Source organism: Erpetoichthys calabaricus, chromosome 5 (genome assembly GCF_900747795.2).
Source record: "Erpetoichthys calabaricus chromosome 5, fErpCal1.3, whole genome shotgun sequence".
Lineage (NCBI taxonomy): Eukaryota > Metazoa > Chordata > Cladistia > Polypteriformes > Polypteridae > Erpetoichthys > Erpetoichthys calabaricus.
The window spans coordinates 209,888,848-210,033,026 of NC_041398.2; the positions used below are offsets into that span (position 1 = coordinate 209,888,848).

A 144,179-nucleotide genomic window follows, 5' to 3' on the forward strand; every position below is an offset into this window, starting at 1 on the left:
ATAATGGCAAGAAAACAGCAATTACCATTAGCAATAAGCATTACAGTAATCCCTCGCTATATCGCGCTTCGCCCTTCACGGCTTCACTCCATCGCGGATTTTATATGTAAGCATATTTAATTATATATCGCGGATTTTTCGCTGCTTCGCGGGTTTCTGAGGACAATGGGTCTTTTAATTTCTGGTACATGCTTCCTCAGTTGGTTTGCCCAGTTGATTTCATACAAGGGACGCTATTGGCAGATGGCTGAGTAGCTACCCAGCTTACTTTTCTTTCTCTCTCTCTTGCGCTGACTATCTGTGATCCTGACGTAGGGGGTGTGAGCAGGGGGGCTGTTCGCACACCTAGACGATACGGACGCTCGTCTAAAAATGTTGAAAGATTATCTTCACGTTGCTACCTTCTGTGTGCAGCTTTTAAGTATGCTGCACGGTGCTTCGCATACTTAAAAGCTCAAAGGGCACGTATTGATTTTTTTATCTGTCTCTCTCTGCTCCTGACGGAGGGGGTGTGAGCTGCCGCCTTCAACAGCTTTGTGCCGCGGTGCTTCGCATACTTAAAAGCAAACAGCCCTATTGATTTATTTGCTCCTTTGAAGAGGAAGATATGTTTGCATTCTTTTAATTGTGAGACTGAACTGTCATCTCTGTCTTGTCATGGAGCACAGTTTAAACTTTTGAAAAAGAGACAAATGTTTGTTTGCAATGTTTGAATAACGTTCCTATCTCTCTACAACCTCCTGTGTTTCTGCGCAAATCTGTGACCCAAGCATGACAATATAAAAATAACCATATAAATATATGGTTTCTACTTCGCGGATTTTCTTATTTCGCGGGTGGCTCTGGAACGCAACCCCCGCGATGGAGGAGGGATTACTGTATTACCTTTTGAAGTGTATGCCTTTCGAGCAATTGCAAAAAAAATATCCAAGTGTCAGTGAGTATGGTGTTGTGCACAGTTCAAAGGCAATTGGAAACTGGAAGAAACTCTAAGAGGAAGAGATCTGGCAGACCAAAATCACAAGCCAATCAGAAGACAAATTTCTGAGGGTCACCAGCTTGCGTATTAGCACCTCACAGCACGACAGCTTCAAGCACAGCTTAACAGTGGGTGAATATATCAAGTCTTAGTTTCTACTGTGAAGAGGAGACTTTGTGATGCAGGTTTAACAGGGAGAGTGGCAGTAAGAAAGCCATTCCTTAAAGGACAAAATAGGGCCTAGAAACACTGGCACTGAACTACTTCTGTTCATCACACAGGTTGTTTGTATGCCGTCAAGTTGGTAAAAGGATGGTTCCTCAGTGTGTGACACTAACTGTTAAACATGGAGGATGAAGTTTGATGGTCTGGAGTTCTTTTGCTGGAGGCAGAGTGACTGGCATTCGGAATCAAAAGGGTTACCACAGTTTGGCTGTTATATCAGGAAAAGGTGGCTACATTGGTGAATCAAAAATTTGAATAACATTTTGTATACTTAATGATTCCTTGAATTATTTTTTATTTGCCATTGTTTATTTGTTCTATGCATTGATTTCCCGAAATGTTAAGACATTAAAGTGTGTGAATGTCCATAAAAACTAAGGTGTTCTATAACTTTTGACCGGTATTGTATGTATTTTAATAATCAGTTAAAATACTGAGGAAAGGGTATTACTTTAAGAACATTAGAACATCTTCTGGCATATCTGTCTTCAATAGGACAAAAGTCAGTAACTCTGGGATGACAATCTTAAACTAAATTTTCCATTTGTTTCCTGGAGCCGTTCATCTAATACACTAGTGCCTTCATATCATTTTCTTTGCTAGCACATATGGTTCTTCATCTTTGAGATTCATTTTCTGACCCTAGTAGCCATTGATGATGTTCATTCCTGGTGTTGCAAGAAAATACCATTCTGCAAGGCAAATGTATCAATTTTATTCAAACATGAACAAGACAGGACCACAGGGACGCAGATGGAGGGTGGTCAGAGGGGGGTTAAGCACAGATGTTGAAGGGTTTTTCTTGCTCGGATTTCTGTAGACATGTTTAGTGGGTGGACAGGATGACTTTGAGGACCTTCAAGACATAAGTCAGTGTTATTCTGGAGAAATTAGGTGAATAGTATTTGAGAGATTTTGGGCTGAATGGTCTGTTCTTATCAAAGGTGTTCCAGTGTTGTAATGTTCTAGATTACTGAACACCAAAAATGAACTGTGAATAGTGGAGGACTGTTGGCACAAGTCTGGAATTATATTATATATGTCAGTTGAGCAGTGTGTCAGAGGGGTTTGGGCACTACACCATCTGCAGCTGACTATACTGCACTTTAAAGAAAATGTCAATGATTCTGGTCTTGTGAAATTGGTAAAAGTATCAATTATTAACTTGTCACCTGCGTTTTCTAGTGAGAGTAGTGTTGATATCATGTCAAGCTGGAGGTAACAGACCAGTCTTTAGCTCCTCCTAAGGAATTCCAATCTACTCCCAACTCATCTAAGGCACATCATCTTTCCAGCATGTCCCGAGCCTGCCCCCTGTTGCCTGTACATTTCGGGTTGGATGAATCAAAAGGATATCTAATTACAGTCTCAAACCACCAGTTTGCCACTTTTGATTGTCTGAAGCAGTCATTCCTCGCTGAGATCCCTTCATATTGTTCAGCTCCTTACCTTATCACTCAGAAGGAGCCCAGAAGGTCAGCTCAGAAGGTGGGTATTTGTTCTAATTCTTTCAGTTGTTTCCCAAAGCTGAGGACCATAACAGAGGAAGAAGACTGATAACCCAAAGCTAAATGTAATCATTAGATGAAGATTAAGAAATGAATGCTGTGCTTCCATTGAGGACAAGGACTGTAGAAACATGAAGATATGCCCATAAAGAACACAGTGAGTCCTGCAGTGTTATCTTCTGAATGTACTGTAGCTGTGTCTGTCTGATGTAGAAGAAGGCCATTTACTTTGTTATGAAGACAAGTAATTCACATAACTTGTGATTCAATCACTCGTTGAGTTTTAGGTGAGCAGACAGCCACTTTCTGTTGACCACTGTGGTGTAGTACGGTTCTAAGTCTAGACTTTTGTGGCACTTGCACTTCTGATAATTCTCATCTTGTTATTAATCACAGTTACATTTACATTTACTTATTTGGTTGACGCCTTTAAGAACATTCATGATTGAACTGGTTCCATTTCTTTTGGTTTTCCAGTTGGAGCACAAGCAGGTCAAGTGACTAGTCATGGTCACTCAGTGTCAGTAGAGGGTTTGAAGCCCAAAGCCTTAACCACTACACCCCACTGCATTACACTTCTCAACTCTTCGTGATTTTATTCTCCCAGTTTTTTGTGTCATCTCTTTTAGTTAACAACTTCTGGCAATCCTTGCTTTGATGCTGTTTATAGTTTAACTCTTCGGTTTTGAAGGTCTTTCGATATCAATCCTCGCTCCAGTTTCCCAACGAATGCATATCTCCTGTGGTTGGTGAATCTTCTACTTTCTGGCAGGCAATTCAGTGAGGTTGACTGGAACTAACAAAGCAGGTGGGCACTGCCTATGTGGCAATCCAGGCCCTCCCTTTAACAGCAATTCACAACAACAGCATTCTTGAAGCATCACTCATTTTTTTGGGGGTCCATGAAATGCGCCTCCTAACCAGATGTGTTTGTCAAGTGTGTTACAAATCGTGGGAATGGCTTACACAAACTGTAAAGTTTATCTGGCATTGCCGGAGCCCTTCAAGCCAACTGTGTGTGACTTGCCAGCACACAATGGCCGTGCTGCTGCAAGTGACTGATAAACGTCTACTGACCTCAGGTGATCCTTACCGCGTGGCGTGCAAAGTTCATTTTATTTTTGGCTTCAGCATTTGCTCATAAGGACAGTCTTTAAGGTCGATCAGACTGCTTTACACTTACTGTAAAGTGCCGTGCAGGTTCACAAGGCTTGAGACTCAAACTCTGAATGGCTGCCACTTGTGAACTGAATGTGTCACTTAATGCACAGTCCTGCGCCCAACCAATGCAACCCAAAAGAAGATGAATGAAGTGCTTAGTAGACCAAAGTAGATTGGAACTTCTCTGTAAGAGCCATTTGTTCGTTAGTTAGGGTATGTTAAATTGACAGAAGTATTCTCTTAGTTAAGTTAAAGTGTTTGTCTATAGATTGCTGCAGTCAATGAAAGGTTCTGTTATAACACTTACAAGTTAAATTGTAAATTGAATATTCTAATTATTTCTTGTTTCTCTGACTACAGATTTGTTCAGTTTATGATCTGCCTTGCAGTTGGTGAGGCATGGAGGCCAAACAGTTTCAGACGTACATATTGCACATACAGAATGTACCACAGTGGAGCCTTTGAAAGTTTGCCATTGAGAAATAACACAACTTTACATACAAAAGAAATTTAAGAAGGGGGCAGCATGGTGGCGCAGTGGTAGTGCTGCTGCCTCACAGTTAGGAGACCTGGGTTCACTTCCCGGGTCCTCCCTGTGTGGAGTTTGCATGTTCTCCCCGTGTCTGCATGGGTTTCCTCCGGGTGCTCTGGTTTCCTCCCACAGTCCAAAGACATGCAGGTTAGGTGCATTGGTGTTTCTAAATTGGCCCTAGTGTGTGCTTGGTGTGTGTGTGTGTCCTGTGGTGGGATGGTGCCCTGCCCTGCCCGGGATTTGTTCCTGCCTTGCACCCTGTGCTAGCTGGGATTGGATCCAGCAGACCCCCGTGACCCTGTGTTAGGATATGGCAGTTTGGACAATGACTGACCGATGAGAAATTTAAGATTGTAATGAAATGGAATTGTGAATTTCCCCCTGGGATTAATAAAGTATCTATCTATCTATCTATCTATCTATCTATCTATCAGGAGAATAAACCTTTTTTCATTTTTTGCCTTTTATTTTGTGTGTGTTGTCGCACATGGGAAGCAGCTAAAGGGCTCAAAAGAGGGTAATTCCATGCCAGACCAGGGGATGGCAGAATGCACTGATTCTTTTTCTTTTTTCCGTGCAGAGCAACCATGGGAAATTCTGCTTGGGCCCGATGACACCACTTCTGGTTCCTGTCCTTCTGACATCACTTCTCCTGCCCAGCTTTAAAACATTTTGTCAACCGAGTCCTGTAAACCTGTAAAGACCTGTTTTGCTATTTTTGCCTTTTTCTAGCCTAGTATACTGGGTGGCTGCCCCAAACCTTTTTGTGGTGTCACTGCGTTTCCTTTCACAGTGTTAACAATATTTTTTTTTCTACATTTTTCTGACTTATTTCTTTTTAAATTTTCACAAAATCTTTTTAAAACGTCATTTTTTTAATTTGCTAGAATCATGAGGACATCGTAGCATGATGGGCCAAAGTCAGCAGCCTGGCAAAAGCACAATGGTGTAGTAAGAGGAAAAAAAATTAGAAAGATAGATCGCACTGTTTGTTATCAGATGATTTTCAGGTTGTCAAACAAAAAAATGTTATTGAAACATGAACAGCTTGATTGAACAGCCAGATTGCTACCCACTGAAATACCACAAAAATATTAGAAATAATAAATTCAAGGAATCAAAAAAGATGAATCATACAGGTGGAAACGTTACACCAAGCAGAGACAGCCCAAAATTTAAAAGTGAGTGGCTGCAGCTTCATAAAGTAACCACACGATGGCAGCAGACGCTTAACAAAGACACAGTTGGCCTCAGTGCTGCAGGAGTACTGAGGAGGATGAAAAGGAACTGAAAAACAATCGATGTGTTCATTGTGGGGCTTATCCTATGTAAAGCCGTGATTTGGGAATTTTGAACTATTGACACCACTATCCCTCCATATACATTACCAGTCAAAAGTTCAGACAAGCCAGAAATGTTCATGTTTTTGAAGAAAGGGCCTGAGTTGCCTTGAAAGCTTGCATATTGTAATCTTTTTAGTTAGCCAATAAAAGGTGTCATTTTGCTTGCCTTCTCACTATATGTTTTTGAAGCAATGAGAAGTCTGAACCAATTACAATATGGAAGCTTTCAAAGCAACTGAGACCCCCTCTTCAAGCAGATTGTAATGGTTGTAAAGGTTGTAACTTACAAACTGCCTGAAGAAGGGGTCTCAGTTGCCTCGAAAGATGCCATATTGCAATCTTTTTAGTTAGCCAAAAGTGTCATTTTACTTGACTTCTCATTGCATCTATAATGGCTAACACGGTGCAACACCCTAGTATGGCATGTTTTTGAAGGAAATTAGTACTCCTTTATAAGGATATCTTTAAACTAATTTAGAAGTATAGCCAAGACATTACTAGTGTTGATAATGCCTGTTACTGCTTGAAATGACTAATTTTAATTAGTTATTCAAATCAAACTGCAAAGTCCAATTTTCCTGCAGTGTCCTAATGGTAAACTCTCTTAGCTCACACTTGATTAGTCATGTACTGTATAGAAGCTATCTGGTTACTAGAGAAACCTTTGTAATTAAATTAGCACCAATGAAAGCTGTCATTCTGTGCACTTGCTTTGCAAGGTACTGCCATTCCTAAAGTTCAGTTCAGGGTTCAAAAAGGGCCAGAAACACATCAGTTGGAAAATTACACTCAAACACATTACTGTGGTGAAAGAAAATGGCAAACTGAATCTTACCAGGATAGAAAAGGAAGGGGAAGGCCCAGATGCACAACTGCATAAGAAGGTAAGGACATCAGAGTCTGTAGTGTGAGAAACAAACACTTTACAGGTCCTCAGTTGGCTTCTTCCTTAAATATGCACCAACAGACAAAAGACGACTCCAAGACATATATATATATATATATATATATATACTGTATATATATATACAGTGGAACCTCGGTTTGCGAGCATAATTTGTTCCGGAAACGTGCTCGTAGTCCAAAGCACTTTTATATCAAAGTGAATTTCCCCATAAGAATTAATGGAAACTCAGATGATTTGTTCCACAACCCAAAACTATTCATATAAAAATGATTAATACAAAATATAAAGTAAAAATACATAAAACAAATTAACCTGCACTTTACCTTTGAAAAGAATCATGGCCGGTGTGAGTGAGTTTCTAAACTCTTGTGGGATTCCACCCAACGGGATGACACGTGGAACAGCGTCCCAAAGCAACCGCAGTCTCCCAGCGCTGTAGCAGTTCACCGTAAAAGCGAATCCGAAAAGATCGCGGACATGCTATAAGCGCCTGCCGTCAATAAGTGATACAAGGAACAAGGAACATTATAAATGCGCAGGGCCCTGCCTGACTGCTGTGTCTGTGTATAGGAGAGTGGCAGATCCCACTACAATAAATAACCACGCTGTTGCTGTTTCAAGCTGAATAAAGCTGGTGTTGCTACAGTACTGAGACTCAGCTTCGTGTTTTAGGGTGCAAGATGGGGACTCGCACGTCACAGCACACACACACACACACACACATCACAATGCTAATGCTGTAGAGTAAGCAGTATACGCTCGTACGGATGTTGACTATATGAGTGAGGCACGCCAACTCAGACGGAGAATAGGAGATGATTGCCCAAAATCCCGCAGCGACAGAGAGAGAAGAACCATCAGCTCAGTTGTGATCATATGACGCTCAGCAAAACGTATACATACTACTTGTACTGTAAGACCTCGCTCGTTTATCAAGTCAAAATTTATTAAAAATTTTTGCTCGTCTTGCAAAACACTCGTAAACCAAGTTACTCGCAAACCGAGGTTCCACTGTGTGTATATATATATATATATATATATATATATATACTAGCTAACATTGCTGAAATACCCGGCGATGCCTTTTTTTTAATTGTTTGAGAAAAATATAATTAAAAAACACACAACTTTAAAAATAAAAATAAATTAACAAACAATGAAGACTCACTAATGCTTGTCTTGTCTTGCAGTCTTGTATGCTATGTTACCATCCAGTTGACGCTTGGAACCGGCCAACTCTATTTAATTTCAAAAGTAATAGGGGTGCAGTGGAGCTCAAACATAAAGAATGCTGACAGTCACCTCCAGTTCGCCCTCTGGTGGTCGTTCCGAGTGTCAACTGGATGATAAAATGCATACATGAGCGCAAGATCACCCCCCACTCTACCCAGAAGGGGGTGGGTTAGGGTTGATTTCACCCTATGGTATTTTTAGCCGACCATTGAGAAACATGTGTACCAAGTTTCATGAAAATTGGTCCAGCCGTTCGGAAGTGATGCTGGAATATACATACATACATACACACACACATTGACTTTTATACATATTTATATAAATACTCTTTCCCAGTCATCTTCTATCCAATGTCTTTGTTCCTTTGCCCATTTTAATGTTTCTTTTTATTTGCTTGTTTCAGAAATGACTTTTTATTTGCAGCTTTGCTTCTTATGTCAGCATCCCAGAGTCGTCACCTCTGAGTTTCTGTGTTTTTAAATATTTTTAAAACAATTTAATGTTATCTTGATATAAAAAGGTATTAACTTTTATCAAAAACGTGAATATTTCTGGGTATGACCAAGCCTTTGACTTGTTGACTTGTAGTGTATGTTTTAGAAGAACAAAGTCTACTGAAGTGATTTTCCTTAAAATAAAGAGACGTTGAGCATTTTACTGTGCTAACAACTGCCAGGTTTAATCTGGTCTTGTTTATAAAATGCTGTGTCCACAAACTCCTATTATGACACACAGACACACTGACAACAATCTGAAAGTGGTCACATCTTGTTTAGGGATGCCTCAAACATGTCAATCCATTGGAAGTCTGAGTTTATACACTGGCTTCTTATGTCTTTATCTTAATCTGACATGAACAAATCCCAAAGATATATGCAATACGTTCATTAGTGATTAGGGCTGGTTTAAACTTCACACTCAAGAACACTTACATGCACACATCATGGCTGCCACGCATTCCCAGCATTCTTTTGGTGTGTCATCTGAGCACGTCTTCAGAAATGAATGGGACACGTGCATGACTTGCATGTGTGTTCAAGTTTTGGTACGTGATGTCAGCATTGTTATTTAATTCAACATGTGAAAGCCACATTGTAGCTTCAACAGGATAAATCTGCATGCTTCAATGTTTGATGAAGGGTTTGATGCGGTGAAGCAAATCATCAAACTTAAATGCTGCCATGCAAAGTTATTTATGGTACTTTACTTCATCCATTTCTCGTGTTGGCAATACAAGTGTCACATATTCCCCATGGTAATGACGTGATACATTTAAAGGTCTCACATACCATCTTCTGGGTTTTCTTTTTGGCACCTTAGCAATAGCATCAGGAGACAAAGAATTTTTATTTTTTACATCATTCGTCCCTCAGCTCACAAAACAGCAAAACTGGACGTTGTTTTCTCACCGTGATGATTTCTCACACTGCCACCTGGTGGAGTCCTCCAGATTTACCAGAAGTAAGCATGCAAGTATAGCCAGTACACTCCTTGCGTATTAGCAGTGTCCTCAAGCGCATGCATCACGTAGTAAGTGCATCCCCAGCCTAAGGTGGGTGGGTGAGTGTGGGTGGGCCCTGTGATTGATTTAGGGCCTGCCTTACACTCAGTGATGCCAGAAAACCTTCACCCTGTGACCCTAAATTTGGATTAAACCCAAATTTGGTTTCAATCAGGTTCAGGATTATTTTCTTATGTATTGCATACATTGAAATTCTTACATACCTCACGCTGCTGCTCTCTGCCACTATCATCAGCAAGCATTACAAGTCAAGTATGGACCTTACCTTGAAACCTTGGGGTTCTTCAAATTCTCAGAAGTGATTTGTTCAAAACATAACCTGAAAAATCTCAGAGATGCTGCATCATCCATCCTTTTTCTGAAAGAGAAATAAACAGACTGTAAAAATGAATGACAGTCCATCTACACCCTCATACTGGAACACAATTTCGAGTTACAAATTAGCAACAGCAGCTGGTTCTTTCTTTATGGAGTTTGCATGCTCTCCTTGTGCTATTTGTAGGTTATTTTCTGGTTACTCCGATTTTCATCTCATAGATGGGGATGTTATTCTAACCGGCAGCTCTAAATCAACACTGCATGGGCTTTACATAAGTGTGCACTTCTTGGAATGATATCTGCATTCCAGATTCGTTCTTTTTTTGCTAGGAAAAGTGCCAGCCCCCTGTAACCCTGTAAGTGGATTAAGTAGGCTTGAAAGTGGATTGATGGGTGAATTTCAGGGGTCACTCGAGTGTACTCGTACTCTTTACCATTGTGGCAGACATGCATTTAAATATTTCGTTGTATCCCTCACACATAACAATCCTGCTACTATGGTACATAATTAGGGAAATCATGGCATTCAGGGGACGTCCCTAAAACTGGGAAAGGATCAGGTTCCTCAAATATAGAATATACAAAATATAGAAAAAGCAAACTCCAGACAGAACCTGAAGTATCCAGTGCTGCAGCTATAAAATTCAGACACACAAATTCAATAACAGGAATGAAACTTTTAGACAGGCCTGAAAATGTAAGGTAGTCCTCTAAGCACTAAGAACAACTCAGGACTACACATTCAAAAAGAGTCAATGCCTACTAATCCATAAATTGGGATAGGGGAGCTGTAAAACCCCTGGCCCAAGGAACCTATTAATAACTCAATTTATTTTATTTAAAAAAAGCAGAAGTCCAGAAAACTAACAAGGACTGCATGAAATGTCTAAAGCAAAAAATAAAACAAGAATAAAAAAAAAGAAAATTAAGCAAAGAAAAAAATTAGATCAAAACCAAACTCATAGTACCCGTAATATCCATGCATCTTCAGGTGTATATTTTTGTGTTAATTTTGTATTTTATACATCTTGACTCTATTTCTATATTGTTTTTTTTTGTCTAAGTGACATAGTAGTTTTGACCATGACCACTGCACCTATGACATCACTGCGTGTTACGTATAAACACGACAGCAATTGCACTTTAAAGTTGTCTCTTGGCGGATGAAAAGTCTCAGCTCCTTTAATGCCAGTTAGCTTTATATCAAACAGGCCCTAGTGTCAGGTTTTAATTTTCTGGTTTAGATCTTTGTTCTGTTTTGACTTGGACTCTCATTTTGCCCTCTGGTTTTGGTTGTTTGTTATCATTCTGTCTCCTGGCTCTGACCTATGCTTTGCATTTTTGAAAAACTTCTGTTTAATGTTTATATCACCTCCTGGAGCCTCATGCATAACGCCATGTGTAGAATTCACACTAAAACATGGTGTACGGACAAAAGCAGAAATGTGTGAACGCACAAAAAAATCCAGATGAATAAATCTGTGCGTTTGCCAACTTCCACGTTGTTCTGCTACATAAATCCTGATCAGCGTGAAAAGTAATGCGTGTGCACGCGCCTGCTGCTCCACCCCAACTCCTCCCAGAATTACGCCTCTTTGAATATGCAAATGAATATAAATAGCCCTTAAGCTCAGCGTTCTGTGAAAAGGCAATGGCAAAAGCACGGGGGAAAATAGAAGAATTTCAGTGAATACCAAGTGGAGGCAAGGAAAAACGTACTATTTATTGGTTTAAACAGAGATATAAGCAACAAAAAGAAGTTGATCGAGTGACATAGTGTGTCGGAGAAACTCGAAAGCTCAAGTTCACAAAGTCGCACAGTGCCCAAAATAGAAAAGAAGTTCTCAGATATCAAAGTCATCGTGAAAAGGCGAGTCGTAGCCCACCGTCTGAGTGTCATATGAAAGCTTATTAGGGTACAGAGAAAAAAAAAATAGGGACACAGTGGGAAAAAAGCTCAAAATGTCAACTGTAATCTCGAAATTTCCATTTTAATCATGTAGTTTTATTTTGTCATTAAAGTAGAACATTATAAACTTCATTTTTAAATCGTTTAAGGGGCAGCAAAAGACTGGGAAAGATGAGGAATGTTCAAAAAACACCTGTTTTGAACATTCCCCAGGTGAACAGGTTAATTGGAAACAGGTGTTTATCATGATTTTGTATAAAAGGAGCATCTCCAAAAGGCTCAGTCGTTCACAAGCAAGGATGGGGTGAGGTTTACCACTTTGTGAACAACTGCGTGGGCAAATAGTCCAACAGTTTAAGAACAACGTTTCTCAATGTACAATTGCAAGGAATCTAGGGATTTCATCATCTACTGTCCATAATATCTTCAAAAGATTCAGAGAATCTGGAGAAATCTCTGCACGTAAGCGGCAAGGCCGAATACCAACACTGGATGCCCATGACCTTTGATCCCTCAGGCGGCACTGCATTAAAAACCGACATCATTCTGTAAAGGATATTACCACGTGGGCTCAGGAATACTTCAGAAAACCATTGTCAGTTGACACAGTTCGTCACTACATCTACAAGTGCAAGTTAAAACTCTACCATGCAAAGCGAAAGCCATATATCAACAACACCCAGAAACGCCACGGCTTCTCTGGGCCCGAGGTCATCTGAGATGGACTGACGCAAAGTGGAAAAGTGTGCTGTGGTCTGACGAGTCCACATTTCAAATTGTTTTTGGAAATCATGGACGTCGTGTCCTCTGGGCCAAAGAGGAAAAGGACCATCCGGATTGTTATCAGTGCAAAGTTCAAAAGCCAGCATCTGTGATGGTATGGGGGTGTGTTAGTGCCCATGGCATGGGTAACTTGCACATCTGTGAAGGCACTATTAATGCTGAAAGGTACATACAGGTTTTGGAGCAACATATGCTGCCATCCAAGCGACTTCTTTTTCAGGGATGTCCCTGCTTATTTCAGCAGGACAAAGCAAAGCCACATTCTGCATGTGTTACAACAGCATGGCTTCGTAGTAAAAGAGTGCGGGTACTAGACTGGCCTGCCTGCAGTCCACACCTGTCTCCCATTGAAAATGTGTGGCACATTATGAAGCGCAAAATACGACAATGGAGACCCCGGACTGTTGAGCAACTGAAGTTGTACATCAAGCGAGAATGGGAAAGAATTCCACCTACACAGCTTCAACAATTAGTGTCCTCAGTTCCCAAATGCTTATCGAGTGTTGTTAAAAGAAACAGGTGATATAACACAGTGGTAAACATGCCCCTGTCCCTGCTTTTTTGGAACGTGTTACAGGCATCAAATTCAGAACGAGTGAAGATTTGCAAAACAACAATAAAGTTTATCAGTTTGAACATTGGATATCTTGTCTTTGTAGTGTATTCAATTGAATATAGGTTGAAAAGGATTTGCAAATCATTGAATTCTGTTTTTATTTACGTTTTACACAACGTCCCAACTTCATTGGAATTGGGGTTGTACTAGTTTCTCAAATACCATCGTAACTATAGTAGCACGTTAAATGCTTTGTTTTGTATTTGTTCTTCTATGTGCTCTATGTGTGTGAATCACTACGTGCTTCTTAAACGGGCTTTCTCTACCTCCGACAGGACACAGAATCTATTACATTCGTGATATTAGAGCTCTCTGAATAATTAAAATACTGAGATGTTCATCCATCCATTATCCAACCTGCTATATCCTAACACAGGGTCTGCTGGAGACAATCCCAGCCAACACAGGGCACAAGGCAGGAACAAATCCCAGGCAGGGCGCCAGCCCACTGCATACTGAGATGCATACTTGATCTCATTTTCATGATGATAGGAGTTAAAGCATGTTATTAAACGTGGGAACAAGGTGGCACAGTGATAGTGACGAGCTGGCGCCTCGTCCAGAGATTGTTCCTGCCTCCCGCAAGATGCTTGCTGCACCGTGCGCGACCTTCGATGAAATAATTTATTGTAGCAGTACTGTCTCTTTCAAACGTACTAACCCCCAATTCCCATCCTTCCTTCTCTTTCTCCAAGCAACCAATTGCCACACAATCAGCTCTATAATAGACGTTAAGCCATCTGTAAGCTTAGAACGCCGATTCTTCAAAACTTTTAAGGAACATAGAAATATCTTCATAGTACATGTTTAATTACTCTATCCATCTATCCTTCCAGTGTCGTACCAGCCTCAGCAAGAATACAACGCAAGGCAGGAACAATCTCTGAACAGGGCACCAAATCATCACTAGCGCTGCGCCACCGTGTCCTCACATGTTTAATTATTAAGAATATCCATCCATCCATTTTCCAACCCGCTGAATCCGAACACAGGGTCACGGGGGTCTGCTGGAGCCAATCCCAGCCAAGTCAAGGCAGGGAACCAATCCTGGGCAGGGTGCCAACCCACCGCAGGACACACACAAACACACACACACACCAAGCACATACTAGGGCCAAGTTAGAATCACCAATCCACCTAACCTGCATGTCTTTGGATAGATTATTTAAATGATGTTAACATTTTATCTGTATAATGTAATAAACATTTCTCCATTTAAAGGGCGGCACGGTGGCGCAGTGGGTAGCGCTGCTGCCTCGCAGTTGGGAGATCTGGGGACCCGGGTTCGATTCCCAGGTCCTCCCTGCGTGGAGTTTGCATGTTCTCCCCGTGTCTGCGTGGGTTTCCTCCGGGTGCTCCGGTTTCCTCCCACAGTCCAAAGACATGCAGGTTAGGTGCATTGGCGATTCTAAATTGGCCCTAGTGTGTGCTTGGTGTGTGGGTGTGTTTGTGTGTGTCCTGCGGTGGGTTGGCACCCTGCCCAGGATTGTTTCCTGCCTTGTGCCCTGTGTTGGCTGGGATTGGCTCCAGCAGACCCCCGCGACCCTGTGTTCGGATTCAGCGGGTTGGAAAATGGATGGATGGATGGATGTAATAAACATATTTTGCTGCATTTCATCTTAAAAATGATATCGTCATCATATGTAAATACACGCTTTATAAAGTGGCTCAGGTTGTGCAATATTATAACTGTATCACAAGTTTACAGTGAGGTAATTGTACTTATAAGTACAAACAGTTCTACAAGGAGCACTTGATGGACAAATTGAGTGCGTTTATAGTTCTTGGGATGAAACTGTTTCTGAACCGCGAGGTCCGTACTGGAAACGCTCTGAAGCGTTTGTTGTATGAGAGCAGCTCAAATAAGCAGCATGGCTGAGGCAGCGTGTGCTTGCTGTAGAGCTGTGATTCACACTCAGATATTGTGATATAAATACTTGAGAGTAACAATGCTAAAGCAGCTATGGTATTTGGAATAATTTGGCCATTCTATGGACCATTATATTGTTACAGGTTAATTACAATCAGATGCCTTAAAGTAATAAACAATATGAGGTTAATTTCATTGTATATGATAAAGCCGTGTCAGGGAAGTGGATCTAAAAAAGAAAGGGAAACCACAAAGGAACAAAAGCACTGCTTTGACGCTGGGTGCTGCCAGTTTGCAAAACCGAGCGGAGAACTTGCGTATGCCAAGCATTTAGCTGGTGTGAATGAAAACTTTGGACGGCGTTTTCCCTTGCCCGGACGCGGGTCACCGGGGCCCCCCTTTGTTGCCTGGCCTGGAGGTGGGGCTCGATGGTGAGCGCCTGGTGGCCGGGCCTGCACCCATGGGGCTCAGCCAGGCACAGCCCGAAGAGGCAACGTGGGTCCCCCTTCCCATGGGCTCACCACCTATGGGAGAGGCCAAGGAGGTCGGGTGCAGTGTGAGTTGGGTGGTGGCCGAAGGCGGAGACCTTGGCGGTCCGATCCTCGGCTACAGAAGCTGGCTCTTGGGACGTGGAATGTCACCTCTCTGAAGGGGAAGGAGCTTGAGCTTGTGTGTGAGGTCGAAAGGTTCCGGCTAGATATAGTCGGACTCACCTCGACGCACAGCGTGGACTCTGGAAACAATCTCCTTGAGAGGGGCTGGACTCTCTACCACTCTGGAGTTGCCCCCGGTGAGAGGCGCCGAGCGGGTGTGGGTATACTTATTGCCCCCCGACTTGGAGCCTGTACATTGGGGTTTACCCCGGTGGATGAGAGGGTAGCCGCCCTCCGCCTTCGGGTGGGGGGACGGGTCCTAACTGTCGTTTGTGCGTATGCGCCAAACAGCAGTTCGGAGTACCCACATTTTTGGAGTCCCTGAAGGGGGTGCTAGAGGGCATACCTTCTGGGGACTCCCTCGTTCTGCTGGGAGACTTCAATGCTCACGTGGGCAATGACAGTGAAATCTGGAAGGGCGTGATTGGGAGGAATGGCCCCCCCGATCTGAACCCAAGCGGTGTTTTGTTATTGGACTTCTGTGCTCATCACGGATTGTCCATAACGAACACCATGTTGAAGCATAGGGGTGTTCATATGTGCACTTAGTACCAGGACACCCTAGGCCTCAGTTCGATGATCGACTTTGTGGTCGTGTCGTCGGACTTGCGGCCACATGTCTTGGACACTCGGGTGAAGAGAGGGGTGAAGCTATCAACTGATCACCACCTGGTGGTGAGTTGGCTTTGATGGTGGGGGAGGATGCCGGTCAGGCGTGGTAGGCCCAAACGTGTTGTGAGGGTCTGCTGGGAACGTCTGGCAGAGCCCCCTGTCAGAAGTAGCTTCAACTCCCACCTCCGGCAGAACTTCGACCACATCCCAAGGGAGGTGGGGGACATTGACTCCGAATGGGCCATGTTCCGTGCCTCTATTGTTGAGGCAGCTGACCGGAGCTGTGGCCGTAAGGTGGTCGGTGCCTGTCGTGGCGGCAATCCCTGAACCCGTTGGTGGACACCAGTGGTGAGGGATGCCGTCAAGCTGAAGAAGGAGTCCTACAGGTCCCTTTTATCCTGTGGGACTCTGGAGGCAGCCGATAGGTACTGGCAGGCCAAGCAGAATGCGGCTTTGGTGGTTGCTGAGGCAAAAACTCAGGCATGGGAGGAGTTTGGGGAGGCCATGGAGAACGACTTTTGGATGGCTTCGAGGAGATTCTGGTCCACCGTCTCAGGAAGGGGAAGCAGTGCAGTGTCAACACTGTATATGGTGGGGATGGTGTGCTGCTGAACTCGACTCGGGACGTTTTGGGTCGGTGGGGGGAGTACTTCGAAGACCTCCTCAATCCCACTAACATGCCTTCCAATGAGGAAGCAGAGCCTGGGGACTCGGAGGTGGGCTCCCCCATCTCTGGGACTGAGGTCACCGAGGTGGTCAAAAAACTCCTTGGTGGCAGGGCCCTGGGGATGGATGAGATGCGCCCGGAGTTCCTCAAGGCTCTGGATGTTGTAGGACTGTCTTGGTTGACACGTCTCTGCAACATCGCATGGACATCAGGGACAGTGCCTCTGGATTGGCAGACCGGGGTGGTGGTCCCCCTCTTTAAGAAAGGGGACCGGAGGGTGTGTTCCAAATACAGAGGAATCACACTCCTCAGCCTCCCTGGAAAAGTCTATTCGGGGGTCCTGGAGAGGAGGGTCTTTCAGATAGTCGAGCCTCAGATTCAGGAGGAACAGTGTGGTTTTCGTCGTGGTCGCGGAACAGTGGACCAGCTCAACACCATTAGCAGAGTCCTGGAGGGTGCATAGGAGTTTGCCCAACCAGTCTACATGTGTTTTGTGGACTTGGAAAAGGCAATCGACCGTGTTCCTCGGGGAATCCTGTGGGGGCTACTTCGAGAGTATGGGGTACCGGCCCCCCTGATAAGGGCTGTTCGGTCCCTGTACGATCGGTGCCAGAGCTTGGTCCGCATTGCCGGCAGTAAGTCGAACCCGTTTCCAGTGAGAGTTGGACTCCACCAGGGCTGCCCTTTGCCACCGATTCTGTTCATAACTTTTATGGACAGAATTTCTAGGCGTAGCCAGGGTGTTGAGGGGGTCCGGTTTGGTGGGCTCAGGATTGGGTCACTGCTTTTTGCAGATGATGTTGTCCTGTTTGCTTCATCAGGCCATGATCTTCAGCTCTCTCTGGATCGGTTCGCAGCCGATTGTGAAGCGGCTGGGATGGGAATCAGCACCTCCAAATCCGAGACCATGGTCCTCAGCCGGAAAAGGGTGGAGTGCCCTCTCAGGGTTGGTAGCGAGATCCTGCCCCAATTGGAGGAGTTCAAGTATCTCGGGGTCTTGTTCACGAGTGAGGGAAGAATGGAGCGTGAGATTGACAGGCGGATCGGTGCGGCATCCGCAGTAATGCGGGTTCTGCCTCGGTCTGTCGTGGTGAAAAAGGAGCTGAGCCGCAAGGCGAAGCTCTCAATTTACCAGTCAATCTAGGTGTTCCTACCCACACCTATGGTCATGAGCTATGGGTAGTGACCGAAAGAACGAGATCGCGAATACAAGCGGCTGAAATGAGTTTCCTCCGCAGGGTGTCTGGGCTCTCCCTTAAAGATAGGGTGAGAAGCTCAATCATCCGGGAGGGTCTCAGAGTAGAGCCGCTGCTCCTCCGCATCGAGAGGAGTCAGATGAGGTGGCTCGGGCATCTGTTCAGGATGCCTCCTGGACGCCTCCCTGGTGAGGTGTTCCGGGCACGTCTAACCGGGAGGAGGCCCCGGGGAAGACCCAGGACACGCTGGAGAGACTATGTCTCTCGGCTGGTCTGGGAAGGCCTTGGGATTTCCCCGGAAGAGCTAGAAGTGGCTGGGGAGAGGGAAGTCTGGGCATCTCTGCTCAAGCTGCTGCCCCCGCAACCCGATCTCGGATAAGCGGAAGAGGATGGATGGATGGACATCGCGACATGAGTGTGGAAACGGGCTTACGCAACATTTTTGTGCGTACGCACCATTTATACATGAGGCCCCAGGACTTTTTGTTCAGGTCATAATAATCCTTGGGCACTCTGCACTTGTTCACTTTTGGGTCGGTGTTTTATGTTAATGTTATTTAAAGTTATTTTGTGCTTTGTTCTCCATGCCTGTGCTATGTTACATGTATTTTGTGAATGATCCCCCCCAAGGGGTGGGACAACCTGTCAATCACCACCAGGGACTGCCCTCTGCCCTAGGAATCCAGAGGGTCTCCCACAGTTGCTGGTGGTTCACTTTGATTGTGCTTGGTAGCAGTGAGTTACTGTGATTTTCTGTGCTTAGTGATTTGGAGTTTTTGACTTCATGCTCTGTGTTTTGACTTTGCGAATGGATGGTGTATTTGGGACAGTGTTTGCTTTGGATTCCCTTACTGTTTAGGCAACTCCTTTATGTCTTCTCGCTCAATGTTATTTCACAGCATTTCCATGTAGAATGAACCTTTTTTAATAAAGATACTTCAAGGCCCCTTCTGTGTCTAGCCAGGGTTTTTGACAGGAACCCCCCCCCCCCCAGTAGGCCTTTTTGGAACTAACAGGACTTACGTGCTTTGGTACTCTGAGCGTTCATAACAATCCCAAAGTTGAAAAACAAGCAACTGAGCCAGAAATCTAAATAATGGGGCGGAGTGGTGGCTCTGAGGCTAAGGATCTGTGCTGGTATCCCGAAGGTTGCCGGTTCGAATCCCTGTCACTGCCAAAAGAGATCCTACTCTGCTGAGCCCTTGAGCAAGACCCTTAACCTGTAATTGCTCCAGGGGTGCTGTACAATGGCTGACCCTGCGCTCTGACCCCAAGGGGTATGCGAAAACTACCAAATTCCTAATACAAGAAATTATATAAGGCGAAATAAAGAACAAAAAAAAAAAAGAAGATCCAAACCTCCAAGACTTTAGAAACGCTAAATCATATGGTGAGCTGAACAGAACTGAGACCAGAGGGCAGTTTAAATCGGTCACACCTAGAGGTCCTATTAGATGAACAGCAGAGAAAGGGACAGAGTCACAATTACAAAACAAATAAAAATGTTAAGAGAACAGGAGAGTGGGAAAAACTACAAAATACAAACATAACAAAACAAAGGCGCAATCCTAGCACATCACATTATAGTACACAACAAATGTCACATACCTAAAACAGGAACAAAAATGCACGGTGTTATACAATATGATTATATTGTTACTGTGTCAAATATTTGCATACACGGTTGCATTTTTTACATTACCTGAATTTTGTCTCACTTTATCTTTTAATTCTTACTGATGCAGTATGGTTTGCTCAAAGCTCCAATATCCAAGAAATATTTATCTCACAAATAAAAGTAATTTCACACAACAAAGTGAGCCATTGCTTTGTTCTCGTTCTCCAAGACCCCTAGTGCTATCACTCTCATTGTAGCTGCAAATTGCCCCGCTGCCACTAGGGGCTGTCATCATTCAGCAGCATGCAACTCACTTTGTCAAAGTGTAAATGAAACACTGGAGAAGCGTGAAGTCTGATGGGATGTTTTATCCAGGTGTTTTCTTTATACAACAAACTTATTTACTACAACTGGTTTTGAAGAACACCACAGCATTTTATGTATAGACACTAAATCTGTAGGGCTGCATGGTGGTGCAGTAGTAGCACTTCTGCCTCCTAGTAAGGACACCAGGGTTCGCATCCTGGGCCTCCCTGTGTGGAGTCTGCATGTCCTCCCCGTGTCTGTGCAGGCCTCCTTCCACTGTTCAAAGACATGCAGGTTAGGTGAATTGGTGATGCTAAATTGGCCCAAGTGTGTGTTCAGCCTGTGATGGACTGGCACCATGTCCTGGGTTTGTTCCTGCCTTGTGCCCTGTGCTAGACAGGATAGACTCTAGCCCACCAAACTGCAACCCTGGTCTGGATTAAGTGGTTTAGAAAATGACATGACTATATCTGTAATGAAATTTCAGTCTCTCTATAGTATATTGTAAACAGGCAACTAGATGGTCACCTGGGCAGATACACTTAGGGGATGTAGTACACCTGAATGAAGCTGCACACAGCAGTTACACAAGCATTTGCCTACAACCACAACATCAAGTGACCAATCAAAAAAATCACAAATACTTTGACATCTCAATATCAGGCATGAAGAACATGTAGAGAGATGATAAGAGGCTGTAAAGTAATACAATGGAATGGTGTACGATTGTCAATGTCAATCAACATCAGTGGAGAGTCTGGATATCCCCCTCAAGAATTGCAAGTGGTCTTCCTCTCATATGCCACAATGCATCTTAAATTAAGTGGTGAAACTAAACTGGTGTGCCATTCAAAGTTGGTCCCCATCTGGCTCTTATGGCTGCTGGGATTGGAGCGAGTGCTCCATGACTGTGAGAAAGACAAAAATGGTAAAGGAATTTATTGGTATCCATCTACTGAATTTTATTAAGCAGATTCTGGAAATGGATACCTATGAGGTCTGTGATTAGAATTAAAGCGTCAGCCCTCTGGAAGGCCCTAAAACATTTCTGCTTCAATTCTTTCTTTGAGGTGATTGTCCTGAGTGAACCCAGGAAATGGCCATTAAACAGCAAGAGAGACATTGAGATCATGGAAGTGGATGTGTCAGTTGATCAGATTTCATTATAGACATGAGTAAAATGTTTATTTTTGTATATCTTGTACTAGGGGGCTTATCCCCTGCTCGCTTCGCTCTCCAAGATATCCTTGTGTACTTCTCTGAAAAATGCTGGTATCAGAGTAGATGTTATGTCTCCAACAAAGTAATTTAACTGCTTTCTTAATTATCATCATGTTGTATAATGTATATTAGAAAATTATTATTGTAAATTATACTATTGTAATATTAGAAAAAAAATTGTTGAGAACAGGCCATTCAGCCCAACGAATCTTGCTAATGCAACTCATCCATGTGCGACATTGCTTGTTTAAATGTTAATGTTACAATTTATGCCATCCAAAAATAGTTTTTCCACACAGAGATTTAGTTAATGGAGGCACAGAAACAGGAAAGAGGAGTCCATCAGATAAGCTGATTTGTGTTTTCTATTAAATAAAATGGTGTTTTATATTTTAACCCTTTATTCTCAGGCACACTGTTACAGACCTGCTGGCAGGCCTGTAAAATAATGCATTTTTTTAAAAAATCTGCATAAAATCAATTATTTCATCATTGCTAGAATTAAAGTACAATGCTTTGCTGTTAAAATGCTGTATTGCATACTTCAATACTACGTTGCAATGTTTTTCTTTTTTCCATCAAATTTTGCCGAACTGCTGCATCACAGCAGCACGTGTCTTCAACCCCTCAACGCATGACTTTCTTGAACGTCCCAATTCATTTGCATACAATTTGATGCTGAGGTTGTTTATCTACTAAATGAGAGGGGGGTGACTTCACATTCCTCTTTCTATGTTTTCCACTTTCTATATTTCAGAATTATTTTTTTTTGTAAAGACATTTTTGGTTCTTGCAACTACTGATGTTATAATTTGGAAACATGGTGTAACTTCTTTACTAGCTGATGGAGTAAGATTTGCTCTTCCAAATGATACACGGGCCATGTGTTTTTAATATTGGAGATGTGGAAGTAGAAAAAAAGAATCCTGTTTTTTGGACTGCTTCAAAAAAGCAAAACTAGACATATAAAAATTCATACTACATAAGAAACAGCACGGTCATTTTTCAGAAACATTTCTATAGTTCACCAAACCTCTAATACACAAGTAGTTTTCTTACCTATAAATTCAAACATTTCTTAACATTATAACCTGAGCACAGAGGCTGCTAACTTTATACTTGAGCACAAGGCTTCCGACAAGTTAAACATATTTATAAAACGAAAGGATTGTGTTAAAAAATGCTTTAGTTGCCTCACATTTTTATGCAATCGTTTTGTTCACCCCACTGAATTAAAGCTGAAAGTCTGCACCTCAACTGCATCTGAGTTGTTTCATTTAAACTTCATTGTGGTAATGTACAGAACCAAAATTAGAAAAAAGTTGTCTCTGTCCAAATATTTATGGACCTAACTATATATATAATTAATGATCTTATAATAATTATAATTATCTTATAATTTATGATCTTATTTATAAAATGTAACAGGTAAATAACCTTTAATTATGTGTAACACAGTCCAGAGGGTCAATAAAGCCATAGTATCTAGGATTTGAACTTCAAACAATGAATATTCATATCATGTCCATTTGGGCGACACGTTTCAGGACTCTACCCCTGGCAGTTGTTAGCACAGTTAAATACTCAATGTCCATTTATTTTAAGGAAAATCACTTCAGTAGACTTTGTTCTTCAGAGATCCAAAACATACACTACAAGTCAAAGGTTTGGTCATACCCATAAAGTTTCATGTTTTTGATAAAAGCTGATACCTTTTAATATCAAGATACCATTAAATTGATTTAAAAATACAGAACACAGAAACTCAGAGATGACGACTCTGGGATGCTGACATAAAAGGCAGAGTTGCAAATAAAAAGAAAAACTGTTAAAATGGGCAAAGGAACACAGACATTGGACAGAGGATGACTGGAAAAACATATGTATTATATATATATATATATATATATATATATATATAGTGGCGACGTCCAGAAGGACCGGAGGAGGGATTACGCCTCCTCCAGACCACGAGGGTGGCTTTGGGGACCACGGGAAAGGAGCATGGAAGCTCAACCCTATAGGGTCCCATGGTCACCGCCAGGGGTTCACCGTCAGTGAACCTTCTGGGATATTGATCTGGTCACTTAAGTAGCAAAGGGAGTTGTTAATCAGTTTCAGCTGCTTTGGTGTTAATAACATTAACAGTTGATGCACTAGAGGGGCAACAATGAGACAACCCCAACAAAAGGAATAGATTAACAGGTGGAGACCACTGACATTTTTCTCTCCTCATCTTTTCTGACTGTTTTTTTCACTAGTTTTGCATTTGGTTACGGTCAGTGTCACTACTGGTAGCTTGAGGCGATACCTGGACCCTACAGAGGTTGCACAGGTAGTCCAACTTCTCCAGGATGGCACATCAATATGTGCCATTGCCAGAAGGCTTGCTGTGTCTCCCAGCACAGTCTCAAGGGCAAGGAAGAGATTCCAGGAGACAGGCAGTTACTCTAGGAGAGCTGGACAGGGCTGTGGAAGGTCCTTAACCCATCAGCAGGACTGGTATCTTCTCCTTTGGGCAAGGAGGAACAGGATGAGTACTTCCAGAGCCCTACAAAATGACCTCCAGCATGCCACTGGTGTGAATGTCTCCATCCAAACAATCAGAAACAGACTTCATGATGGTGGCCTGAGTGGCCAACGTCCTGTTGTGGGCCCTGTGCTCACAGATTGGCACCGTGGAGCACAATTGGCATTTGCCATAGAATACCAGAATTGGCAGGTCCACCACTGGCGCCCTGTGCTCTTCACAGATGAGAGCAGATTCACCCTGAGCACATGTGACAGACGTGAAAGGGTCTGGAGAAGCTGTGGAGAACATTATGCTGCTTGTAACATCGTTCAGCATGATGGCCTGGGGAGGCATATCCATGGAGATATGCACAGACCTCTACAGGCTAGACCTTGACTGCCATTAGGTATCGGGATGAAATCCTTGGACCCATTGTCAGACCATATGCTGGTGAAGTGGGTCCTGGGTTACTCCTGATGCACGACTATGCCCAGCCTCATGTGGCGAGAGTATAAAGGCAGTTCCTGGAGGATGAAGGAATTGATACCATTGACTGGCCCCCATACTCGCCTGACCTAAATCCAATAGAACACCTCTGGGACATTATGTTTCGGTCCATCCGACGCTGCCCGTTTGCACCTCAGACTGTCCAGGAGCTCAGTGATGCCCTGGTCCAGATCTAGGAGGAGATCCCCCAGGACACAATCCGTCGTCTCATTAGGAGCATGCCCCCCCCCCACCCCACGATGTTGTCAGGCATGTATACAAGCAAGTGGGGGCCATACAAACTACTGAGTATGATTTTGAGTTGCTGCAATGAAATTTTGTCAAAATGGACTAGCCTGCCTGCCGCATCATTTTTTCACTTTGATTTTTGTGGTGTCTTTGAATTCAGCCCTCTGCAGGTTGATCATTTCATTTCCATCAAATGAAGTGGCATCCTTTTGTTCCTAACCCATTACCCAGTCCATATCAGTATAGATAGCCAGCAGGATTTTTTTCCCCCATTGAGATATGATGTGAGATATGATGTGTTTTTCAAAGTGTTCCTTTAATTTTTTTGAGCAGTTTATACACTAAAAGCAGACACATATATGTTTATGATCCCTCTATATTGATTGAAACAATCAAAAGACTGAATAATCTATTAATTAAAAAAACATCAGCATTATACTAAACCAGCTAAAATTTAATAAAGATACTACATAAGGAACAGCAACGTCATTATTCCAAATCAGATTTATAGTCCACCCAACCTCTACTACACAAGCACTTTTCTTAACTATACATACAGATATAATGTTAAGAAATAACGAGCACACAGGCATTTAACATGTTAAAAATATTTATAAAAATATAACACGTCAGGTAAACAACCTGATTAATTGATTATCTATCAATTAATAACATTTTTTTCTGGGTGTTCCTGACACATTCCAACAACAGAAAAAAGAATAGCATTTAAAATGTACTTTACGCTACAAAAGTTTCTGAACTGTGCAACTGATTCTGCTACAACATACTGTATGTGTACGACATAATTAATTCAATTTTGAAGAGAAATCCCCAACCTTTATTCTGAGGGGTAGGACATGAATATTGAGTGAAGAAGAATGACGTCACTGCCAGTTAAATCAAAACAGCAATAATGAGGCTGAGTTTAAAGGGTTAATATATTTGTATCAATCGTGGCACCAGAGAATGGCGGCATGTTCAATGAAGATGCAAGTAAAGAACTTCACTGTAGCCGGTACACATGACAATACTCCTACCACTTTGATAAAGCTCCATTACTAAAGGAAGCACAATAGTAACTGTACATGGAGATGCTCTGAGTGCACCTCAGTCGCTGTCGCCATTCACTGTTTATCAAGACAGTGTAGGCTTTGCTCATTAATTTCGTGGGTGCTCAATGTTGGTGACTGCCAAGCCCAATTACAACATAACTCATCTGCTGCTCACACTCCGTCTAATTACCAGCCATAAAGTGGCAGTGAGTTTGAAGCGAGGCCACTGAGGAGTGATGCATACTTTCTGAAGTAGGTTCCTTTTTTGTGATTTAGTTCAGTCATTTTGAACTTCAACTTGAACTTAATGCCGTCCTTTTTTTGTTCTAGATCTGCTTGAATGCTTTAAATACCAAAGTAAAAGTAAAAAAACGACACTCCTTGTGTTTTTTTTTTTTCAGTTCTGTAAAGAGGAACAAAATGTTCAGCAACGTGAATTTGCTTTACATGTGATATCACTAGGAAAGAATGTCAGAGGAATGAGAGATGCGGCCCGCTAGCCTCTAAAGATGCTGTGCTCATTAGGAAGGCCCTGCATTCATTCCAAAATGAGCCTGTGTGTGAGGTCAGCACCAGTTATTTCTCATTGTTTCCGTTTACATCTCCATTAATCTGCTCTCTTTAAAACCGAATGTATTGAATTTCCCTGACTTGGGACTCCTCTGTCAGCTGTTCAGGCCCCTCTGATGCTTTGACATTTTTACAACTTGTATTGTCACATCTAAGGTGGCCATTTTACAAGTAATGACAACACACCCCACCTGAGGCCTGGGATTTTTTTTGGGGGGGGGAGAGATTTTTTTTTTATTTTTACACATGAAGAAAGCCAACTGAAAAAATGGAAAAACTGAACACTGCAAACGACATCCAGTACCCTCAAACAGACTTAAAATCAACAAATGCATAGATAAAGAACAAAAAAAAACCACTTAGGTAACAAAAGCATCAGGAAGACAGCCAAATGAACCAAAGTGTAACTGGCTATCAAATAATAAAGTTTTCATTTCTGAAATGGAGGTAGACTGATTCTCTAGGTATGCTCCATTAATCTGAGAGGTAGACAAATGAATTTGATTAAAAAAGGACAATTGCCAATTTCATGAGATGAAGATAAGGTCGATACAAGACTGTGATTTACGTCGTGAAGAACAAGTGCCTGGGGTGGGAGTCTTGAACCAGGCTCATTACAGCGTTAGCTTCAATACCAGAGAATTCATGGGTTAGAGATGTAGTACTAGGGTGTTGTACCGTGTTAGCCATTATGAATGTAGAGAAAAGCCAAGCAAAATGACACCTTATATTAGCTAACTAAAAAGATTACAATATGCAAGCTTTCGAGGCAACTCAGGCCCCTTCTTCAGGCAAGATGTAATAAAGAAACTGGAGTTTCCTGTGTTTATATACACACTCTAGGACAAGAAACAACATTGGTAAATCTTTAAATGTAAAAAATTAAAAGATTCATTCAGGCTAGGGTTAATTTAACAAGTGAGAGAAGAACAATGTATTGTCAAGATATCTGGATAAGATAACTGTCCAACAAAGTCTTTTGAAGTTTGTAATGAGTTTTTCAAAACAATGTGGGTCTGTAGACAGGTTGTCTGTCATTCTGAGAGATGTAAACAAACCTCATATCTGGCCATAAAACTCTTGTCTTTATTCAAGCCATGTTACCTTTTATTGGCTAACTAAAAAGATTACAATATACAAGCTTTCCAGGCAACTCAGGCCCCTTCATCTTGCCTGAAGAAGGGGCCCGAGTTGCCTCAAAAGCTTGCATATTGTAATCTTTTTAGTTAGCCAATAAAAGGTGTCATTTTGCTTGGCTTTTCTCTACATTCACAATGGCTAACACGGTACAACATCCTAGTACTTCAAGCCATGTTGTAATTTTTAACTTCCCATTCTTTGCTCTCTTGCTGTGTTTTGAAGTTGCCCATAATCACTGTGACTTTAAAGTCCCTCTCACAGAGTCCATGGCTGTTGAAGTGGACCGCTACAGGAACATCTGTGTTGCCATGTTTAATGTGGAACCTGTGTAAATTCATTCTCTGGTGGAGTGTTTGTCCAGTTTCTCCCACATCGAGTGCAGTGTCAGGACATTTCATGCAGAAAATTAGGTAGACTACATTAGATGATCTGCAGGAAAATGATCCCTTTATGTGATGTGATGGGTTAGAGATGGAAAAAAGAAATGGACGTACTCCACTCTGCCCTATAAAGGAACGAACAATAACTTGCGCCCACCAATCTCGGCCTGCAGGAAAAAAAATCTGCCTGCCCAGTCATCACCGTCTTGCAGATCCACAATTTAGAGAGAGCACTTAATATGAATAAAAACACAAAATCTTTTTGTGGACGTAGAGGAGGAGGCTGCGACATGATAGTATTTATTATTACAGTGATACACATCCAGAGCCAATAGATGAGACTCCTGTATTAATGCCACATCTACTTGGTGATGAGAGGTGGTAAAGCATAAAAAGCTCACTAGTGACCAGAGTTCAAGGCCCTGACATTCCAAGAAATGATATTAAGCTTAGCCATAGTTAAAGAAAAAGAGGAAAAAGACAGTAATTAAAAGAAGAGTACAGAAATTGACATAGATATGAGGTACTGTGATGGAAATTAAGTTCATTAAGCCATAAAACCACGAACTACCAGGATCTAAAACCCTACCAACACTGCCCCACAGTCCTCTAACCCCAGAAAGGACCCACAAACAAAGTAAGTCTCTGGCTCTTCACCAAAAACAAGGGGAAAACAGAGTCCTGCAAACAGGCAGGCATGCTGCCTCCTCACCCCCTCTGCCCACTTTAAAAGCTTTAAACTGATACCACTAAAAGTAAAAATATAACCAGAGTTAAACCAAAAACCAAAAGTACGCAGTACAGGAAAAAGGTTGATAAATATTACATGGCAATCCGGAGCGATGCTAGTAAAACTGGGAGACAGAACAGAAAATACAATGCGAACAATCCTTGAATTTGCAAATCTAATATTGTATAAATATATATATATAATGTCCGTATGTTCAGATAGTTTTGTTGCTGTGCAACAATGAAGCTGACAAAAAGCAAATTCCTTGAGCCTTCGACAATGATGTTACAGTTGTGGATGAGAGCCAGCAGCATTCGACTGCTTTGTGCAGACACGATGTACACACATTATTTCCAGGTCGAAGTTAGGAAGGTTTGGAAGCCACTCTTAAGATAATCCAATTCCTTTTCTTTCTAAAGTCTAACTTTCTGCCCCACCAGTCTCAAATTGAACCTACAGGATCTGTCTTCTTGATCAACCAATTTCTTTTTCAGGGATGTGACTTTGCTAAGGATTGACTTAATATCAGCTTTGTGACAGGATACTGTGCTCGAAATTCTCTGTTCATTTTAGAATGTTCTTCTTTAATAGCCCTTGACTTGTCTGAAATTTCTGTAAAGTGAGTCTGCATCGTAGTATTTAAAGTAGCCATACGCTAAAGAAGAAGACTCCTCATTGAATCCCAGCAGGACTCACTGGGCTGTGTCAGGGGATTTCTTTGGTGAATTCTCCATCCCAATGAAGACATCTCAGGAGAAGCAGTTAAATGACACCAAATATTATGTAGTGGATTTAAATCAAAAGAAATGAGTAAAATGGGAGATGGAGCACAAACTCTCGCCTATTATGTGTCTACCAGTTCATGTTCAGTATTTTCTGTTTACGCTTCTTTTTCATATCTTTTCTGTTTAATTTAAATTGCTTTGTATATGCTGTGGTGGGTTGGCGCCCTGCCCGGGGATTTGTTCCTGCCTTGCACCCTGTGTTGGCTGGGATTGGCTCCAGCAGACCCCCGTGACCCTGTGTTAGGATATAGTGGGTTGGAAAATGACTGACTGACTGAATGGCTTTGTATATGTTTATAGTAATGATTTATTTTGTGTTCGTAATATTCTGGTTTTGTATAATTTTGTTTTTATGTGGAAGCAAGTGTTCTGCTGTGTTTCTTGTGTCTTCGGGGCGGTTCCCCAAGAGGTGGGGCCACCTGTCCATCTCCATCTATGAACTGCCCCCAACCCTATAAAGGCTGTGTAGACAGGCGGTTCAATTGGATACCTTGTTAAAACTTGGTGTTGGCAAATTCTCTGTTATGTTTTACAATTACTTTATTTTATGCTTACTGGATTTTGATCTTTTCACTCTGCTTTTGACTACTCTCTTTGGATTACTATACTCAGACAGGTTTACTTTTTGGATTGCACTTTGGCCATACACTATATGCTACTTTGCAGTATTGGAGCAATTTGTTATCACAGACGTTTTACTAATAAATCTTACTTTTTTGTATATAAAGATTCTTTGCTTGTCTATCTGTGCACAAGTCAAAGTTCACTTTTTCTTAGGGGTCTTTTTTGTGATATTTTGTGGACTTTACTATTCTCATTTCAGATCTGCGCCAGCTGAAGGCAGTGAGTTGCCTTAGGGCCTGGCTGAAGTTAAGATTGTGCCTCTGCTGGGCACACCAGGTAGGGTTCTCATCTACTTCCTAGCTTCTTTTGGAGGTTTCACTATATTTGCCTGGAGGAATTTTTTCAGATCATGACACGCTGTAGAAAGCTGACAACATGACTCCCATGGCCAAGGATTTTTAAGATATTATAAAAATATATGTTGTCTCATACAGTTGATTCAGAAATTCTTCACTCCTTTCACTTTCTGTACACTTTATAGTGTCATAGGTTTAATTTTAAATGGATACATTCGCCATCTTTGCCCATTAATCTACACTCAATAACACATAATGACAAAATGAAAATATGTTTTCAGAAAGATCTGCAAATTTATTAAAAATCAAAAAGTGAAATTTCTCATTTATATCAGTGTTCAGCTCCTTTACTGTGGCACTCTAAGTTTTACTCAGATTCATCCTGTTTGCTTTAATTATTCTTGGAATGTGTCTAGATCGTGACTACAGTCCACCTGTGGCAAACTGAATTGACTGAACATCATTTAGAAAGGCACACACCAGTGTATACAAGTGTAGAATAGCAGGTCCATGGCTCAGCAGTGGGTCGCCAGTTTTAAATAAATAATCGTGCCCTGAGAAGATGAGGGTGTGTATGGGTTCGTCTCGCTCTGCGGTTAATTGAGAAGCTGGCTAACTGTGCTGCATACACATGTGGAGACGGGCAGATCACTCAAGCACCTAAATGATGCCATGGTGGGAGCAGCTCCTCGCACCTGCACATAATTAGAGCATAAAGGAGACTGCACGGGACAGAAGGAAAGGAAAAATGAAAGAGAAGAAAAAAAACAAAAGGGAAGAAAATGGACTGGCCATCAGGAGAGGAAAGTGAAAGACGAGGGAGAGATGGAGGTTAAATGGAGAGAAGCAGAAAGAAAGAGAGAGTGTGAGAGCAAGCGAGAGTGCCTGTGCAGCAAGAAATAAGAGGTAGATGGTTGGGAGTGAGCTTCACTGCTGCAGGATCCTGAGGCTGAAGAGAGGGCGCTCCTACTGTGGTCTTATCTTGGGAGTAGAAGTGGCCCGAAATGTGGTGTCACCCGCAGATACTGAGGAACTGTCGGTGGGTTGATGTGTGAGGCTTGGATTGGAAACTCTATTGAGAGCCATGGCCAGTAGGGACCTGGGCCTGTGATCTGAAGGTTGACTGTACAAGTCGGTGGCTGTCCCCTCCTCCTGCGAGGTCCGAACAGGATAAAGGGTAGGAAGTGCCAGGTCCTAATGGGTGATGTTTCAGTAATCATTTTCACCGAATATGTCCAGAGGGAATCCATGTAAGCTGTTATCTAATTCTGATTCATTCATCTCATTCATTAAATACCTTCACACCATCATTTTTGTACACTGATTTTTCTGGTTTAGTTTTCACCCCCCATTTATTCTGGCTATTAACTTCCAGTGTTTTATTAGAGTATTTATTGACCTATTTTTAACATTCACCTTCACTGTTATAATGGATTATTTATTTAAGAACTTTTGCACTGCACTATTTATTTGGACACTTCTGGTTTGACTATGTTTTCAATAAAAGCACTGATCACTTTATTCTCCTACCCTTTGTTTGTGTGAGTGTCCTCATTTTCCAACTCATCCCTTGGTTATGTTATCAGCGATGGCAAGTTCAAGAGGCTCCCAGAAGGACCTGGTAGTGTTGAGCCAACCTGCACCATCACAAGAAGGTCCCACAATTCATTCACACTGCATGTCAGGACAGTTCAAAGTACATACATCACAACAAGAACCAAAAGTACTTCATATAATGCCCACTAGAAGGGATATACTACCAAACCCCAACTAGAATGAGGGCAAGAACAAAATCTTTATAAATTTATTACTCAAAATGTTCTCTGACAAAAATACAAAAAGGAGTTTCCCGAAACACAAGGCAATCCGAGCGAACAAAGTTCCAATGCAGAATCCAAAGTTGTAATCAAAAGGAACAGAGCAGAAGGTCAAATATCTATAAATCACAAAAAGCACAGTACAAAACTCACCGAATTCTTACCTCTTTACTGGTGTATGATGTCTGGTGGGCTTTGACTGGGAAAAGCTTGAATATAAAGTGCAAACACATACGTTAGAAAAACAACAATACAGCTGATGACCTTCAAGCCTAAACTGGTAAATTCAGGTTGTACATGTGTACACTCACCCAAGGGTATAGAGGACACTGCAGGGCCAACTGGCCTAGCCGCTGAGCCAGAAACAGGCCTGCAGTACCCAGCATTAAGGCAATTTCACACTCTACAAGAAGCAGTGATTTTTCTAGATTAGTAACTACTGTATTCTGAGTGTATCAGAGAAATTATAAAAAAATCCTTCAAGAGAATAAAGAGATAAAGTTTTAATGATATGTGCTTAAACAACTTAACTCAACTTATCACATCACTCCAGGAGTTATTTAATCAACTGGTCTCTGTGGCCAGGGCCATAAAGCTGATTATCTACTTACTCCATTCCTGCTTTTTATCTCCTTGGCACCCTTGGTCTGCCAATTGGATAATATTATTTATATTACCAAAAATAAAATGGAGACAATGCAAACAATACCCCACTGTTTATACTGTTATTGTGCAGCCATTTCTTTATTTACTTGACCATTTTGAAACCCTTGGTATTCTTTTCTTAAGAAATAAGAGAAACTGCTCCAATTTGGCCCTGCTTCCAATACAGAAAGATTCCAATTCCTCTTCTTAGTGAAATATGCCATTTATCATAAATGTGGAAGCTGTGTGCTTTGAATATCTTAGTACAGGTTAGAGTGATTAATGACCCTGTCTGAGTGGGTGCGTGAAGGTCTATCACCCTGACCATGGCTGGCTTCATTTTCTACATTTTTTCTACATGTACTTTTCTTCATTGGTGTTTCAAACCCTTTCATGTCTGCAGGATAGCTGAACCACTGTATTGCTGCTTTGGAGGTTTTCATGAGCTCATATCCTGATGGGTGATGTTTCAGTAATTATTTTCACCGAATATGTCCAGAGGGAATCCAGGTAAACTTATCTAATTTTGATCTTGATTTAGCTTCACAGCATCTTTTTTGTATGCTGATTTTTCTGGTTTAGTTTTCACCCCCCCAATTATTCATTTAGTGTTACTTTTTGGATTGTCAATTTTTTCAGAAACAAATTAGTAAGGCAGGTACTTACACTGGTCACACAGAGCCTGCCAAGTGAAGATAATACTTGTGGGCTACTCTTATGGTTGCTTTTTCAATCTTTGTCAGATTGTGTTGGAGACAATGGACCTCATGTATAAATGGTGCATATGCAAAAAAAAATGTTGCGTATGCCCATTCCCACACACACTTCGAGATGTATAAAAAATAAACTTGGTGTAAAAGCCACGCACATTTTGCAATCTGGCAGCACCTAGCATCAAAGTTGTGTTACTGTTTCTATGGTCTTTCTTTCTTAGATTAACATCCATGATGCGGGCTGTATCAAATACACCAAAATTAAATGCATATTGTTTACAAACTTGAAGCACTTGATTGTAATCAGTCTGTATCAATATAACAGTGTACAGAATGGCCAAACTATTCCAAATACCATAGCTGCTTTAGAGTCGCTACTCTCAGTGCACCCTTGAGAGTATTTTAATCTGTTTATTGTATTTGTGTATAGTATTACAGCTGCACAGGTTATGTTGAGAGTACAGAGAATTGCAGCTTTACAGCTGAGGATACAGCTTCCAGCCTTGGATGATATTTATAGCACGGCTACCTCAGGAAAGCCACCAGCTTCTGTTTGGATTCCACTCACCATGCTACAGTCTATTTGAACTTCTCCCATCTGGCAAACACTTCAGAGCCTTTCCTGCACGGACTTCAAGGATCAGAAACAGTTTAATCCCAAGAGCTATAAACACACTCAATCAGTCCTTCAAGTGCTCCCAGTAGAACTACTTCTTCTTACAATTACCTCATTGTAAACTTGCACTACAACTGTAATATTGCACAACCTGAGCCACATTATGAACCATTTGCGCTATATATACACATGCATTTTGTACTTATGCATTCAAATGATATATTTTTCATTATTCTTTATGATTATTATTTTTTTTTTATCATTTATAGGAAAATAAGTTTATGGCGGAGTCACATATTGAATCTCATTATACCATACAATGACAATAAAGGAATTCAATTCAACTCAATAGAAGACAGCGTGTGTTTACAGATGATTATGATTGGCTTCTAAGTCGATTTAGATTTCCCTATCCTCTTGGAGCTGTGTGCTGTTAGAATACTAGGATGTATACTTGATATAATTTTTATGATGAATTGCATTAAAGTATGTATGTTACATTTTACAGATAAATTGTTAACTTCATTTAAATAATGTATATTGGCAATAATTAAACATGTGGGGGCACGGTGGTGCAGCTGTAGCGATGAGCTGGCGCCCCATCCAATAATTGTTCCTGCCTTGCACTCTATGCTTGCTGGAAACTAGCATGACCTTGGAAGGATGGATGGAATTATAAACCACGTATAACAAAGATTTTTCAATGTTCTTTAAACGTTTTCAGGAAACAACGTTCTAAGTTTGCAGCTGGTTTTACATTTATTATAGATACATGCAGCAACTGGTTATATGGACAAAGAAAATATGGATGAAATCGGAGTTTGGTAGATTTGACAGACAGTACTGCTGCAATACATTATTCCATCCAGGGTTGTGCATGTCATAGCAGGCATGTTGTGGGAGGCAGGAACAACCTGTGGACTGGGTGCCAGCTCATCATTACCGCTATGTCACTAGGGCCCCAAATGTTTAATACATGCTCTAATCCATTTCTTCATGAAAATTACATTATTTATACATCTTAGTATTCTAAAATGTTCAGAGACCTGTAACATCATGAATGTATTGTATTCTGTATGGTGATCACTGCCTGCTCCTATCAGCGTAAGAGATAATCCGTTTGAGAAGTATGTATCGATTAACAACTATGTCGAGAAACACATATAATACAGTATGAAGAATTTAACATGCTACTTTAGTTATGATGGGATTTGAGAAATTCTAGTAGATTATGTAATGATTTTAAAATGAAGTTTATGACCTTCTACTTTAATGACAAAAAAAAAACTGAGATTAAAGTGGAAATTTTGAGATTTCAACTTTAATCTCAACATAGACCTTTTTAATTACCAATTAATCAAACATGAAAGGGCACAACACTTTCAACATTTTGTTGGCCTTTTCTGCTTCTTAAATGGTGCAGCTGAGGTCAGCACTTCTGCCAGAACATTTTTGTCATGGTTTTCGATCTTAGGACTGAATGCTCTGCTCCTTATTTATTGAGGCTGCAAAGTGTTAAGCCTTTACATTAATCTTTCCTTTTTGCAGGTTAGTTTCAGGGCATTGGTCACAACAGTAACTGAGCTGGATTTTTTCATTCTGGAAGAAACAAATTCACAACTCATTCCAGAAGCAGGATTAGCAAGTTATCCACATCTTTGGCCTCGGGGATAAAAAATTCTGGCTTACTCTTTTCCAGAAATGCATGTTTGGCTAACTCAGTTTTTCTGGAATAGAATTAGCTTTATTTCTACATACCATAGTTTACTTTAGCTGGATTAAACATAGCTGGATTTCTGGAACAGACCTCAGGACCTTGGTTTCCAAAATACTGCACCATTTACTATCACAGACAGTGAAATCATAATCAGTGTGACATCATTTCTCCTCAACTATTTAACCTGATGTAGCTATATACAAGGCATCCAAGCTTCTGGAAAGAACTTTTATTAAAATCCAAATAATGACGCCTTATGTTTAATTTTAGTTAGTATTTCATTGATTTAGCCAAGTAAAACAGAATTTTGCTCTCATTTTTTGACCTTTATTTCTACATAGCGTTTTGGTTCAGTTTGCCTTTTATTTTTTCAATCTTTGTTTATGACCCCCCCCCCACTTCTGTTTTCACTCTGATTTAGATTGTATCTCTGGCACACTTCATTTTCCCATGCCATTCTTCATGGAGTGCAGTCTGTTCTAAACACCTGAATAGCAATGTAACAAATTTCTGATTCTCATTTTTTAAATATATTTTTACCTTTTACCTTTTGCTGCCTTGAAAATGTAACACCAAGATAATTAAGTGTTGGCCAAACTTAGCAATTAATCCAAACATTTGGCATGCTTCTGAAATTTGACCATTTGTCAGTCTAATGTAGAATTTGTTGTTACTCACTGTACTTCTTGCAGGCTTCTAGTTCTTTGTCAATAAACAGTGTACAATTCCAGGAATTATCAGTAGGCGTTGCTGGTTTAAATGGCTACACTCCTGAATTAAAAATATATAGTGTGAACATGACTGACACATTAGTAACCAACAACAACAAAACGTGATGGGGATGAAGTAATCATGACACTTTTACTTTATAAAAAGAATGATGGCCAAGTCTCAATGATTTCAGAGTAACAAAGTCATTGTGTTGCTAGGTTGCAGACATTTTTCTAATGTATTATTCAAATATTGGCTCAAACTTTGTTGAGTGCAGTGCAAGTGAAATATTTTGCTGACCGCTTCCTTAAGTCGTGGAATAGTAAATCACTATTGAGCTGTAAAACTGCAAAGACTAATGATAAAGTTTTAAGAATCCCAAATAAATGATCTTCATAATAATAGGTTACCTAAAGTGTTGTTATTGTGCAGTTCCTTTACATTAGAATCCTCAAATGCTTTCTAGTATTTGGTACTAGAGAGAAAGTGGTAGCAGCAGTTAAACAAAATATGCGCCTCATCAAAGAATTACACTAAGAAACTGCCAAAGTGTTAACCAAACACCAGATATTTTGCTTTTTTTAGGGTACTGAACCATATTTACAAGAAACTCCCTCTGAAATACTGTTAATAGTTTCTTCCTCTTGGTCATTTTACTCATTCCCAATACTTTTTGTGATTAATTTTGACTCTTATTCTGTCTGTTTATCTGACCACAGATATAATGTTGGAGGACTCTGTAGTGAGTTGCAGACAAGATGTGGCTAGAATGCTATGGAAGGAGTGAACATGGTATTAACATTTCTGGTCAAAGTTATGTACACTTTTTAGTGTCCCACTAAAATTATTTCCCATAAGAAATCTCTGTGAAATACCTCTGTGAAAGGAGTTAGTGCCAACCATGCAGAAGAACCACCCATACAGATGGGATTAAGTGTCAGTGTTCTTGTGTGCTGTATTAGTGTTGTGAAACACTTGGAATTTGGGGCTGCTGTGCTCAGAACCACTTAAGAACTCACATGTTTTTATGTCGGTTACCTGGTTGCAAGTGATTCACTTCAACAGGACATGGTCCATAAACAAGGTGAATTCTTTGCTGAACAAATGTAGTTGTTGAACAACCCATTTTCAAGCAAAAGCCTTTTGCTCAACTACAAATACTCTTGAGGAGGGATTTTCCAACTGATTTATGTAATACAATGTTCGTCTTCTCTGGCAATCTGCATCAATACTACTTCCATACCCATTTCAGAGGCATCAGTCTGAAAACAAAAGGCAAGAAAATGTTAGTTGCAACCAGCAGTGGGATGGAACAGAAGGGTCATCTTATAGTTACTGAATGTCATTTTAGTTGTTTTAGTACTGTGGCAACCCTTAACTAGAGCATCCGAAAGAAGAAGAAAAGTACATGAAGCCATCGTTCTCTCAGAAAGGAGTTATATAAATATGTGATAATAACTCATTCAAAAATGCAGGAACCTGTTTGCTTGTATTTGGATGCCCTCATCCCAAAACTATGACATACAATTTGAAAATTTGTTGCTTTAATCTAGTTTTGCAAAAATATTTTTTTGGAATAAAATCTAACTTTATTGATTTTGTTAATAGCTTCTCAGGGTCCAGATGCTTACAAAATCATCTGAAAAAAAGAAGTGCAATTTATATTCAGTTAACTAGAGTATCCTGCCATTAAATGAACTGGCATCTGGCAGACAGATAACTGTTTTGTTGCTTTTGGCAACTACTAATCCAGTCTTGTCCTCGTTATTCTAAGTGTTCCTCACGATTTTCTACTAGATCTACTCTTGATGTCTATCTTCTCCCACCACAGTTCCATTCTTGTGATGCTGCTTCTCAGATCCACATTGACACAAAACCCTATACGGACTGTTTTGGCCAGAGGTACTGGATGATTGGCTCTCACATATTATTTATTAACTAGGTAAGCTTCACTGCTTAAATTTAAGACAGACCAGGCAGAAATGCCATTTATATAAACCAAAATATAGGTGATAGTGTGGGCCTTTTCAGCATAGACACCACCACATCAAATTACCTGACTATTACACCGCATTTATAGACAATCAAACAAGACTTAAATCATTATTATTGTCATTTTTTATGTGTTAATCATCAAGAAATAACAAAATAAAAAGTCCAATGAGAGATTCTAGTTAAACCTTAATATATCCCCCTCTGTCAATACCCCAGTGTAAGTTCCACAAAAGTCCAAATGCTGAAGAGCAATAGCAATTTCCACTCCCTGGGACTTGAGCATGTTGTTTGCAGTGCCCCCTGCTGGAAGAAGTTCATACAACCTACCAGTAGGCCATCCATTGAGGGGGACTTAGGCAGTGACTCTAAATTCTGTCTGCCATGGCCATCAACCTGTGGAGCTGCTATGCAACTGCACAAATGCAACTCTTTCATAATCACTGCCAAAGAAATAAAAGTTTTTTCTTTCTGGGTCAAGAATGAAAGGTACAAAAGCGGTCCCTCTGAACAGCCGTCCTCTGAACAGCCAAAAAAGAAAAAAAAAAAATTTGCTTTTGCCAATTCAGGCAGACATCCTAGTGTGGCCCTTGACTGCAAAACCAGATCAACCTCTCCCGAGGTCGTGGACGGCTGGACAGCCAGAGGCACAAACTGAGCAGTGACGCCAAAGAAATAGTGGCTCAGGTGGAAAGGCAGGGGACAGGAACTGGTGGCTTGGCAGTGACAGCAACAAACACTATAGAGCCTATACCTCACTGGAGATTGAAGCATAGACTGAAGTAGGTGGCTCAACAGGCCAGATGCTGTAGCAAATATTGAAACTGGCAGCTTGTCTGAAACAAGTCAGATAAGTGAAGTGCATGGCTCCACTGACACAGTTGCAATGACTGGTGACTTGGTTGTGCAAGCTGGAGGCTTTAGATGCATATTTCTTATCTGCAATTAACTGTAAAAACAACTTACTGCTTGCTAAGTAATAATGGCTGCCCCCAATTTTTTGTAAGACATTTTAGTTATTTTTCTTTAATAACATATATAAGAAGCAATGATATAAACACAAACATTGGGAAGAAACATAATTCAGCCTCAAAAAAACCCTTTGTCAGTAGGGCAGAGGGGTCAGTGCCAAGAGTACATGGTGAAAATCAGATAACAATCACAATATTCCAGGCATGGAAAGCCACCTCCACATTTAGCACAGTTACTAACAACCTTGAATTCATACCATGACTTATAGGACCTAATTTTATTTTAGACCAGAGGTTCTCAAGTTCGGTCCAGGAGGGCTGCAGTGGCTACAGGTTTTGTTCCAATTCAGCTGCTTAATTAGAAGCCAGACCTTGCAAAATACCAAAACTATTTCATTGTGCGGCCAGAGGCAAATAAAAAACAAGGGATGCAGCCATTTAAGACTAAAACAAGCAATTATTAACTGCTGATCTTAAGAAACATGTTAATTAAAATTATGAACAAAAATGTTACTTGTGCAATAATTGCTACTGCAGCAATAACTGGCTTCTAATGACAAAAAACTGACTTGACACTGTGGCCCTCCAAGGACCAAGTTTGAGGACCGCTGACTTAGAGATTTGTTTCAGGGTTTCCACATTGGTGTGTTTTAAGCAGATTGCTGAGATACACAGTACAGTACTCACAAACAAGATTTTTTAAAATTATTTTAAAATAAGGTACTTTATAAAGAAAATATTAAACATTTTATAAATAAAAAACATTACTTACAAATTTTAAGTTTATATTAATTGAAAGGCCAATACCCTGTGATAAAGCTGACACATCTACTGCTGTTTTCTTCTCACTATATATTGAAGGACTGCTCTGATATGATTTCTCAGGGCTTAAGGATGGTATGGGAGAGCCATCAGTCTGTTGAAATATCAGAAGAAGTGGGGGAGGAAATCTGGGAAAATTCCAAAACAATAACTGTCTGTAACAAAACAAAAACTAATATTATACATAAAACACCTACAAAGTAAGTGATGTGTAAGGTCTTTAGTACAGTATGTCCAGAGGGCAAATAAGACAGGCGCTCTGATTTATTGCGACAGTATTAGTGTGCCATGAAATTATAAAATATATAGAGTAGTTACTTAGCCTTGCAAGTACACATATGGTTAACACTACAATATATTAACATACTGTACACTGGAAACACATCATTTTGATGGTAGGACATAAAAGTTCCAACTGTTAAAAGGGTGTTTAAGGATTATACTAATTAAAATACTTTTAGACGACTTAACTTGCTGATTGCATTCAAAATGTGATATCACTATTTTAGCATTATTGGAAACTATTTAACTTTTCTAGTTGAGCTATCAAGAAAAGACAGAAGAGCTGTTATTCAATTTTTTTACAACTGCATTTGTCCACTGAGGTTTTCTGAAACTTCACCTTTGGGAATGGACCAGACAAAGCACATCATCTGTACCTTTTTAGTACTCTAAATGTAAAGTTAAATCCATATTACTGTTTAGATTTGAAAGTCTGTGCAAGTACTTCACAGAACAGAACTACAATAATGAAACAAAAAGTCCTTCTGATCAGGAATTAAGTTCAGTTGATTTAAAGAGTAAAAGTAATGTTATGTCTGTGCCTCACACACACACTAACACATATTATGACTCTTTTCATTGGCTTCCATGCACCCATGAAATATTTATGTTAGTTCCCAGTGTAACTAATGCCCATAGCTAAACTAAAAATCTTTCACAATACCAAAAAACACTCTATTGTTATTCATATATATCAGATTGATTAATTATATTTGATACACAGAGATGACTGTATGCAAGAACAAAACTTTCATGAATGTACTCCTAAAGACAGCTAAGCAAATGGATCAAGTAGTTATGTGGCTGTGTTCATGAGTGCTGAATGTGATAACTGAAAAGCAGCCACCTGTTACAGTTGAAGTCTGTTGAAGAGTCTTACATAAAATACCAAACCTTCAGAGGTTTAACTTAGTGGTAAGAGATAAACAAAGAATGGCAGGCAACTGAAAACAAAAATATATTAGTTAATGACATTTTCAATACTGCAAAGAGATTTAGTACCTGCATACACTTGGACTTTAATGTGTGCTTTGGCAAATGAGAAAATATACATCAGAATAAATATATGCACATTAATTCAAGAACTTTAAAGATACTATGCTTGGATGTGGGGCGAACATATCCATCCATTGCTTTACTATTTTCTTCATCATGGGTATGTGATGGAGCCAGAATCAACTCAAGCAGCATGATTTATGATTCAAGATCCATCCCCGGAGAGGAAACCAGTACACTACAATACTTATCTACTCACAATCAATCACTCCAGGCTGGTTTAGATATGCAGATCAGTCTGTAGGAGAAAAGCACAGCAGCTGAAGAAAAAACAGAATACACACAGAGATATGGAACAAGTGCATAGCCCAAACAGACAGGTCATTCTTATATGCCAATACAAGGATTCCAACCCAGGACCTTGAACTGTGAGGCATCAACATCAACAACTTGTTTGTGCATAATGTCCTGATAGCCGATACAGTAATAATGTATTTCAGCAGTGAAATGATGGTTAAAGTTGCATAAAAGCAAAGAAAGGAGCAAGGCAATAATGACCATAAAACATTTAATAATAAGATGTTTCTTCTCCCAAAGCATTACCTTACCAGCAGCAGAAAAATGCAAATTTATCAAGGTGTTATGAAAGTTTCTAACTTTACAACCTTTAAATAAAAGTTTAATTATTACTTTTGGGGTCTCTACATATGGGAGTTTGAAATAATTCACTGTAACAAAAAACACAAATTAAGTTTTCATTTATTTTTCATTTTCCTTTTTTATTTAAACCTATTTTTTTTTTTTTTTTTTTTTTTTACAGAAGACAAATCTATTTTTTAGCAGTCAACTTATGCTGCATTTACATATACATCCAAATGTAAATAGAGAGCCATAACTTGGGTTTTCTTAACAGTTAGTTCTTAAAAGATCATAACACAATGTTCTATAATTTGCTTTCTCAAGTGATATGACAGAATAATCCATTTAAGTTATGTAAATGAAACAAACAATGATGCATCAGCTATACAGCATAGATTCACATGTAAACCATTTTAGATTTTCTAAAAGTTAATGTTTTGAATGCAAGTACCACCTCATGATACTTTTCTATAAAAATTTTTAGAAAATATGTTCCTACATTCTAGAACATCAGTTAGCAAAATAAAAAATAATAAAGAGATCTATTTATAAATTTCAAAAATGTAGCCACAATTGTTAGAAGGCACAGCTTGCCTATTCTATACAAAAATATACTCCAAAACACAAAATCCTTTAAAAAATGTTTGTTTTGTATGTCAATCACACATATAGCCGTGTGTTTGAGCTTTGACTATTTTGATCACATAAGTATACAACATGGAGACTTCACAAGTATATTGTAGCCTTCTGTTTGTTTAACAAAAATAATCTTTCTTGTAATTTAAACTTAAAAAAAAATCTTAAAATAAAACTCCATTACAATTTATAAAGCTCACCCAAATATAAAATTCTGTTCTCTGTCTATGAAGGATTTTTCAGCTGAAGTTAGATATTTACATATATTTAAACTTGTTTTTATGTAAGGGTAGACCTGAATACAATCTGAATATGTGGCACAAATGCTTGAAAAAACGACACACATCTATAAACCTACAAACATCCTTTACCTTTATCATAAATAACCATCCTGTGTCCTCACATCATCTCTTTTCAACCAACATCTGATACATCCTTCTGAATATAGCGCCACATTCACTTCTGAATCTGGTGTTATTTTTTCCAACATACAAAAAAAAATCAAATAGTGTAAGATTTTAGACATTTGTTGTAGATTAAAAAAAAAAAAAAAGAACAGGTAACTTCTGATTGTGCTCTGGGCAAGAACTATAAGACAAAAAATGTTCAGGTCTTTATTGATATCTTGGGGGGGAAAAAAAAGGAAAAAAACATACCACACACATTAGAAATGCCACTTAAATCATGTTATCACATTATAACACACTACTATACATTAAAATGAATGACATCTACAGCATTGCTAGCACAGAAATATTGTGTAAACCTAGAACACTCAATAAAACAATCTTTCATAACTAAAACTGGCATTTGAAACAATCATTATTACAACGAGAAACTACAGGGTGTTGTTCACTTTTTAGTATCTTAATTGATATTCAGTAAGCTTTCAAGCCTCACAGTAAATATACAGATCATACAGAATTTCTTACTGTATATGTGACCAATCAACTGGAAAAATAACCTAAAACAAAACAAACCTGATTCCCTTTAAACATATTGACACCGAGAGAAAATCCATTATCCAGTCCCCACAAGCAGCATACACACACATACACACACACACATCCACAAACATACACACACACTTTAAAACACTACATCTTGGTTTCGCTGTCTAGTGGTTTTTCGTTTTCATTCTCTTGAGTAATCAGTTGATACGGCTTCTTCATTTCATTTTCTTCAACAACTGAGTTTCCCATTTCTGCATCTTTTGTTTGCAGCTCATGCCTGGACAGATATTCCACAATTCCAGCTCCAATTGAATCACCCAGCACATTTGTTGTGGTGCGCAGTCGGTCCCTGTTGGCAGAAATTCATGCTTTTTAACAAAAACTTGCAATAAACAATCCAAGGAATCGTATTTTCTGAAATAGAAGCTAATATACAAATTTTACATTACCTCCATTTTAAACAGTACTAAAAACATTGGAGAAGATAAAAACACAAAATGTCAATGTAGTCAATTTTTAACATTTTCTTTTGTAGTAAATTTATAACTTAAAATCAATTCTAACGATGACATATTTGACTATAACCACTTTTATATTTAAACATTAATGCCAAATATCCAAGCCTACCCCTAGGGCGGTTTTCACTCAGGTAATAAATAACTGTTTCGGACCCATATGTGGTTACACACATAATAGACAAACACATTAATTAGATCTCTGTTAGGTAACAATAGGCAAATCTAAATGAACAAAAAACGTTAAGTCATATTTATATATTTTTGTTTTATTTGTAATGACAATGCAATAAACTAAGTGTTGACATGAAATGACTATATAGAGATAAGTAAAACAAATGAGAAGAAAAGTTGACCAACTATTTTTCTTATTAAAAGTGGCTTAAACTGCCAAAAGTTAATAGGCAAAAAAAAAGCACAATATGTGCAAATATCAATTTACCAGCATCTCATGAAAACTGAAAGCTATGGACATTTCAAACATGGAAGGTGATTTTTTTTGTTAGTTGCATTAGTACAGGTTTCACTTGCCTTTAAAGGCTTTCTAACTGTCACTGGTGTCTTCAACTAGCCACACAGTACACTACTGAAGAGAAAATAAAGATCCCAAGAGAAAAGCTTCATTTCTAGAGTACTGACTTCTTAACCGTCGCTGTACTGGGCATGAAATATAATCTTTCAACTCTTGAAATAAAGGTCTCTTTGTAACTGCTGTAAGTGATGTAAATCAATTCCTGTTAATTTAGATTAAATATATCCTCCTGACAGGCCCCAACAGGATAATTTATGTTTCTTAAACTAACTTCTTTCAAACACATGAAGTCAACTTATTGAAAAAGTTTTGAATATTGCATTTCATGGCTAAAATATTTGTTTAATGCAAATGGAATGACTCTTTAAAAAAATTGTCTACTATTACTCTATAAACTCCCTATCAAGTTTCCGATCCCAGATTTTGAGTATAGGATTTCTAAAAGCAAGAACATGCAAACTTCATACAGAAGGCATCCCAGGACAGAAATGAACTATGGTTCACTAACAGTAAAGGTGCAGTCAACTTATTTGAGCTGCTATGTACCGTATCTAATAAGAACATTGTTAATGTATATGGAAATCTATTAATTATCCATTAATATTTAGATGAAAGAAGAGTGAAATTATTATATTTTATAGTTTTTACAATACCCTTTGTAATGAGGGTCTATGACTGCCAACCTTTGCTCTCTCTCTCTCTCTCTCTCTCCTAGGACTGAAGTGGAACTGGAAGATGGTGGACCATGAGCTGCAACATGTTGACAAAGAACTATGGGCCTTGACAGACAGACACACCTGAAAGCTTGCCTACGAAAGAGACCTCCTCTGCAGCCAAGATCGACTCAACTCCTCTCCATGCGGTAATATCAACCCTGCACCATTCTGCCTGCTCACGAGGCCAAGCGAGTTTTACCACCGCACCTACTTGATTGGATAACAACAATAGCACCTGGCCATTTCAACATTACAGGCGGGGGCTCAAGGCCAGATCACCTACGTCAGCTCAGGCGAGCGTCGAAATCCACATTCATTTTGACCCTCTTCACTCCCCCGCAGTACCGGCAGATCTTGGTAATATAGTTGTTAATCGGGGATTCAATTGTATGCAACCTTTATATTTCATGTCTTTTGTTTCTTGTTTGAGTTGGAGGTATTACAAGAAGAGCACCGACAGTCTTTGAGAAGCACCAGGACAGGGCTTTTGGAACAGTCATATTCCATGCAGGCATAAATGACATTAGTTTTTGACAGTTGGAAGTTCTAAAGGCAGACTTCGCAGCACTAATCCAGGCCACGCAAGAGAGGACCCCAGCTGCTAGAATCATCACTTCAGGTCATCTGCCGTTACTCAGACAGTCGAATGAAACCTATAGTTAACTACTCTCCTTGAACAACTGGCTGAGAGGCTTCTGCAAAAGATTAAATATTTGCTATGTGGACAACTGGGATCTCTTTTGGGAGAGACCGCGTTTCTTCAAATGAGATGGGCTGCATCCTAACAGATTCAATTCACTTGTCCTCTCTGAAAACATCTCAAAAGTAATCTATCTTCCCTGATTATGTAATTTTGGTATGTGATAATTCTGTTCTGAATTCACCTTCAAATGTACACCGTATTAACACTAGAATAACTAACCACAGTCTAACAAAAAAACCCAGACAAATTGGTATAAGTGTGAATACTTTAATTAACATTTCATCTATAGATGTGCACTGTATTAGAACTATAACAACAGATTATTGATTAAAGAAAAAATATGCTCTAAGTGGCATTAATAAGAATAACCTTATTACTATTTCAAGCTGCTGCAACACTTAGTCTAAGCTCTGCTCTTCCAAGTACTTAAATATGGCTCTGCTGCTAAATATTAGAGCATTAACCAGCAAAACCTTTTACATTAGCAATCTGATCAGTGATAAGAATACTGTATAGACTTTCTCTCACTAAGTGAAACAAGGCTTAACTCAAATGGTGCTGAAATATTAATTATAGCAGCACCCCCGAATTACAGCTTTGCTCATTTAGTTCAGCAAAGCACTAAAGGAGGAGGTTTTGAGAATATTTACTCAAGCTGATTAAATAGTAAAAATGTCAGTTTTCGTACATTCCCATCTTTCGAGTACATCGAAGTTGTTATTCAAAGAATCTCCCAGTCTATCATATTATCAAAATATGATGCGTCTTTTATTGAGGAATTCTCAGACTTAGTATTCATAATAACAACAAACTATGTATGATAGGTACCTAATTGTAGGCAATTTTAAATTTTCATTTGGTTAACCCCCGAAAGCAAGAGAATTCCTGAACTTACTGCAGTCTTTTGATCTGATTTAGCATGTCAGCCAGCCCACGCATAAGAGAGGCCACAGGTTGAATATAATGACTTCAAAAGGATTAAAAGTTGACGTGAGGCAGGTCGTGAATGTCAGCATTTTGGACCATTTTTGCATATTATTTAATGTAGAAATACTGATAACTACAACTAATGTGAAGTGTATTGTTAAAAAATATTATTTTGATACATCTGCAGCTTCAATGTTTGCTAATATTCTAAACAATCAATCCAGTTATAGTGCTTATTTCAACAGTACTAATAGTGTGAATAATGAAGTGGAAACTTTTAATGCTAAGGTAAGAGCTGCAGCTGACACAGTGGCACATGAAAAGATATTTAAGAAATCCTCTAGCATTATTATACCATGGAAGACTTATAGTGGCTGATTTAAAGAAAACATGCCAGAGGGCTGAGCGTAAATGAAGGAAAAAACTAAACTGCTAATACACTTTGAAATACTGAAGGCAAAAAATAACTGATTATAACAAAGCAGTCCGCTTTGATAGGCAATACTTTTCTATAAAATTATAAAAGATAATGGTAATAATCCAAGAGTTTTATTTTCAACTATTGATTGTCTTTTAAACCCAGCTCACCCTATGGAATGCCTCCTTAAAACTACTAGTGAAACTTGTGAAGCTTTTGCCTTATTTTTTGAACACAAAAAAAATGGTATTAGAAATAACATAGTACATATATCCCCAAAAGTTAATCTAATTGAATCCTAGCATACCCTTTTAAGTAAGTTAAATTCTTTTAATGGAATAAATCTACCCAAACTATGTAACATAATTTCTCAGTTGACTCTCTCCACCTGCATCTTTAATCCAGTATCAACAGGTTTTTTTAAAGAAATCTCTGATGTCCTAATTGATAGTGTACTTGACACAGTGAACTCATCATTAGATATGGGGGTCTTCCCAGACTGTCTAAATACTGAAGTTGTTAAACCCCAACTCAATAAAAGTAATCCTGACTCCTCTATCCTCTCTATCAATTTCTAACCTGCATTTCTTAGATAAAATTCTAGAAAAGGCAGAAATTGAGCAGCTCCGTGATCACTTGAATAAACAATTTATTCTTGATAAGTTCCAGCCTGATTTTAGAACAAATCATAGTACATAAACTGCACTGGTTAAAGTAGTAAATGATTTGCGAATTAGTGTGGACAGAGACCGTATATCTGCTCTTGTTCTCTTAGACTTGAGTGCAACATTTGACAACATAGACCAGAGCATTGTTATAAATCACCTTCGACAATGGGTTGGCCTATCTGTCTATGTCTTAAATTGGTTTGTCTTGTTTAACAGGTAGAACATTCTTTGTTAGTTGTAGTGATTATACTTTGGAGATACATGATATTGTATATGGTATACCACAAGGATTTATACTGGGTCAGCTGCTTTTTTCTATATATACGGTTCCATTAGGTTAGATCATCGCAAAGCACAAGGTGAGCTACCACAGCTATGCAGATAGAAAGAAAAAGAAAGAAAACTGCACTGCACTTTATATAGTTTGGAATGCTTTATTTGTGAATAAAAGTATTTTGCACATTTACACCAATCTTGCTGCTATGTATCCTCATTGCCCAGTTCATCTGTTTATGTCTATCGATGTCACAGGTTCAAGGGAGTATGCGAGCTACAGCCAACCCAGATTTCACACTGTCACAACATTTTTGTTGGGGTTATATAAATAGTGGCCACCAAATGAAGTCTTCAGACTTAAATGCTTGATTTATATAGCATTAAATTGACTTAGTTATGGCATCAGCTTTATTTTCTTGGTTTATCTGGGTAAAGTAAATGCCAATAAATACAAAGCTGTTTTGCACAGTCCTGTTCATTCTATGCTTAGTGGTTCAATCCACAGGGCATGAGTCACTGAATAGATTGAAGAGCATGACAACAATGTTAAACCATATGTCATGACCAATGCAATAATCACATCTTATAATTCAACAGAACAAGTAAGAGAGCAGTGCATGAAAATAATGTAATATACAGTAATGCAGTAATATAAACAAACAAACAAACATGTTGTTCAGATAAGAATAGATTAAAATAAAAGACAACACATCTTCAGCCTGAAGTAATACAAAATATTGAAATCTATGTGCTTGTGTGTGTGTGTGTGTGAATGTGCTGGAGGATAAACTGCACATATCTGGCACTTTGTACAGTGTCCCTTTACAATGAAAATGCTTTATAAAGAAGAAATACAACCAGTTGATAAACTGGAAAAATAAAAATAAGTAAAAAGCACAAAATAAAAACAGGGTCTACTTCAGGGCTCTTTCTTGCCTTCCTGACTGCTATTTGTAACCAAGTTCTGGGCTTACTTTACAAATCCAGCACAGGTTAGTTGTTTATTTACAAAAATAGCATTATTTTAAAATGCAAACTTCATTGACAATTTTAAGGGAAGAATAATATTCTACATACCTACATGTCCTAAAGAATTGAGTTTTACTAGTCCATAACTTGAATATGTATTGCTCCCATCCTAAATCATTTGTGTGGTAAATACAAAACAGATTTTTTCATAGATCATATGATATAAAAGAAGTCACAGAAAAGCAGCGCCTATTTAGCAGTTCAACACATGCCAAAATGAAAATGTAATCTATTGTTCAACAACAGTCATGTATATGTGTGCTGCATAAATGTGAATTCTTATTGAAAAGAAAACTGTCTTCACAGCTTTGTATTATTTGTAAAAGCTGGAGTGTGTCCAGTATAAATGTGCACATTTGTCCAGACTTGCATTATTTTGCTGGTAAGCACTGATGTCTTTGTAACTGCATTAACTGCAGTTGCTAAATGCAGTGTAACTTGTATCAATTACAGCAAATTCTACATATGTTATTTAATGTCGTGATAGAACTGCCTCAGGAGATGCCAGATTTTGCAAAGAGGCATTGGGGCTCATGACTGTTTTATAAGAATGAATGTGCCTGGGATTTTAACCTCATTTTTATGGGATTATTTATTGATTTAAACCTCTACATTTCACTTGGATTTTACTGAAGTATTTATCTATGTATTGCATATTTTTTGCACTGCACTTTTTGGACACTGTTGTTTTTAATAAAAGCACTCTAACAGTCTACACCAACGCCTTGCTGAATGTGCATATGCCTGGCTCATCCTTGGGTGTGTTATTAATGGTCTCAGGTTAAAATAGCTATGGAAAAAACTCCTAACTAAAGTTATTTTTAAAAAGGAAACCTAATGGTATGCTTTTACAAGGGTCACTGTATGCCAAAATACCTGCTTTTTGTTACAGGTCTAGTCATTTCCCTTGGTCCAGACAAAAGGAACAAAATGTCATTCTTACCTCCAAAATATATTAAATGCAGAGCATGATGTACTTTGGATTTCAATGATAACTGTAATAAGTCAGATCAATCTTCTGACATTACACTAATGCTACTTCTTATAATTAATTCCAGAACTTAAACTAGCACCCTTGATGCACAACCTTTAACACAAAGAACCAGAGAAAAACTCTAAAATCTGCTGCTTTAAACTGTACATTCCCTAAACATTTTGACTGTTTTAGGATTCCATAATAATTCACTCATTCCATGAGTCCTGTCTCCTTTTCTATTATTGTTAAAGTAATGTCAAACAGTAACGGTCAAATGGTAATGAATGTGACTTTGACTACATACTGTATACATGTACTGTATTAAATACTTATCTGTAATTTTACGATTTGCACAAAACACTTGGATTTAAAGGCTTTTATGTTCCACCACATATAGCTTATCATGTTTAGGTGGCCTACAGGGTATGCACAATGGCACAGTGGTAGCGCTGCTGTCTTGCAACAAGAAAAGCAAGATTTAAGTCCTGAGTACTCCCTGAGTGAAGTCTGCATTTTCTCTCTATGTCCACTGGCATTCTGCTGGTGTGGGGCTTAGTCCCCCCTTCAATATATGCTATAAGAAGAAAAATGGTGGGAAGTGACTGCATATCCTCCATCTCTCAGAGCTGTTCACACACAAAATGCACTTCAAAAATATTAGGAACACTTACTTTATTTTGTATTTAGAATTTCAGGTGGATTTATGTACATCTCAAATCTTCCTTAGTTTTAAAGTATCTAAAATCACAGAACATGTTCCCACTTGCATGCAACTGAACCCTCAAGTCAACTTCTAATATCAGACAAGCAACACTTGACAAACATGTTCAGGCACTTTCAGTCTTATATTTTTCATATCGTACTTTGTAACCAGCACAGCAAACAATGGATTACTTTCTCTGACCCCTTCTATTTAATTTGTTCTTTATGCACTGCTGCAAATCTGCTTCACACACATACTACTTCTTCTACACATAATGTGTTTGAAATAATCAGAAAATATTAATTTAATAAATGTTGTACCAGAACATTGTTTTTATTTCTCTGGTCCTCTTCCACAGAATTAGTATCAGAGAAAGTCATAGGAAACCATGGACATAGCACCCCAAGGTGGCAGGACAAAAATTCAATTCTTGATAGACACTTTGGTTAGTAAATATATAACCAATTTTTAGTGTTGAAAGTAAAAAATGGTTTTATAAGTTTATAAAAGTTAGAGGAATTTTTACCTTAGCACGTACAATATAAAGGAACTGTAGGTTGCAACAAATTATTGCATACAAAAGGAGTTTCCCAGAACCCGACACTTGCTTACTTGAAGACATTAACTGTATATTGTTTACTAATGGAGAATTTCTAGTGAACTTCTTCCTGAAGAATTTTGTTAATTTGTAAGATTATTTTGTGCAACCCCTTTTTGCTAAATCACTTTTTACCTGAAGTTTTAAAATGTGAATTAAAGTAGCAGCTGGATAACACTACTTACAGGAACCAATCCACTGCAATGATTAGTGTGATGTCATCAGTTGGTAGTCCCACAGAAGTCAACACAATGACCATGGTAACAAGCCCAGCTTGGGGGATCCCTGCAGCTCCAATACTGGCTGCTGTGGCTGTAATACTAAAAGAGAAGAGCAAATTTAATTTTTTTTTTTTTTTTTTTTTTTTTTACAATATTTTGGTCTTTTTAATTGGAAAGCTGAAAATAAATAACTCCAAAAATATACATGCCCTACTACAGTTCATTAATTACTATGAACCACATTAAAGTGCTTCAAAAGAAATTTCACCACTTATAGCAACAGCATTTCCAAAATTCTGGGACTGTATAATCACACAAATAATGCCTAAGAATGTAATATTTTGACCAAGAACAATTTTAAAAATTGGTCTGTATCATATAAAGTATTTGGGCATTTAGCTTGATTTTAATTTAAAATAAGTATTAATACAGAAAAAAGAAAATATATTTTCTTCACCTTAGGATAGTAAAGGAAAAAAGAAATAGTAACACAGATAAAACGATTTCCCTGAAATAGCTTTCAGCAAACCATAACTTAATAAAGTGCTCATTTACTTGTCAAGGTAATATTTCTCCATTGTCTTGAATAACTGCTGTGTTTTCAATAAGGTATTTATTTCTGTGATGTTTACAAACCTGATGGTGATGATCTGTCCGAAATTCAAATCCATTCCATTAACCTGTGCTATGAAAATGGCTGCTAGAGCTTCATACAAAGCTGTACCATCCATGTTAATTGTAGCTCCTACTGGTAGGACAAATCTGGTTACACGTTTGTCTACTTTGTTGTTTTCTTCAAGGCATTTAAATGTGATTGGGAGAGTTGCAGAACTGTAACAAAGGGATAGACAAAAGAACATTAAAAGCAAATTTTGGACAAGGTTCCTAAAAAGCACTAATCTGGGGAAGGTTTTTAAAAATCCTAAGCACAGAAAATCCACCAAAGCACAGTAAAATCAATTTTAATGAACAGGATAGCTGTACAAGGTACTCCAAAACTAAAATAAGCTATCTAAAAGCTGAAGGAAACACATTAAAAGAACAACAACTCTTCACAGTCTAGATGGAGGAAACTGTGAGAGTGTAGTAAATTTGTAATAAAGTCTAACGCGATTTCCCATGGTCTAACAGCTAGTGGTATTGTTTACAACAGCCAGTTTTACAACCAGATGGTGATTTGGATTGATTAAAGATTTATCAAGCTGCAGTATAATCCTTCATATCCTTTTATGTTGTTGCCCACTAAAAATAGTATTTTATATATCAGTGATTCTCTTAATCATAGAATAAAATGCAATACAAAAACCTTGCTGTAAAAATGATTTGGAACAAATTGCAGCCCATCTGGGATGTATGGGGGACTATAAAAATTATATTTAGCTTTTTATACTTTCTAGGTAGTATTCTCGTTCCTCTAAATCAGAAATTGCTAAAAATCAATCATAGAGTAGGAAGTTTGACCTCCCTTCCCAGCACAAGCCTTTTGACATTTATCTTCAAACCCATAGGAAACGACAAAATTAAAACAGCTAAAAAATAAGGTCTATCTGGCCTGACAACTTTATTTGCTATCTTCATGCATACCATACTACATTCTTATAATATACACATAAAAATTCATATTTTACTCCTTGTGCAAATTTCTCCATTCTTCTAAGGGTAATATAAACGGCTGGAAAATCTCAATTCAGATATCCTAATTCTACTCAGCTTGACTTTTTCCTAAAATGGTAGGCACATGGATGTAATTTTCCAGTGTAAGGGAACCACTGAGACACAATATCTGCACTGATGCTTGAAACATATACTTTTAATTAAAAAGGCAGAAAATCATTGGGATGTCTTAAAACATGTGTAGGGTTAAAACCTTCCTTTATTTTTAGAAGGTTTTGGTGGGCCTCAGAGCTCCATTGGAACTTGTGCTCTCTTTCAAGTGAGGGCTATAATAGGTACAAAAACATAGCTAAAATTCTTTTTAAGACTTAATTTATCATTGGAAAAAATATTAAATGTTGGCCTTTTGACGGAGTATGTCCCTTCTAATTCATAATTGCTTTGACTTTAATTTGGTCTCTACGCAAATCGTGTCAGTTTATGTGTCAAGCGAAAAATGAAAATGAGAGTTTATTAAAAGTAATATTTTTCTAATTTTACAGAGTTGACTTTCATATAACCTAGATAACATTTGTTCAACATTTGGTACATACATTTAGAGATCCTTCAAAAGTAAGAAAATATCACCAATGTACACTCAAAATATTCCTGAAAATAGCAATAACACATAATTAAAAGCAACTAGTGTAACAGGACCCAAGGCAAAAACTCTGTCAAAATCAAATATGTTTTGAAATCTGTCGTCCACTTAAGTCTTTTCTGTTCTCTGAATTTTTTTTTTTGCTGAACTACAGTACTTAACAGTATGGCAAAAAGTATGGGATTTAAGACTTTCTGTTAAGGTCTACATAATAAAGAGTATGAAGGGTAGAATAGGGCCACTCTAACACCCAAAAACGACAAAACAGACCAGAAAATAAAGTGCATTTAAAGGTAATCAAACAGATAGTTATTCTTAAGGTCCATAACTAGAATACCATTTTCTAACTACGGGCCAGATAATAAATTGGTAGTTATTTTTATCCAAAACCTGTCCAACCTGCCTTGTGCACCACCATCTTAAATAACTTATGTACGATGATATCACATGTCACATTAATTTCACCGTCCACATACGTGAGTGGCAACAAAATGTATACTTTATGTCAAAAACAAATGTTCAGACTAAAATGCTAAACACTGATTAACACAGCATGCTACTATTATTTGTTTTCTATTTTAGTTGATACAAAGGAATGGAAATACTGTTTACCAGCATTATAATCAATTCCCTTTACAAAATTAAATATGACAATTATACCTAGCAAGGAGTGATCATCCTAGAAAGTTTGTTGTTTTAAAAATTGCAATCCCTTCTTTCATCCTGATGTACAATGTAACATAAGGCACTAATCAAATGACAGATTAATTAGCTTTGTAATATTGGATTTACTCCCAAAAAAACAACTACTGAAGAAAAGCCCAGTGGAACAGTTGATTTTGGGGATCCTGAATCTGTACGTGTCCATTCTTAAGAAAAGAGGAAGAGAAATTTTACCAGGCATGAAAGCAGGACCATAGTTCTGCTTCAGAGTTATACTTATTGTGTGGTTACCATATTACAATCTCAGACTAGTCTTTGCTTCTAGACAAATAAAACTGCATGCACATTTCTCAAAAGTAGCAAAAGGAACAGAAAATGACTTAAATAGCATCAGGCTGGTAAGTACCATGGATCAGGCAAAAACAAATTTAAAACCACAGAGGAAAAAACTGCAATTAACAAACATAATCAAGGGTGAAAGAGATGAGTTATATGGAAGTTTAGATCATACAAGAAATCAGAAAAATGAACTAAATAAACTAGTCAGCTTTCAGCTGTTATTTTTACCCTGCTGAAATATCACTAACCACTAAGGAGCTTCTGTTAATAGCAGAATAATTGCCACTGCCTGACAACAGCAGGAAGTGTGGAAATGGGTATGTATGAGAATGAGGTGTGAAAGAGAAAAGAATATACTGACACTGCTGTCAGATACAGAAGTCTAAGCTTTGCTGTACATATAGCACTATTTCAAAAATTCATGCCTAGAGACATCTGAAAAAGTAAGTAAACGCTTTCTTTCTATCAGCTGACATTGCCTAATAAATTATATTTTCGTATCCTATTTCCATTATCCTTCACCTTTTTCTCTTTAGATTCTTACCTGGATGATGTTCCAAGAGCTGTAATTAGAGCTTGTAGCAACCCACCAATGAACACAAATGGATTCCGATGTGTTACTACAAAGTAGAGAGTAGGCAAGACTAAAACAGCATGAATTAGTAGACCAATGATGACGGTAATTGTGTACATTCCTAGTTGTCCCCCAACCATATTAATATCTTCCATCTCTACAATCTTCCCAGCAATCAAAAAGAGGATACCAAGTGGAGCATACCTAGAAAGAAAAAAAATGCAGGAGGTGCTTGTTGAATAACCCAACAACAAGGACTAAGAAACAGTTTATTAGTATAATTTATACTACATCTTCAACTGCAGATTTATTGTAACATGCTTACAAAACATCTTAGGCAAAAGTTGAGGAAATGGGTTAATTCTTGACTAAATTGTACCACTCAAATTTTGTATAATTTTAGCATGCTATAGAGAAACACAACAGCCACTGCCCTTTCATCATAGCCACTTGTGTTTATTTACAATGTTCATTAGCAACTGGGAGCCCGATCGAATAGGGCTACAAATTCTACGTTTGTGAAATCAATACTTTCTCTGCAAAGAATTATTTGTTTTTGTAAGTCCCTGAAATTATTTTGCTTTAATATATAGATTTGAGCAAATTTTGGTGTTTCACCCTCTCCGGGGTGCAAGGGTTCAGACTGATGGTATATTTGGCCATGTATTCTGTAACAAGGCGGCACGGTGGTGCAGTGGGTAGCGCTGCTGCCTCGCAGTTGGGAGACCTGGGTTCGCTTCCCGGGTCCTCCCTGCGTGGAGTTTGCATGTTCTCCCCATGACTGCGTGGGTTTCCTCCGGGCGCTCTGGTTTCCTCCCACAGTCCAAAGACATGCAGGTTAGGTGGATGGCAATTCTAAATTGGCCCTAGTGTGTGCTTGGTGTGTGGGTGTGTATGTGTGTGTCCTGCGGTGGGTTGGCACCTTGCCCGGGATTTGTTCCTGCCTTGTGCCCTGTGTTGGCTGGGATTGGCTCCAGCAGACCCCCGTGACCCTGTGTTCGGATTCAGTGGGTTGGATAATGGATGGATGGATTCTGTAACAATATGGACCATGGCCTGGAGGCAGGGATATTTGTGTGCCCATGGATGCACAGGCTAATGCACTGTTGTACTTTCTGATATTTTCCAAGAAGTGCTTGTAGTTTGGGTCTAAATATGTCAACAGGTTCTTAAACCTGTCAGGGTATCTGTAAGGGTTAATTCGAACTTGACCTTTATGGCAGCAATTGCATTCTCCACCTTGCTTGTTCTCACAGGTGAAGTTGAATGAGTTGCAATATTTGCACAGGTTATCAAATGCGCCAATGTGGTGCTCCGGAACTTCGTCCTCAATAATATCTGGGTGATTGCACATGGCAATGTCGTGCCGCTGAGCATTTTCACGCCGCAAAGCACGGGCTGCTCGATGTCTTTCAACCCATGCTGCATTTGCGGCTGCTCGAGCTTCTTCAGTCGCTTGTGCACGGCTGGCACGATTTCTTTCAGCGTTAGTAGCATTCTGTAGCGCACGTTCTTCATTTGTCCTTTGTGACCGATTTGCACGATTTCTTTCAGCGTTAGTAGCATTTATAGCCGCACGCTGCTCATCTGTTTGTTGTGCACGTTGTATACGTCTGGTCACATTAGCAAGTCTACGTTCATCGTCAGTCATGTGACTTCATTTCCTACGCATCCTTTCCGCGGCCGCTGCTGTTGTGGCTGCGTTGCGATCGTCACTCATTTTAGATCTGAGATTTCCTAAAATTTAAACAATGACCGTTGTTAATACCCAGCCGTCATTACTCATGCTTCTAACTTGTACTGAGTCGAGGTATTGACGCGAACACCATACTCCCGGGTATGTGTTGATACATACGGATACTATCAAATTATATATAAGAATATCCTAACTTGTTTTCGTTAATTTATAACTTTAACATCAGTTAATCTGGCTATTTCATTGTTAAGCAGTAAAACTATGTTCTGGCCCAAATACATAACATGTGGCAAAAAGATACAATACACAAAGCATTTAGTTTTGCAAGTGACCAGAAAGGCTGTACACTTTTGAAAACACATTTGTCTACCCACAAATGAAGTGTTGTATGCAAGATATGTAAACAGAAATAATTAAAATGCATGCTTCACAATCATCCATCCATCCATCCATTTTCCAACCCGCTGAATCCAAACACAGGGTCACGGGGGTCTGCTGGAGCCAATCCCAGCCAACACAGGGCACAAGGCAGGAAACAATCCCAGGCAGGGTGCCAACCCACCGCAGGACACACACAAACACACCCACACACCAAGCACACACCAGGGCCAATTTAGAATTGCCAATCCACCTAACCTGCATGTCTTTGGACTGTGGGAGGAAACCAGAGCGCCCCGAGGAAACCCATGCAGACACGGGGGAGAACATGCAAACTCCATGCAGGGAGGACCCGGGAAGTGAACCCGGGTCTCCTAACTGCGAGGCAGCAGCGCTACCCACTGCGCCACCGTCGCAATCAGTGATAAGAAAAACAGATGCTTATTTTACCTTCAAATGCTAACAGCTATCTGCTACAGTGTAAAGTGAATGCAGAAGTTTGTGTTTACTACTTAGCACATTACTTTGTTATCATGCACTAGCAGAGTTCAAGGAATGCAAAAGCTTTGATAATTACAAAATCAAATTAGGATAGTATAGAAATGTCATTTTACTTGTCCATCTAACATAAAATCAAGTCTGGGCCATTAGTGTTTTATAACATTGTTTTATAACAAATAAAAGATAGGCAAGTGTGTCAAGCCAGGTAAATGTTAAATGAAACCAGATTCTCTCAAATTATGATAAAAAGAAAAAGAATGTTTTAGTAAGGCTTCCTCCTGCAACAACAACAGACTTTCTAGGGAAAAAAAATCTAGTATAAAGTACTGTAGAAATTTAGCTTTTCCTTCCAGGCAATAATCAGTGTACTAGACACTGCTCTTTGAGGTACCACACTATACATAAGGGCACCGTCATATTACTGTGCTTCAGAAAAAAAACATTTTCTCAAGAATTTCTACTGAGAAAAAAAAAAAAAACACAAACAAAACATGCTAGTACACATAGTACTGGACTCTTTTAGATACTGTATATGAGTGCTTGTATTGAATATACAGCTTGTATTAAAAAATGTAAAGATGGTCATATAAGAATAGAAAAAAGGAAAAATATAGGAGCTTAGAAAAAGGAGAAGTGTCCAAAAATCCTATCCAGATAATGTACTGATTTCTTCTTTAACTAGATGAGTTGGTAGTTTGTTCCAGTCTCCATGAACATAAAGAAGTATATTCTAGATTCTTTTTGAACAGATTCCTCTTAATATTCAAAAGCATCTTATGGCACATGATTCACTGTTTAACTGAAAAAAATTGTGCAGCATCAATTTTATGAATACCTTTGAAAATTTTAAAAGCCAAAAAAACATCTGCATGCAGGCTTTTCACTCAAGAGTAAACACGTCTAATTCCTCTTTAGGGGCTAGATTCTCCAAGAGTTAAAAATTATACTGTGCCCAAAAATTATTATTTTACTTTTTTTTTACTTCCTTACCCCATATTATTCATAGGGATGGTAAGTAATAGTAGTTTTCATGGAGAATGAATTTGTGTCATATAAAAAAACAAATGTCAGGAATGCAGTCATAAGCTCACGACATCCCAAACACGTGTATTATAGATACAATGTATTAAATAATCCACTTATGGAAAATTTTGTTGTGATTGAAAACGGAGTGTTCTACAATGAAAACAAACTTTTAACTGAAAATCCGCCTCCCCATACATGTAAGAATTTTTTAAATGTTAAGTGAAAACGTTTTGCAAATTGCCAATTTACATTGCTGAAAAGCAATTTATACACTTTTGTTTAGGAAGAGAAGTATAGGGACAAGCTTTGGAAGAACAGAACTGATGTTCTGGGAACATTCAGGTAGCTCCTTACCTTGGTTAAAATTTTCATACTTAATCTATCACTAACTGTGACTTGCAGTGTACAAGTGAAATATGTCAAAAGGGCCTGGTTTTCCAGGGTGGGTGAATTAACTGCCATAATGTTTCAACCACTATCATGAACACATGCAACCACTTTGCCTAGCTTTTCGGCAAATGATGTCAGCTGTAGGTTTCTCTGAACAATTTTGTGTCTGTAGTAGGGCTGTAGATTCAGAGTCAGAAGCAATTACTGTAGTCATAGTTGGAGCCTTTAATAACGTACTGACTCTGACTAAATGTAAATTATAGCAAAATGTGTCAAAATTTCCAATTTCACATATACTAATTCAAATAAACTATTTTTTTCTTCTAGCCTTTTAATACAAATATAACCTCTTTTTAAATTAAATTTTGTGTTTTCTTTAATATTACTCAATGTTTGTAAGCAAAATCGCCAGAGTCGAATGTTTTGTGTACTGACCTGTAGTACCACCAATTTCTTTTAAGCAGTGACACGATTTTATAATTTTTATTTGCACAGTCCACATGCTAATACAAGTCAATGTTGATTGGCATGCTGACTGACTGTGACTAACTACCAGTCTTCCAGAATTCCAGCTCTTGCATCTCTTCCGTAAAATGGCTCAAGACAACTGATTAGCTGGCTTAAGGTTTGGAAGTAATCAGTGGACTGTTTAAAATTCTAAATCCTATCCTTGTTGAACTGAGTAGGTGGCCGAATGAAAATTCATATTTCCTAACAAACTGGAAAAAATATCAAATAGGTACCCAGATAAAATATATTAAGAAAAATCCCACTTTGTAGATTAAAGTATACTATTGAAGTAGGCTACTGTATATTGTAAAAGGAAAATCTTTTCAAGTGCTTATCACCTCTTCACAGAAAAATGTAAAAAAGAAAAATACACAAAAGTCCATACCACATGATGATCGCCACAAGTCTCATGATAGCTTCATTAAGGCAGTCAAAGAAATCTCGCAGTGCTTGGCCTTGCTCCTTCATATTGCCAATGATAAGCCCAAAGCACATGGAGAACACCACCAAACCCAATGCATTTACACCATTAACTGTTCCAGGAATAGGAATGATTTCTTCCCTTTGTATTTCTTGGGTGATGTTTGTGAGGTTGAAAATTGAGTCATTAACTGTCATTTTAACATGGATGATTCTCTTCCCATATTGTGTTTTAAACTAAAACAGAAACAGGCAAAAATTAGAATAAATATGTAATACAACAATAATTTAGATAGATGTGAAATGTATTAAGACATGATGACAGCACCTTGAAAATGCAATGTACATAAAACATTTAGAAGAAATTAGATCTTCTACCTTTAGTTAGTGCAATACCTAAAGTGTTACTGCATATTCCCTTCATCCATCCACCTACCCATTTTCTGTACTTTCTTCTTTAATAAAAGGACTAGTGTTTAGGTGTTTGTCCAGTTGCTATGCAGCTGTCATTCCAACAGATGCCACATCATAATTCTTTGCAAAATTAAAATACATTGCAATTGTAATTTCAACAGGTGGCGCATAATAAACATTACCAGTGCTTTTACAAAACAATACCAAATGGCATAAGACATATACATTGCATTCACTATTCCAACACATGGCACATCACAAGAATTTGTAATAATGCATTTTATTACTACATGCTTTGCAAAATTCATTCCAATAGATGGTGCACAGCAAATGTTAACACTGAGGTCTACATTGATTACTTAGATTTCAACCCATTTACTTGAGCTAGTAGATAAATAACTACTTAATATTCAGATACACATTTTATCATCATACTGTACTCAACATAAACATAAAATAATAATAATAAATTGTATTCATATAATGCCTTTGCCATGCTCAAGGTGCTTAAAAGTATGCCATAAGCAAAAACTATTGCTTTTGATGGGCTTATCCTCTCCTCAGACTAATGCCAATTAGATTCACGGCTGGAGCAGAAAAACAGAAAAACTAAACTCCACACATTATTAAGGATAAATGCATGATTTTTTTCTTTTCAGCTTGTGGATCTTACTAACAGATAGCTGTATTAAGTTAACAGCCTCTATTCTAACCATCATTATTCTGCTGCTCATGTCATAATTTACAAACAATGAATATTGAATGGTTTTCACATACTAAAGATAGAACTCAGAATCTGTTTTTTCCAGCTGAAAATAGAAAGAATAAGAAATGGTCCAATTCTTATTTTCTCACTAAACTGAGCGATGTAAAGTGATTTGTAATTATTTCCTTACATTTTTCAAATTTGTAAATGAATAAAAAGGTAAACTGTATTACAATTAATTAATCAACTTTCATTTGTTAATTACCACTAAAGCAGCTGCATTTCTACCAAATGTGGTTTAATCATAGAAAGATCACAACAAGAAAACCTCTATCTATCTATCTATCTATCTATCTATCTATCTATCTATCTATCTATCTATCTATCTATCTATCTATCTATCTATCTATCCCTTTGTTATAAATATAAACTATGCAGCTTGCAAAGGCAGTATGAATGATAAACTTTACAGCCAACATACTTGAGATTGGAGAGTGTTGCGTTATATAATATGCAAGATGTCATTGAATGCCATATTGGAATTAGGAGTCGAATACATAGATAGTTGGTATCCTATATGTATACTGTATTGCAGAAAGAATACATAACATTAAAAAAAGAAAAGTTAGGCATGCCAAAATGTTGTGGCAGAAAATATCTCTGTTATTATGTGCAAAATCTATAATGAAAATTGTTCATATGACATTTCACAAGAAAACTTCAAAAACTACATTCAGTACTCCAGCTCGAAAATGTGATTCAGTCCTAGCAAGAAAAAATAACTGATCTCAAAAAATTTGACAAAAAGACAAAATTTTTCTCAGTTTTGATGACAGTAAGAGCATTAGAACTAATGAGCTATTCTGAGCCAAAGTATGAAGTACCTTCCCATAAAACAATCACAAAGAGGAAAGAAGTAGGAATACAAACAAATAGCTAAAACCATGAAAGTGAAGCACCACATAATTTAGAAACACAATTAATTAGGGATGGCAGACTGACTTTTACTAGTTCAAATAAAATATACTTAAAAACATTTAAATGCAAAAGCTTAATGAAATGTATAGGGTGTTTGTTTGCATTACTCTTCTATGACGTGAAATTCTGCTCAAGATTATGGGAATCACACATTTTATTAACAAACTAGCTGTGTTACACAGGAAATTTTCTAAGAAAATGGTGATACACTTGTCCTTGAACTATAAAATTTAGCAAGAAATTGACTTTGATTATTCTTTTTGCACTAGGTCAGGTCAAATCAGATGAAGTTGGGGAGCATGCACTGGTGCACTCTGCGAACATCATTGCATCGTCGGCAAAGTCAAGGCCTTTCTTCACCAACAGATGCCCCAGAGCCACTGGACCCCACGACCCTGCCCAACACCCAGTCCATGCAAGCACTGAAGAGGCAGGAGCAAGAATCCACCCTTGATGAACCCCACAATCAACTGGGAAAAATGCAGAGGTTGCTGCCACCACTCTGCACAGTATTCACAGTACCACAATCCCACAAAGTTTCAGGATGTCCCACAGGGCAGCTTAATCAACAGTCAAACGCATTATGAAAAATCGACAAAGGCCGCAAAGAAACTCTGCTGATATTCACATTTGCACTACATGAAAACCTTTAGTGCCAGGATGGGGTCGATGATAAACTTCTTAGGCGTAAAACCAGACTGGTCCAGACGCTGGTAGATGAACAAGTGATCACGGATCTTATTGAGGATGATGCGAGCAAGGACCTTACTTGGCACTGACGGCAGTGCTATCCCCCTGTAGTTGCTGCAATCCTGACGATCACCCTTCCCTTTCCAGATCGGGACAACAAGTCCTATTTTCCAGTCAGCTGGGATGACGCCAGTGTCCCAAATGGAAGCAAAGATTGTTTGCAATATAACGATGACATCCTTACAACCAGCCTGAAGGAGTTCATCCCGGATACCACAGATCCCTGAAGCCTCCCTACCCTCAGCTAGTTCACCACCTGTGCAATTTCAGTGAGATTGGTTGGTTCACAGCTAATTGGAGGATCAGCCTCAAGAACTGTGGACCGAGAGATGTTCAACGTCCTAGCCGGAGGATCAGCTTTAAACAGCTTCTCAGAGTAGCCAGCCCAGCAGGGCATAATTGCAGCAACATCCATAAGGATCGTTCCATCACCCACCCTCACTGCGACAGATCTGGATGTGCGTAATGCTTTGATTCCTCTGTAAGCAGGATGTGGGTCACTCAACCATAGATGGTGTTTCACTTGCTCACAGATTTCTCTAACAAACACCACCTTATCTGCCCTCAGAGCCCTCACAGCCGTCTTTCTTGGTTCCCAGTACATACTGGAGTTGCCATTAGGCCATGGGCTGTGATTCCTCCTGATCCTGGATATCATTGCACCTAATGATGTTATTTGAAATGCACAGGGCTATTCAAAGTGAAAGTGCAGATTTCAAAAATGTATTTCAAACAAATTGTATAAGACAAACACATTCTGCACATCACTGGATAGAGGAAAGTTAAAAGTTTAAAAGTCTGCCTAAAGGTACCAGTGAATGCCTGCACCGAATGCTTTCATACAAGATGGTGCCCTGACTCATTTCCACTTGGAGGTCCAGCATTACCTGAACAACACCATTCCAGAACGATGGATTGGAAGGGGTGGACAACAAGATCTTGCTCATCCTCTATGGCCTCCCTGGTCTCCAGACCTTACCCCCTGTGATTTTTATCTATGGGGGTACATTAAAGAAAGAGTGTTTGTTCCACCTATGCCTGTTAATCTTCAAGATTTTTTACATCAAATTGAGGAAGCTGTAAATTCAGTAACTAGGGACCAGCTGACTCGTGTGTGGCAAGAAATGGTCTACCGTTTTGATGTTTGTCGCACTACACATGGTGCTCATGTTGAGTGCATGAAACCTCAAGGACCATAGGACCAAACTTTGAACTTTCCTCTATCCAATGATGTGCGGAATGTGTTTCTGTCTTATACAGTTTGTTTGAAATAAATTTTTGAAATCTGCTCTTTCACTGTGAATAGCCCTGTATTTTCTTATAGCACTGAGAAAATGTCCAAGTGTGAAGCAAATACACAACTTTTATCAGGCCCTGGAAAGTCTTCAAAAGATGATAATTTGGCTTTTCCACTTTTGCAACATATTCCTGGTGGCTCAACAGGTAATTTCAATGCACAAAATTCATGGACCATATAAGAATGTCTTTATTAGATTCAAAATAAATGTGTGAATTTCAATTAAATTCATCATTGCAAGTTTTGAGCCAATGCAAACATCTTCTTTGATTTGTATACCAAACAGAGGCTTCTCTGTTCAAACCAATATGTTTTGAGGTATATTTAGTATATTTAGTAACAGCAGCTCTAATTTTCTGAATGTTTATGTGCATATTTAACAACCACAACTCTATTCGTGTTATAATTTTTGTGCATATTTAGCACATGTCAGTCTCTTTCCTTTAAGATTTTTAGTATATATTCACTTTAGGATTGTTTTATCATACTTAGTAACTGCAAGACTACTAATTTCAATTTTAAGTTTGAGCAAGATCAGTAGTAGCACCAAGTTTGTAAACATTAAAACGTCTGCCACTTAAAGATCCTGTGAAGTACAACCTTTTCACTAGCCAATTTTTTACCCCAAATTTAGCAAATAACACACCATTTCTGCAAACTTCAAATATACCTGTAAGAATTTTTGATGCAGTTAACAATTTGCAAGTATTAACATAGGTTGATGGATTTTGCATAAAATTAATTTACATTACAATATCATCGTGATTTTCTCCATTTGTGTTATATGAAGAAACTCTGTATCATGCCCACTGACTCAAATTTGATGCCGAATTTCCAAACCTAATACATCCCTACCATATTCATACAAGACAATAAAATAAATTCTTTTCATCTGCCTTTACACATACTATATGGTGTGGAATTGGTACATTATCAGTTAAGTGTTTTCAATTTAATTCATCAAAACCTGTACAATTTGAAACAGGCATCCCAGTTTTTTTGGCATAATTTTACCCTTCCTTCTACTTCACAGCTCAATCCTGTGTCATTTTCCTGTCTAAGACACCTCCCCTTCTTTTCTCATTTGTCTAAACCAGGGGTCCCCAACCCCCGGTCCGCAGCCCACTACCGGGCCGCAGCCGTCTGACAGCCGGGTCGTGAGAGAACTGCCGGCAACTGAGACTCACTCAGACTTTTTAGAACGTTTCGCTGGCGGGGCTTTGCAGTGGCGCAGAGAGAGGAGAGAGACTGAGGTGACAGAGTATTACAACAAAGTATTTTTATGGTCCCGACAGTTTCCCATTATAACACGAGTCTATAGAAATCTCGTTACTATGAAGTACACTTAGCAGATACTTTCATTACACCGAAGTGACCTTGAAATGCTTGAACGAATCATCCACAGAGCAGTTAGATCTGTGGTCGCAGCTCAGTTGTGCACATTTGCACAACGATCCCCAAACAGAAACGTAAAAAAAAAATTTCTTTCTTCGAACTTTCCTCGTACTGTTTTTTTTGCTGTTTTTGTTTTCTGTGGTTTTCAGTGATACCTTTTGCTTATTGCTTGTCAACATTTGAAAAACATCCATTGGAATTTAACTCATTATCACCCTCCTATAGAAACGCCAGACACGAAAAAACGATAACAGTGTTAATGTTTGTGATGTGCAATCTGTTGGAATGACAAATGCAACGCATATGTCTTTGTTATATGCAAAAAAAGAAGAAAAATCACGGGTTGCAAACGTATGCGAACTGCTTAATAACTTAATAATAATAGAAATTTAATGTAAATTGTGTATAAAACTGCCTTACGAACCCGCCCCAAAACCTCAATCCCCCCCCACCCCCCCGGTCCCTGGAAAAATTTGCTTCTAGTAAAGTGGTCCTTAATGTCATAAAGGTTGGGAACCACTGGTCTAAACCACTCATCTGCTAGACACCTTCACTTGCATACATAGGCACACTGCAAAGAGACCACAGAGTAGTAGCTACTCTTTCTCTTCAAGCTTCTGTCAATGCTGTGCAGCACGTTAGCATAGTGTACTTGGTATGGTATTATTAGGGACAAAAGTGAACAAATAAAAAATGTGTCTGCTAATTTTTTGTATCTATGATGTCACCAAAATTTAATCAAAACAAGAAAATCATTTTTAAGATTTTGGGTTATTTAGATTTTTCTGTTGTGGGATGGGGCTGATTACACCTTTCTTAGTGGATACCTCAGACCAAGATGTAAATTTTAGATTTTTAACTAAGTGGAAACAGTTTTTGTTGATGACTGAGTGAGTCAAATTTCCATTATACAGTATAAGTATGTGTGAATAGCTCCCACTCTGCCAGCTTTGCACATCTGAATATTGCAATTTTTCTCCACTGTTTTTCACAAAAATTATCAACTTTTGTCAGGTTTCAAGAACAGCCATTTTTTAATAAAACCACAAATTATCAAAAGAAATTGAGATCTGGATGCTGACTCAGCCAGTTCAGGAAATTAATGTTGTTTTTAATCAATTTCTGTCTAAGTTTGGTTTTATTATTGGAGTTGTTGTCTTGCTGGAAAACAATTTATGAAGGTGCAAGCTTCTTGCAGATTGCATCAGGTTTTCTTCTAACATACCAAGGTTATTATAGTTTTGCCTTTTTATATTAGTTTTTATTTCTATATTTTTTCTGACCTTACTTGGAAATTCAGTTTACTGTAGTTTTAGTTTTCCTTCATCATGTATTTTTAGTTTTAGTTTAGTTTTTATTTTACAAAGACATTTCTATTTTGTTTTTATATATATTAGTTTCAGTTTTAGTTTTAGTAATTATGGTACGGTTAAAGAGCTACTATGGAGTTTAGTTTTTGTGTCACAATGAGACAGAACTGTACACTTAACGGGTTTGGATATAATATGAATTTAACGTTAGTGGAAGCTTGCTACACTACACAACACACTTTACTATTTGGTTTTGTTTTTGTCTGGTAAAATATTTTCAATGTCATTTGTCCTGAACAAATCCGCGCTGACAGTTGGCACTTTTTTCTTTTCCTTTTATTGCCCAGAATGGGCAAATTTGTAATGAACTTTAGGTGAATTTTAAGGTGTGAGGGTTTTTTACTCTAAATGTCTACAACACACGACATCTCCTGCTCCAATGACAATGTGCATATAATGAATGCCTTCAATATTTCATTCTAAAATCTTAAACACTAGGCTTTATTATTTTCTACCAGCCATATTGATCTCTGATTCCATCTCAGGCACAAACAATTTATAGAGAGCATTTTGCACCTGCAGGCCTGGAAAGATTTAAAAAAAATAAGAAAAGAGAATCTACTGTGTTTTGACAGGTGTGACCATGAAAATCACAGGGGTTAAGGAAGAACAAGGGTCTTAGGCTTGAATCAGTGTGCAGACCCCACCTAGCTGTATTGAGGGAAACAAAGAAAAACAAGCATGTAGTGTGAAGGTTAGGGGCAGTGAGACATGAATAGCCCATCATAAGAACAGTAAACCCTTAATGAGCAGAGCAAGAGCAGGTAATAAGAGTATGGACAGGCACAAAACGACAGAAACAGCATCTGAGATTAAGAACAATTTATACATTATCTAAACCTGTTCATCCATAGCAGGATCGCAGGAATCTGGAGCCTACCCAGCAGGTTTGGATGCAAGGCAGGAAAAATCCCTGGTATACAATATGTATGATATGGCGGATGTTAAGAGCAAAAAGAATATGATATTTCAACTATCTGATTTGAGAGGGAGAGAAACATTGAAAAAATGGGGACAGATATTTTAAAGGATAATTCTGCTACTGGATTATTTTCATAATATCAGGTATTCTGAGCTGTGAATATGAACTAAAAAAGATAAATTAATAAATATAGAATAAATACAAAAACAAATTAGTATGTTTAGCTTTTCACCACTTGGCAGACTCTCTTCCCCCACCTACCAGTAGTTCAGGAGAGATATTGCCAACTCAGGAATTTTACAAGGTTTGTATCACATTGTTGTTAAACAACGTTTTTAAAGCAACAATATGCTGATCTTGTATGATGACCTAGTCAGTCTCTCGATCAGTGCCATTTTATTTTCAAAAATCGGGAGTGGCCTCCCCTCGACTTTCTCGTGTACTCAGATATGGGGATGGACATTTGTGGAGTAAACCGCATGACAATGATTGTATTATGTACATTAAAGAACCATTAACAACAAATCAAATCAAATTAATAATATATTGAACAATAAATCGGACCCTGCAGCTGCATGAATAAAAAAAAAAAAAAAAAAAAAAAAAATCGAATATGTGTTCAGGTAAAGTACCACTTCCGGTTAATGGATTTGGGCCAAAAGTTAAAACAAATCTACAATTCTGATATAACAACCACATGCCAAACTTCATCCATCTATCTAGTTGTGTTTTTGAGATATCGTGTTTATACACACACACACACACACGCGCACGCGCACACACACACACACACAGACATGATTCCAAAAAACGGCATTTTCTGACTCGGGGAGGTCCAAAATGTCAAGATTCATCAAAATGTCTAAGTCGATTTTTTTTTTCTGATTAGTATAGTTTCTCTATACTTTGTATACTTCGAGTGCGAAGTGGCAGTTGAATTACTGTCAACAAAAAGCAGGCACCTGAGAAATAAACTGAAACGTAACTCATTCGTGATTTTTCTGTCCATACGGTAAAGTTTTTGTTGAACAGCATAGTCCGATTTCAGGCATTTAAATTACATCTTAATATACTGTACAACAAGTGCAGAGAAAGGCAGCATGTAAATCGCTTTCTATTCCACAGACTACACGCGTATTCAGCTCGCTCTGTCACCGCAAATGCAGTGTGAACACCCGCCCACCACCACCAGCTAAATGTTGTAAAGTTAAATGTTATAAAGGTTAAAAACTAACAGCAAGAAAATTAATTCAAAAACGAAAACTAAAATTATGTTTAGTAAGTTATTATTTTATTTCCGTTCAGCTACTTTAAAAATTTCATTTAGTTTTAGGTTTTCATTTCAGTTTTGTTAATTATTTTATTTCAGTTTATGAAAATGTTTTTTTAATAATAGTTTCAGTTTTGATTTTAGTTTTCATTAACTATAATAACCTTGCAACATACTTTCCTGTATTTTTCTGCTTTTCTGTTGTACGCGCAAGTCCCAGGGCTTGCTGTATTAAAGCATCCCAAAAGTGTCAGACTGCTACCACCATACTTCGTGGTAGGGATGGTGTGTTTTTGATAAGGTGCATTGCTTGGTTTATGCAAAACATAAGAGTTTAGCCTGATAACCAAAAGACTCATTTTTGGTCTCATCAGACCACAGAACCTTCTTTCAGAAGCCTTCAGAGTCTCTCATGTGCCTTCTGATAAACTTGACAGAATGTCATGTATGTTGTTGTTGCTTATTTTTCATTTTCACTGTGACATTAAAGAGTCCTTTTCTGTTAATCAATGTTAATAAAGCCAAAGTAAATCCAAGGTGAGTCTATGTTATATAATAAAATGTGAAACTTCCAAGAGGGTGAATACTTTTCATAAGCACTATAACTGTCATGAATAAAGACCACACAAAAGGATTTCAATTAAAATAAAGCAGTATCTGAACAACAAGCTCTTTTTTTCTTTTCCTAAAGCAGTTGTTGTTTATACTCTTCAAAACCATGAATGAAGCTTCACTTCTGTGTGAATCCCAGCTTCCTCACATGTGCAATCCAGATTTAGATCCCACCACAGATGGACAAGGTAACAACTAAGCCTAGAATGAACACCATTCATCTTGGGGCACACTCACACAGACATCTCTACTTAGGAAAGCCATGAAAGGTTAATAACACTAGTCACTCTGATGATATATCTTTAAATTTTGACAATAAACCTGACTGGATACAGAAAAGCGAAACAAATAGTTGTGAGAATTTTTTCTTTTAAGTCTTGAGTATGATGCAAGCTTTGCCTCCCATTAAAACCATTTTCTACTAGACAACCTATCTTTGGAAACCTATCAAAAAGCAAACAATCTTCCAGACACTTTATAAAAACATATTATTCAAAACAATGCGATTGTAAACATTTTCAAGAAAATATGTAATGCAGAAAAAAGAATCAAGTAAAGGGATATGTATAAGCATCAACTGTCGAGTACATTACCCTTTTAATAGTTATGGCCAGTCTAAAGTTAATTGATGAAGTTATGGTTCAATGAGCAGCATGCAGATTTTGGACGAAGAGTGTTTAATACATGAATGGATGTTTAATTTCCTACTGTCCTGTCTGAGCGTATAAATTTGACATTATGTTTAAGTGTCAGTAAAACACTTTTTTTAAATTAATACCTAATCAAAAGAAAAATGATTTCATTTATCTTTAATTATTCAAACTAGTTCACTTTTCAGAGTAGTAAAAACATTTTGTAAATGAACACAACTAATTCCTAAAATCACTATCTTACTGAAATCTGTCACTATTGAGGGAATCATTTCATTTAAGCGTAGCACTTTGAATCTTAGTAGAATCACTCTTTTAAACGTATAAGAGGAAAGTAAAAATGCTGTTCTTAAAGTACAAAGCTTGTCAACTCTTTATTACTGTTGTTTGGTCAGCAGATAGGCACAATATGAACTATCAAACACTATTATGCACTGGAAATATTCATTCCACAATTTTGTATGTTACATAGAAGATGAGCTTTAGATATACTGTACATTCTTCCTCAAAACCTTCTGATGGCATCACCCAGTGCAGAGAACACTTTATGTAACAAAATCAGCTACCACCACAGGTCTTATTTCTGGAAATTATTTAAGTTATTACAGGTAGACTGACAGGTAACAAAAGGTGCTAGAAGATCAACTCCATCAAACAGTTATGCAAAACAATAACCTAGACTTGGGGTACAAGTCATAATATTATTCTGAGCTTGTCCTGTACGCTAGTGAAATATTATAATTACTTTATTTCTATCTTCTTTTTTGGCAAAATAAAAATTTTGCCAAAAAATTACTTAAGCAAAAACTCAAATTAATTTTTAAAGTCTAGTTAACACTACATTTTGATAATGCTAAGCATAATGCTTAAACTTTTTGATAATATTTTTAGTGTAAAGATTTTGTGACAATAGCAGAATAGAAAGCTATTGTACCCTTACTTTTTTGCCTCTTTTTTTTGGGTGGAACTATTTAACATACGCACAGCACAGTGGCATATTCATTGGTACTGCTTCCTTTATGATTCCAGCATGGACTGAATTATTTGGCTTTGCATACTCCCTGCATCATTTTTGAACACATTCACCTGCCCACCCCAAACGTCTGCATATTAGGTTAAATAAAATCTCTAAATTTTCCTTTATGGGAAAATGAGGGTGTCCCGTTATGGATTAACATCTCTCTTGTTCATTTGTCGAGAATGTTGCCTTCAATTCAAAAATTTGATCCCATTTAAACATACTTCACATTCTTGTGAGTCTGATTTTTTTGAAAGTAATTATTTAACAATATTTTACCAATATAATACTTGTGCTTTGACAGTTGTGAGCATGTGACCAGATAACTAACATGGGGACTTTGCAACCAGATTAATTTGAGATTTTTTATGGACGTTTTAATATTGATTGCTGTTGTTCAGAACTGGTCTCCTGTAGACCCTCACTAAAGCTTACTGTATCTGAAATTTTGTGATCTCTGTTTTAAATAAAACCACAAGATTAACATTTTTTTGGACATCTCTTCAAATAACATGATAAAGTAGCAGAAAAACACATTTTTGGGTGAAGTATTCCTTTAATAATGCTAATTATATACTAGGTTCTAATTTAATATTATGGTAGTTAAAATTGTGATACACTAAGCAAACTTTTTTTGGATATTTAAACAACAGGCATTATAAATGTAGGACAGGCTTGTTGTTAAGGCAAGAAGAAGGCAAGGAACAATGAAATAAAATGAGAGCTACCTTCTCTCATGGATGGATGAATATATTGCAACTTCTAAAAACTCCACCAATTTCAAGGACCTGTAAATCACATTCTTTATGTAGTGACATCTGTCACAACTTTAGACAAGTTAATTACACTTTTTAAAAATGACAATATGCTAAATTATACATTGTGGAAAATGCTGCAATGCTCCTTTAGTATATATTATCCTGTTCTGAGATTTAACATATTAAGTAAAACTGAAAGTGTAAAAGTTAGCAAATGTAGTATGTATTAGGCAGAAAAAGAAATTATAAACCACAGAAATATTTTGGTTATTAAGTTGAAATACCACCAGTATACTGTTTACTTTGCAATTATAAAATCATCCTCCCATCATAATTATAGATGTCCCACAACTATACCTGGATAATCAGGTTAAGAGAATAGGTGGATGGAAATTTCAAATAATTTAATTGGTATCAATTAAAAAAAATCTTTATCTTTTTTTGCTATAATGATTGGAAAACAGTTGCATTTATTAAAATGTACTTTTTAAACTTAAATCTTCACACCTGGAACCTATATTTCAACTTACCTGTTGTGTACAGGCTTGCACCAGGTTAGGAGGAAACATGTTTCTAGAATAGAAAAACAAAATTAAATTAACATCTAGATTATGCACATTAACACTATGCCTGTACAAAATGCAATGCAAGCAGCCTTTACACAATACATTTATTCACTTTAAATGTGCCTCAGAGCATCAAATATTTCTCCGGTTAAGACTCCAGATGCACTACAACATTCATTTGTTATGACTTCTTCACTTGTGATAAAAAATTACTTAAATACATGACACACCACATTCTGAAAGTATTTTCTTAGTGTACTTAGCACATTATTAGGATAGCAGATGGAGGTGTTGCAAGTATTTTTAACTGTCAGCCAAAATAATTATGGAATTAGGTTGATACTACTACATTTTTAATTTGTTTCTTTTATTCTTTGATTAATTCAAAAATGATTGTCATCATTAAAGCAACAAAAGTGCTAATTACAGAAATGATGTAAACTGAGAAAAGATTTTACTAATCAAATGCACTGAACATATCCTTAACTAATAAAAATCAGAATTCTTGCTTTGAAATAATCTTACAGTCTATGATGCAGTATGTGTTTGATTATTACACAGAGAACTATGTAACAAACGTATTCATTTTTACAGTTATGTCATCTGGGGGTATTCTACGAAGTGTGCTTAGCGAGTAAGCCTTATCTGAGCCAGATTCAGTTCTTCCAAAACAGGATTTGGGCAAGTTGCACTTGATAACTGAGGCAACTAAGTGCCATCTCTTGGCCTGAGCCATGCCAGGCTAAAGATAATGCTTAGCACAGTGTTGAGGATTGAGAGTTCATCGTTGTGAAACAAAACCTCATAGAAAGATTCTGAGGCTTTTTTTTAAGCATGTCTGATGCTTGCTTAAGTTTCGTTTAAAATAATCTTCCATGTTCATTACAAAATAGTAAAGCATTATAATTTAAATTATATTTTGAAAATTAAGAACATGTAATTTATGCCATTATTTATCACTTTTATTGTCATTGACAGGATTACTTAGCATATCTAGTGTTACTGTAAGCCTAGTTACTATTGTTTAAATTAATCTGATGTGTCAAAACAGTATAACATTAGACACTACACTACCTATTGAAAATGACAAGGATTAATACTTTATCACATTTAAATTTTTACTATATTGTTATTTTTTGTCAACAAGAGACTCTTGGGAAAGTGTGGTTAAAAAAAAAAAAAATTACAAATAGAACATAATTCACATAAAAATGACTCGCACAATTACTTGCTCAATCAAAGCAATACCTGACTCAGTCCCAGAGCCTCTAATGTGTGTGCAGTCAAACAGCACTTGTTGTGAAATTTACTTATGATCGGGTTCATCAGAATACATGTAGCGGGAGTAAGAAATGAACAGCAGCTCCTTGTGAGACTGCTGATCAAACGTTCTATTCTTACACCATGAATGAACTATGCATATAGGCGGGGCATCCCCTCAATGCACACACTAACATCAACATGTTGGTCAATGATAACCAAGCATTCCAAAATAAATAATAACAAATATGTACAAGAGTTAAGATGGTAGACATGAGATTTGAAGTCAACTAAATTGAGGTTACGTTCATATTTTAGCTACTGGAAAATAAATATGCAACATCATACAATAATAATTATTGTGGAAAATGCAGCGTTGCGCAAATACCGGCCATGGCATTTTTTCCTGGTGAAAATTTTTTTTTCCCCTCAATGAATGAAGTCCACGACATTCCCACAGTATATATGTAATTCATTTATCAGAGACATACAAGATAAAAAACAAATATTTTGTAGTGAATTAGAATAAACTAAAATTAGTGCATTACAAAAATGAATTTATTGGAGAGAAATGGTGAGGACGCAATAGCACATACAAATGAAACATTACAATAAACGTGTACCTTACAAATTAAAACATTTAACAAAAACTAGACCTAAAAATGAAAAAAGTGTAATGTTACTGTTTTAAACTGCTAATTCCAAAGACATTCACAACACATAACATTTAAGCCTGGAAGTGAACTTAAATCAAAACAGACACTCGGCAAAAGCTTTTCAGGGCTTGATGAAATATGATTAAGATTAATCAAGTAGTTCCACAACTTCCATAAGATGAATATTCACAGATCAACAGTTTTTATTTTTGTGTTTGATATAGAGTTAAATATAAAAAGTATTAAATTAGTGCAAACATAAAGGTATGGTGAAAATACGCTAAATGATGTAGATATATAAGAAATATTTCACTTTGTTTAATGATATACAAAATGAAGGCTAATGCAACTGGGAATTGGCAAGTATTTATTGATTTATTTGTAAAATTAGCTAATAATTTATATTTGAGCACCAGATACTACTTTTACTTTTTTGTTTAAAAAAAGCTCATGATTCCCAAAAATCTAATGTCTGGAAGTGGAACTATAATTCAAAATAATAATACACCTGCTTTCATTCACCCATTTAACAAGGTTAATAGTTTGTGCTCTAATAAGACAATCTACCTGATTAAATCCAGAAAAGCATCGGCTGGTGAGACTTGCTCAATTTTCTGTGATTTGGTAAACTCATCTCTTGATCCTTTGCCAGGATGAATGATGAGGACCATTATAATCCCAATGAAGACTGCCACAATGGTTGTAGTCATGTAGTACACCACTGCTCTTAATCCCATTTTTCCTGAGGCTCTGCTGTCCAGAGCAGCCATTCCTATTAAAAGAAAAATTACAGTGTATTATATTTACACTTCATAAATATTACTCTTATGAAAATAATAAAGGAAATAAAACCTAGGGATGCAAGCTTTATGTTGCTTGAGAACTTATACATTGAAATTGTTATCATTAATTTTTGATTCCTGACTAAATGATACAAGAAAAAAATTGTGATACTCAAAATTATTTTGCTTTATTGAACCTACCTCGATTTGCAAACAAAATCAAGTTAATAAAATTCCACTTTACTAAATCTGTATTTCGCAGTATCCTATGATAAAATAACGTAGGTTTTGGAAAGTGCAGGGCTGAAGCACACATGAAAGTAAAAATCTAAACAATGGCTCACCTCCTTTAGCAGCTATTGACAATTTTCTACATACACATTAGAACTTCATAAATAATCATGCAAAAATCTAGTCTTACAAGATTAAAACTCCAAAACATTACATTTGGCCTGTTAATTAAATACTAGACTCCTCGTTTAAAGCTAAGTCATAGTTATTTTTTCACAATCATGGTGTAAATTAGTTTGTCCCATGAAATTGCTTTCTAAATGAAGCACAGTTTATAAATTTTAAAAAATAACTAGGGCATTGTTGTATTTTATAAAGAAGCTTATGGATACCAGGGTCCCATTATAAAAAAAAAAGCCTTAAAATTTACCAAAGAAATCCATTTTTCAAGGCAAAAATGTTATTGAAATTACAAATATATTGCAAATTAGCATAAACATGCCATTTTAAGAAGGAAAAAAATTTAAAGGCAGACTGATTATGCGCTTTGTCTTGCCATGTTCATCTCCCTCCTTGGCACCCTTTCAGTCCTGGGGTGTGGATTTACTTTAGAAAGTCATCGCCAAGCACCATTACTGACATTGAATGTTGATGTCTAGATGTGAATTGCTGTCTGTGTTCTGTAGACAATTAGGCAATAATAACTGACAAAAGTCACACGATCTCTTATATTGTTTCACTATAACATAGTTTATCTCTTTATATCACAAAAAATACTGCCTGCTGCAGCTGGTTTAATAATGTACATGTATGTTTCAGTGAGACAGTGCACGAATGTAGTATGCTATCAAGATACAAGAAATTAACAAATGTTAAAAGCACACGGGCCAACTTAGCAATGCCAATCTACGTAAACTGCATGTGTTTGGACAGTGAAAGGAAACCGGAGCATCTGGGGAGAAACCTCATGTAGATGCAGAACCCAATCTCCTTCACTGCAATACAGCTAAGCTACCACTGCACCCAATATGTATTATTATTTTTATTAATTGTTGTCCTCAATATTTGAAATCACTTCATTTGTTCACATATTTTATAGGCACAATAATAATAATAATAGTAATAATAATTTACAGATTGATTGGTGTTAGCTAGGGTCAGGGAGTTTACTCACTCAAAAATATCATGCTCAATTCTTTAATTGACTTGTCCTCAGCAAAAGTGTCTAGTCATGCATTAAAAATTCGATATTTGGTTTGTGGCCTGCAATTTGCTTTATTGTGCACTCTGTCTTTTTTTATTTTCTAATTTTTTGTTTTTAATTATTAACAGTCTAATTATAAACTGCAAGAACTAACGAAGTACTTTTAAAATAGATAAAATGCACTTTATTTTAGAACACAATTTAAAGTTGTAAATTAATATATACCATGATTATGTTGAACTAATTTTCATTTGAAAAATACCAAACATATCCTTTAATAGTAAACTAATACTTAACCCTCATTTCATCATTTTAATTTGTAACTTTCAAATTTTCTTTTTGTCAAATTATATAATTTGGATGACTGGCACAATATCCTTCTACAACATGAAATCAATTACAGTTAGCTCTTCCTTGAGTTTATAAGTATAACATAAACACAAAACAGAAGGAAAAAAACTTAACAAAACTAAAGCATTCAAGGCTAAATACAATATATTTTAATTAATTTAAAATATAAAATATATATACTATAGAGTGTTAATGTGTGATCAGATGAAAATGAAACAGTGAGGAAAGTAACTAAACTCTTATTTTCAACTTCATTTGTTTTTTACTATGGCAGTAATGTTTATACCTTTAGTTTCTTGAAGGAGGTGCACAGTGCAGAACCTAGCTTTGAGCTTACTCAGAATGTTTCCTTGTTTTAAGACAGATACAAGCTCATAAATGCTTTTTAAATAAGAGTTTTTGAATTTTCAAAATTTTACAAAAGGTAATCTGTTTGAGAGAACGCAACAAAAATGGAACATTATTTAATGACATCATCAAATAAGCAACTGTAACAAGGAAAGTAAAAATAACCTAAGAAATGATCTTGCTTGGATAATAAAATAAAATTTTTTAATTTCTTAAAATGATTGATACAATTGATCCAGCAAAACTACTTCATTTTAATCATGAATCATGTACTTGAGGACACATATCGAAATTATAGGGAACTGAACTTAACACACCAGAAAAAACATCATTCTTTACACAAACAGTCACTGGAATCTGGAATGAACTACTGAGTCATGTTGATTAAGTGGAAACAATGACAACTTTTAAAAGTAGTGTATCTGCAGGAGATATTAGGACAACATGGCTAATAGCTGACCAAATTGGCTTTTTTTAAGAATTATTTTTAATGAATCAAGGAAATTAATACACACATAAAAATGCCGCCAGAAAAGGGGAAAAAAACCCATTATACACCCAATATGGCTCCCAATATGTGACAAGAAAAACATTGAGCATGCCAATAAATGAATCAGGCTATAATTTTGAATACAAATGGGAAAGAATTATAACATTTTCATTGTTGAGGCAGATTTTCTAAGTGAATTACATTATAAAATGAGGACTGCAAGTTGTTAGAAGAAAAAAAGCTCAGAAGATTTCCATCAAGACGCAAGAAGTAATTTAGCCACTACAGTGCCAAGAAAGGACAACTGATGTTGGTAAAGGTAAGAGAAAGCTTTGGAAGGTTAAACTAAAGTGTTTTGTGGGACAGGACTGACATTTACACACAGAAACAAAGAGAAAAACCATCTATATACTGTATTTCTTAAACATAAAACTTTTAAAAGAAATGCTGGAGTTTCAATAGCAAGCGGGAAATTTAATGAGCCATTACAAATGTAAGTTTTTGAAATTTGTAAAGAAGGATCTGTTAGAGATATCTCAATAAAGTTCTTGACAAATTTCTTTGAAGAACAAGCGTACCAAATTTCAACAAAATCAGTCCACAGGACAAAGAGTTCTTTAACATGAACAGACATACAGCAAGATATGAGGATCACAGGTGCTTTTGTATTTTATGCAAGCATGCCAAAAGAAAGACAGAGAATATTTTATATATAAAGAAAAAAACATGTTCAGTTTCTTCCCTAAAAGTTAAACGTAACTTCCCAGTTCCTTTCCTCCATAAGCCTTTGCACATGCCTAGTTTTGCTAATGCTGACAAGAAGTATTGAAAAGAGAACAAATATAAACATATAAGAAACAGTATAAAGATATTTATATAACAGTTTCAACTGGCATGCCATGGCAGTGTAGTTTTCCCTAGTGTGCTAAGCAATTTCTGAGGCAAGGTATAAACACCCTAAAATACCTCTAATAGGATATAAAAAGCAAATCCAACAACTAACCAAGATAATCTGTAGAATTTTAATAGCCTACTACTGTTTTTAATTGATGACAAGTTTGAAGATCCCTATGCAAAACACTTTTGCAGTGTCACAGAAATAACTTAAACACAAAAAAATGCCCCATGGCTCTGAAGTAGTGTGGAAATGATATAGTAGTATTGCTATATTTTGGTGTGATACTTTCACATCACTATGTAAAATATTAGCTAATGTAGATAAACTAATGACAAATATTAACAAATATACCTGCATTTTAAGGTTATGATCTGTAATGTATTTTGATACATAACAAAATACATTGCTTCTAAAGTTCTTTAAATGGTACCCTCAGACAATGTAAATAGTCTGTCTGAGTACAATTACACACACACTATTATATATATATATATATATATTATTATTATTTTCACTTTTACTTTAAAACTTTTGTAAAAACAATATTTGTCCTTTATTTCCGGCCCCAGGCGTGGACGTATAACGCTGGTTGCATTGTGAACAGGGGGCAGCTGCGGCTGAACACACTCTAAGGAGATGCAGTCGGATCATGTTCTCTTGCTGCTGCTGCTGGCGAGCTGCCCGTTATGTTTGTCGCACTGCGCGTCGATCATTTAAAAACCTGTACAGCAGCTGTCCTTTTGCCACTTTGTGTCTCTGCTGCTCGCATTCTGAAGGGAGGTGGGGGCTGAACGCACACTAAGGAGTTGCACTCGGATCATCTGCTGGCTTCCTGCTGCTGAGCACATGATGTCTGACTACCAAAAGCATTCCAACAACTGCTTGGTTAGATGTCCGTGAACTTGTTTTAAATGCTGTCTCACTGCCTTGTCTCGTGTGACGTTACAGTGTCTTTCGCAGGACGTCAAATTACAATCTCTTGGCACCAAGTGTCATGTTTAAGGTTCCCGCGAGACGCTCCGTGGCCAATCTCTTTCATCTCGCGGGTCTTTTAAGTGTCTTTCGAGAAGATCACGTCTCGTCTCTCTGGTCTCCCTTCCACCAAGATTTTTTTTTAATAATAGATAGAGAGATAGATATACACACACACACACGAATATATATACACACATACTGTACATACATACATACATTATATATAAACAAACATGCGCACACACACATACACACTACACTTGGTTACTTGAACCACTGTCTGTCCTGTGAGGTGCCCATCATACACGCTGCTGAATCTCTAAAACATGTCTTCTGATTCCATTGTGGCTTTGGGTCTGCCAGACCTGTTTCTAAGTTCATTTTGATGGTGTTGGAAACTGTACTAATTGACATCTTTGCTTTTTATACAGTTTTTCTAAAGGAAAGACCAAAATTAAGATATCTATATACAGTGTAATATTGTTCAAATAATGGTTCAGAGGATGTAGCAACACAGTTTATTGCAACTTTGCTTTTATACAGACAGAGAGTTTGTAAGTAATCAAGAAAAGTTGGGACTCCTGTAGGAATTGTTTGCATCGATTTTCAAAGTGTAATTAATTTCCATTGCTGTGAAAAGCTGTAATTTGTTAACCTATTACTTATTCCCTGAAAAATGCCCTTTGTGTAACTGAAAATTACATTATTTTTCAGTTTTGGGCAACCTAAACTTTTTTTTAACCCTATGGCAGTTTACTGCATATATTTGTACAATTTTAGGTTATTCATCAGACCAGAACAGCTTAAATTTCAATAAAACCTGGACAAATTGAGATGTTTTGATTAAATAACTTTAAAATTGTCTATTTTAATATGACTGAGGGAGTAAACACTATAATTTGTCAAGGAATTATTCTTGGTAACCATAAACCACCTTTTATGAAAATTATTATGCATTAATTCAGCAACTATGATAGTCAATACAAGGTCAATAAATATAAAACACTATTCTTTAAAGAATTCCAAGTTGAGATGTTTAAAGATAAACCTGACTGAGATTTATCCATTTTGACAATGAGCAACAATGTATTACGATTTTATATTGTACATAATCTAGTGTTGATGTCTTTTTAAAGAAAGGCAACAACAGAAATGTGAACAGAATTAAATATAGAAAACAAATATCTTGACTATGGGTTGATGATAAATTACAAAAATAATCTTTAAAACATAGACAAAACTAATAAATAAAGCATTCCAAAATGTTAAAAAACTGTAAATGTGGAAACAATATTACACAATGAACTGAACAGGGAAGCAATAAAATTAGCCCCATATTTAAAAAGTGTCACGGACTATTACGTGGTGCACATTATTCCCATTCAAAGGTGGCTACCAAAGCTGCCATTGTTTGCATGAGATGTATGTGTTCCTTTAATCCTGTTGCAGTTCCCTCTCACACAGACACTATTCGTCCTCACTCATCTTTCCCCACTTCTGATCCTGACAGGCCTGGGAAACTTGTTGTATTGCCATCCTCTACAAGAAGAACGCTTCTCTGTCACCCTGGTAACAGCAAGCAAAGCAGCTGTAATCTCTGCAAAGACTAAAGAAATGACGTTTAGGGAAAGAGGAGCTGTAATAAAAAAAATGAGGAAAAGAAAAAAGCCCCTTTCTTTCCTAATCGAGCGAGAACCAGTCAAATTGCGCTCAGAATAAAGATGTAACAAGCATTTTTTGAGTAGTGTTCAGGGCAGAGGTCAGCCATTTCATCAATGCTTATCAGACAAAGGTGCAGCATAAAGAAAATTGCATATCAGTGTTTGAAGACATTTTTGCCAAGAATAGTTTAAATGACCAAAATTGAAGAAAAATTGTATTAAACAGCTCTGTCTTTCAAATGAATTATAATGTTCTAATATAGGAGGAACTCAATGATGAAAAGAAACTATTTTGTTGAATATACTTCATGTTCCTTAATAATGAATGATTAAATAGTACATTGTATATATAAAGAAAACAAAATCATTTCAAAGATCCATTATAGCCATGAATTTCATCTTATACAATTACTTATAGTCCAATCAAGCACTTTAGTTCAAAGTCATTTGACACCAACTAAGCTTTTAGCCTAGTCATGGAAAGAACTAATGTCTTCAATACTGTTGTGGTATTTTTCTTTCACTGATAAAAAAATCTAACATGTTTAATAGTGTTCTAATGTTTTTTGGTTAAATTAAAAAAAAACATTTCATTAGCCATAATAAATAACCATCAAAATATTAGAATCTGCAAAAGAAACATGTGTGGCTATCATGCAACAATCAATTTATCACTTAGTAAATCAATAGACATCAAAATTAATAAAATGATGCAACGGAAATGAAAAAACACTCATGCACAAAAAGTGGAAGTAATTTCTTACACATTTATTATGCTTGCTTTAAGAACAAGTATATTTTTTACACTAAAAAGTGAATAAGAACAACTGAAAAACTGATCGAGTAAAAGACAAGGCATGAGTTTTGTCTAGAAGTCTACACATTCATTACATAACACAACACAAAAAGTAAAATTGCTAGGTTGTATGTGGTTCCAACAGGTCAATTAACCTATTGCTAAAAGCAAGCAGTACAATATGTGCAATTTTCACCAAGTTAGTGCTAAAAACATCATATAGGCTACAAACAGCATTTTCAAGATGACTCTTCTTACATGTGTTCTGTGCCATATTGATATATGTGTTAATGACGTATGTTATATTTACTAAACCAGAGTGCTCATTTAACTCTAGACATTTGTTTATGAAATACCCACGAGTAAAGGAATGCAACATACAATATGCTTTTTGAAGGAAAACCAGAGGGTAATTTATCTTCTTTATGTGTGCTAAGCAGAGCAGCAGAGAGAGGCGAGCAAGGGATTCACAGCAGGGCATGGAGGGATGATTAGTAACAGCTGACAGTCTCAAACTAAGAGTTTTTTTCTACAGTTACCGCATTTTAATGGCAGAGTACAAAGAACTGACTGTCCCCAAGCCAGAAACTGGAAACCAAGGGACACTGAAAAATAGCAGCTAAAAATTCACACAAAACTGTTCCTGTACCTGTATTCTCTTTTAAATAACTTTTTCTATGAAGACAATGTTCAAAGCAAAGGCTAAAGACTAAAAAATCTTGATTTTCTATCCTAAAGATGCCTTTGCTTAAGTTGTTACTCTTCACGCGAACTGTAACAAATAATTTAATAGCTGTACACCTCTCCCAAAATGTAAAAAAACTAATTTTAATTTTGCTGATTCATCAACATATAAAGATTATTTATGCTTTTATTCATATACAACTAACAATATTTTCTCATGAGGATGCGCATTTACTGTACATTTTCTGCCATATAATGGAGATAAGTCTCAATCATTTAACCCAATGTAATTGTTCGAAGTGGTGAAAGCCAAGATACAACCTACATGTCTTTGTAAGTGTTGACTGTGGTTTTAACACAGATTAATACCCTGGAATCCTGTACTATTTACTCTTAAAATAATGTATTTTGTTTGTTGTGATTATAAGTTCAATTTAAGTTAAATAGTAAATGTTCTGATATTTGTGCTAAATGGTGAAAACTATTACATGATGCAATAGAAATTAAATAAAAATTAGGTCTTCTTCATCACTTAGTAAGATTCTCTTCATTTACCACATTCAGGATTTGTCACCAAATACATTTTCTGCACTGACAATATCCCGTATTACACTATTAAACCAGGAAATATTTAGTCAAAACACCATCAGCATTGAATGATATCTTGCCTCATGGCATGCTAATATAATACTGGAAAATGAACTTTGGTTTATTAGAGTGCAATCACAATACTGAATATTTGCTTTACAAACCATTAAGTGGAATTGTTCTATCCATATACACATTATAATTTCAATAAAAAATTCAATAAAAATGAGCCCACAAACAGTCAGGAAAGATAGACAATTTTGAAATTACTGCCAATACAACCTACCTATAGCTACAATAAAACACACATAAAACATCTATCATGTATTATAACCTTTATTTCACCGCTATGAAACAGTAAAAACAATGTTAAAGACCTTTTCAGAAAGCTTCGTTTTATCCTTACTGTGCCTTTGAGAACAGCAGTATTTCTTGGTTTTACAAGTTGAGTAGTTTGAACTTATACTTCCACACTGTTGTATGAAATCCAAGAAAATGGAAGTATAATTCTTTTGCCATTTGTTATCCACATTATATTGGGCACTTTTAATTTTAACATTATATTAAATTAAACATCTTGATATCATGCTTCATTTGAAAATTGCTGCTTCAATATTAAATGTTTTTAGCTTGCATAACAAACAAGTTTCAAGTGGCCTATTCATTTATCTAACATACTTTAACAATTATATTATTAATATACTACCAACATTTATAAACTGAATTAATCTCTACAGCACAATGCTGCAGTTACCGTAACAACTAAAATACGAGCTTTCACTATTAGAAATTCATCAAGAATTTTTTTTTTGTAACTTGCCTAAAATTGTTGACATATAAGAAATGATACAGAATGATTTATTTAAAAGAAAACAAAAACTAAGAAATTCAGCAAGTGGAATTTATAACAGCTTATCTGTGTTGTAAAAATGCAAAAGCATTTTCCTCTACAGGTGTCTAAAATCCTCACTTGAAGATAAAAATAGCAAGTTCAATTTTACTAATGAAAAACATGTTAAAAGATCCAGTCTCCAGAATCCAAGGACTATATGGAGTTAATTGAAAATGTTAACTTGATAACTGGAAATTTTAGACATCATATACAGTACATTTAACTATGTGTTGCCCTAATTGTTTCCCCACCCAGCTAATAATTGACATAACTGTAAAAGGTAGAACATTGTGAAACCTCCTCCTAAGGAAGTTTTAAAATTTCATTCTATTCACAGTTAATGCTTGATCTTCTATTTAATGTATTTGCTCACTTAAAATGATACAAAACAAATGGACTATGCAGAAAAGGTGATCAATAAGAGATGCTTTGAACAAAACAATTCATTAAGAGCCATGGAAATGACATTGAAGGTGCAAATGATAAGTAAAACAAACAGATTCATGAAAATCAACATAACAGAACTGCAAAAACCTTAACCCAACAATCTGATAAAATCTGAAATAAATATGTAAATTCAACAGCCACTATTTTCTAACTAAACATGACTTTAAAGTGAAGATAAAGCCTAACACAAGTTCTGAAGTACATAGCATCAAATGTAATGCTTTTATCTAGACCCTTATCGTGTGATTACCCAGTCCCTGATTAGTGTTACTAAATACTGAATTATAGCATTGTCTTTCAAAGGAGCATTATGTTAGACAAGTGTTGGCGTATTGCCAGCAAATTAATGGTTTGTTTTCAGGTACATTATTTAGGCCAGTTTTTTCCCAGTGAAAGTTTATTTGGCAAACCACTAATGAGGGCATTCAAAAAAACAAGAGGCAGAATTACAAATGCGGCAAAGAATCTTTTGGGCAATACGTTCATCCTAATTTAACCCCAGTCATCTTGCAGAAACCCGATAAAACTGACAAACATGCCTTTATCATAGAATGGAAATAAAACAGATTCTTCAATGTACTAAGATGTTCTTTAAAAAACAGTAATAGTGTACAAAATTATAAGGAAGATTTAATTTAAAAAAAAAAAACTTTCAAAAACTACACTACAGACTTTTTCTAGTTAATATTTTTTACATTTTCACATACTGTACATTTATAGTAAAGCTGCTACTTAGTTGGGGTTACACAATATAATATCCTGTCCAAGAAATAATAGGTAGTAAGTGAATTTAATAAGGACATGAATAAAGTGACAAAACATAGTTGTTCAGCAGTTCATGCTGTAGCAAACCTAATTCAGTAGGTCTATAAACTTCACCTCTATGCCGCACAATGAGAATCAAAATACAATATAATTACAGTAAATACAATTATGCACAATATTATGAATGACATACTTGTTTTTTTAAAAAAGAAAATTAACATATGGAAGGACTGTGTTATGTTTTACTTTTTTAACACATAGACCAAAGGCATAGCATTTATTTTGAAACAAATGATATCTACATCACCTAAAATAAATAATTTTAATAGTATTTGCCACATTAAACCTGTGTGAATACTAATGGCTCAAAGCATTGCATGAACTAAATTCATTTGGCAGGAAAAAAACACAGAAATAAAATAATCAACTGATTTTTAAACCAAAATTGTCTTACTTCTGTTTTGCAATGTCTTAGTGACATTGAAGCAATCACATTCAACTCTTTAAATTTTTGAATTTAACATTCACATTTAATCTATACAGTGTGAAAACTGCAACCAATTTTAATTTTGGAGTGTGAAGGGGTCTGAATAAGTCTAAAAATTAAACAAGCTTTCACAATTTGCAAACAGCCAAACAGTTACTACTATTCTTAATCTTGCTACAGTACTGCATATACTTCAAATGCAGACTGTGAATGAAAAACAGGTTATATTTGAAGTATAAAATACATTCAGTGGACATGAGACACCATTTAGTTTAGAAGGCTAAGGTGCTAAAAGGCAAAGTGAATCCTAGAGGTACTACCATACAATGAAAGACATGTTTAAGGACACAGGAAGAAAGCTATTGAAAAAAGCACTTTTATACCATCTTTTATGCTAACAATCCAGCTTAAGTTGTAGGATAGGTGGAAGTCTTATCTTAATTTTCACACATCAATCAATTTACTGGACCCTCTTGTAGTTCAAAATTGTGGTAAGCTTATCTCTAAGTTGACAAACACATAAGGAATCAGTTCTAAATATCTTTTGATTCATTGCAGGGCACATACAAGAGGTTTTGTTTAAAGTATAAAAAATGATAAAATATTCAGTAAAACAGACACAATATTAGTTTTATAAAAATGCACTAATTATCGGACTTGAGTTACTTCACATTCAGAAATTATGTTAACTCACCTTCTACTGCAATAAGCCCCTATATACTATATAGGTTACAATAATAAATAATCATAATAAAAAAAAAACTACGGTACAAACAGCATTGCAATGTTAATGCAAACGAACCTCAAGAAAGAAAAATCTAAATCCTTCACAAGAAGCATATGCAAGTCTAAAAATAATCACTCTGCAATGATGCTGTAGTAGCCATCTTCCTGTCTTTGAAGGAAGAAGGAAAAAAACTTTGCAAATCTGGATTAGTCACTTAAGCTTTGGAAATTGTTTAGAAAAAATGCATATGGTTAAGTATCCAGCTGCAGAGTACTGAAAATTAGGTGATATTGACAAATAATCAAAATAAATGATGTACTGTAGATTTGTTACAGTAGGTCAGCTATTTGGTTAGTGACTGTACAATGCTGTTACTCGGGCTTAACTGTACCTTGCATATGTCTACCGTTCCTTGCAAAAACAGAGAACAACGAAAAAAGCAAGCTGGATTCAAAAAGGCTACATGATAAAATTTGCAGCTGGACTTCATCATGCAAAGCTATAATCATAGCTTTTTTTTGACCGCAATAAAAATCTCTGAATGAAACACCAAAGTACTACTTCCTTTGTGGTTTTCTTTGACTTTTAATTGTCTTAACTATACAAATCATGAATAAAATTCAAGTCCAAAGTTAATGAATATGAGAAATGATGGTGAAACTGTGCGTAACAGCAAGTGAAACACCAATAAAAGTAAAGCATTGACTAATGTTTAAAAGTTGATACTATCTACTTCTTATAGTAGCCACAAAAAACAATACCAAAAGCAAATTATTGCTTTATAATGTAACAATCAAAAAATTTAAATGTATAAACCCTTCTGTTTAAAACATAATACTTCAGTATTTTTATTTCAACTTTGCTTACTGTCTACAAAATTGTAATTTACCTAAAACTACAAAAACAAAAAGGAACAATGGTACTACTTATCACTACCTATGCGTTTTAAAGATCACAACAGTGCATAATATAATTAAAAGATTCAAGGAATTTGGAGAAATATTGGTGCGAAGGGGCAAGATCACAAGTGTAAGCTGGCTGGCTGTGATCTATAATCCCTCAGAAGGCACTGCAAAACCATCATTCATCAACTGATATAACCACGTGGGAGTAATTTGGTAAACCTTTATCAAGGTTTTCTATATGTAGTTACATCCACAAATGCCTGTTACAGCAATACTGGGTTAAAAGGAAGCTGTATGTTAACAGTGACCAAATGCACCACCAACTTCTCTGGGCTCTGAGCCATCAAGGATGAACCATCACACAGTGGAAACGTGTATTGTGCTCAGATGAATCAATATTTCATGTGGTTTTTTTTTATTTTTTAATGCACTTTGCATCCTTCAGACTCAAAAACAAAAGGACCAGACAGGCTGTTACCAGAGTCTAGAAGCCAGCATCTGTGATGGTATGTGGTTGAGTCAATGCCTTGAGCAAAATCTCAACAAGTACATAAAGATTTTGGAGTAATGTATGCTGCCTTCAAACCAACATCTTCTCCATGGATCCCCATGCATATTTAAGTAAGACAATGCAAAACCACATTCTTTGCATTGCTACGCAGAAAGAGGGTGTGGGTGCTTGCAGCACCGACCTATTCACAACTGAGAATGTGTGGTGCATTTTGAAACACAAAATGTGACAACAAAAACCCTACACTGTTGTACACCTTAAGACTTGTTTGCAAGAAGAATGGGACAAAATTATGCTTGAATCAATAAATTGGTGTCTTCAGTGCCCAAAACATACTATTAAGTGTCGTAAAAAGGCAAGATTACAAAGTGTTAAATTCTTTACTGTCAAACTTTTTTTTAGAATATGTTGCAAGTATCAAAATCAAATGAATTGTTTATTTTTAGGGGAAAAAATGATACAATTAATTAGCTGTAAAATCAAATAATGGGCTGTTATATTGTTTTCAGGTCAAAGTCCTTTTACAAATCATTACGCTCGTTTTTATTTGCATTTTCTGACTTGAGGTTGTAGTATGGACTGAGGTATTTCAAAAAATATAGAAAATACTGTAAAACTTGAGAAGTAATAAATCCACATGGAAAATTGTTCTGCTTTTATATTCCAACATCTTTTTAAGCTTTATTCTGACTCTTAGCAGTGATGGGTTAGCCAACATAGCCATATGTTGTAAATTCTATTCTTTCCTATTTTTATAAAAGCCTTGTTGCCTGCACTAGATGCTTCTGGGTGATAACATCTTAGATTTTCTGTCACAATTTCAGTAAAACAATTTGTAATTATAGCCTTCAAAAATATTAAGAGCCATGTAAAGCATTTTTCAGTTGACCATGATAAGAATCAAAAAATGTATCTTTGTTCTTAGTGACACAAAATTGAAGAAACACAACTAAAAGGAGCACACTTCCAAAACAATGTTAATTCAACAAGCATTAACTGGTGAAGCATTCAACATATGTACAGTACTTTTCACAATTGGCTTCACTTCATTCAGCTCCCCAGGGCACAGGGAATATCAGAGTGAAAGAATTTATTATACTTAGATATGTCCAACTATGCTATCCTCTGGAAACACAAGACAAGCCCAACAAAAAACATTACTAGAAAGTCAAGTCAGGCACACCTAAGAAAGTGAAAATGGAGTAAAACTTTTAAGATGTTCTGACAACAACCCCACTAGAGAGACTAAAAGGGAAGGTTAAATGTAATTCCTTTTTGAGCCATAAGAAAGGCAGAAACTCTGAGAGGTATCCCCAAGTGCTCAAAAAGGAGATGTTTCTTGTTCTCAAATAAAGTCCAATGCACCCTAAGATACTGAAGTAAGGTAAACATGATGTTAGTTGTGGGGGGAGTCGAGGTAGGCATTCAGCGGCGGTTGGACACCCCAAGTCTTTGATCCATAATACAATATATGAAAAAACACTACAGCAGGAGAGAATCTACTGCATCACAGACACTACTTTAGTTATTGAAAAAATGTCTACTTTAAAATAATTTTTATATTGTCATTGTATGTTTATAGGATCATTACTGTGACATATTTATGAAATCATACTGAATGATTGTCTTGCATCCACATTATCTCAAAGGAAAGAAAAGAAAAAAAAAATGTAGAGAAACCAGAGCACGCTATTAATGGTTTTAACATATGACACAAACAAATTAAAATGTCATTTCAAATTAATGTATTCTAGACATACTTCTGTCAGACATGTATTATATTCAAAATGGGACTGATGTGACAACGCAGAGGACAAAACGTTTGCTTTATGCACTTAACTAAACTCTTCAATTTCTAGCTGAAGCATCTTTTGTGTTTTCATGTTCTCTCCATGCTTGTAAGAATTTTCATTCACAGCAAAAAAAAAAAAGCAAGTTTTTAGGAAGATTAATAACTGAACTGGCCTAATACAAGGTTCTACTTGAGTCAACCTTGTGTCTCTGTAGAATAATGACAAGGAAGCTAAAATACAGAATGCATTAAATAAATCACTAAATGTAAGGGACAGAAAAGCAACACAGAAACTCAAAATAAAGTACAAAATAATTAAAACAAATCTTCTGCCCTACCTATACAGATGTTGAAGCCTGTCTACTAGATGAAGTGACTTGAATTAAAGTAGTCAAAACCACTCCTAAATGGACATATAGATCTCTTACTTTGTATCCGTTCTCTCATTGCCCCTTGCCCTCTTCACTTCCCCACCTTAGGCTTAGTGATGGACTTGTAGTAATGTTAAATTCTGCTGCATGGTCACATCCAGCTAACCCCTGGATATTACTTCGAGTCATCTGATAGCCCTACTTTTGAAATGGGGATAGTAGCCTAGTAGCTCCTTTGATCAGCATGTTGGTGTCTCAGCACCATTGAACCTTCAGTTACCTTCAGGACAGTCCTTTTAACCCACCACTTTGAGCAGAAATCCATCTATTGCTCTCTCAATCTTATATCAGCCAAAATATCTTTTAGTTTTCTTCAATACATCTGCAGCATCAACTCTTATTACAATGATGGCTTGGACTCCATGGTACCTATGGGGTTTTCTTTTCTCAAATACTATGCAATAGCATCACATTTTCTTCTCAGGTCATGCTTATCTTTTTTGGCACAACAATGCACTTACAAGGAATACCACTCAAGAACACTACCTTTTCTTTTATACTGGCATGACAATATTATTCACAACTGGTAGTACCTCCTACTCTCCTTTTTAGAGAAAGTCTTCTGCACCTTTTCTTGTCTTAAAAATGCTGACTCACCTAGGTTCCCGTTTTTCGAGCCATTACTTATTAAACAGTTTCTAGCTTCCCCAGGATATATGGACTCGGAAAACTAGGTTTAAAATGCATAATTCACATACTACAGTATATGCATTTTTAAATTGTACTACTTTCAAAATGCAAAATATTGAAGGCTTTGCCTATCAGGAACTATAATTATCTGTATTTAGTGTCAATGCAAATGTACTGAGATATTTCTAAAAGTTCCTTCTAAATTTCTTGTGGTTTCAACTATTCACAAGTTTGGCTCATGCTCAGATGCAAGCAAAATCTGGAAATCTCACTTAGGAAAACTGAAAATAATTTACAAGGAAGTGCAAGGATTTTTTGCATCATAAGCTTTAATCACAGAGTGCAAATGTAATACAGTGTATGAAAATGATTACCATGCAAACAGCAAATAAATGTAATGATGCTAAATAAAAATGTTGACCTTTTAAATGTGTTACCACAGGGTGGAAAAAGCATGCAAAATAAAACTATGCAAGCATCACAAATTATTTTGAGGGGAGCAACAGTTCAAATACACGTTTCTCAGCTCTTCATGGTTCAAAAATGTGTGTTTTTATAAGAAATTTTTGTGGGACCCCGTGACCCTGTAGTTGGGATATAGTGGGTTGGATAATGGATGGATGGAAGGAAGTTTGTGGGATGACTGGTTTTAGGTCCAATATCATAAGTGTACAAAAGACTAGTGATACCAAACTCAGAAATGAATAAAATCACAAAGCATGTTTTAATACCAACACTTACACCATTTATGGCATTAACCAAAATGTGAATGGGAAAATAAAACCCAAGGGATTGATGCAGAGATAACTAAACAAGCATATAAAATGTGCAACACAGAAACATGGGCAGCTTGTAACACTTTGGGCCAAGTTTAATTTTTAGCTAAGTTGCCTACTATGTGCTATGTGCATACTTCCTGTGTGTCCACTATTTTGGCCTTAGACAGAAATGTAATTTCCACAGTACCATACCATTATATGGCTTTTGGGGTCTATGTTGTATTTGAAACAGTATATTTGTACCTGTGTCTTTTAGTGGTCATCGGCCAAACAGCATTTATTCAAGGGTAAATTTACTCTTATCTTTTTTCCAGAATAGGTTCCACCTCAATTGAATCCTTACAGGATAAATACACTGGAAAATGGATGCACATATTTTAATAGCATTAAATCAAAGCTGTAAAGCCACCAGCAATATTAATGACATCAAGGCCGCTAATGAGTTATTAATATATTAAAAAGCTTCAGAGATTTTAAAGTGAGTTTTCTTCTGTCCGGCCCACCATTATTAAAATTATGCGCAAATTTATAAAATTAACTTACTGGGAAAAAAAAAAACTTCAGGGTTTGCAAAGATGCTGTTCTTTTAACAAACTTATTCCATTGATCCTATTACCTCTATATATTAAAATCCAAAGGGTTTCTGGTACATTATTGTTGAAACTAGAGAAAAGAAATTTAGATTTCTGGGGACAGAAGTACACATCTTTTCAAAGGGTTAGTACCTTGTCGGTTGCAATTAATTTTAACAATATCAAAAACTTTAACAATGGATGAAATTTTGAAAACTTCTAATGAAAGTCGGTCATTGACTGGAAATTTACATATCCAGAACATAAGACATTACTGGGTCTATATATTCGATCATTTTACAGTTGTTATTAATAGGCCATACCAGAATGTTTACAACATTTTCACAGCTTTCCTTTGCCTTTTTAGTATACTTACTTTGGCAAGAAAACAGGATTGAAATTTGAGAGACTCTCTATAAACCTGTTTATATAAAATTTAGCAATGGAGAAATTTTCATTTTGGGAGTTTCTTGTATAATGCAGAAATGTTTTATAATTTACCACATATTGAATGGATGCACCAGATACATGCTTAGATTGTTTTTTTTTGTGAACTGTAAATTGTCTTACCCGTCCATTTAGTTTTTATATAGACATTAGTAAAAAGAAGTTCACCCAGTTTATGTTTTGAATGCAGGCAGACAATCAGCTGGGCTATACTGCCTCAATGGTAATTTCCAACATGCATTGCCATTTCATGCTGCCAGTTGCACATTGATGTCCTCTATCATCACCTTGTGCAGTGGTTTCTCTGCTTGTTGAAGCCGGCATCATACTGTCTCAAAAAACAACCTGCCAGCCTGTGCTCATGCTGTATATGGATACGTATTCCATATAACAAGACATTATAGCTCTACTTTTACATTGGAGCAATAGTAGTATAAAAATATGAACTAACCTGTAAAAAGCATAGCAGAAGTAAATAAGTCTCTAGAGGTACAATTTATTAGTAAAAGCCTAACTATAGAAAGACATTTTTTATCTTTTATAATTCCTTCTATTTAACAGATTGATATTATTGCATACAGAGTATGTATAGGATTTAGTATAACCCTTAAAAACAAAAACAAATATTAAAAAAATAAAAGCACAGCATACCTCCTCAAATTACTTCTTTTTAAGAAAACCAAAACTGAATTATACAGTTACAGAAGTCAGAAAAGAATAATAAAATCTGAGTATAGCAAGAAATGTGATTTATTTGAATTCTCAAATGCAGTACTGGGAAAGAAATACTGTGATTTTAAAGCCATTTTATGTGGCAAATGAGAAGCTGGAAACCAGAAGACAGTATGGTGTTCTGCCAAGTTTGGCTTAAGGCCAAACATACAGTTTAATAGGAAGCCTAGTCAGCAATGAGAGTTCTGAACACAAAACTTTTGGAGAATTGGTTGTTTTGCTGAAACAATGTGTTAAGCCAAAGTGGCACGGAACTGTCCAGCATTTCAAGTTTAACCCAAGAGACATGAAATTAGCTGAAGCAGCTACAATAATGGAATTTTGATATAGTTGCAAGGGCACTTTCAACTCCAAATTTCACTTTACTGCATGTATAAAAGTTACTTGTAAGCATACTTATTTTTTTCTTAGCAGCTTAATCAAAACACAATTCATTTTAATGTTTTTCACTGTTGAAACTCAATCACATTTTAATTTTTCATGTTTAGGACACTAAAACACTCTTTATATCATCCATCCATCCATTTACAAACCCACTTATCCTAAGCAGGATCACGGGGCATCTGGAGTCTATACTAGTAAGCTTTTAAAATCAATTAAATTAATCGTTTATATTCTGAAACAAGCACAACTTTGATTATGGTAGTCTCAAATCTTTGTAATTGCCCAATCAAACAACTTATTTTGAAATTTTATGTTTAAATTTCAAACCTTTATATATCTAATCTCTTTCTAATGTAGTAGGTTTGATTAATTCTTGCGTACCAAGCACAGCTCTTCCAATGATTTTCACACCATGTTAAGTTCTATCTCACAAATGCAAAATGCGTAGGGAGCATACTTTCTCCCCTAATATGCTTCAAAATTTTGGAACTTCACCCCACAAAGTATTTTGAAAATAAAACTTGAGCCACATTTATTTGATCAAGATTTTAGGTAATTTTTATAAATTCTTTGCATTCTTTCATGTTCCAATTATATTCCAGCAAACTTTGTAAAAGTATTTTTCATTAATGTGTATTTTTTGAATACATTACTTTAGACACTCTTTGCATACTTGAGTACTGAAGTAAAACCATCAAATCCTCTGATTGAACAGGCAAGACCTGTTAGACAGTTACAAAAGCTGTTGCAGGTACTTCAGGTTCACAGGATGGTTGAAGATTTTGAAAAAAGATGACTAATTTTTGAGAAAATTACTTCAGAAAATAGACCCACAATAAAAATGAATCACTATAATGTAGTTTATATTGTGAGTACAATAAAAGATTAAAAGGAGGATGAAGATGTACTACATTTATTTTAAAAAAGCCAGAACTCATAAAGTAGCACATATTATGGTAAAGTTGATGCTTAGTGGGAAACAATTACGGTTTGAAATTTGAATGTGTTCCAAAATGTCTGTAATACATTGTGCAGAGTATACAATGGTGTGGTACACTAGGGTAATGCCTGAACTACATATATGAACAATTAATATGAAAGCATACACAAGAGAAATGGTAGGTAACTTAAGACTTGCCAAAGTCTAGATACAACATGAATAAACTATAACCAATGTATCAACAATTGTCATGACATGGAAATGACTTAATTTGCCAGGCAGATGCTGAGTAAAAGAGTTTACATTAATGTGGAACACTATAAAAACAAATAATACTAAAATAAAACCTATTGTAAAAAGAGCTCAGCAAATAAACCCACTTTTGAAACAGCAATGAAACATATTGTTGTGGTAGACTCCACTTACTATTATAAAGGCAAAAAATTCCAAATAGATGAAGAATGCTATAATCATTGCCAAAATTATGTACAGCAATACCTCTGGCAAGACAGGAATACAGCATGCATCAGCTATGGGAAAATTACACTGTACTGCTAAAAGGAGAGTAAAGCAGTACCTAGCCAACTAATGGAGAATGTATAGAAAAGACAGATCGTGTACAACATTCCATAGCTAAAACACATAATGTTTGTAGATCACAAAACATATGCTACATCACTGCATCCAGTGAAAAGGAAGGTGACTGCTATACAGAATTGATCCATCACTTCCAAAGTAACTAAGAAAAGTATACCATATAAGGACAAACTTTTGCCCTGTCAAAGAAAATGATACATTCTGATGAGGTATTTGGTAGCCGATACATCCTAAGAAAATCCATTATTCTTATCCAAGGAATGTCAGATTGAAGTGAAAGACCCATATGCTTTTTACCTTGTATATTACCTCAGAGAGAGAGAGATTTTTCTCAGCTATATGAAGGATTTATTATTGAAGTAAAGATTTCACAAGTACATTTGTGTAAAAGGTTTACAAATTATTTTTTTAAAAATAAGACTAAACTTCTGCCCTAGGTTGAACTAGACAACATTGTTAATGCCCATCATGGTTGGCCTAAATTAATTTGTACAGAAAGTGTACATTTCGCCTTAGCTGAAATGAAGCTTGGCAGTCCCCAAGAATTTTAAATGCATATTTGTACACATTAAAACACTTTAAAATATGAAGCATTCTAATCTTATTTATTGGTTACTACACATAAGAATTCATTTCACAAGGAATCACCCAGAGCTAAATTTAATGGTGTTTGTGCTATGTACCATAACTCCAAAGAATTTAAAATGTATACTAGATATAAATCATTTTAAACTTAATTATTAGTTAATAAACCTACTACAAACATAAGGATTAATTTCATACGAAACCACCCACAGATAAATTTAGAGAAAATAAAGATGTGTGTGCTATGTAGCATAACTCCAAAGAAATTTAAAAACACATTTGTACACATTCTAGTGTTGGATCAGTAGTAAAATTTTGACTTTGGCATCAATACCAGCTTTCAGACCTCAGTATCGGTACCAAAACAAATCCAAAGCAAATAACAGATAACTATAAAACCCTCAATCTCACTCAAGCATCCTTGGTGCACCAGACCACATACTAGTTCCCTGTTTATAGCATAAAGTATGCCTCAAAGCAATATTGTTCTCTGCAAAGTCTTGATCACATAGAAGCAATTGACCCCCAAGAAGTCTTGATTATGTCGAAGCTTTGATTTCCCCAGTGAAGTCTCTATTATGTCAAAACATGTGGATACATGAAGTCTCTATCATGGCTAAGTATGTTTTTATCCGGCTAGTCTACGAAGTGTTATGGAGGAAGGATTTAAGTGGAAAGCTGGTGTTTACTTGTTTAGTTTAATCCTGCATGTTACTCTTTGGCTATTAGTGTCCTGCTCTGCAAACTTATCAGATCATCAGGTTGTTCCCCACAATTGATCTACCTTGTACAAGCTACTTTTTAAACTATCATTTACACTTCTCGTGATTATTTAAAAATTTTGCTGCGAGTTATTTTTTTAACTTAGTAGCAGAATTTTTAAGTTGCTGTTACTGAAAGTATTTGCCAAATGAAAAAAAATTATGAGGATGGAATACTCAAAATCATTACAATAAAATATTTAATCCATTCAGTAACTTCATTAGTGAAATGGAAATAGACATCCCGTGCCAGGACTTTTACAAAACAGAGATGGGTACTGAAAGCACACAGCAGAGTGGAGGGCTGCAGGAGAAAGAAGCATGGGGAGGACGAAAGCAACAAGTGCGTTAAACATGTTTAGTAATCAGGAGTGAGCTTGTATCCTCACAAAGCATAATGGGAAAATGGGGAAAAAAGTTTGCTTAAGCTGGATGCAAGGTGAATTTTCAGAAAATGATTTAGCAAACAAGATTTACGTCAAACCAAGAAAAGTGTTTTTTTGGGAGCCATGGGCTGCTCCCCTATTACGCTCTTGCTATAAACCAGCCATAACTATAGCTGCTAGATATGTAAATTATTTTAAGACAGTTAAGGAAAAGTGATACAGTTTAATATCAAGTGTATGACTATTAACTGTGGACATTCTGCTCTATTTTATTTAAGTTAATTATGAACTTGGAAAACTTACATAGTTCCTCCAATAGATACAACATGAATAGCATAGTTGAGCAACATATGGCATAATGTCTGCATAAAGAGATACTTTTTGTTCAGGTCCTTCCATAATAATCCCTTTAATTTCTGGCTGTTTGTAAAGGGGAGATAGCTAGGGTTCAACAGCAATTCCAAAAAGCATAACAGATAACAGCCATGTCTGGTTCTGTGGGACAGACTGAATAACCCAGAACTTATATTGTTTATATGAACTATGGAATCTGGGCTGGTGTATAACAATATATTATATGCTCAATATTACATTAAAACCTTCCACAATTGGTGTCCATCTTTAAAAAATCCAATTTGACCCTGTATTATGGAAGGCAGAACTCTTTCTACTCTCTTTGCTCAAGCTTTTGCCAGAACATTTATATTATTGTTCAGTAGAGAAATTGGCTTATAGAATGCCATATCTAAGAGATTAACATTCTTCTTTGATAAAAAAAAACAATATTTGATACCTGACATAGTAATTTTAGTAATATGTTAACCTCTATAGATTCCTTAAACATAGCTAGAATTAAGAACTACTTTAACTGTTAGCAAAATTCCCTTGTATAGTGTCTCTTGGACCTGTAGCTTTCCTGCTTTGAAAAGAATTTATAGCATCTTGGATTTCAGAGATCCTCAATGTTTAATACTGCTCCTCTACAATCCATTGTGCTATGCCATTTTTATTTTATTAAAGAAATGATCGATGCAAGCCTCATTTTCATTATATTTAAATGTGTACAAAGTCTTAGCTTTCCTTAAATATGTTCACTAATGTTAGCTCCAACTGCACCATTAGTCTCTGCAATTGCATTCCAAACATTTTCCTTCTGTATTTGTTGAGCTGCAGTCTTATTAGACTTTTTCTCCATCTCCATAAGAAGTTAATAATTATTATCTCTGTATTAGGTATCCATATTACTAACCAAGAATGGTAAACCGGATATGGACGCAGGGACCTGCCCGTGGACGCAGGAGACATAGTGCGCAGGCGCCACACAAAGCCCCCCTTCCCAGAGTGAAACGGGAGAGACTACGAACGTGCGCAGGCGCCACACAAAGCCCCCCCGCCCCAGAGCGAAACGGGAGAGACCACGAACCGTCTGACATGCCTCGAAAAAGGGAGAATATAATCACCACGGACCAGGTGTCATTGAAACAAAAGCAGGATAAAGCGAAGTCAGAAATAAAAGACAGAGTAGAAAACAAAGTAAAACATCATAAAGAGGTTAAAGAACTGGGCCAAACACATGGAGAGCAGGTTACAGATGATGAAAACTGGAATGCAACAGCTTCAAAAAAACCTAGGGACGAAAGACATGCACAGCGAGATACAGAATATAAAAGCAGAAAAAACGACAGTTAAACGTCCACACCACACAGCGGAGGCAGACCCGAAAGGTGCAGGCGCCTACATAGCGCGTCGGAAGGCGCGGGAAAGTACGAAAGGCAAAGGCGCCTACACAGCATGGTATAACCCGACATAATACGGAAGGCGCAGGCGTCGCCGTCATATTGTGCGTGGCACTACTGCGGAGTGAAGAATAATGTGCTGCTTGGGATCGTACAAAACGCCGAACGCGACCCACCGTCTGAAACTGCGGAGGCAAAGCAGGCACGGGTTCAAACCGAATGAGCTCGATTGACGGATATACGCCTACAATGCGCGTCTCAAACCGCAGAAGCAGGGCAAGCACGGGTTCAAAACAATGCAAGCTCCTACAACGCGCGTCTGAAACTACAGCTGCCCAGCGGGCATGGGTTCAAAACGCCGGGGGTAGGCGAGCGAAGCGAGCAGGGGGCAAAGCCCCCTTGTATGAATATAAACTGTTCAAATGTTAAGCCAATTTGGTTTTCAAAACTCTTCAGAATGTTAAAAAAAGGTTAGCACCTAAAGCCCTCTTTCCACCCCCTAACCCCAATTACAATCAATGTGCTTTACAGAGAAAACTAGGTGTCAGCATTGTCATACTGAAGGTTAAAATAAATTTGCACAACAGAATCAAATACAGTATTAAGAAAAATCGACCTCTGACAGACCCAGGTAAAACAAATTTTGGAACCCTTACTTGGCCCAGTCCTTCTCAATTTGTGTACTTCAAATCTTTTCACTCTACGAAGTGGTTGTTATGGCCTTAAATCCATATTATGGTATAACTTAAAATTCTGATGATTTCACCATATACTGCTATAATGTATTTGTATAAACTTTTCAGACTTAAAACTTTTTTCTTTCATTTACCAAATAAGAATTGTATTACTAATTCATGCAATTTACGCAGGCTCTTTCACACAGAAACACTTGTTAGAGAAACACTCTGCTACTGAAATAGATTCAATTTCAGGTGTCCATCTCTCTTGCCCACCCACTTGCTCTCTCACACTGAAGCTGCAAAGCAAGCACAGTATAAGAGAGAGCTATTCCTGTCCTCCCTTCTTCCTGTTGGCATTGACTTACCAATCAGATTGGACCACACAGCACTCTGGGTAATTCCTTTCACAGAGTAGGGTCATGTATTACACTGTGCTCACAGTAGTCCATACACAAATAAATTAACTTTAAGACACTAATAAACCAACAAAATATCACATTTCCAGTTTCCTTTTGTGCGCACATTTTGTATTTAATGTTTAAATGTGTTTGTGTCCGCAAGTTTTTCACTAATTAACAGCATACCTGTAACACAGTTTTCTCAAAAAACATCCTGGAAGAAGAAGAATTTCATTTGGTATACCAGATCCACTGCAATATGGCCCATGACAACACACCCTGTCAGATGCACTATTTATGACACAAGTACAGAGTACTTTAGTGACCCTGAGATAGGGAGGCACGGCGGTGCAGTGGTAGCACTGCTGCCTCACAGTTAGGACACCTGAGTTTGCTTCCCGGGTCCTCCCTGTGTGGAGTTTGCATGTTCTTCCCATGTCTGTGTGGGTTTCCTCCGGTTAGGTGCATTGGCGATCCTAATTTGTCCCTAATGTGTGGGTGTGTGCCCTGCAGTGGGCTGGCGCCCTGCCCAGGGTTTGTTTCCTGCCTTGTGCCCTGTGTTGGCTGGGATTGGCTCCAGCAGACCCCTGTGACCCTGTAGTTAGGATATAGCAGGTTGGATAATGGATGGATGGAGACTGAGACACTGGAGTATGTAGTATGGACACACCAAGAAAAGAAGTGTCAGAATGGTCTTGGATTTAGGGCAAAATATGGTCAGCACAAGTAATGTTTATCATCATGTACAACAGACTTCATTATCAGTGAGCACTTGCTGCTTTAACCATAATAAGCACTGATAGTATTACTTGTAGATGGCACATTAGTAGGCTGGTGGTGCACTCTGGGGTGTGTTGTTCAGTATTTTAGTTTTCATAAAAGAAAATTATGAGTTTTTAAAATGTTCTATTTTAAACAAAAGAGTATGTGCTCTTGTAGTTTTCCCTCTCTATTTATTTCTACTGGAGTGGCAACATATTCGTGGTTTTCAGACTATCCAGGAACCTATGAATGATTATTTTACTTTAGTTTTCTTTTATAGAGTAATTTGAATATATAGTTCAACATTCTGGTCACTTATTGCAACTGCAGTCAAAATATTTGTGTGCTTTTCTAGCTCCTGTCATCACTGTTATTTTAAATGCATTTTAGTGACATGCATTAGTGTCTCTCTATTACAGAGTATGTAGAATCCATCAACAGAGAAGAATGGTTTATCATCTCAAATTTTGCAAACGATTTTCCTGAGTTTCGGTTTCTCAACTTTTGAGCATTTACTTTATTATGAGATTGTGTGTTTACATTCCCATATTAAATAAATCTCATATCTGGGGACTATATATTCTGTCACTCTGTAGATTAACATTGTAATTATCAGTCGTTGTAAGTACTGTATGGTGTTTCCTTACATAAGACACTTATTTCTTGGTATAATGGGAGGTGGGCACACACATGTGTATGCAAACTAAGAAATATCATACTTTGTATTGGTAAACAGGTGTTATGTAATTAAATTAATATCACTTTATCCACCATTCAAATTTCTTTTTACTTTACTCTTTCTCACACATTTAAATAAAATGGATAAAAAACAAAAAGAAATGGGCAGAAATTAATTGCACATGACAAGCTGTTTTCTAACCTACTTTGTATCTGCCGGTGCACTGAGCGAAACAGAGAGACAGCAAGAATGGGACAAAGAGAAAGATATCCAAATAGAAAACATGCTTCACACTTGAAATCCCACCTCCCACCATTTAAGCTTCATTCACCTGCATGATCATAACACATGCAATAAATTACAAAGCCTTTGTGTCATGCTAGAAGACATTCTAGAGACACAGTACAGTCCATGTGACTTTCAAGCACTCAGCAAAATACACTAAAAAAGCTGAAAATAAAACCTTCCAATTTTGATTTGCTGTAATTTGACATTAAATGCAGATTTCCATGTAAACCTTTGCAAGTTTCTTATTTTTTATACAAATGTTTTACAAATTTCTTGAACTTGCATATTCAGTTTTATAAATCTTACGTCCTTCTAATTTGCAATTTATTTTTATGACAAACATATGAAAATAAATTGCCCCATCAAATACACTTTAAGTGTTTCCCAAACTATTTCCACAGATATCTTACTTTTGTGTAGAAAATAATTTGATAAATTCTTCAGGAATCTGGTATTATTGGAATGAGACTCCACCTCTAGGTTGTATTATTGTAGTTTAATAATATGAGCTCCAAAATAAGAGAAAATGACAATGGCATCATACAGTAGATGGAACATTTGAGAGAGAGTAGTAACTTATTATCAGTAGTAGTCAATTTATAAGTAACTGTGATGTATGCCAAAAAAGGAATAGTGACCATATAACAGATGGAGAAACTGCCATGGGTCTGACATGTTGTGATCCTTGATAAAATGTGAAATTATAGAGACAGTTTTAGATGGCGCATGTACAATCGTTGATGACCTTTCAACAGCAGGGCTTAATGCACAATTAAAATATCCTGTTATTAGAAAATTAAGAGAAGTCATATTGGGAAATAACAACAAAACTTTGATCATGAATTCATTATTGCCCAAATCTGATACATATAAAATTGGCCAGAATTAATTTAGTTTCATTCAGTCTCCATACCACCATAATAAGATGCCCATCAGGGTTCAATATTATCTTAATAGCTATATAGGGGATTCCTCTGTGAATCAAAATTTCCCGATCTTCTTTACATAATTACAGACTTGGCCAACCCAATCTCTCTTCAACCTAGGTTGATCCTTACTATTTAAACTGACCTCCTGGTAAAATAGTCTAACTTCAAACAGCTGAGATGTGAGGGTACTTTTTTCCTCTTGAGCTCATGACAAGGATCCTTAACATTCTGGCTTGCAAAATTTAATGTATGTTACATAATATATGCCATTTTTCTCTTTTGGAACATTTTGTCTTACTGCCATAGCATTTTTGTAAAGAATAACAACATGGGTATAGAATGAGGTTAATGTATATAATGCACACTATCCTGTTAATTCTTGATCCAAAAGGCAAGTATTCATTCAATGCCATAATATCTATTTGGAAAAAACTGTCAGCATCATCATCACTATCAAAATAGCACTTCTTGCTTGGTGGTAAATGCCTCTGCCAATGCTATTTCAATAACTCTGTACATCTTATCAGTCTCTCCACACCTTATCAGTCCTTCCATGTAAATGAATGACAATCCATTTACTCTGTTGTATTTCATATCTTTTTTCTGATGATATGTTTACTCTGTGGTAGTCCAAGCCCTTTTCCTGATCTCTAGTACATGTTGACAAAACAGAGGGTAAGGCATTGCCATAGACATGCTGATTTTACCTGATGAATCTGCAATTAGGAGCATCTCTTGCTTATGACTGTACAGTATATCTTGGCCTCTGATTAGTCTAAGAAGTCAATTCATGGTTTGATTGGTTCTCTAAAACGTACTTCATATACTATTTTTAACAGTAATTCCATAAATTAAACTACTGCATAACTAGAGACCAAAATGCCCAATCTACTCCAAGAGTAATGTGCATGTCAAAGTTCACATAAATGCACATATCAAGACTTTTTTTTCTGTCTTTGTAGTGACGCCAGAGACACATTGATTGCTCTATGGAGATGCTGCTGGGTAACTTTAATAATTGCAGTTATGCACTTTCAGTTGCATTTTACCAATTTTTTCTAAGTAAAATCAATCACTTAAAACAAGATTTTAAATACAGGGTGCTTCCCAGTTCACATGTCTAGCCTGTCAGCAGGCCTGCCAACTTCTGAGGGTTAGGGTACCCTACTAAGGCAGATAATTGCACTCTACTATTGATGTTATTTCTGAATATGACTCGTTCATACAACATATTTAGTAAACAAAAAATATGATAAGTGACCCTTTGATAAATTAAAAAAAAAATTGAAATGCACCAACTTCCAAATCATTTAACTAAGGCCTTGAAAAAACCTTAATGTTATGCCAAGCATAGATTTTCTAACTTGTTTAAAGCTAGATATTTCTATAACAAATTAAATAACTGTAGATTTTTGACAATCTCATCCTCCCCAACAATACCAAAATGGAAGAATATTGAGATGGTTGAGTCCTTCAAAGTATTTACTAACAAGGTATTGACAAGAGGCTGACTGCTAATCAGAACAGAGATCAAATCAGAGGCTGAAATGGCTGTTCTTTCAAAAGAAAACTGAACTTCTTTAAATTGGCAATACTATAATGACAATTTTATGTCTTTTATTGCACATTATGTTACTTTTTTCATAGGTTTGTGTGGGGGATCCTGGTATTAAGAACCAAAAGTGTCTTAACAATGCTGTTAAAATCTTCAGTAAAATTATTGTCCTGCAGTACTCCTTTCTCCCTGGGCATTATCACATTAAAGATGGTACGAAACACTATCCTGTCCCACAGTATACATCCACTGTCCTAAGTTTTTCAAAGGAGGTCATCAGGTTGTACATTTGGATTTCCAAGACTCATCAGCAATAATTAAAAACTCTTTTTTTCCCAGGACTAGCAACACTTTAAGTGACTGTAGGGACCCTGATAAGCTAATTCATTACAGGTTAGGCCTGGGTGATATAAGAATATGTGCAAGTACAAGTAGATTGAAGTAAAAAAAAAAAATGCTTTCTCACAGAATTCTTTGCAACATAGGGCAAAGGGGACTGAGAAATAAAATTTTAGATTATGGTGATTAGGTTCTTTTTCACCCTACATAATCCACAAATCTAAAACCTTGTTTTTAAACTACATCTTACTATTTTGAGTAGGCTCTTGACAAGAATTCCACCAATGAGAATGCAGATAGCAGGGCTTGCTGGAAGCTGTAACTGGATTAAGGAAATCCTACAGGTCTTCCACAACCAACCTTAGTACTTCATGGAGAAAGATACAAGAATGGTACTGTGTATGTGTAGGACTTTACTGTTGATTTTAAAAAAGTCAGTCCCATGCAGCCCTCCAGATTAAAAAACTTTATAGAAGAAAGCAATCCACTGCACAATTTTCATTATTGAGGAAAAAGATTCAATAATTACCTTTATCATAATATTGCTCATCTCTATTATGTGGTACTGTGAGAATTCATTTTTCTTATGTGTGGAAATCCATGATGTTTGTTTCTGATGTGTGTCACTTGTCTTATTTTAACTGGGAACTAATTAAATCCGTACATTCCTGCTGTAAACAACATTCCCTCAGTTATAATAAAGCCCAAGTAATCCTAAATCTAAGATGTACTAATTAACAGATTGTTAGTTATCTGTGGCCTCAGTTTTAAGACTATTCAAAAACTATTTAAGATGCACAACTTTTTAAGTCCCCAAGACCATGCATTTCCCTACTTCAAAACACTAAAAAATTGGTTTCCCTATTAAGGTTTCAGTAAAGATTAAATAGCTGGTACAAAAGTGAGGAGGGCATATTTTGCTTCCTATGAATATACAATGCAGATATTTTTTAAACTTCTAATAAAGGCCCTTTAGATGTGTTTATTTAGGATGAACAACTAAATCAGTCGAATATATTGATGAATATTATTGCACATTAATAAAATATTAATATGAGGCACATATCATATTTGCTCAAGTACACACACTATTTCATTCCGTTTAAACATGACCATTCCATTCTTTTTGGGGATAAAGAACATGAATGTCTTACCTGTTATTAAACTTGAAACTAACAATGGAAGGACCAGCATTTGCAACATGCGCATAAGCAGCTCACCAGGAAATGAGAAGTATTTCACTTCACGGTAGGTCATGTGATAAGGTCGAAGAGCAAATCCAAGCATTATACCTGGAAACAGACAGAAAATATGTAATTTAATTTCATAAAGCTAGACCTTAGGGAATTTTGCATTATATTCTACACCAGATCTATTTGGTGTTATAAAACAATGAAAGAATAATTAAAATAGAAACTTGTACATTTATTGAATAGACATCTTCTAAACAAACACTAAATACTCACAGAAAACAGAACTCACAGGACAGGAATGTACAGCAGGAGTTTATTTAAACTGATGTTGCATAAAGATAATCAGATACTCTCCACTTCCACCTTCGAGCATTAACTAGGACCTTCACTTCTCTAGAGTGGTCTTGCTAATTGCAGTGAACAATTGACAAAAGATTTTGGAAAGATCTTTTCAAAGTATATGGTAAGCATATATTGGTAGTTGTGTAGAACCTTTATGCACTAGGGTCCAATGCAATCTTTTCTCAGAAACAGAAAATTATGCATTATAATTATAGACTACCATGTTAACCATGGTATTTGAAAGTCTATACATTCCAATTTCAATTCTTTATTGTCATGTGTACAAGTACCATGTACAATGAAATGCTTGCTTGCATGTACCCCCGCAGACAGTGAACATAGACAAAAAAAAACAAAAAAAAAAAACTACAAATAAATAAATGAATATAAATAAGTAAGTACATAAAACCAGAATCTCAGGAATAAATAGAGACAGTGGCAGAAGTATATGTGCAGGTAGCAGTGGAGGTGACACAAGGTTACTGATTGTACATGAGTCTGATTGCAGTTGGGTAAAAACTGTTCCTGAACCTGGAGGTACATGTCCGAATGGACTTTAGTCGCTTCCCAGATGGGAGGAGGGTGAAAAGTGACAGTGCAGGGTGGCTGGGGTCCTGCCTGATACGGTTCACTTTCCTGAGACAGTGTGTAGTGTGGATGTCATGGATCACAGGGAGCTGTGTGCCCATGATCTGCTGTGCTGTATTCACCACACACTGCAGAGCTCTGCAGTCCTGAACTGAGCAATTGCGTACCAGGATGTACTGCATCCTGTCAGGATGGATTTGACGGTACACCTGTAGAATCTGCACAGGGTTGTGGGGAACATCCGAGGCGTTGTTGGGTTTTCTTGACTACTGCGGCAGTGTGACTTGACCATTTAAGGTCATCAGTGAGGGTGACTCCAAGGAAACTAAAGCTGCTGACCTGCTCCACAGTCTCACCCCCGATATAGATGGGGCTGTGCTCTGTTGCCTGTGTGCGGAAATCCACAATCATCTCCTTAGTTTTGCTAACATTGAGGGTGAGGTTGTTGTCCTGACACCATTCTGCCATGAGTCTGACCTCCTCCCTGTAGGCCGTCTCATCGTCCTCGCTGATCAGACCTATTACAGTGGTATCGTCAGCAAACTTGAGGATGGTGTTAGAGCCGTACTTAGCTACGCAGTCATGGGTGTAGAGAGACTAAAGCAGGGGGCTCAGCACGCTGCCCTGCAGGGTGCCAGTGTTGATGGTGATGATGAAGAGGTTTTTCCACCAATACACACTTGCTGAGGTCTGCCAGTGAGGAAATCCAGTACCCAGTTGTACAGTGAAGAGCTAAACCCTTATAAGCTAAAATACATGAAAATAAGTAAACAATTAATCAAATAAAAGACAAAAATCAGGTATACTACACCAACTTTTAGTTTCGTCATGTGGTGGGTGCGGCAACGCGCTGTACCAGTGCATGCTCCCCAACCTGACCTGACCTGACCTGTGAGGTCAAAGCAACAGGAGAGAACTGACCTGGTAAGTCACAGCATGTTAAAAGGAACTTCTCATTCAGTGTCAACAGATGCACCCAAAAATGGAATATTATACTGTATATCTGTTCAATATGTTAAAGTACTGGCAGAAAAATTGTATTTTAAGGTATGGACAGTCTTGTATGCCATTCATTTGGAAGGGGCCATTGAATCTGGATGTCACCCTGACTGGGAAAAAAATACAGTCTTTGGCCAGGGGTACAAAATCGTTAGTGGGGGATTAAGGATAATAGCTTGCTTACAGCAACTAAGGTTAAAGAAAAAATACTGAGATGACTTAGGAGGGCAAAAAGATGAGAGATTTGGAGTTTAAAATGGAAGTAAGCTGTCTTCACAGTCTAACTACGAGGATACTCTGACCCTGATTATGGAAAGCAAAATGGGAGTGTTTTGTTTGTGCAATGCATTCCATTTCCCTTTTTGTTCTTAATAAAAGGCATTAAAGTTTTAACTTGCTGTTTTATCTGTGGTGTATAATTTTACACAAACCAATATTTAAACATTTTTTTCAGATTGAATTTTTTATAATTTGACATTAAAAATTGACATTATGAACCATTGCAACCTAAAGGTTGCTAAGAACAGATATATAATAAACAATAAGGTTCACTCCTCTAAAACTATATATGCGGTAACCTGAGACAGAACCAATGGTGATTCTCTGCTTAGACATCACATGCACAGATATTATATATGATGCTCTTTGTTTTAATATACAACAAAATTGCAATGTTCCTGTCGAATATATATATTTTTTTATTCAGAATTAAGTTAATCAGTCAGTGCATAATCAAATGTACCATTAAAAACAGCGATAGGGGGATTTTAAAAATGTTAAATCCAAGACTTACAGTCCAGTACAAATATCTGAGAGGTAGGCAATAGCAGTAATATTTTTAAGACTAAAGAATGAGTGTTATTATTTATTTGTTTCATTTTTTCTTTTGAAATTGTTTTGTTTACCTGTTTATTACAAAGATTTGTGCCCCTATGTCTTTATGTTTTTGGAGAGGTGTACATTGGGAACACATTTCTTGGGCTGATTATAAGAAAATGCATAAAATGAACCCCTTCTGAACCCCCTCAGTCAACTGTAGTAACTGATGGAAGAAAGACAATAAAACAATGAACATATGAATTAAGCACTTTAAGAAGTTTAAAGTCAATCAAAAAATTGCTCAACCATTGGGTTAAAGACAAACTCTGCTTTTGGGCTAATTGACCATTTCAAGAGCACTTGGTGTTTACTGCCAGTACTGTACACAACCTTTCTACAAAAATAGATTGGGTCTTTGAAAATCTCTAGTTAGCCTTTTTTGTGTTCAAACACATGTTGCACGCAAATGACTAAATTTTCAAGTTACTACTCCCAATCAGTCTTATGCTTCTCAAACTTCCAATAATTTTGTGTTTTCATGATATTTTCAAAAGCAATATGAGTCAGCCTCACTATAGTCATATTGTTTTACTAAAGGTATGACAAGAAGGCACTTCATAATGCTCTGGATTTCAAAACATTTCTGTTGGGTCCTCTATTCAACCTTACCAGTATACTGCAACCCATATTTTGGCACGACTAGCTTGAATGCTGAAATAAAGTCTCCAAGGCTTATTTACTTAAAAATACTCTTAAAACTATGGATGACATAAATGTACTTTCCATATTAATAGTGGCCTTGATGTGATGCTTCAGATTAATACAATCTTTAACTCTCAAAGTTATTTAAAACGTTTCACATTCTGCCATTTTTTGACCATCTCAAGGGGAGGTGTTTTTTTATTTCTTTTGATGACAAGATTATTCAATATGAGTTTCTTGGGTCTCACATAGAGGAACAAAAAACTACTCAATTTTTTCATATTTTATGACTAAACTGTTTACTTTCAAAACTCTCGTACTAAAGTTACTATTGTGCACACCCAACATAAATCTGTTCAACAATTATGATCCTGCAAAGCCAAATACTGCAGTTTTTTGAGAATATTCATTTTGATTTTTATAGTATATAATGTTTAGTACTACATTCTAATAAATGTCAAAATTGTGTGCATCCACACATTAATATATAAACTTTAAAATTACCTTTTTTTTCCTGTCAAGGCTACCTATTTTAATCTCTTATAAGGAGAAGTGCTATCTAAATTTGTTGTCTAAATGTATATAACTGGACTTCATTTAGTTACTTTGAATTTTAACTTTACTTAACCAATTGGTGGTAGTAGGGATTAAAGGTTCTACTACTCTATGGATAAACAAGAGAGATTTTGGAGCCACACAGATGAAGAAATTAAAACAGAATATAAGTATTTTAAGTATTTAAAACAGACTATAAGTCAAACAATAATCCATACAAAGGGTTTTAAAACAACCAATTTCATCTGAGAAAATTCAAAGTAAGCTTCAAAAAACATTTATCAATTGTAATCTTAGTTTCAGTCAAACTTTTTCAAATTTTAATTTTGTATTAACCAACACTTTGAGAGAAACCATAAAATAAATCAGTAAATCTACAATGTTATGCTAGAACACCTGATGCAAAAGATGCAACTGAAATTAAATTTACAAAATTCACATAGTTTAAGTTATGAGTCAATTAAATTATATCAGAACAACTGAATAAGGAAAAGATGAGCATGACGCCCATGGTCCAATCATCTAAACAACAGAAAATGACTATCATGATTGAGCCAGAAGTTCTCAGCTCTCGCCAAGAAGACCACCTAGAACTGATTTGCTTTCATTCCCTCTCATTACCTAATAAAAGACTAATGCATGCTTTTGACTGAACTCATCATGTAGGGTATAAAATACAGATGAAAACTAAAATATATATTGCACACAAGTCTACCCCAGTCTAATTATTTTTGTTTTTAATTGATTTTATAAAAAATATGATCTACATTATAATACAAATTATAATATTCAAATTCTGACAAACAAATTAATTTCTTGTTAGCCTAAAAGCATATTTCCATTCCAAATTAATTAGAAAGTAAAAATTAACACTACTGTACAGTTAATACAGAAATAATTATTCCCCATTAGACCAGGTATAGAAGCCCCAGCCTAATCAATGTTTAAGGCACAATGTTTCATATAAAAACAACAATAAAAACCCTTTAAAAATTAACTGAAGTTTACACTATTAAAGTAAATACTGCTCTCTCCAACAAGCATTTTCCACTGCTAAGATATTTAATAATATGCAGCATTATTTATGTTAAATAGCACAAATCAATCCATTTCAGATAAGGCGAAAATTTCCTCTCAGTATTAATAAAGAAAACCTTTGTAGAACCTGACACCTCCATTTTATATGCTTTCCATATATTAAAATGCAAATAAAAAAGCTAGTGTTTTAAAGCTTCTCAAATTTCAAAGTAAAAATGGAAAGTACATCTGTTGTTAAACACTGTTTGATAGCAACAGTTGGGAGAAATTCTGCTTTCTCTCAGATTCGTGGGTAACAGCCACCTGGGGCTATGATCATAATTACGTAGATATCTGTGATCTACTAAGGTCTTTCAGATGAAATGAAGTATATCTTCATACACATGAATAAACAACGTCCTCAAAACTAACAAGGTATTTGCCATGTAAACTTCATTACAACTAATTAAAGTTTTAATTATATTTTATTGTATTATGCATGTCACTTTCATTTTTGTACTACAGTCTCCTTGGATTTATAATGTCCATGATTTTATCTGATCTATATAAAATAAAGATTCTAGATTTGAAGTGTTTCCTAAAAATAACAGTATTAGAATCTTAAATTAAACTCCTTTAAATACTTATAAATTGATTTTCTAAATACTTATAATAACAAATCTGAGTGATTCTGCAATGCAATCTTGAGCAAACTCATTAAAGTATTTAAGTTAAAGTACTGTATACAAGTATGAATATGTAGCTATGTGAAATTATTGGCAGTTCTCCACAGAAAATAAAATCACACAATAGTGTACAATTCATATTATAAATTGTTAATCATGCACACATTACTAGTGATCTGTATGTAAATAATTAAATAATTATATCATTTTAGAGTTAAAGATGACTATGTGTGATTATGCTACAAAATACTCTTGTGAGAACTATGTTATAAAGAATATACTCCTACAAGAAGTCTAAATTATGGCACCTATCAGCAAAGAATGCAAATGAGCCCAAAGGGATGCTAAAGGTTCCTGTTCATGGAAGGGCTTATACATTTTTTTACTCTTTTGTACAGGTGTTTTGAGACTTAAAAGATACAAGTGTGGAAGTAATAATATGAACTGATAATGGGATACCCTCTCAACTCTCCTAAAGCAAAATCAACTCTAGCCACTGCACTCCACTAACAATTCTGAAATACTCCTCTACTTATGTTAAGTATATTACTTCCTTGCCAAACAAATTCCAGCATGTGAATGATATATACCAAATTGAAAGAAATAATATGTAGCATATCTATAAAAAAGGGTGTAGCCCTTAGCTGCCTCAAGCCTTAAGTTCTAAGCAGTCGCTCCAATGTCAGAGCCTGTCCAAATAAGACTATCCATTTTCAGTATCAACTTTTCAATACAGAAGGGATACCCATCTAGAAACCAATCAGCAGAAGGCCTTAACTAACCCAGGACAAAAAAGCCAGTCCCTTATATGACATACTCATGTATCCTAGGAGAATTTGTCTCATTATCCATAAACTTAATGGGAAACATTTCAACTCTGAGAATACAACACAAGTGGAAATCTAAACAGGATTTAATTGTTATGACAATTCAATCCACCGTGCCACTATGCCATGCACAATTAATATTAAAAGCAAACAAACCAGGGATGTTCACATCTATCAATGCACAAAAAACAATAGCCCAGCATGAAAAGAATCAACTTTGCAATTCAAATCTGCTCTCCAATAAAATATCATCTCTTTAAAATGATTTATAGAAAACTGTTATAGTAAACCATACTTATTTATGGAAGGTAACAAAACTATAGAAGATAGTAAAAACACATGAAAAACTATAAAGATGTGAAAAATGTGTAAATCCAGTATATGGTGAGCCAATCTGAATCAGAACTTGTGTGACATTAAACTATGGCGTGAACTTTTTTCTGCATGATGGACATTTTTAAAATTAAGAATTTGGGTATTTGATTACTAACAGGTGAACTTTACAGAAACTGCCTGAAACCAATAGAAAAGCAGGTCTGTCGATAAATTTCTTATTCAGGGCACATTAGAAAAGTGAAATTGGAAGCAACTTCCAAGTACTCATTTTATCTTGCATTGCTTTCTCAAATATTGCTTTGTTCAGCAAACAAGGCTTATGGTGGAGGTTTTATTTCCAAGTATATAGAAATTGGGTGATGGGGTTAAAAACTCACTATCAAGTTAATTTCAGATTCTGATTCTATTATGTCCAAAACACAGAGAAAGGATGATATTAGCATGCTGCTTGTATATGTGTGTGTGTCTGTGGAAATTCAAGTACAATGATAACTTCTGAAAAAACTGATATTTTTCAAACAACTTTCAAACTATATCTTCTTACAAGCTCCAGCTCTATGTTTTTGGTCCATTACCTATCCCCACATCCTTCACAAATGGTTTGACTGATGTTCAACAACAACTGCCATAGAAATTGTTTAATTCAATTGAAAATTTTGTAGTCTGTTTCATTTAGTCATTTGACCAGAACTACTGATTTGCAACATTTTTGCATGAGATTTATCATTAATTTAAATATGAATGTACAATTCACACAAGTTATTTCAACTTGATTTCCTGTTCATTTCACTCTATATTGTTTGTACACATAATATTACATAAGTTAATGTACTTGATTATATATTATTGTACTGAACAATCGATTATATTGTAAAATCCTCCATTCAGTGATTTCCTATAGTACCACTAAAGTGAAATTTACATGGAAGTACTGTATGGACCATTCCATGTCGATTTTTTGACTGTGTAAATAAGTGTAAATAAATGCAGGTGGATATGCAAGTATACTTTTCCACAGTAATTAGATCTACTATTGGATCCTTCTAAAACAGTCTCCAACTTTTAAGCACTAGAACAGAGTTCAGTCAGTGGGTGGAAGGATGATTAATTGTTATCTAACTAACTAAGAGAGATGTGTAGAATAATGAGGTAACTTTCAACACATTTCTATAAACAGGACTCTTCTAACTCTGGTATATAAAGAGGTGAATGCTCTGCAATGGACCTCCTCCCAAGTACATGGCACCACAATGCCACAGAACCTTTTGTTACCAAGACAGGTGTCAGGTGGTTGCTGCAACAAAATAAAGTGGTTTCCAATAATGCAAAAAACGTGCAGTTCATCCTTCGACTACAACCTAGGCTGTGATCTGCTTGCTTTGGCCAGGTTTCTCCTAAATTTCAAATTTGGGTTAAACATTACATTTCTATTTAGGATAAAGTTTATAAAGCAACTACTGGTTACTAACCAACAATAACTGCGGTAATGGTGAACAAGACAAATGCATTCCTTTTCAAGAAGCTTTTGACGTCGTCTTTGGTGATGTTCTCCACCTTCTTCTTGGCGCGGAGGGAGCGCTTTCGGATGCCTTGCTGGAGCTGCTCCATCCTGCTGCGAGATCGCGGGTTATCCCCATTGCTCTGGGCCATCACTGCGCCTGCTTCACCTGGTCAACCCGCTTAGCTCTCACCGTTAAACTCTTCGCGTTGCTTGCCTTGGAAATCTCCAGCAGCTATGAGATCTATGGGTGACAAGCATGACAACTGTCAGCACGTGAGGAAAAGTATCAAGCTGCCAGCCGACCGGCCAGAAAAAAAAAAAAACGAAATCTCTGACATTCACAAATAAAACACTTTCCATTTGAAAATTTCGTCCACACCTTACCACTTTGTCGGCTAACTTCTTATCAATGAGCAACAAACTTAGAACGTGTATCAGGGTTCCCAACAGCAAGTCACCAGCGCAAGGTGAATCGGTTTAACCTGCTCATCCCTACCCGCCCTCGCAGGAGTCGATAACAAACATGCAAAGGCACACTTCACCCAGACCATGTGCCTTTTCCTTCGAGAAGTTTTGGTTTAAAAGGCGCGACGCTACTTATTTTTTTAACGTAACTAGTTAGTATTTACCTGTTTCGTTGCAGCTGCTAGTCGTCTTTACGTCTCCGGTGGTGTGAGTGTCTGTAGGGCTGGAGCTCGGCGTGAGTCTCGAGCAGCGCTACGCTGCACACACTACTCGGGGGGGAGAGAGAGAGAGAGAGAGAGAGACTCAATCACTCGCTCGCTCAGCTCGGCTCGGCTCGCACTGCAAATGCAGTCACTCGCGCTCGCCTCACTCACATGGAGAAAGGAGGGAGGGGAGGGAACTCACTGCCAACTCAGCGCTGGGAAAAAACAGAGCAGCACAGAGAGCCTTCAGTAAAAGTGCTCACACAAAAACCATCCCGAGAGGAGGTGGGGGGGACTCTTCTCCCCCTCTATTTTCTTTTCACGCTTTGTCAGTTCAGCTTGATTTGAAATGTAAAACGGCGGCCCCCAGGAAAAGCGGAGTTCTATAAGATTAAACAAATGGACCCAAATGCGAGAGCCGACTTTAGGGTTTTGTCAGATGAAATCGTACTTTTCCTCTTACAGTTCTAAAGTAAGAAGTGAAGTGGGCTACCACGTTTTGAATGACTCCAAGCATCGACTTTTCTGGAAAAATTTCAACTTTTTAATTCCTGAAACGAGTGTCCCCTATCTAAAACCTAGTGTCAATCTGCGAAACGCAATATTTTGACATTACGCTTGAAATTCAAGATCTAAGCTTGTGGGCGACACATACTTAAATCATTGGAGGCTTTTCCATTTCTTTCTTAGGGGTTCTTTTTAGTATGTTATAACCCTATTGACATCAATAGCTAATGTTTTGAACAGCCATCGGCGTCTACCAATACATTCATCAGTAGTGGGACCGTTTTTTAACCTGGATTTTCCCATACAGAATCACATGATCTGGTGCCCAGGTAACAAGAAATGGGTACAAGATAAGAAACTGCCCTGGAGGAGATGTCATAGCTCACGCATGCACGACCATCTACCCAAGTTACCCTTTAAAATCACCAGTCAACCAAAACATCTTGCCTTTCTGTTGCAATTGTGGCTGAGTTAGTTTGTTTTATTGTGAACATTCTCAAAACTATATTTTTTTATACTGAAATTCTTCTGTTTTATATATTGTGAATTTTGTTTAATGTGAATGTAATCATTGTATCTGTTGTATATAGTTCTTATTTGTCTGTTGTAGCAGGGGGGGGGGGCTTTAATTAATGTAACACCCATAGGACGCACATGTGACGTACAGCAGGCTCCTGGCAAAAGCTGGAGGACGCTTTTGCAGGAGACAGAGAGCACCTGACGTTACATGTGCTGACTGTGCCCTTTACTGCTTGTCTTGTAGAAAAAAGTGGATGACGCTTTTGTAGAATAAACGGCAGAATTTGGGTATTGCTGTGTCTGTCTTCTTCCAAATCACCAGCAGCCATTCTAAAGCCGCTACATAAAACTGGTGCCGTGACCCGGATCCACTGATCAGCTACCGCCGATCGCCGAGGTCAAGCTGTGTGCTCGTGACATCGTGGGATATCAAGTTGGTGGAAGTGTGGATCTTTTTGTAGCTGCTGAGATGGTTTTTGGTGTTTTGCATAAGCGCAACGGTGGTTAATATAAGTTCATGTTAAGAGTTAGTGACATAAGTTGAAATATTTAATGTAAACTGCTTAATAGTTCTTGCTCACTGTTATTGTAACTGTTTTGTTCCTGTGTGAGATATGGCAGGCAGAGGTCAACATACCTTTAATATTTCTACACAACTTTCAGGCAGGGGGAGGGGTTTGTTTAATATAGATGGAGAAGTTGGTAGGACCCCAGTGCTAACCTATGATTTAAATGAACCATTTGAATCAGAAAGCGTAAATGACATACCTGTCCTTGAACCTCAATTCTCGACTCCTGTTACAAATGACAACACTGTACAACAGTTACGTGTGTTAATTGGTGAGTTGGGGAGCCAGATAGGTGAATCCATAGCCAGCTGTTTGCTGGCTAGTCAGCACCCATTCACTCCAAGTTAGCCTCCACCAACTGAGTCAGCTAAGGTTGAACCACCTGACACAACTCTAAACTTGTCCAAAGTGAACTTAGTAGTGAGGCCGGATATGAAAGAGCCCCCGATGTATCGTGGCGATGGTGCAGACAGATACTCCATTCAGGAGTGGATTGAGCTGATGGCGGTGTACCTGCATAAAAAAGGCCTTCCAAGTCATGAGCAGGGAGATGAGGTCCTGAACCACCTCCTTGGTAAGGCAAAAAGTATAGTCAAAGTGGGACTGAAAAGCAACCCCTCACCTGGTGCTACTGTTAACCCTGAGACAATCTATGTTATATTGAGACGCTACTTTAGTGAGAGCCCAGCTTCATGTCTACCACTGGCCGATTTCTATGCCACCCAACCAATAGCAACAGAAACGCCAATAGATTACTGGGTCAGGTTGAACACAGCTGCTGAAGTGGCCAATAGGCACTTGGGACGTCAGGGTAGTAAATTAGAGAATATGGATGCAGAAATAGCCATGATGTTCATCCGAAACTGTCCTGACCGTAGTCTCGCATGTGTTTTCAAGTGTAAGCCTACAAGCAAGTGGTCAATTACAGAGGTGCAAGAGGCTATAGATGAGCATCAGCGAGAATGCCGAGCTAAAAGATCAGGTGCAGACATGATGAAGTCACATGCTATACAAGTGGCCACTGCCGTAACAAGTAGCAGTGTGCCAGAACCTGAAGTTGTATGTGCTCATGTGAACACAGCCAGGTGCATCCCGCCTAATCCAACCAAGTCAAGTGAGGCAGTCATTTCAGAGCCAAGTGCTCTGGAACGTGTGCTAAGTATGCTGGAGAGAGTGTTAGAGCGCACCAGCCAGCCTGTTCACGCTACAGCTAGACCACAGGCTTCAACCCCAGCACGTTTCCCTCCATGCCAAGTCTGCGGGGACGCCTCTCACTCAACACGAACACATTGTATGCGAGAGAGGAGATGTCTAACCTGTCTAGAAATAGGGCATCAGCGGAGAGACTGCCCCAAAGCCGTTATTGCACAGAATGTTAGCTCATCTGATCAGGGAAACTAAGTTGCTCACACTCAGGAGGGGACAGTGTGAGTAAAAATGTTGAAGCCCTCAACCTTGATGAAGATGTGCAGTTTGTGTATACAAAGTGCCTGAAATCTGCCCCACCTGGAAGTACTGTACTGTTTCAGAACATGATTAGACTTGATAAAGCTGACAGTCTGTTTTATACCAGTGCACAGGTGGGTGATAAAGTCTCACTACAAGCGTTGCTCGACACCGGCTCTATGGCTTGCACCATTAATGCAGAGGCTGAGCAGGTGCTAAAGAATGCTGGATTGGCACTGGAGACTGACAATATCCAGACTGATGTTGTGCTCATTGGCTGTGGTGGAGTTCAGGTTAGGCCCAAGTGCATTTACAATTTAAGGATGGAGGTGTATGGATGTGCATTCAGTGTGCCTGCCTTGGTGGTCCCTGGGCAAAAAGACCAGCTTATCCTGGGCACAAATGTTATAAAGCACCTTCTAAAGTGGTTCAAGCAGTCTCCCCAGTTCTGGCAAGTTGTAAGCAAACCTGAGTCCACTAAAGCACCTGAAATAATGCAGTTTCTTAATATGCTGTCTGGCATTAACAGGTGGAGAGGTGAAAAAATCCCAGATGCTATTGGAACCGCCAGGTTGGCACAGGCAGTGACTCTTCTCCCTAAACAAGAACACCTGGTTTGGGCCAAATTACCTGCAGCCTCACCTCTTTCTGAGGGCAGTGCCATTTTGATCGAACCATCTAAGGCACAAACTCACAAGAAAATCATCATTGTCTGCAGGTCGGTGTGCTCCATGAGTGGTGATAAGTGGGTCCCAATAAGGATTTTGAATACCTCTGACAAACCTATCATCTTAAAGCGCAACACCAAGGTTGCAAATATGTCACCCTGCATTGCTGTTGAAGATTTGGATGTGACCACTGGACAGACACCAGCTGAGGAGCTTGAGCTGCAGAGTCAGACGCTGTGTGATGAAGTGGTCAGCAAGCCAGGCTGCCCTCCTTGTCCCAGTTTTCATGATAGCCTGCATAAGCTGGGGTTGGAAGATCTGGATATTGACTCCTGTGAGGTGTCCCACCACTGGAAATCTCAGTTGCTGCAGCTGGTGCAAAAGTATGAGGATGTGTTCTCAAAGAGTAAGCTTGACTGTGGGATGGCTAAAGACTTTGTTCACCACATCCATCTGTCTGATGATCGACCCTTCAGACTTCCATATCGACGTGTCCCACCAGGGCAATATCATAAGCTCCGTCAAGCGCTCACAGAGATGGAAGAGCTTGAGATCATCCGCAAGTCTAACAGTGAGTGGGCCTCCCCACTAGTGCTTGTTTGGAAGAAGAATGGTGATCTCAGGATATGTGTGGATTATCGCTGGCTGAACACGCGCACAGTCAAGGACGCACATCCCTTGCCACACCAGTCTGACTGTCTCGCAGCTCTGGGAGGGAGTGCCATCTTTAGTGCCATGGACCTTACCTCTGGCTTTTATAACATCGCAATGGCAGAGGAACACAAAAAACTTACAGCTTTCACCACACCCATGGGGCTGTATGAGTTTAACAGGCTCCCGCAGGGCCTCTGTAATAGTCCTGCAAGCTTCATGCGCCTCATGATGGGTATTTTTGGTGACCAGAACTTCCTGACGATGCTCTGTTACTTGGATGATGTGCTAGTGTATGCACCCAATGAGGTTGAAGCCCTCAAGAGGCTGGAGATGGTCTTCAGCAGGCTCCATGCTCATGGACTGAAACTGGCCCCCAAAAAATGCCAACTACTCAGAAGAACTGTGAGGTTCTTGGGGCATGTTGTGGATGAAAGTGGTGTCTCAACTGACCCTGACAAGGTCAAAGCTATCGCTGCTATGACAGAGGCTGACCTTATGATGGAGGATGGCTTAACGCCATCACAGAAGAAGATCAGGTCATTCTTGGGCATGGTCATGTACTATCAGCAGTTCATCCAAGATTGTTCCAGTATAGCTAAACCCTTGTTCGCCCTGACTGCTGCACCTAAGGGGAGGAAAGGGAATGCACGAGGTGCTGCTTCGTTCAGGAAATTACATCCAAGTGACTGGAGGCAAGAGCAGCGTGACTCATTTGAACAGTTAAAATCTACTCTCTTAGACTCTGTTGTCCTTGCACACCCTGATTTCAGTCGACCATTCATCTTGTCCACAGATGCCTCGCAGGATGGATTAGGTGCTGTGCTATCTCAGGTCCAAGAGGGTGAGAGTAAGGCACGCCCCATTGCCTTTGCCAGCAAGGCTCTCACCCGTGCTCAGAGCAACTATCCAGCGTACCGTCTAGAGTTTCTGGCACTGAAATGGTCTGTTTGTGATAAATTTAGCCATTGGCTAAAGGGACACAACTTCACCGTCTGGACCGACAACAATCCGCTAACCTACATCCTCACAAAGCCCAAACTCGACGCGTGCGAGCAGAGATGGGTAGCAAAACTGTCCCCATACAACTTCAGCATCAAGTACATCTCTGGTAGTAAGAACATTGTTGCAGACGCCCTAAGCAGGCAGCCCTTTGTCCAAAATCGTGTTTGCCAGAGGCTCATTAAAGAGCCGTACAAAGCACTGTTAGAGGAGTCGGAGCAGGTTAGAGAGGGCATGGTCCAGGAGGCATTTAGAGTCAGTGCTAACAACCAGAGTATCAAGTGCTCATTCCCACCTGAGAGCCTTAGACACTGCTCTATGAGAAGCGGTGAAGTGTCTGCGGTCCTTTCAGGTCATATGGAATGGGACCAAGGAGCCAACCAGAGGGTGGTCACTTGGTTGGCTCAAGACCTGGAACAGCTAATCCCACCTGGCCAAGATGCCTTGCCTGTCTTCTCACTCCAAGAGCTCCAGGATGAGCAAAGGAGAGATGCTATATTGTCCCAGGTCATCCCATTTGTCACCCGAGGGAGGCGGCCATCAAGGAGAGAAAGGGCTGTACTATCGCTGAAGGTTCTTAAGACTCTGAAACAATGGGAGAAACTGAAAATGCTTGATGATATCCTGTACAGGGTATGTAAAGACTCAGTGACTGGGAAGAAGCGCCACCAGTATATGACACCTTCCTCCCTAGTCACACATGTTCTTCGTGGTGTCCACGATGATGCCGGTCATCAGGGTCAGAGTAGGACACTGTACCTGGCAAGGCAGAGATTTTTCTGGAGTACCATGGAGCACGACGTCCGAGACTATGTCAAATGCTGCAAACGCTGCATAGTCAGCAAGACACTGGAGCCAGAGGGGAGAGCCCCACTCGAAAGTATCAAGACTACATACCCCCTTGAGCTGGTTTGTCTGGACTTTTGGTCTGCAGAGGACTCCAGAGGAAGGAGTGTGAATGTATTGGTGGTGACAGACCACTTCACCAAGATGGCCCATGCTTTCTGCTGCTCAGACCAGTCAGCAAAACAAGTTGCGCGCCAGCTCTGGGATAGATATTTTTGTGTCTATGGATTCCCCCAGAGGATCCATTCAGACCAAGGGGCGAGTTTCGAGAGCCAACTGATCCAGGAGCTGTTACAGATTGCAGGTGTGAAAAAGTCCAGAACAACACCTTATCACCCAATGGGGAATGGCCACACTGAGAGGTTCAACAGAACCTTAGGGAACATGATCAGAGCCTTACCGCCCAGGGATAAGATTAAATGGCCGCAAATGCTGCAGACATTGACTTTCGCATATAACTGTACAGCTCATGAGTCAACTGGGTATGCTCCCTTCTACCTGATGTATGGGCGGGTCCCTAGACTGCCAGTGGATGTTATGTTCCACAATGTGGAGAGGAACAGTGATATCATTGACTATGATAGCTATGTCAGGAGAATGAGGGATGACCTCAAGGAAGCTCTCATCTTGGCCCAAGTCAACACTGATTCCAGCCAGCGGCGCCAGGCAGACTTGTACAACATGAAGACAAAAGGTGCAGACATTGAGGAAGGAGATCGAGTTCTCTTGGCAAACAGAGGTGAACGTGGTCGCAGGAAGTTGGCTGACAGATGGGACTCTACACTGTACACTGTGGTCTCTAAAGATTCAAAGTGCCATACATACCACATCAAAAACACCATTAATGGACAGGAGAAGATTGTTCATAGGAACTTGATCTTGCAAGCTAGCTTCTTGCCAGTGGTAATCGAACAGGAAGTGGAGCCTTCCTTTGATAGTGGCTCTGAACCAAGTTGGGACCAGTGTGATGTGGATAGAACTGCCTCTGTGACTGGATCAGAAGTTGACCCTATAGAGCGTACTGCCAGTTGGGTAGCAGAGACAACCCCTTCAGGGGTTCCTCCAGAAAGAGAATGTGCATCATCTGAACCTCCTGAAGTATCCCCTGACAATGCTGTGCCAGAGGCTGACAACTCCCAAGCAGACAGTAATGATGTAAGTAGTCATGCTGGACCATGTGCTGTGAGTCACAGTGTTGGGGTTGAGACAAATAGGGCCAACAACAGTGAAACGGATAGTATGCATGGTGCAGAAGTGCCAGAACTGAACCACAGTCATCCTGAGGACCAAGTAGCCAGAGGATCAATGTCTGAGATCACTTTGATACACGATAGAGCACCAAGTAACACAGTAGGGCACATCAGAACAAGAGTAGGAAGGATAGTAAAACCAGTTAACAGATTGATTCAGAACATGACGCAGAGAAACAAACAAGCTAGTGGTGGTGTTAGTGGGTTAGCCAAAACTTTATTTTTGTGAACAACCGTCAGTTATCCTATTGGAATAGTTCAAAGTTAATTAGCAATGTGTATAATATGTATAATTCTGTTAATTAAGTTCAATGTTGGAGTAACAGTCATTTATTCATTAGGATGAGATTGTGTATAAGGCACCTTCTTACGCAAGTGAACATTGGAAGTCTGGCCAGCTTCCTTTTGACACTTTCCCTTTTGGTTGGGAGACAGTTTTGTCGCACATAAGAGTACTGTGATGTACTGTGAGAAAATAATGACATATTATGTTATGTTACTGTTATTCAGAACTCTGCCATTACCTGACCCTCAGTGTTTTGAGAAGTTCAGGGGGGAGTATGTGGCTGAGTTAGTTTGTTTTATTGTGAACATTCTCAAAACTATATTTTTTTATACTGAAATTCTTCTGTTTTATATATTGTGAATTTTGTTTAATGTGAATGTAATCATTGTATCTGTTGTATATAGTTCTTATTTGTCTGTTGTAGCAGGGGGGGCTTTAATTAATGTAACACCCATAGGACGCACATGTGACGTACAGCAGGCTCCTGGCAAAAGCTGGAGGACGCTTTTGCAGGAGACAGAGAGCGCCTGACGTTACATGTGCTGACTGTGCCCTTTACTGCTTGTTTTGTAGAAAAAAGTGGATGACGCCTTTGTAGAATAAACGGCAGAATTTGGGTATTGCTGTGTCTGTCTTCTTCCAAATCACCAGCAGCCATTCTAAAGCCGCTACACAATGATGGTGAGAGCATATAAAGTTTACACAAAAGGCACTTGAATCAAAGCATAGTGAGGTGGCTGTGGTAGCCCAATCAGTTATCTATATTTCATTGAACCAGGTTAATAGAAGTTTTAGGGTTTACATTGAGTAAGACCATTTCGTAGCAGCATTGAACATATAGTAGGTACCATTCCTGGATGTACGCCAATACATCACTTTAAAGCCCATGTCACATTAGACTTTTCCAGCAATTTTCAGTCAGCCTTCATTTACATAATTTAGGAGGAGGCAGTTGTTGGCATGCTCAAGGGTAAGCCCTACCCCTAACCCTACCCTGTCACATAACGTAACATACCTAGTGACTCACTCCAACTATTCCATGACTCCACAGGTTTGATTTGTTTTTATTAAATGATTTTATTTAACTGGACTCCACTATCTGTTTGTTTGTCTGGGTCAAATCTTGCAACTGATTTTAAATCCACTTTTGGTGAAGCAAATTTCTTTAAATTTTGCATACGTGTTCAGTATCAATGACAATACAATAATCCATCAAAACCGATGCAATTACATAACAAATTTTGCTGTAATCAATGGTTATGCGATTCCAATTAACGCACACACAACAATGACGGAGAGAGAATATAGTGAGATATAGGAGCATACAAGTGAGAGATCCATCGGATTGCCCCCACTTGCCTCTTCCAGTGAGTGGAGTGGGTAAATATGCATGCCGACTTTACTTGTTTACTCTTGTGACAGAGTAGCCTTGATAATCATGGTTAGGAAGTATTAGTGTAAGCTTGCCATTCTGTCGTCGATATTTTTTTTTTTAGCTGACCAAGCACTAATCCCATAAGAGCCTGAACAGAAAAATAGAGACCAAAATATAATTCTTTTTAGTATTCAACTAATTCAGCAAAGAAGATATATAATGTAATGCTTTTAAAGAAGCTTCCCATTTTTTTCCCTTGAAAAAAAAAAATCATTTACAAAATACTCAAAAACTAAAAAGTAAACAATAAAATTTATTAAAACATTTTTTAAGTAAAATGATTTTATTTACTTTAATTATAAATGCACTAAAAAGCAATAAATGCAATTTTTCTTTAACCACAGTTTTCATGGTTATAAAGTATGTGACTAAATAAAATTGTGGGACACACATAAATTAATTAATTTCAATCAATTAATAGAATGGCTATTTTCATCATAAAATATAAAAAAACCCAACATTGTAATTACCCACCATGCTAAACAAGTTTTAAAAATTGTTTGAATCAATTAATTAAAAAGGGGCAAGCACGACTGTGCTAGAAGGTCAACACATAGTCTGTAAATTAGACATGCCCAGTGATTTTCAGTCATTTAAATTGACATGGAATGGTGACAAGATCATCAGTCAACCACAGTCTGCAGATCCTGGCATTAGTCTATTGTAGGGCATAAACATACACACCCACATTTGTTCTTGCCAGGCTAGCTTAACATATAAATTGGATGACAAGATGTATTGAGTTTGTGCTAAAAATATCTTTTGGAATTAAGACGAGCAAGTTAAAGAGATAATATGGTGTCTTGGCGGATTTATTGTAACAGCGTTGACAAGTTGCATCCGGCTGGGGATGAGTCACCAACAGAATGAGCTGACATTCCATTATTCAAATGACCAGCTTCAGCGCCAGCTGCAGGGGAACCTAGATAAGCCTGCAGAGTTGCAAATGAATTCCATCTAAAGCAAGCAGTCATTTTAAGGATCAGAAGCTACACAAAAGAGTAATCTAAAGAGCTGAGAATCAGCTATCTGTTGGCGCCAGCACAACATTATATTTCTTCTGCTACTTAATGTTGCAGTTTACCATGTTCATGAATATTCATAACTTTGAAATTGTTTCTTTATCCATCTTCTGCTCCTTGCAACACTAACATCCCATAGAACATTTGTTAGCTCCTTGTAAAGCATGGTTATCTCTGCACTATGCAACCAAGAAACCTTCTGGAAAATCCTAGTGGAATAAATGATTTAATTCAGGGTGAATTAAAATCACTTAAATTAATGCTATGTGATGGCAAACTTCCTTTGCACATTATTAGGAGTATTAATTGCTATATCAGAGCACAGTTCCAGATACCATGCCAACTTACACACACAAATAAGGCAACAGAATTTTGTACCTTTAGTTATGTTTTTTATTAAAAAAATATACATGTTGTTTATTTAAGTACTGTCACAAAAATATCTGATGGAAATAAAAGTGTATTTGATAAAGCTAAAATTTCAATAAGGGTGTGCAGACTACTGATATCTACTTTATTACAATACAGTGCTAAACTGACAAAAAATGAGTAAAATGAAAAAAGAGAAGAACACTACAGTACTGATGAACTAGCTCCAGAAGAAAAATATCAACAGAGATCAATACTCTCTGAAAACAGAGAAATGAATCAAAATAAGAGAAATTGTACCAAAGTAAAGCGTGGCAGAGGAGATAACACTGAAAAAACAGTTTGAGAAGCAAAAGAGACTGGTTTGGTAAGACTGACTGCCACTGCCTTTTGTAATTGCTCTTTATAAACAGTGGCTAAAGACTTTTTGACTGCAGTCAAATGGTTGTGTCATTAAACTGAGACTGACAGAGGCATTTCACACTTTTTGCACTTTATATTGTACTGATTTTTATACTTTTTGTGTAAACCTGATTGTTCAAGTTTTTCTAAGTATTTCTGCCATTTTAATATGTTCAGTTTTTAAAGTATAATAATTTTTATCTATCTATCTATCTATCTATCTATCTATCTATCTATCTATCTATCTATCTATCTATCTATCTATCTATCTATCTATCTATCTATCTATCTATCTATCTATCTATCTATCTACAGTATCTAGCGATTATAACAAGGTGGCATAGTAATGCAGTAGTGAGTAGTACTGCCTTAAAGCTCTGGAGTTCTGTGTTTAAATCTCCCCAAAATTTCTTCAGTTTCACCAATTTCTTCCCTGACCCTGTAACTATGGTAGAATTTTGCATGTGATGAATGAGCGTATATCCAGTGATAGACAAAACTTTACATTCTTTTTTCACATAAAAAGCAGCAGTTCCCCATGACCCTGTAGCTGAGTGAGCAGGTTTCAAAAATGGCAAATAGAGCTTGAACTTAGGGCGGCATGGTGGCACAATGTAGTAGCCCTGGTGCCTCGCAGTAAGAAGACCTGGGTTTGCTTCCCAGGTCCTCCCTGCATGGAGTTTGCATGTTCTCCCCATGTCTGCGTGGGTTTCTTCTGGGTGCTCCGGTTTTCTCCCACAGTCCAAAGACATGCAGGTTAGATGAACTGGCGATCCTAAATTGTCCCTAGTGTGTGCTTGGTGTTTGTGTGTGTGTGTGTGTGCACTGCGGTGGGCTGGCGACCTGCTCTGGATTCATTCCTGCCTTGTGCCCTGTGTTGGCTGGGATTGGCTCCAGCAGACACCCGTGACCCTGTGTTAGGATATAGCGGGTTGGATAATGGATGGATGGAGCTTGAACTTGAAGTGCGAAGAGGTGGTTCTGTAGTCTTGGTTTTAAAAGGAAGGTCACCAATGTCGAAATATAGGCTCACTATATGATATACTGGGACCAGTGTCAATACGCCAAAACTCCTTTTTATGTCTGTTTGCTTGCATTTTTTGTCTAACAGAATACATATTTTCAAAACATGCTAAAACTCTGTATAAATATAATCAAGTAATTGTGTATTGAGTGTTTGGATTATATTTTCTAAATGATTATCTACATAGGCTGGTGCCCTGCCCGGGGTTTTATTCCTGCCTTGTGCCCTGCATTGGCTGGGATTGGCTCCAGCAGATCTCCGTGACCCTATAGTTAGGATATAGCTGGTTGGATAATGGATGGATGGGATGGATTATCTGCATATCAATAGTTTTCAAAAGTACAGACCTAGTTCATGCCAGAGCAATCCTATTATATACATCGGAGCTGTTTTCCTCCATATTCAAAGTAGCAGAAGCGAAGCAGTATCTTTAACTTTTGGTTTTAAAACCACAAGACAAGGAACCATAACCAAGAGTATAACATGAATGTTTCATCACTTCAGATAGCGTACCAACACTGAAAGGTGGACATTGATATTTTGCTACTTCTTATATTTCAAAAGGTAAACAACAGAACACATAAGTGTATTTTGTGCTAATGCAATAGCTTATGAAAAATAAATTATGCTAACACTTAATTTACATTTACTATACATTTACATTTATTTGCTTGGCAGACAATTTTATCCAAAGTCACTTACAGACAATGTTGACATAATCAAGTAAACATCAGTCTGGGGGACTGTTTGGGAAGAAGTGTGTCACGCAGGCACATCAGAGGGTCACCCTCCAAGTTCCTCCCAGGTATTTGGCTCCACCCTGGACTGTGAGATGGTGCTGCTGCTAACTATCTTGTCTTGTTCTTCCTCCACAGTTCAAAGAAAGTGCTTAGTGAGGGTAACTGACTTCACCCCATCCAGTCCCTGGGCCATAAAAGAACAACTGCCCGGAAGGAGGCATCACTTCTTACCCAAGCAACCAGAGTGAAGGAGCTCCTCGATCACCTAAAGGCAAAAGAAGAGATTACACTTAAATTCCAGCGATGTTAATTTGGTGGTGACGGTTTTGTTTCTTATTCACACCACCGAGCATTTGTTTATGTTTAAACCTTTAAGTAACCAGGGGCGGCCAGGTTGGCGCCCCAAAATTTATTTCCTGCTGAGCCTGTCATTCCCTCTGATGACCACAAGTGTTACTGGACAGAGTTACAAATTGATCACCACATGTAAAGAGCTCAGAACAAAATGCAAGTTAGTTACAATTCCTAGGATTCAAAAACCTAACAGCTATCAGTTAGAAAGAAATTCACCAGACAAGAGGGTCTTCAAACACTTCTTAAATGCATTGAGAGAATCAGAAGTTTAAATGGAGGTGGGCAGCTTCTTCCACCAGCTACACATGAAAAGAGTATGGATTGGAATTTGCTGCCAAGTAAAGGTGGCGTCTCCAGACACCATTCATCATCAGACATGAGTGGGTGGGAAGGAAAATACGATCTTACAAGCATCAAGGATTTGAACTGAATGTGTGCTGCTACAGGGAAGTAAGGTAGTGATCTAAAAAGACCAGTGGCATGTGTCTGCCTTGGCTGATTGAACACAAGCATTTAGAATCAAAAACTGTTGTGACCACAGGAAAGATTGGCAACAGATAAGTAGGTTCAAGTTAATCAATCAACAGGAAAATATCTAATTGCTATAAAAATGTCACTTCCATGGAATTTAATTAAGTGAAACTTATAAGAATAAAACATCAATCTCTCTTTCTCTCAATATGCGTATACTTCTTCTTCTTCATCATCTTTTGGCTGCTCCCGTTAGGGGTTGCCAAGGCAGATCATCTTCTTCCATATCTTTCTGTCCTCTGCATCTTGTTCTGTTACACTCATCACCTACACGTCCTCTCTCACCACATCCATAAACCTTTGCTTAGGCTTTCCTCTTTTCTTCGTACCTGGCAGCTCTATCCTTAGCATCCTTCTCCCAATATACCCAGCATCTCTCCTCTGCACATGTCCAAACCAGCACAATCTCACCTCTCTGACTTTGTCTCCCAACTGTCCAACTTGAGATGATCCTCTAATGTACTCATTTCTAATCCTATCCATCCTCGTCACACCCAGTGCAGGTCTTAGCATCTTTAACTCTGCTGCCTCCTGCTCTGACTCCTTTTTTCTGGTCAGTGAATAATTATGATTTTTTAACACACCACAACCAAACAGTTTCATGAAATGTAGATGACTCTTAACATGTTAAGTTCATGCAACTTTCATCTTATAGATAAATACATTTAAGAAATCTGGTAATTTTGGTCTTGATTGACCTAAGCCAACTACCAAACAAATGGAGAGTAAGTAGAAAGAGGATGGGTTGCATAGATTGGGAAAGATCTTAATCAGTTTATGCTTCAGCCTGCAAAAGTAGAGTGAAATCCATAGTGGGAGGGTTACAACCATTGATTTTCAAAGCAATGTAATAGGCAGAGGAATTATCATAATAAAAAGTGATGTAGAAGTTCAAAACCCATTCATTATCAGACCTCACAAAAATGGTGATCCTTAAATGTGACATTCTGAACCTAGCTGTTTTAAAAAGAAAAGCCTCTGTTGAGCTCCCTTTACCATTATAGATATGTGGACCTTCAAGAATATGAAATTCTTCACTACCTCCACAACATTACTATTATCATGTTTTTCCTTGGGCGGCACGGTGGCGCAGTGGGTAGCGCTGCTGCCTCGCAGTTGAGAGATCTGGGGACCTGGGTTCGATTCCCGGGTCCTCCCTGCGTGGAGTTTGCATGTTCTCCCCGTGTCTGCGTGGGTTTCCTCCGGGCGCTCCGGTTTCCTCCCACATTCCAAAGACATGCAGGTTAGGTGGATTGGCGATTCTAAATTGGCCCTAGTGTGTGCTTGGTGTGTGGGTGTGTTTGTGTGTGTCCTGCGGTGGGTTGGCACCCTGCCCAGGATTGGTTCCCTGCCTTGTGCCCTGTGTTGGCTGGGATTGGCTCCAGCAGACCCCCGTGACCCTGTGTTCGGATTCAGCGGGTTAGAAAATGGATGGATGGATGGATGGATGGATGGATGTTTTTCCTTGCTTAATCTATCTTGCATTTTGAATCTAATTCCAGATTATTAAGGTTAACCATCTAATCAATTTTATTGTCTTCTTTGTGTACTTAAACACTTTGTAATTCATGATGATGTGTAAACATATAGCGTCGCCAAAAAAGTTCAGTGGTGATCAGATGCAACCTTGTGGAGCACTAATACTCAGGGTTTTGGTCTTAAAGATGTTTTCCTTCTGCTTTACCACCTATCAAATCGAAAATCCAAAACTCAATAATACAAGAACTGACAGCTGCTGATGTCTTTCAATTTATCAAATTGCTTGAAAGAGATAATTGTGTTAAAGCAGTGATGCAGTCAATAAACAAGGTCAAGACTGCAGTGCTTAGTGATTCTTGATGGTGAAGAATGTAATGAATATCTCGGGACACTGTGTCCCCCAATGATCCATTTGCCTGTAGGCAAACTGGTAAAGATCCAAGTGCACATCAGACAGGAAGTTAGCTTTGTGTTGTTCAAATACTTTCAGCATGACAGTCGCACAGTGGAGGCCTTTGGAGTTGCTATTATATTGGAACTGTTGCCTGCTTAATCAAGAGATTGAAATTACTTTGAAAAAGTAGAAATCTGCCTACCTCTTGACTTAAGAATCAATGCAGAACAAGGTAAGTTTGAAGTATTAACAATAGAAATGGTGAATGTTGTAATGGGCGTATATTTCAATAAAGGACAAATTGACTTTTAAATGTTCCAGTGGATAGAGTTTCAAGAACAAACCCATCTAGAAAAAATAAGCGCTGAAATACTTAATAAATGTTTACCTAGATATTCAAACACAATATTTGTGACAGCCTTATGGGCCTAATCATGTAGAGAATTATTTTTGAGATTGGTGCTTGTTAAATTATTAGCATTGTTTAAAAAATTATTTTGTATCTGATAGGATGCCAGAGCTGTTTAGCCATCTAATGTCTAATATTCAGTAATATTATATAAGCATCAAACTATCTTATAATGGGTGGCACAGTGGTAGCGCTGCTGCCTTGCAGTAAGGAGACTTGGGTTCGCTTCCCGGGTCCTCCCTGCATGGAGTTTTCATGTTCTCCCCGTGTCTGTGTGGGTTTCCTCCGGGTGCTCCGGTTTCCTCCCACAGTCCAAAGACATGCTGGTTAGGTGTATTGGTGATCCTAAATTGTGCCAAGTGTGTGCTTGATGTGTGTGTGCCCTGCAGTGGGCTGGCACCCTGCTCGGGGTTTGTTCCTGCCTTGTGCCCTGTGCTGGCTGGGATTGGCTCCAGCAGACCCCCGTGACCCTGTGTTAGGATATAGCTGGTTGGAAAATGACTGACTATCTTATAATGCACTCAATAAAGTTTGAAGCACCAAACTCCATTTTTTTTAGAAATTCATTGATAAATGCAAACAAAATTCAATGTAAATGAAAGCTTTGCCTTGGAGATTTCAGTGGCAAAGGTATGCACTGTATCTATGACTATTTTTAAAAATATGATGTGTCGTATTAGTCTGTTGATGCAAAATGTGCTGCAAACCTTCTAAGATATGTAAAATGTATAAAATGAACTTATTTTAATGTAAAATACATAGAAATGTAAAATAGAAAACTACATGAAAACACTATATAACATAGACAAATTTGTTGATACCCCTCCACAAAAAAGAAGAACCCACAATTGTCTCTGCTGAAAGAAACTGGCACCCATCATTGTTTATTCTATTTTTAGCAAAAATCAGACTTTGCTTTAGAGTTTTGATTCATCCAGAGTATTTCTAATATTAACACAAATTAAAATCTCATGGGCAAAAATGATGGGACCCTTAACCTAAAATTTTGCTGCACAACCTTTAGGGGCAATCACTGCAAAGAAGCGATTCCTGGAGCTCTCAGTGAGACTTCTGCACCTGTCAACAGGTATTGTGGTCCCTTCTTCCTGGGTAAACTGCTTCAGCTGTGTCAGGTTTGAAGGGTGCCTTCTCAAGACTGCATGTTTCACTTCTTTCCATAGATGTTCATTAGAATTCTTCAGAACTGTCCAAAGTTGTTCTCGGCCATTGTGCTTTTGGTTGTGCATTTGAATTATTATCCTGTTGAAGGATCCATGATCTTCGACTAAGACAGCGCTTTCTGACACTGGGCAGTACATTTCGCTGCAAAATCTGTTGATAGTCTTGAGATTTCATTGTTCACTTCATAGATTTAGGGCACCCTGGCCAGATGCAGCAAAGCAGCCCTAAAACACAGATGAACCTCCTCCATGTTTCACAGTAGATATGGTGTTCTTTTCTTTGACACCTTCATCTTTTCATCTGTGGACATAGAGCTGATGTGACTTGCCACTGTCCAAAGGCCATTCTCCCAGAAGCATTGTGGCTTGTCAAATTTTTAGCAAATTCCAGTCTGCCTTTTTGATGTTTTCTTTTAACGGTGGAGTCCTCCTGGCTCTTCTTCTATTGAGCCCATTGTCACTCAAAAAGTGACGGGTGGTGCAATCAGACCCAATTGAACTTTAACCATGAAGTTCAGCTTGTCTCTCTTTGGAAGTTGTCCTTGGCTTTTTGTCTACCATTCTCACTATTCTTCCCATTTTGAGGTTGATTCTCCTCTTGCAGCTGCATCCAGGGAGGTTGATGACAGTCCCATGGCCCTCAAATTTCTTAAGAATATTTGCAGCTGTTATCATAGGAACATCAATCTGGTTGGTGATGGTCGTATAGCCTTTGCCTTTAACATGTTTGTCTATAGTTTTCTTTCTGATTTCCTCAGATAACTCTCTCCTTTGCTTTCTCTGGTCCATGTTGAGTGTGGAACACACATTCCAACATCGGAGTGACTATTCTTCTCCATTTAAACAGGCTGAATGACTGATTTCACATTTGGTGGCACGTGCAATACAAATGAAAGAAAACAGCTAGTTTGAAAAATCACTTTAATCCAATTATTTGTGATCTTTTCTAGGTGTACCAACAAATGTGTTCAGGCCATTTTAAAATATCTTTGTAGAATAAGCAATGATTTATCGCTTTTCATACTTGCTTTTCTTTACCCAATGACATATCAAAAACATGCAGGTATATACGAGACAATTGCTTTTAGTTTTATCACTTTTCAGGAGGCATGTGGCACTTTTTCAATGAGCGACAAGGGTACCAAAACATTTGTCCACGCCTGAAAGTAAATAACAAGTGTAGTCATGTTAATGTTCAAGGAATAGAAGATCAGTGAGGTAGCATTGTCACCTGATGGTGTTTGGCTGCTGGCTTGATTCTCTGTTGTCTTTTTGTGTTTAACTTGCATTGGTAATGACAGATGTGTTCTGAGATTTTTCAGTTAAGGAAGAGAGCTATTTTGAGTTAAGGTAGTTATACTCACTAATCATGGCTACAAATGTAGTGACATGTTTCATGCTGACTAGCTCCTGCAAGGCAGACTTTTAGTGCAATCAGTACATGCGTAAAGAAAGAACCTTATAACCTGCTTGAGGGCTTTTTGTGAGAAGTTTACATGTCCTACCCATGTTCATAATGATTGCCTTCAGAAATGGGTTTTCTCCCAAAGTTGACAGTGATAAAATGAGCTTGGCTGAGTGTGTTTGAATGTAATCTATGAAAAACTGGCATCTTTTCAAATGCCGGACTTTGCTGCTTGAGTAAGCTTTGACTGTGTAAGCAGAATGGTGAGATGTTCTGGTTTTACTAGATGGTGTCCTTAGCATGAATGTGAGAGTGGGAAGATGAGGCAAACACTCAGTTTATTCAATGGTTATCAAACAATCAATCAACAACAAAAATCAGACATTTATTCCCTTACAGTAAGCATGTCCTTACAATTCATGGATGGCAAATGTATGAACTTACGTTATGAATACATTTGGAGAAAGCAGTATGTCAAGAGTAGATTGGGATTTTTGTAGCTGTCTTAAGTGGGACTTAAAGACAGGTATATAGGAGGCTGGTGCTGTCTTCCTGATCCTGTTTACATTTTACATTGCATAAGAACGGATTCATTTATTTACTCACCATTTAACTGGGCTCATTTTAAATGTGGCGTTGAGACTAAAATGTTGCACTCTAAATCAAAAGGTTGCTGTTTTACTCTCCACAGTTTTTTCATAGCAGACCTTGAGCACATCACTTAACTTGCCATTGATTCCAAAGTAGAATAGATGTATGTAAAAAGTTGTTCTTTGTACTTGATGTTCATAAAGTATATAATTCTAGATTAAAATGCCACATAAATAGATACTTGAAAATAAATGTAAATGTATTAGCAGAAACACGTAACTTGACATTATTAGCTAATTGCTTTCCTTAACTGCAAAGAAAGCAAAGAAAGCAATCTTTCTCCACATACGACAGGAAAGACATGGAAATTCATTTATGACACTGGCCTTATTTATATAAGAATGAGGACATTCTGAATCGATAACAAACAAACAAGGTATAGAGAAGGGGAAGTATGTGTCTAAATGGACATTATAGTGCAACTAATTATCTCCTTGCTTTGAATTTTTCATTGTATTTTTTAATGAGTTGTGAAGACATGTGAGAAAAAGAAAAGAGGATCTTGCACTTCTTGAGCCCCACGGATAACAGATTGTACCATTGCCCGGTTTCTGTCCTTTCCATACTAACATGGCAGATTGCTCTTTCCATGCTGACATGGAACTCTCTTTGTCTTCCTTGGAGTGTTCTCTGGGGAATTTTTCTCTGCCTAATGCCACCTTTTTGAAGTCTTACCTCTGGCAAATTCTTGACCGCCAGACAGCACTTCAGTCCTACATATATACTGTATATATAAATACTATATTATTTATTATTATCTATATATTAATACTATATTGGCTCCCTTACAGAAAATGTTTCAGGTTGAATGGAGCACATCGTTAAACCCCTCGCCCGTAATACAACCAGCTACATCCAGGACACCACTGACTTCTTAAAAAAACTGTCTGCTATAGGCCCCTTACCTGAGGGAACCTTACTGGCCACAATGGATGTTGAGGCACTTTACACAAACATCCCCCATGATGATGGCATATTGGCAAGTGAAATGTACCTCAGACAACATGATTTACCCACAAAGTCAGTAATAGAAATGATAAAATTCACATAATCTATTCTCTTTTGGACAAGATTGCTACTTGCAACAAATGGGGACTGCAACGGGCTGTTGGTTTGCACCTCACTATGCAAACCTGTTTATGGCAAAATTGGAGGAAGATTTCATGTCAATGTGCATCTTAAAACCAATGTTGTATCTCCGTTACATAGATGACATCTTCATAATCTGGACTGCCAGTGAGAAGGACCTCCTCCATTTTCATAATGAATATAATTCTTTTCACCCCAACATAAAGCTGAAGCTGAATTATACAAAAACAGAAGTCAATTTCCTTGACACCACCGTTCAACTGAAAGACAACACCCTTGTAACTTCTGTTTTTCACAAACCGACAGACAAACGGTACCTACCTAAGAAGTGATAGCTTCCACCCCAAGCATATAAGGCGCTCCATTATTTTCAGCCAAGCAATACGGTACAAATGTATTTGCTCAGACCCGACAGGCCAGGATAAACAACTGCAGGAGCTCAAACAAGATTTCATCAGACAAGGTTATACCCCCAAAACAACAGACACTCAAATAAGAAGAGCTACTGCCATACCCAGAGACAACCTTCTGGAATATAAAAACAAAGACAACAAGAACCGCATTCCCCTTGTTGTCACCTACAACCCACATCTTGAAGCACTTGGAAAAATTATAAAAGAACTTCAGCCAATGCTAAACAATGACCAAACTCTGAAAAATGTATTTCCTGAACCTCCATTCCTGGCATACAGACAACCACCAAACCTTCAGCAACTAATTGTCTGAAGCTCCATAAGTGAACCAACAGAAAATGGAACATCTCCCTGCCTACAGAAAAGATGTAAAACATGTGCCCACATTTATAATACAGACCGCATAGTTTTACCAGACTGCCGACTAGAACATCACATAAAGGGGTCATTTTCCTGTAGATCATCTAATGTGGTGCACCTAATTCTCTGCATGAAATGTCCTGACACTGCACTCGATGTTGGAGAAACTGGACAAACACTCCACCAGAGAATGAATTTACACAGGTTTCACATTAAACGTGGCAACACAGATGTTCCTGTAGCGGCCCACTTCGACAGCCATGGACACTGTGAGAGGGACTTTAAAGTCACAGTGATTATGGGCAACTTCAATAACACAGCAAGAGAGAAAAGAATGGGAAGTTAAACTCATGCTAAAATTTAACACATTGCAACATGGTTTGAATAGAGACAAGAGTTTTATAGCCAGATATAAGGATTGTTTGCATCTGTCAGAATGACAGACAACCTGCCTACAGATCCACATTGTTTTGAAAAACTCATTTGAAACTTCTAAAGACCTTGTTGGACAGTTATCTTATCTTAAGATCTTGACCATAAGTTGTTCTTCTCTTTTGTTAAATGAACCCTAGCCTGAAGGAATCTTTTAATTTTTTACATTTAAGATTTCTCACTTAAAGATTTACCAATGTTGTTTCTTGTCCTAGTGTGTATATAAACACAAGGAACTCCTGTTTCTGTATTATATCTTGCCTGTGTTGCCTCGAAAGCTTGCATATTGTAATCTTCTAATAAAAGGTGTCGTTTTGCTTGACTTTTCTCTACATTCATAATGGCTAACACGGTACAACACCCTAGTACTACAGACTTATTCTAATCAATGGTTTTATACTGATGCACAGTGAGGTTAGGTTGATTAAATGATCTACACTCTGAGTGATGAAGTAACTACTTGAAGTGGGTAGAAGGTTTCAAAAATAGGTGAATGGCAGTTGCTTTTTTATTGAAAGTTATGAAATATACATGCTTTTGATAAATGTTACCCAATCAAATCAAAATGATTTAATTTGATGAACAAAAAGATGTGATAGCAATCTTTTCAACGAAATATTAGCTTTATTGAAACAAGTAAACACTATCTCTACATACAACTGTAGCCAATATTTGCATTGTTCGTTTGCTCTCTTTGTATTATATTGATTAATATAATTAAAAGTTATGCACTCCCTTTTCCCAACATTTTTTTACATTGCATCTTTCATGCTCAACACTATCCTGAAGTGTTTTATAAATTTTTCAGCACAAACCTTTTTTAACATACATTTTCAAATGATGCACATGTACTGTAGCTGAAGAACGCCCATCAAGCTACAGACTAGCAGTCTTCTGGTTTTTCAGTCCAGGAACCCATTGCCTACAGACTGTTAACACTTTAGTTCCTTACAGGCCTCATAAGATGTCCATAGCTGACCATTGTAAATCTGTGGAGACAATTGGATAAATAGACCATTGTGCACTATAGCCAATCAAATGACATTCATCGATCAAACTGACAGTTATATATGACTATAGACCATTAAATATAACGGAATTCAAAAGCATAGTGCTGTAGTGGTTAGCGCTGATGTCTCACATCTGCCTAGTCCTTGATTCTCAAATTCTGGCCTGTGTGCAGTTTGCTAGGGGTCTTTTCGGGTACTCTTGGTTTCCTCCCACATTGCCAAAACAACTCTGTTAGGATAACACATGACTCTAAATTGACCCCACATGTGTGAGCGTGCCCTATGATGAGCTGGCACCCCAACTAGGCCTGACTTCTGCACTGAGCCCAATGCTACCAGGATAGGCTAAAGCCTCATATAAAGGGTTAGAAAATGAATGGTTACAATTTTTATCATGTAGGTTTGAAGAACTTGAACAAAAGGAAAACATTTTTAAAAATTAAAGAAAAAAATAAGGTCATTATAATGAAAAAATAAATAATGAACATTGCTAACTGGCAGCTAACCTACAGTGACTATAAAATCATATTTGGCAAAAACATTCATGGTGTTATGTGAAAATTTAACTAGAAATCAGAGCCATAAACATACATTTAGAGGAGAAATCACCTCAGTCTAAATGTAACTTAATAAAAATATTTTGCCAAACACACTTTCACCATTACCCTGATTTATTGCTACGAGTAAATGTTTTAAAAATTCTAGACCATGCTTTTTACCCATAACCCTAGTATTATGTAATGTATACCGTATTATTGGAACTTGGCCAGCAAAAGAACACATAACACCGGAAGCTGGAAAATTGATTCAAAGCCATTTTCATTGCTGTATTCTTTTTCAAAAGTTAAAAGTAACAAAGACAATTTACAACGGCAATGGCAAGCACAGAAACATGACAGGAATGTACAATAAAAATAAAGCCAGGGGAAGTTAAAGCATTCAGTATCCCAGTATCCAGTTTGACTTTTCCAGTTTTTTCAATTGAGTTATTTTTCTTTAGCTCCATAACCGAGAATTCTTTTTGCCTTTCAGCTGTCTTTTTTTATAGACCCATTCTTTCAAGTGTCTAACAATTAATACAGTATAGTGAGAAAGTAGCAGGTTAAGCCTGTAATTGCAACTGGATATTTTCTGTATCTCTCAGAGCTGTGGAAGAATTTTTGTTCGAAGTGCTTCACCTCAGTGACATTTTTTGGTTTTCATGCATACACTACTTGTCACAGCTTCTCAATAAGGATTATCTAGACATTGACTAGTTAATTCAAAAAGCTTAAATTTCTTTAATTATTCTAATACAGGCCTGCTGGGGTTTTGGATTGTTTTTTTTTTTTGCTGTATGACGTGCAGATGGCATGCCATTCTCTTAGAGAAATCTGTGGCAGAGACTAAAATTCAAAATTAATTTAGTGAAACTTCTTTGTCATAACTTAATAAAGAATATTCAAACCTTGGCACTACTAACCTCTGTGAAATGTGGTGTTCAATCCAATGCCCAAATTGAGTACAAAGTTCTTATGATTTGTCAGCATGTTATTCGGAGAACAGAAATGATTGTCAGTCTGAGACTGGACTCTTGTTAGGTTCTGTATACATCACGGGTTATCAAATGAGCCGGAAATATTAGCAAAGACTACACTCACCTGGACAACCATCTCTTTCAGTTATCACCATCAAGGAAACATTACCCGTGTGACCACTTGGGGATGCTACTGAGTCCCAAACACCAGACACAACTCCACAACACAGAGTTCCAGGATAGAATAAAGATATTTATTAGACAGAGACACCTGCACAGGCTTTAAAGTCAGTCCAACAATGTATCATGCAACATTAGTAATTCTTCTCTGTCTGCTTTCATTCCTCTTTGACAAACATTGTCCATCACCTCCCAACTTAGACTCACCTGTATGAGGCAGAGAGTTGCTCGTTTTATGTGGCACCCAGGAGTACTTCCAGTGCCATCGTATTTCACGTTGGAAGCATTTCTGGACCACATGGAAGCTGTACAAAGCAGGAAGGTTCTATTCCCATAGTGTCCCCTTATGACACTCAAGGACCCTGACGGGGTCACCCTTCCACACTACAATTCCCAGGCAATGCTGCAGATGTCCAAGATGGGAAACTGTCACCTCTCATGCTGGGGGATAAATTGTTCTGAATATCCAATCTCCCCCAGGTCATTCATTATTCACTCATTCCAACTGGGATAGGAATTGAGGATTATGGCTGGGGAGGGCACCGTCCTCATTCTCAGTCAAGATGCCAGTCCATCCTTTCCAGCACTTGCACCAGTCACAGAAGACAAAAACTGCTAGAAATAGACACAGAGCCAATTTCTTTCCTGCTACAGTCAGTCTGGTTAAACAGTTTCTGATTCTTCTCTGTTTTCTTTTCAGATTTCTGTGCTCCTCCATTCAATATAACTTATGTTTGTTTTGTGTTTATTTTATGTAGGACTTACTTAAAATATTATTGAACAAGGGTGCAATTCCATCTTACTAGATTGTTTTATAAATTTCTGTTTTTCCATTACTATTATATATAATGCTGTGATGGTGATGTGTATTGTATATAGTGTTATGGCATTGTATTCACCTTGTTAATGTATGGATGTAACAGCAAGAGGAGCTCCTAGCAACTGTGCTGCCTGGCAATAAAGTTCAAATGTAATCATTCCAAAGAATAATAGTTTCAGAAACTATGCGGGTCTTCCGGGTGCATTCTGGCAAATACAAGTTGAGTACTCACGATCTTATCAGTACACGATGACTCACTCAGTAGAAGGATCCCATTTTTTCCAAAGGTGGAGTCTTTGACATTCAAGAGACCTGCATATCCCTACATGTTGTTCTAAGGTTGTTAGTGACTTTATACTGTCAACTTGTTTAGGTCTTACTCATGTGAAATTTTGGAAAAAGATCAATATGGGGGAAAATGACTGTCCCAGATGAAACCCATTTTCTCACTATTGCAAAGAGTGATTGAGTAGCCCCTTAGGCCCTGTTAGTATCATTGCTGTGCCTCACTCAGTTTTTCTTTGTGTTTATCATTTCCCCCATTCTCTTTCCTTTGTTTTTTGATGTTTTAATTTGTGTTTTCCCTCTTGTCTATTATCCTTTATTATGGTCTTTATTTTCTGTAAAAACTGTAAATCTTGATTTACAAATCTTAGGTGCAGCAGTCATTAGGTCTGGAGTTACCCAACAGTTCAGTGTATCTGAGCCGACTGCAGGCCACGAGTCAGTTACTGTGGCATTAGCTAGTGCTTGCTGACGTATTCTTTAGCCACTCTTTGCACACTTTCTCTTCTTGTAAGGTTTAGAGATTTTTTGCGATTTTTGCTATTGAGATTTCAAATTAACCTCTACAGTTGTGTTAATCTTATTTTGAGATGTGGATTTTGTAATCTGAGTTGTTTGATTTAACTCTTTCTTTATTTCTTTTGTTGATTATTTTTTTCCCTCATAAGAAAGATGCAGAATATTTAATAGACGAGACCAGAAGATGGGCGGCACGGTGGCGCAGTGGGTAGCGCTGCTGCCTCGCAGTTGGGAGATCTGGGGACCCGGGTTCGCTTCCCGGGTCCTCCCTGCGTGGAGTTTGCATGTTCTCCCCGTGTCTGCGTGGGTTTCCTCCGGGCGCTCCGGTTTCCTCCCACAGTCCAAAGACACGCAGGTTAGGTGGATTGGCGATTCTAAATTGGCCCTAGTGTGTGCTTGGTGTGTGGGTGTGTTTGTGTGTCTCATGCGGTGGGTTGGCACCCTGCCTGGGATTGGTTCCTGCCTTGTGCCCTGTGTTGGCTGGGATTGGCTCCAGCAGACCCCCGTGACCCTGTGCTCGGATTCAGCGGGTTGGAAAATGGATGGATGGATGGAACAGAAGATGAAACATAGTCAGAAGAACTAGGGAAAATAAATCCACCTTTCGCCAAAGCTCTAACAGTAACCAAAACCATTGTTGAAATTTCATAGCAAAAGTGAAAACAACAAAAATGACAAGCAAAAGCAGACAACAACAAGAAGTTTTGTTTATATGCAGAGTCTTGGATAACCTTTATACTGCTGTCACACACAGTGGTCCCTCATCCACTCTTGCATGGCACTGCATGACAACGATAAAAATCAGATGTGTCATGATGGCCGCCCATACAGAAAGACAAAAGTAGGTGCTGCAGTTAGATGTTAAATATTAAATGTTATTTTTAGGTAGATAGATAGATAGATAGATAGATAGATAGATAGATAGATAGATAGATAGATAGATAGATAGATAGATAGATAGATAGATAGATAGATAGATAGATAGATAATGCTTTAAGTGATTCCATATAGTACTAGGGTGCTGTACTGTGTTAGCCATTATGAATGTAGTGAGAAGTCAAGTAAAATGACACTTTTATTGGCTAACTAAAAAGATTACAATATGCAAGCTTTCAAGGTAACTCTGTCTTGCCTGAAGAAGAGGTCTGAGTTGCCTCGAAAGCTTGCATATTGTAATCTTTTTAGTTAGCCAATAAAAGTGTAATTTTGCGTGATTCCATATAAAAAAACATAAATAGAACAAATAACTGTGAAATATTGCAGAAAATGCCATGAAAAATCTAAACAAGACCAAATCTTAACAGCTTATTTTTGTTCTTTTGCTTATAGGTTTATAGTTACAGAAGTGCTCATTCAATATTGTAGTAATTTTTGAGGTTGTGTCATTTATCAACTATTATGTAAAATGCCATCTCTTCCTATCATTGAGCTTTGAGTTGAAACCACTACTTCTCTTTACTGATGCAGTTTATTATTTTCCATTGTAGATTGAATTGCCTTTTGTGTCTTTTATTTTTTGTTAATTACAAACCTTTGTGGTTTATTATTCTTTTTCTGTTAGTAGTTTTTCTGTTGTTTCTTTTGTTTTGTTTTGGTTTCTCAATATGTACCTTTATAATAATTTCTTGTTTAGTTATTTTGAATTTTTGATTTGAATAATTTTTAATAAAATTGTTAAATTAGTTATTTTAAAGTTTGATGATTTGGAAGAGCTTTCTCTGTGTTGGTTTTCTCTCAATAATCTGTTTTTGAAGTGATAGATTTTTTTTGTGAGGTTTTTAACAAAGATTGTGGTCATGACATGATGCCCCTCTAGACCCTATGAGCTGGCAACATAATTCTGATGGCAAAGTTTGAAATTAGTCCAATTTATTTTGAGTCTTAAAAAGGGATGACTAAATCAGGGAAGACTGCTATCCACACTGTAGTTTTACTATCTATTTAAGAAGGGTCCATTCTCCTGGCATTTTCTTACACCTTAAAAATACATGCTTGACTGCTTTGTACACCAAATAAATTAAGTAACAAACGTTGTATTGTCAATTTGTGTCCTTAGTTCAAGTCTATTTGTTAAAAACCCCGAAGTATAACTAAATTCAGTGTGGAAAATCGAGCAGTGGTCAAGTACATTTTCCCAGTATATGGTTAATATGAATGATTCTACAGGTTATTAAAGATGGTTTATGCACCTGAAATGTATGTTTATCCAGAATTTATCAATATATCAAGGATTCCAAAAAAAAATATATATAAACAGTGCTGAACAGTACTTTTGCATGGGCAGGCATGTGGCAGATCATTTTAAACAACAACTTTACATTAAAGCAGGTGAGGTATAGGAACTTAATAATTTTATAAAGAATTGTATAAGAACAAATCATGGAATGGCACCATATGAGGTTATGAACTGTTTTTCCAGAGGGAGAGCTGCATGCTTTGTTATGAGACTAGAAGTGGTCCAGTGGTCCGGTATGCTCTATAGTCCAGTATATTTTATCATTTCTGTACAAAGTCTTGTGGTAGTCAGCGCTAAGTCACAATTTCTTTCATTAGCTGTAATTTCTAATTGTCAAACCCTCTATCTCAAATATGCTTGATCCTTAACATAAAGTATAAAGGCAGATCTGGTTAAGATCTGTAAAAAAGTTAAACATTATTTTGGACAGGAGTCAGATCTTAAGATGCCCTGAAAGAGAGAGAGAGAACATTGGAATTGGCAACACGTGACCATGCCAGTGGAATTGGGTTGCCAACACCAGAAGGTGTAATGCATGTAGGATACCACCAGGATACTAGAGGTAAGTAGTCAGACTTGCCGTTGTATATGAAAAATCCCTGAAATTATTAATAATGGGAAAATAATCCAAGGG

At 37.5% G+C, this 144,179-nt stretch overlaps 1 protein-coding gene across 1 annotated transcript; it reads right to left on the reverse strand.

Moving 5' to 3' along the window:
- Nucleotides 1-41,839: 41,839 nt before the first annotated feature.
- LOC114652203 (excitatory amino acid transporter 1-like) lies at nucleotides 41,840-115,769 on the reverse strand. Its single transcript, XM_028802455.2, has 10 exons — nucleotides 115,507-115,769; nucleotides 114,846-115,118; nucleotides 106,467-106,604; nucleotides 75,736-75,940; nucleotides 73,217-73,259; nucleotides 60,512-60,783; nucleotides 55,596-55,829; nucleotides 52,432-52,626; nucleotides 51,760-51,894; nucleotides 41,840-43,862 (listed from the first exon to the last, which is right to left on the reverse strand). The coding sequence occupies exons 2-10, from the start codon at nucleotides 115,024-115,026 to the stop codon at nucleotides 43,658-43,660; spliced, it is 1,608 nt and encodes a 535-aa protein (XP_028658288.1). The 5' UTR covers nucleotides 115,027-115,118; nucleotides 115,507-115,769; the 3' UTR covers nucleotides 41,840-43,657.
- Nucleotides 115,770-144,179: the final 28,410 nt, after the last annotated feature.

What these genes read in the sequence shown, in the direction of transcription:
- LOC114652203 (XM_028802455.2), bottom strand. Translation starts at nt 115,026, where the DNA reads ATGGCCCAGAGCAATGGGGATAACCCGCGATCTCGCAGCAGGATGGAG. An exon ending in CATTACCGCAGTTATTGTTG is followed by an intron (nt 106,605 to 114,845) that starts GTTAGTAACCAG and finishes GTCTGTTTCCAG; the next exon opens with GTATAATGCTTGGATTTGCT. An exon ending in ATTGCAGTGGATTGGTTCCT is followed by an intron (nt 43,863 to 51,759) that starts GTAAGTAGTGTT and finishes TTCTGCCAACAG; the next exon opens with GGACCGACTGCGCACCACAA.